Source organism: Hemitrygon akajei, chromosome 10 (genome assembly GCF_048418815.1).
Source record: "Hemitrygon akajei chromosome 10, sHemAka1.3, whole genome shotgun sequence".
NCBI lineage: Eukaryota > Metazoa > Chordata > Chondrichthyes > Myliobatiformes > Dasyatidae > Hemitrygon > Hemitrygon akajei.
The window spans coordinates 114,406,577-114,511,825 of record NC_133133.1 but is presented as its reverse complement, the minus strand read 5'-3'; the positions used below and the strand labels follow the sequence as shown (position 1 = coordinate 114,511,825).

Sequence of the window (105,249 nt, the reverse complement as noted above, 5' to 3'; positions counted from 1 at the left end):
CTATTGGTGTTTAGTATTGTGGCTTTCTGAAGATTAAATATATATTACTGTGTAGTACTAATTGTTTAATGCTATTGTGTAGTGCCTCTTTAGATGATACCAGTTATAGATATTACTATCAGGCCAATGTATACCCTGTTCGTGTTCCATAATCTTTCAATTTCCTCTTTTAATTCAGCATATTTCTATTGTTTTTCACTTATTGGTATCTGTAAGTTATTATTATTTATTTATTTTTGTATTTGTACAGTTTGTTGCCCTTTGCAGACTTCTTGTACACCTAGCTGGTGTTGTCTTTCATTGATTCTACTATGGTTATTGGATTTAATGAGTATAACCACAAGAAGATGAATCTTGGGGATGTATATGGTGACATATCTGTACTTCATAATAAATTTACTTTGGACATTGAGTGTCCACTTCAGCTTTGCTTTGCTGTCCAGTTCACCTTGCATACCCCACTATCCAATAACCGGTACTGTCCAGTTCACCTTGCATACCCCACTATCCAATCATCGGTACTGTCCAGTTCACCTTGCATACCCCACTATCCAATCATCGGTACTGTCCAGTTCACCTTGCATACCCCACTATCCAATCACCGGTACTGTCCAGTTCACCTTGCATACCCCACTATCCAATCACCGGTACTGTCCAGTTCACCTTGCATACCCCACTATCCAATCACCGGTACTGTCCAGTTCACCTTGCATACCCCACTATCCAATCATCGGTACTGTCCAGTTCACCTTGCATACCCCACTATCCAATCATCGGTACTGTCCAGTTCACCTTGCATACCCCACTATCCAATCACCGGTACTGTCCAGTTCACCTTGCATACCCCACTATCCAATCACCGGTACTGTCCAGTTCACCTTGCATACCCCACTATCCAATCACCGGTACTGTCCAGTTCACCTTGCATACCCCACTATCCAATCACCGATACTGTCCAGTTCACCTTGCATACCCCACTATCCAATAACCGGTACTGTCCAGTTCACCTTGCATACCCCACTATCCAATCACCGGTACTGTCCAGTTCACCTTGCATACCCCACTATCCAATCACCGGTACTGTCCAGTTCACCTTGCATACCCCACTATCCAATCACCGGTACTGTCCAGTTCACCTTGCATACCCCACTATCCAATCACCGGTACTGTCCAGTTCACCTTGCATACCCCACTATCCAATCACCGATACTGTCCAGTTCACCTTGCATACCCCACTATCCAATCACCGATACTGTCCAGTTCACCTTGCATACCCCACTATCCAATCACCGGTACTGTCCAGTTCACCTTGCATACCCCACTATCCAATCACCGGTACTGTCCAGTTCACCTTGCATACCCCACTATCCAATCACCGGTACTGTCCAGTTCACCTTGCATACCCCACTATCCAATCATCAGTACAATCCAGTTCACATTGCATACCCCACTATCCAATCACCGGTACTGCTGAGGTGTGCTGTATGTTGATATGATGAGTTTCACATTGCAGTTCACACAAGTCATATGTTTCAATGTTCCGTGCTGCTTGGAATTAGAACTGGGATTAGAATTGCTTCATTATTCGGAGATAGTGAAAAACATGTCTTGCATTGCTGTTCAATTCATTACACAGTGCTTTGAGGTGCAGTACTGTGCAAAAGTCTTCAGCACATACTGTATATTGTGTTGCACTGTACTGCTGCCACAAAGAAAAATTCCTGATACTTGTGAGTAATGATAAACCTGATTCTGATATGGATCTCCATTATGGACTGAGAGTGGGAAGGGGGGCAGAGGGAAGGGAATCCTGGTTGGGAAAAGGGGAAGGGAGAGGGGAGGGGGTGAGAAGCACCAGAGAGACATTCTGTAATGATCAATAAACCAATTATTTGGTATCAAATGACCTTGCCTGGTGTCTCAAAGCAGGGTGTGGCTGCACCTGCACCAAAACCACCCCCCACCACCACACTGGCACTCCTTCTCTGCCAGTTGTCCCAGACCACCCCCACACTCACTATTCCCAACATCCTTTGCTCCCGCCAGACTTACAAACATGCTCTCCACTCCATGTTGACAAATACAGTACTGTGCAAAAGTCTTAGACACCCTTGCTATATATATGTGCCTAAGACTTTTGCACAGTACTGCAGAATAAGTTTAAACAATAACAGAATACAGAATAAATGTAACAGCCAAAAAGGAAGTGCAGTGCAGGCATGCTGATTTAAAATTGATCCCACTGTTTTTCCCACTGTTTTCCATCCAAAGATGCTGCCTGATCTGTTGAGTTCCTCCAACATTTTGTTTGTGTTGCTCCCGATCTCCAGCATCTGCAAAATCTCTTGTGTCTCTGCTTTAAACTGTTAGTTTGGTAAATCAGTCTATTATTGTCACATGTACCGAGGTACAGTGACAAGTTTTGTTTTGCCTGCCACCCACACAGATCATTTTATCTCATTGAGCGGTGATGTGATAGAGGTACACAAGATGATAAAAGGATTGATAGGGTAAGTAGCCAACGCCTTTTTCTCAGGGCAGAAATGGCTAGTACAAGAGGGCATAGTTTTAAGGTGATTGTATAAAGATGTCAGAGGTAGCTTTTTAGCATGGAGTGGTGGGTGTGTGGAAAGTCCTGCCAGGGTGGTGGTAGAGGGGAATATATTGGAGACATACACAAAACTCTGAGATAGATCCGTCAATGACAAAAAAATGGCAGTTATGTGACAGGGAAGGGTTAGATTGATCTTGGAGTAGGTTGACAGGTCAGCACAATATTGTGGGCCAGAAGTCCTGTATTGTTCTAAATAAAAACTTTGTTGCTGCAGTGTCATACATGTAGCATTTACAATAAAAAAAACATAAATTCAACATAAAATTTCACCAGATAGAAAGTAATTAGAACAAAGAAAAGCAAAGTCCACTTTGGTGCAACGTGATCGAAGTGGCCACTGTGAAGACCTAAGTGAACCACTACACTACCATACCACCCACAATGGACAGAGTGGTGGATAATACGGCAGACTTGACACTGTGGCTACGTAGTGCAGAGTAAAATGTTACAGCTGCAGAGAAAGTGCAGTGCAGCAGATAATAAGGTGCTGGGACCACAATGAAGCAGATTGTGAGGTCATAAGTCCATCTTATCGTACGAGGGAACAGTTCAATCGCCTGATTACAATGAGGCTGAAGCTGTCCTTGAGCCTGGTGGCATGTGCTTTCAGGCTTTTGTATCTTCTGCCTGATGAGAGGGGGGAGGAAGAGAATATCCGGGGTGGATAGGGTCTTTGGTTATGTCTTAGCTATTATCAACCCTGGATAAAAATATGAGCTGTCTACTCTGTCTATGCCTCTCATAACCTTATAAACTTCTCCCTTCAGCCTCCATTACTCCACAGCCAACCTCTCCTTATAGCATGCCCCCTATAATCCAGGCAGCATCCTGATAAACCTTTTCTCATCCTCTCCAAAGCCTCAACATCCTATGGAAAATGGGACAGCCAGAACTACATGCAATATTCCAGATGCAGCCGAAGTTCAAGTTCAATTATCATTCAACCATGGTGAATATAGCCTAACAAAACAGTTTTCCTTCGGGGCCATGGTGGGAACAACATTACCAACAGCACACAGCACACTGCACATAGCACAATTAACACATGTGGTTTTGATAGTATAAAAACATGGAATCACAAAGAAGAAATAATAATATAGCCCAAATTCCTGAATGGCATGGCCTGTAGATTGATGGTAGCTTCTCCTGGTCCAGCTTGTTCTTCCACTAAGCAAGTTTCAACCAGAGTTTCATTAAAATGCAACATAACTTCCTGACTCTTTAACTAAGTTTCCTTGACTAATAAAGGCAAGCATGCCATATGCTTCTGTTAGCTTTCCTACCTGTATCTCCTAAGTACAAGACATTTCGACTATGGAAAAAAGACATGGAACTCTACCTCCTGCCACTGTGTGTAAGGAGTTTGTATGTTCTCATGACCATGTGGGTTTCTTCCACATACTCTGGTTTCCTCCCACAGTCCTGAGACTTACCAGTTGGTAGGTTAATTGGTCATTGTAAATTGTTGCATAATTATGCAAGAGTTAAATTGGGTTTCTTGGGTGGCACAGCTCGGAGGACCAGAAGGGCTATTCCACACTGTATCTCAATAAATAAAGTTATCTAATAGTTTAATAAACTCCTGTCAGGTCTTTCCTCAGCCTCTGATGCTTCATAGAAAACAATCAAAGTTGATCCAAACACTATTTGCAAATAAAAATGCAGCCAAAATTCAAAGTGTTCGTCCTAATGGCTGCATGTCTTATGAGAAGTTGAAAGCGGCAGGGCTTTTCTGTTTGGAGTGAAGGAGAATGAGAAGTGATTTGATGCAAGCGTACAAGATGTTAATAGACAGAGTTGACAGCCAGAGGCTTCCTCCCCAGCCGGATATGGCTAAAGCAAGAGGATATCGTTTGAAGGTGATTGGAGAAGAATATAGATCAGAGATAGTGTTTTCTCACAGAGAGTGATGGGTGCATGGAATGCACTGCCAGGGTAGTGGTAGAGGAAGGTACATCAGGGGCATTTAAGAGACTCATAGAAATGTACGTGGATGAAAGGCTGTGTGAGAAGGAAGAGTTAGATTGACTGTGGAGAAGGTTCATACAGATTGGCACAGCATCCTGGACTGCTGGGTCTGTACTATGCTGCTCTATGTTCTATGTTCTAACGGTAGACCTAATCTCTCTTTCTACTGAAAAGAGGCATGTGCTGTTTTCAAAACATACTCGGTTCATTGTTTTGTACTGAAGTTCATATCAAAATGACTCAAGCTGTTGGAAAGCAGTGCACCTAAGCTCATAAAGATGCTGTCCAACTTGCCGAGTGTGTTCATAAGGAAACTTATTCCCTAATTTTTATGAAATAATTGCCAAGGTTTTTTCTTTACAACCCCAGTAGTCTGTGCAGGGAAGAATTGACAAGGGCACAAGTACACCAGAAACCATATTAGCATTGTACATGTGTGACTAATATTTAAACAAAATAAACTTTATTCATAAAATAAAATAATTTGTAAGAATAAACCATTTAATGCCTTTTCATTCTACATTCATAGTCAATGCTTTCAGTGCTTTCTATTACATTCATACAGATCAGTAACATTGCTGCCAGTCACATGGCACTCTAGGGCAGTGTAATTGAGAGGCTTCCTCCCTCCCTCCCCCTCCAATTGGAAAAGAATCCTACACTGTGATCCTTCCCCACCGAGCCCTTGCAGCGGCTGCACCAAGCTCAGTAAGGAGCACGGTGTCGTGTCTGCTGTATAATCCACCTCCCTGTTAACTGTGGGCAGCGTGACAGCAGAGTGGTTGGAGTAACACCTTACAGTGCCAGCAATCGATTCTCCTTTCTCCCCTCTCTCATTGGGCAGAAGTTACACCTTGCACATAATTATTTGTGGCAATATTACTTTATGTGTTGTGTGTGCGTTATATGTAGTCTGATGTGCACCTTGGTCCGGAGGAACATTGTTTCCTTTGGCAGTATACATGTACATGGCTGAATGACAATAAGCTTGAACTTGAACAAACGCCTGAAAGGATAAATGGTTTGCTTGTTCGATAAGATGGACTCATGACCTTGTTATGATCTTGTACTTTGTTTACCTATACTGCACTTTCTCTGTAGCTGTTACATGTTATTCTGCATGATGTTGCTGTTTTACCTTGTTCTGTCTCAATGCACTGTGTAGTGTATGAACAGTATGCAAAACAATAAACACAGGATATTCTGCAGATGCTGGAAATATTGAGCTACACCCACCAGAGGTGATGGAGGATCTCAGCAGGTCAGGCTGTATCTACGGAGGGAAGTGAACAGTTGTTGTTTCAGGCTGAGACCCTGCATCAGGACTGGAAAGAGAAAGGGGGAAGCCAGAAAGCCCTTCGAAATCCCTTTCTGATTACCCTGATCAATTTATTGCATGGTGCATTGAGCTAGAAAAAGGTCAAACAATAACAGAAATCAAAATAAAGTCCAAAAGCAACAGAGAAAGTGCAGGGAAACATAAACTGAAAGATCATAACAATGTAGATTGTGAGGTCAAGAGTCCATCTTATCATTCAATAGTCTGATTACAGCGGGACAGTGGCTGTCCTTGAGCCTGGTGGTACGTGTTTTTGTATCTTCTGCCTGATTCGGGGGGGGGGGGCAGAAGACAGAATGTGCTGGGACAGTGAGTTCTTTCATAGTGCTGGCTGCTTTACTGAAGCAATGAGAAGTGAGTGAGTGCATGGAACGCTCTCCAGGAGTGGTGTCAGAGGCAGATACGTTCGGGGCATTTAAGAAACTCAGATAGATGACAGAAATTGGAGGGCTATGTGGTGAGGAAAGATTAGATTGATCTTGGAATAGATTAAAAAGTTGGCACAATATCATGGGCCAACGGTCCTGTAATGTGTTATAATGTTCTATGTTCTATGTCTAAGTATAGACAGCGTTCATGGGTGAGGCTGGTTTCTGTGATGTCTCAGCTGTGTTCACAACTCTACAGTTTCTGGCAATAATGGGCAGGACAGTTGCCAGATCAAGCTGTTATGCATCCAGAAAGGATGCTTTCTGTGGTGCATTGATAAAAATCGGTGAGGGTCGTTAAATTCTGTAAATCCAAAAACTAATTGAAAGGAAATCTCGGGAGCTAGGATGCATGTGAACTTAGTTTATTTTCTTTTGAGAAACACTCACATATGACGTGGTGGTACTTCTTTCATATAACCCATAATGTATGTAACAAAGAGTGTTTAATCGGACAATATATTTACAATATTACTCATGTATTATTGAATTACTGAATACACAACACTCCTCCCTGCTTAGCTATAAAATCCAACCTAATATAGAATGCATCTCAACTCACAAATATAATGTATTGCTCTCCAGTCATCTTATATACAGTATGCTATATAACAGACATCTGCAGCATAGTGCATTTTCAATTGTTGCACTCAGGCCAAAAGATTTAATCACTGTGGAGGATTTCTTACTCTAGTGGGATAACATCCCAGCAGAGTGGGGTCAGTCTGATTGGCAGGTGAGATCTGTGGCTGTGAAACAACCTCCTATCTATCTATCTATCTATCTATTCTGGAACCTCCTCCATTGTGCTTGTAGGAGTTGACTGGGACTGCAGGAAATGGTTCTGACAGATCTTGGCAGCTTTTTCTCTGACAATTGATTCTGCCAGGGAAATACAGGCCATTCTTGGGATGGTGAGGCCCTACTCTAGGCATCTTCTGAATCTGTTGGCATCCCGAGCACTGCAGAGCAAGCTGCTTGATATGCAGAAATATTCCAGACCACTAGTAAAAGCTTTGAGCCAACACTTCCATTTTGAGCATGTCTAAATGACAGACATGTAGCTCCTGCAACACTTTACCTCTCAGCTTGATCTACAACAAATCTCAGTCCTTACAAAAGGCAACCCCATTGAGGGCAAGTTCATCCTTGGATGCTGCATATATGCCGCGTATTACAGGTGTGCTGTAATTAACGGAACTGGGAATGATTGGAAATCAGGTGAGGGGATTAAGGTCCAATTAAAGAGGTAATAGCAAGATGGGGGAAATTGCCAGACGGGACCATAACAATTTTCCAATGCCATCCTTGAACACTGCTGTGATGTCATCCAGTACCTTTCTTAATTTGCTTTCAGTTGACTCTGTTGCAGGGGATATGACATGTGGCTCTCCAATCAAGTTGTAGTTGTCTTAACCAATCATGACCCCATAATGCTGGACCTTCTATTTTTACCATATACATGTGGCTTGTTGGTTGTTGTATTTCACTGTTACACATACCATTCCCACAGGAGTTATCTTTTCTCCAGTATAAATTTGTAGTTGGATATTTGGAGGTTTCAGTTCAAACACATTTTGTGGAATGACTAAAACTGCTGAGCCAGGTTCAACAGCTCATATTCTGTCTGTGTAGCCTCCAACCTAATGGTGTGAACATCGATTTCTCGAACTTCCAGTAATGCCCCCCTTCAGCATTCCCCATCCCCGTTTCCCCCTCTCGCCTTATCTCTTTGCCTGCTCCCGCCCAAAACAGCAATTGTACTTTTTTGCCATAGATGCTGCGTAGCCTGCTGAGTTCATCCAGCATTTTGTGTGTCTCCTACCTCAACTCAGTTTTTATCCCCCTGGTTCAGTCCCTTCCTACATCCGTGACACTTCACATGCTCTTGATTTTTTTCAGGAATTGCAAGTTCCCTGGCTCCCATCATCTCATTTTCACTATGGTGTTCAGTCCCTATATACCTCCATCCCACACCAAGAAGGCCTCAAAGCTCTCCATTTCTTTCTGGACACCAGTCCCAACCAGCTCCCCTCCACCACCACTCTCCCCCATCTGGTGAAACGTCCTCACTCTCAATAATTTCTCCTTTGGCTCCTCCCACTTCCTTCAAACAAAAGGTGTCGCCATGGGCACTGGCATGGGCCGCAGCTATGTGGAACAGTCTATGTTCTGAGCCTACATTGGCGTCACCCCCAACTTTTCCAACGCTTCATCAACGACTGCATTGGTGCTGCTTCCTGCACTCACACAGAGCTTCAACTTTGCCTCCAATTTCCACCCTGCCCTCAAATTTACCTGGTCCACTTTTGACACCTCCTTCCCTCCCTCTGCTCAATCTCTCTCTCTCTATTTCTGGAGACAGCTTACCCACTGACGTCTTTTATAAACTTTATGGTGTGGTATTGTTGTCTCCCTGTCCTCACCCATCTCCAACCCATTCTCCACCCCCCCCCCCCCACCAGACCCAGCCTTTCTCCTGCCAAACTCTCCAATACTCTCCTTGATACTCCACCATTCAGCCACCTTGAGGGAGCTGTGGAATTCCCTCAACAAACTTCACCACGCTCTTGTTCCTCATAACTAAGTTTTTCCAGCAAGTTTGTGATCACATCCAGTATCTCCATACGTGGCTTAGTGCTAGTTTGTTTGATAATACTCATGTGATCTATATTTCTCAATATTCCCACCTCCCATCCAATATCTCTGTCTTTCACCCTACACCTACAAAGCTCCACTGCCTTCAGCCCCACAATTCCCAAATGAATGGAAAGAAGGGGATACAAAGTCCATATGCCTCTGACCTGGACAAGGAAAGCATTGAACCACAGCAGAAATGAACCAAGATTCCTCAAATAATATTGGATTTTCCAAATCTCAGTACTGATTAAATGTGAATGTTGTTTTTTTTGCAAACAAAGGATAAAGGTGCCCTTGTAATATTACTGTCATCATATTTCACAGTCAAAGATTAACAACCATTGTGACTAACATTTGGAAACGCATAAGATTTCAAGATTGTTTAATGAAATTTCCTATATACAAGTGTAAGGAGAATGAAATAATTGTTACTCCGGATCCGGTGCAGCACAAAAAAAGCACCAAAGATAAAGAACACAATAATAATAATAATAATAATAATAATAATAATAATAATAATAATAATCACCATAAATATAAATATAGAAGATAACTTATATGCATAGATTGATTGTATGTCCATAGAATGATACTAGGCTATACATAAGGTGGCTGGTGGGAAATAATAAAGTAGTAGTGGAGTTAGTGCGTGGAGGTTCTGACTGCTTGGGGAAAGTAATTGTGTTGAGTCTGGTGATCTTGATGTGGATGCCACATAACCTCCTCCCTGACGGGAGTGGGACAAACAGCTTGTGAGCATGGTTTGCTCATTCAGTAGAAAAGCAGAATATTCTATTTCCTGGAAATCTAAACTAAAAACATTGAAAATAATTCTTCTCATTAGGCAGGATCTCTGGAGAGAGAAACATTGACTGGAAAAGCCTTTTTTTTGGTTAACTATTACCAAGTGTTTGCAGGGATTTTCTCTTCAAAATAGGCTCACTGGAGTGCAGGAGAATGAGGGGAGATCTTACAGAGGTACGCAAAATTGAGGGTCAATGCAAGCAGGCTTTTTCAACTGAGGTTGGGTGGGATTCAAACTCAAGGTCATGGGTTAAGGGTGAAAGATGAAATATTTAAAGGGAAACTAAGGGGGAACTTCTTGACTCAGAGGGTGGTGTGAGCACCTCACTGAAGTAAAATGAAGTATGTTTGTTACAAAATGACTATCGACCTGTTGAGGCACAGCATGATTTTCTTTGAAAGGGGACAGAGACAGTTCAGTTGAATTTTTTAAAAAGGCAGAAAAGAGACGAAATTCAAGGGTTCATAAACTGTGAGTACCAGGTGACAATAATTATGTTTATAAAAAACAGAAAGAGCTCGCTGCATCAGAAAGATAGTTGTGTTTGATCGCACAACAGATAACTGATTCATGTATATTGAATGAATTCAGTAGTATTTTAAAGCATATGGAATAGCCGATGAGAAATGAGTGACAGTTTTGCTGAGTGCAATTGGTAGAAGAGCATACCATTTGCTCAGAGGTTTGACTGCACCAACAAACCAGGTGAAATGAACTTTTCTGATGTTATGAACATAATGCCATAACACTTAGAATGAAAACCATTGTTAATTTGCAGAGTGCTTTAGGTTTCATAAGTGGAGTCAAAAGGAAGGGCAGTCCACTTCAGCATATGTGGCTGAATTGAAGCAATTGTCTGAGCATCGTCAGTTCAGTAATAGGCTTAATAATGCACAGAGAGATCATTTTGTTTATGGATTCTTACCAGAAAACATTCAAAAGCAGCTCCTAACAGAAGTACAACTCACATTTAAAAGAGCAGTTAAAAACACTGTATCAATGGAAACAGCAGCTAGAGATGCAATTGAGTCGTAGTCGGGAATGTGTGCTGAGAAAATTCAAGCAATGGTGGATGCGTAAAGGCAAAGCACAAGTCACAGTTGTGGTCCTTATTAGGATTTGTTGATTACTGTTACAGGTTCCTGTCAAACCTGACTACTGTACTCCACACCTTGAACTTATTTCTATAGATCGGGAAGAAATGGCAATGGACAAAGCAGTAGGAGGTAGCTTTCTGACAGGTAAAGGAAATGGTGGTGTCAGACACTGTACTCACACATTATGATCCACATCATCCAGTGGAGCTTGCCTTGATGCCTCACCTTCTGCTATCGGTGAGTCACATCATTTATGAGTGATGGAAATGAACACCCCATAACCTTTACATGCAGTAAAATCATGCATAGATTGATAGAGAGGCCTTGAATCTGGTTTGGAGTGTAAAACATTTCAACCAGCACTCGTATGGGAGAGAGTTTACTTTTGTTACTGATCATCAACCATTAGAGTCCATTTTCAATCCACAGAAAGATGTTCAACTATCAACCAGAGCATGAATACGGAGATGGGCTTTCTTGGAGGACACAATTAACAGATTAAATTCAAGAGGACAACTAATCATGAAAACACTGATGGATTGTCCTGTTTACCCTTGGAATAGGAAATACCTGAAAAATTTACAAATAGGAACACTCCTCTTGATGTACTGTATTCTCCATAATGTAGATCGAAAGTCTCCCTATTCTGGCAGAGATGATCCAAAGGGAAACCAGAAATGACCCCACATTGTTTCAGGTCTACGTGCCAATCCAAAGTTTCCCCATTTTTACCAGTTTTGGGATGAACTTGCCCTCAATTGGGGTTGCCTTATGTGGGGATTGAGAATCGTTGTACCATCCAAGCTGAGACGTAAAGTTTTGGAGGAGCTAGTTGTGGTCAAAATGAAAGCATTGGCTCAAAGCTTTGTCTGGTGGCCTGCAACAGATCAACAGATGGAGCAGCTTGCCATGCACTGTTCAGTATGCCAACACCTCCAAGCGATACCAAGAACGGTGTCTCTCCACCCCTGGTTATTACCTGCATTGCCCTGGCAGAGGATTTATGTGGCTTTTGTTCAACTATTCATGGGCCCAAATTCCTTGGTAGTAGTCAATGCAGCTGCAAACTGACCAGAAGTGTTCTCAATAGTCTCCCTGCAGGTTCGCACACTGATCATGTGTTGAGAAGCCTCTTTTCAAGGACTGATGTTCCAGAACATCTAATCAGTGACAATAGATCACAGTTTGTTGCAAAACAGTTTCAGTCATTCCTGAAAGTGAATAGAATAAGCCATATTACATCTGCACTGTATCACTCAGCTACAAATGGCTTTCTGAAAGGCTTGTCTAGAGTCTGAAGAATGAACTGTGAGCGATGTCAGCACACGACACTGACACTGAATCAGAAGCTCGCCAATTTCCTCTTTGCATATCTTAATGCAATACACTCCACATCCAACAACTCACCAGCAACACTGTTCCTAGGTTGTCCCTTGTACCAGTGCTTGGGTCTGCTCAAACCAAATCTCAGAGGAGTATGCAGGAACAACATTGAGGGTTCTTCAAACAGGGAGCTTCAATGTTTCATTCCTGGACAAATAGTACTGGCAAGGGACTACAGAGATGACTAGAAGTGGGTACTTGAAAAGATAAAGGTCAGAACTGATCCATTCTCCAACACAGTGGAGATTTTGTCCGATGTCACCTGGAGACGAGAGGACACATTGATCAGTTGAGGAGAGCGGGTGAACTGTTGGAGAATAAAGCTGTCCACAGCTGTCAGAACCATTTCTGCAGTCCCAGAGATGACTCTTAAAACCATTACGGAGGAGATCCCAAAACCTGAGATTGCTTCACAGCCACAAGTCTCACCCGCCAAGCAGAGAAAAGTTCAAAAAATCGCTATCCCACAAGAAACCCTCCACAACGATTAAATCTTTAGGCCTGAATAGTACAGTTTTTAATTGTTTGATTTAACTTGTGTTTTAATATATAGTTTGATGAAGCATTCTTTGTTGTTTATATAATTTGTTACAGGTATATGTAAAAATACGTGAATGCAATCGTGCCTCACTGAAGTAAAACAAAGTTCACGTGTCCCAGCTCCCGTGATTTCTTTCAATTTGTTTTATGTTTTGGAGTTACAAAACGTAACACTCACCACCTCGGACACGCCCCCTTCTCGCTACTACTATCAAGGAGGAGGTTCAGGAGCCTGAAGACACACGACATCTTAGGAACAGCTTCTTTCCTCCGCCATCAGATTTCGGAATGGAACATGAACACATTGACACCACCTCACTATTTTTGCTCTCTTTTTGTACTACAGATTTAATGTTTAAATATATATTTATTATTATAATTGATAGTATATTTTATGTAATGCTGAAATAACAAATTTCATGATCTGCGTCAGTGATAATGACCCTGATTATGATTCTGATCTGATTCTGGTTCTGAATGGTCTATGGACCCATGAACACCACCCTGGTATTTGCTTCCTTTTTGTACAACTCATTTTATCATATTCCTTGTTGTAACTTACAGAGTTTTGTTACGCATTGCTCTGTACTGCTGCTGCTATACAACAAAGCACATGACATACACCGGTGACAATAAATAAGATTCTGAGACACATGAACTTTGGTTGTACAAAGAACAAAATGAGACAGAACTTGTGCTTTTAAATAGGTTTTGCTGAATTGTATCAGGAAGTCTGTCCAGAGTGGGGGTGTTGGGGAAGCGGATTTGTTATTTTTGGTTCGATATTGTTTCAGGTCCCCTTTTGAGACGGAACTTATAGATTTTGCCATCATGCTACAATTCCTTCCACAGAATCTCTGACTTTACATAATCAAACAGCAGGGAGAGGCCATTCTGTCCACAATGCCTATACTTGTATATTTCCTTTGAGACTTTCTTCATCTAACTGCTCCTCAAGCTGGTAACATCTTAGGTGTAGAATGATCCATGTATTTGTAAAAACACAATCAGGCAGTTTTATTTGTTGTTTCCATGGTGAATGAGATTGCTGTACCTGGTGTCCCCAAGGACTGATCAGGTGCAGTGGCTTAGTGGGTACAGCCACTGCTTCACAGAACCAGAGATTCAGGTTCAGTCCTGACCCTGACCACTGGTGCTGTCTATAGACCATAAGACAAAGGTGCAGAACTCGGCCACTCAGCCCATCGAGTCTGCTCTGCCATTCCATCATGGCTGATTGATTTTCTCTCTCGACTTTGTTCTCCTGCCTTCTCCCTGTAACCTTTGATGCCCTTACAAATCAAGAAGCTATCAACCTCTGTTTTAAGGATACCCAATGATTTGGCCTCCACTGCCATCTGTGGCAATAAATTCCACAGATTCACCACCCTCTGGCTAAAGAAATTCCTCCTCATCTCTGTTCAAAAGGGACATCTTTCTGTTCTGAGGCTGTGCCCTCTGGCCCGAGCCATTCCCACTAATGGAAACACCCTCTTCACATCCACTCTGGCTAGACTTTTCAATATTCAACAAGATTCACTGAGATCCCCCCTCATTCTTCTAAATTCCAGTGAGTAGAGGCCCAGAGTCATCAAACACTCCTCATATGTTAACCCTTTCATTCATAGGATCATTCTCAAGAACCTCCTTTGGACCCTCTCCTATCCCAGCATATATTTCCTTAGATAAGGGTCCAAAACTGCTCACAATACTCCAAGTGTGGTCTGATCAAATCCTTACAAAACCTCAGCATCACATTCTTGCTTTTGTATGGAGTTTGCACGTTTTTCCCAGTAATAGTGTGGGATTCCTGTTGGTTACCCTGTTTTCTCCCACATCCCAAAGACGTGTAGCTTATTTACTAACTGGCTGTTCCAAATGTGGGTGACAGGATCTGGGGAAGTTCACAGGACAGGGTGAAGAATAATAAAATTTGATTAATTTGGATTAGTGAAAGTAGATGGTCAGTATGGACTTGGTGGGCCAAATGGCCTGTTTCCAAACTTTACCTGCGGCTACTTTCTGCTCAACTGGACATTCACAGGGATGTTCCAGGATATTGGAGCATTACTCCTCACAGACTTAGTGTCACAACCACGGAATCTGCTGCAGGGTCTACGTGCCCCACAGGTAAACTGCGCGACGGATTCGGCAATGCACTCGTGAATATGCACGTGTCAGCTAATTACTATTTCATTACGGTGGTATTTAACTCCCTCCTTTTCATTGTAGTCTTATTGAGCCTTGAACAAAGCAGAGCAATCTTATACTGCCTGCTTACATTCAGCCTTGCCTGAGAAAGTGGAATATCGAGTCAACTGATGTTGGAGACCAAGGGTACACATTTTATACTTAGATATTCCTTTCGGCTGCAGTGTTGGCATCTAGTTTTCTGTTTCTGTTTGGCCTAGCATTCATTGCTTTCTTTTCCCTTAAAATCCCATTTGCATTAAAGTTTGTGAACTATCGACCTGCTTCAGTGTCTCTCTCTCTGAACTTGGGCCATATCCGAATGCCTCGATACTTAGAGCACAACAGTGCAGAAAAAGTCGCTTCTGCCCGTCTACTCCATGCTAAATTGTTATTCAGTCAACCATCAACCGGCCCCCATATGTTAACCCTTTCATTCCTGGAATTATTCTTGAGGACCTCCTCTGGACACTCTCCAATGCCAGCACATCCAGGCCTTTCAGGAGTAACAAAGAGGTGACTGGTTCAGGAGTCTGATAGCAGTAGAGAAGAACCTGTCTTGAATCTAGTTGTCCGGGCTTTCAAGCTTCTGTATCTTCTCCCAGAGGGCAGAAAAGAGAAAAAGGAATGGCCAGGGTGACGGGGATCTTGAAAATCCCGTTAGCCTTCTTGAAGCAACACATGGTGACAATGGAATGAATGGAAGTGAGAATCAAGCTTGTGATGAACCGGGCAGTTTTTTTTTACAAAGCTCAAAGTAAATTTGTTATCAAAGTACCAACTCTGTATGTCATCATACATTACATTGAGATTTATTTTCTTGAAGGTATTTACAGTAGAACAAAGAAATACAACAGAATGGATGAAAAACTGCATACAGAGACTGACAAACAACTACTGTGCAAATACAGTGATAAATAAACATACGAGTATTTACTGCATTTGGAGCGTCACAGTAACGTAGTGGTTGGCACAATGTTATTATAGCTTCCGGCGTCCTCTGTAAGGAAGTCTGTACATTCTTCCCATGAGCACGTGGGTTTCCTCCAGAGGCTCCGGTTTCCTCCCACAGTCCAAAGGCATACCGGTTAGGAGGTTAATTGATCATTGTAAATGGTCCTGTGATTAGGTTAGGGTTAAATTGGTAGGTTGCTGAGCAGTGTGGCTCATTGAGCCAAAAGGGCCTTATCCGCACTGTATCTCCAAAGAAATAAATAGATAGATAAAAAATATTGAGAACATGAGTTGTTGAGCTCTTGAAAATGAGTCCACTGCCTGTAGGTTCTGTCAGTCCCAAGCATAACAACTGCAGTGAGGCAGCTCATTGGAATACTTTCTCTCACACACCTGTAGAAGTTGGAGAGAACAGATATAGTTTTGATTCCTCCAGAAAATAAAACCTCAAATGGATTGGAATGGCAGCTGACAGCATGGAAGAGTTAGCCTGAACTTTGTTTTCATCCATTCTCAACAATCCATTTGATGCAAATTGCAGATCAGGTCACAGGAAGTTCACCCAGGAGTAACTCCACTCAGGTTGTAATTAAGCTGGGTACTATGTGACTGAAATAACAGGGTATTACCAGGCCGACTGGGAATGTTTCTGAAAATTAGGAAGATTCGTCTTGCAACAATGACTGTGTCAAGTTTCTTGACATCTCTGCTTCCCTTCACTGTTCTTTACCCGCCCTGCTCTGATTTCTCCTTTGTCTTTTCAACCCTCTCCCATTCCACCTCCTTTTCTTTCTACAGGCCAGAATTACAAGGCTGGTGATCCTCAACATCACCTGCTTCAGTCTTCAGCTGCCTGCCAGTTGTTGAGCATCTTCACTCCAGGCTGATCTGCTGGCACATCGAGATGTCCGCAGGGGAATGCTGTCGGCTGGCATGTTCCAGGCTGCAGGAGGGATGCACTGAAGGCACCTCATGGGCTCGGTGGGGAAGGACCACCATATATTTTTCTACTACTATACAGGGTCGGGCCAAGTTGGGTGAAGAAGCCCTTCAATTATTGTGGTAATGTACCACCACAGGTGGGAGGGGGGGGGTCACATGAGTGGCAGCAGTGTGACTGACGTGTAGGAATGTGATAAAACAGTACAGAAAGCATTGACGATCAATGTAAAGAATGAAACCTTCAGCACAGTTTATTTTTAAAATATTTTTATTATGAACAAAGTTTATTTTGATTATAAAGAAAGAAATAAATAAGCTCTGGGCTCTCCACTCTGGTCTGTTACTTGTTCCAGTCATGTCCCCAGCAGATTGAAGTCCAGCCTGTCTGATACATGGATTTCCTTTGGTTGCTCTGGTTTCCTCCCACATTCCAAAGACAGACTGGTTGTAGTTGGTGAGTCCTGAGCATGCTCTGTTGACACCAAAAGCATGGTGACACTCGTGGGCTGCCCCCAGCATATCGTAGGACTGTGTTGATCTCTGTCGCAAAAAGACACATTTCTCTGTTTCAACCAACACACACAAAATGCTGGCGGAACTCAGCAGGCCAGGCAGCATCTATGGAAAACTGTTGAAGGGTCTCGGCCCAAAACGTTGACTGTACTTTTTTCCATAGATACTGCCTGGCCTGTTGAGTTCCTCTAGCATTTTGTGTGTGATGCTTGGATTTCCAGCATCTGCAGATTTTCTTTTGTTTCAACGTACAAGAGACAAGTAAAGCTAATCTCATCAAATTTTATCTTACATGACAACCAGGTTTAGACCCACAGTGGCACGGTAGCGTAGCAGCTAGCATATCGCTTTGCAGCACCAGCGATCAGAACATTGGGGTTCTATTCCCACCACTCTCCGTAAGAAGTTTGTACATTCTCCCAGTGTCTGCGAGGGTTTCCTCCCACATTCCAAAGATAAACGCATTAGGATTAGTAAGTTGTTGGACCTAGAAGCACGATGATACTTGTGGGCTGCCCCCAACACTTCCTTGGTGTGTGAATTGTTAAGGGAAATAACATATTTCACTGCACTGTATGTTCTAATGTATAACTGAATTGTATTGTTTTCCCTTTACATAACCTCAATCCTTACTCGGGTAAGGATGGTATGCAAGCAAAATGTTTTCACTGTATTTCAATACTTGTGATGACAATAAACCAATTGCCAGTTTCAGTTCTAAATGGCTGTGCCCTTGTCCTCAGTCTCTGCCTCAAAGATCCAGTGTCTCCAAGAAGCAGTTCTCCTCATGATGATCCGCGCAACCTGGTGTGTTTTTCCCATGAGTTTATGGTTCATTAGCTGTCATACTTCATCAGGATTTTGAGGAGATTTGGTCTCTGACAAATTCTTTTCAGATGTGTGGTGGAGTGCATTGTGACTGGTCGCATCACCAGCTGCTATTGACGTTCCAATGTACAGGACTGCAGGAGGCTGCAGGGGTTGGAAACCCATCCAGCCCCATCACAGGCACACCCCTCCCCACCAAGGACATCTTCAAGAGGCAGCATCCACCACTAAGGATTCTCATCATCTGTGACACATCCTCTTCTCGTTACTGCTATCCGGGAGGATATACAGGATATACACTCAATAGTTTAGGATCCATCAGATTTCTGAATGGTCAATGAGCTTATGAACTCTACCTCACTAGACCTATTCTGCACTATTTACTTATTTTATTTTTTTTTGTAACTTAAAAGTTTTCTTTAATGTCTTGTATTTCACTGCTGTCCAAATTGTTGCAGAACAACGAATTTTACGACATATGTCAGTGACACGTGTCAGTCAATGGCTGAGTGAACTAGGGCTTCTCACTGGAGCAACGATGGTTGATCGAGATGTACCCGATGATAGGGGCATACTGTAGGTCGAGTGGACAGCCAGAGACTTTTCTCCCAGGGATGAAATGCTGATACCAGAGGGGATCATTTTAAGGTGGTTGGAGGAAAGTATGGGAGGGAAGATGTCAGAATGCTGGGTGTGTGAATGGTGCTGCCATGGGTGATGGTAGAAGCAGATTTATTAGGACATTTAAGAAGATCTTAGATAGTCAAAGTTAAAAGTCAAAGCAAATTTATTATCAAAGTACCGTAGATTCCGGATTTTAAGCCGCTACTTTTTTCCCACATTTTGAACAGCTTTGAACTTTGCGGCCAATAATCCGAAGCGGCTAATGCATGATTTTTTTCATGCCGCCTCGTAAACATTTTGCCTCATAACAGTAGACCAATAAAATTGATGAGTAGTTCACAGAGGTCCAATGAAATTGTACGATAAATCAAGCGCACTTTCACAATTAAATTATTGTAAATCAGTCATTTGTACTCACCCTCATCAACATGGAAAACACTCGAAGCATTGTGCTGCCTACTTAGTTTAAACTATATTTGTTTTCTGTACTACATCGCGGGATGCTATGACGTCACACCCGGTTTCGCGGTGTCTTGTGGGAAAATGCCGGTTTGCGATGAAACGGGACGGAGGGAGGGAGCGCATTACGCGAGCGGCTTTGGATCTGAGCGAAAACGCTGCTTTTAAGTTAAAGGTGATCAATAACTTTTCCTGGTAGGCTGCAATATATATATTTTTTTACCAGTCGTTAGGAGATATTGGAATGTTGTTCAGTAAAGAAGTATACGCAACGTATATTTAAAAGTAGCCGCGTACGGGCACGGTTCGAAAAAAAGCATTTGCAATATGTATTTGTTTTTGTTACCATATGGATTTAATTAAAAGTTAAAAAAATCCTCACGTGTAATATCTTTCTGTGTAAATATCTCATATTACAACGTGGGACACCTGCGGCCGAAAATCCGGTGCGGCCTAAAATCCGATGCGGCCTTTACAATTAAAAAATTGATTTTATTTCTAAAATTAGAGCCAGCGGCTTTTAATCAGGTGCGCTCTGTAGTCCGGAATCTACGGTAATAAAGTATTTCTAAAGCTGGACCATGGAGAGCATTCTGACAGGCTGCATCACTGTCTGGTACAGGGTGGAGGTGGGGGAGGGCCCCAACACGGAACCAAAAGAAGCTCCAGGAAGTTGTAAAATTAGTCAGCTCCATCTTGGCTACTAGCCTCCACAGTACCCAAGACGTCTTCAAGGAGCAGTGCCTCAGAAAGGCACTGTCCATTATTAAGGATTCCTATCACCCAGGGCATGCCCTGTTCTCATTGTTACTTTCAGGAAAGAGGTACAGAAGCCTGAAGACACACACTCAATGATTCAGGAACAGCTTCTTCCCCTCTGCCATCTGATTCCTAAATGGACACCCACGAACACTACCTCACTTTTTAAATATATATTATTTCTGTTTTTGCACTAGGTTTAATCTATTCAATATACATACGTACACACACATATATACTTTATATATATATATTTATCTATCTATCTATATATACGCACACACACACTGTAATCAATTTATTTATTTTCTTTCTATTTTATCATGTACTGCATTCAACTGCTGCTTAAGTTAACAAATTTCACAACACATGCTGGTGATAATAAATATGATTCTGATTCTGAAGTAGATACATGTGACCATATACTAACTTGAGCTTCATTTTCTTGCAGGCATTTACAAGAAAATAAAGGAATACTATGGAATTTATTGGAAAACGATGCATAAATAAAGACTGACAAACAATGTGCAAAAGATGGACACATGGATTACAGAAAAATGGAGGCTATGTGGGAGGGAAGGGTTAGATTGATCTTAGAGGAGGTTAAAAGGTTGTCACAACATTGTGGGCTAAAGTACCTGTACTGTGTTGTAGTGTTCTAGTTCTTTCTTCTCCAATAAACCTGATTCTGATTACAATTGGGCACTAAATATTAACTGCTCTAGTTCAGATGAGCACCTTAGAATTGTTACACACCTGAGAAAATGGGAGTTTTTGTTTTGTTAAAGCAACAGTGCATTAATAATTCTTTGGAGGCATTGGCTCTAAATCACTTTGGAAATCTCATGAAAGGGTATTTAGTTAAAAGCCACTCTCCCTTCAACAGTAATTGCAGTGAAATTGTGGTCAGGTGCTGAAGTTTAAAACCCTGTAAGTTTCCAGATAATTGAAACATAAAAACCTCTGAAGCAAAACACCACAAAGTAATTTGCACATAAAAGGTCTCAGTGAATTACTTCCACTAAGACCAAGGAGATTCATGGGTGCCATGGTAACATAGTGTTTAGCGCGACGCTATAACAGCTCACTGCATTGGAGTTTGGAGTTTAATTTCAGATTCAGCTGTAAGGAGTTTACATATCCTTCCTATGGAATATGCAAGTTTTCTCTGGGTCCTCCAGTTTTCTCCAACAGTCCGAAGTCATACCGGGAAGGTTAATTGGTCCTGTGATTGAGTTAGGCTTAAATTGGGTTGTCCGGGGAGCTGGGCAGCTCTGCTCGAAGGGTGTATTCTGCACTGTATAGTTTCTCTAAGTAAATAAAAAAATAGATTGGGAAGGCACTTTCTGAGGTTTAGGTCTCAAATAGAGCTCAAAAATTAACCATTTATGGAGTATGGTGCATTGGCTAGGACAATTCATTGCCTGATTTATATTTGCCCTTGAGCAGGTGGGGGAGGAAGTGTGTGGTGAGTCATGTTCTTCAACTGAACATGGAACACCACAGCACAGAAATAGTCCCTTTGGCCCAACTAGTCCATGCCGAACTGTTATTCTGCCTAGTTCCATCAACCTGTAGCTGGAGCACAGCCCTCCATTTGTGTCCCATCAATGAACATCCAAACTCCTCTTAGAAGTTGCAATTGAACCTGCATCCACCACTTCTGTTGGAAGCTCGTTCCCCGCTTGCACCACCCTCTGAGTGAAGAAGTTCCCCCTCAGGTCCTCCTTAAATATTTCACCTTTCACCCTTAACCTATGAGCTCTACTTCTAGTTTCACCCAACCTCAGTTGAAAAAAAAGCCTGTTTGCATTTACCCTCAAAATTTTGTATACCTCTGTCAAATCTCCCCTCATTCTACAATGCTAACCTATTCATCTTTTCCCTGTAATAGGTCCTAAGTCCAGGCAACATCCTTTATTGCAAACTTTCTCTGTACTTTTCAATCTTACTGATATCTTTCCTGAAGGTAGGTCACCAGAACTGCACACAATACTCCAAATTTGGTCCCACCAATGTCTTATACAACTTCAACATAACATCCCAACTCCTGTAAACAGGTTGGGCAGCATCTTTGGAGAGGAATAAAGAGTAGACATTTCATACCAAGAATCCTCATCCAAAAAAGCTCTCTTTATGACCCTATCTACTGGTGATGAAATGTTCAAGGAAATATGGATCTATATTTGCACTGAAGAATATGTTATGATCTGCGCAAAACTATCAAGGCTGCGAAACAACAATATAGGGAGAAGATTGAGTCAAAATTCACAACGAGCAGCACATGTGACCTGTGGCGAGGGCTGCGTACCATCACAGACTTCAAAGCCAAATGTTGTGGTGCCGCCAAAATCACAGCCTCTCTCCCAGATGAGTTCAATTGCGTTTTTGCTTGGTTTGATGTCGCTAACTCTGAGCCTCCGAAGAAAGCCACTGCTACCTGGTCATCTCTGAGGCTGAGGTACGCAGATGTTTCCAACGAGTGGACAGTCGCAAGGCTGCAGGACTGGACCACATCCCAGAACGAGTACTCAGGATGTGTGCAGCACAACTGGCAGGTGTGTTTAAAGACATTTTGTATCCCTCACTGTCCCAGAGCAGAGTGCCCTCCTGCTTCAAATAATCCACCATTGTCCCTGTACCAAAAAAGACCAAGGCAACATGTCTGAAATAATGGTGTCCTGTCTCACTCACCTCAATAATAAGCAAATGCTTTGAGAGGCTGGTCAAGGATTACATCTGCAGCTTGCTACCACCCAAACTGGGCCCCCTATAATTCACCTACCGACACAACCAATCGATAGATGACACAATAGCCACTGCTCTACACACTGTCCTTACACAACTGGAGAAGAAGGATACTTATGTGAGAATGCTGTTCTTGGACTACAGTTCAGCATTCAACACCATAGTTCCATCCAGGCTCGACAAGAAGCTCAGAGACCTCGGCCTTCACCCTGTCTCATGCAGCTGGATCTTGGACTTCCTATCAGACCGCTGGCAGGTAGTAAGAGTGGCACCCTCACCTCTGCCCCTCTGACCCTCAACACAGGAGCCCCCCAGGGCTGTGTCCTAAGCCCCCTCCTTTACTCCCTGTATATCCACAACTGTATCGCCACCCATAGCTCCAATCTGCTAATTAAAGTTGCCGATGACACTACATTGATTGGCCTTATCTCAAACAATAACAAAGTGGTCTACAGGGAAGAAGTCATCTCTCTGACACAGTGGTGTCAAGAAAGCAACCTCTCCCTCAATGTCGCAAAAACAAAGGAGCTGGTTGTGGATTACAGGAGGAATGGAGACAGGCTAACCCCTATTGACATCATAGATCTGGGGTTGAGAGGGCAAACAGCTTCAAGTTTCTTGGCATCCACATCTCCGAGGACCTCACGTGGTCTGTACACACCAGCTGTGTGGTGGAAAAGGCACAAAAGCACCTCTTTCACCTCAGACAATTGAGGAAGTTTGGTATGGGCCCCCAACTCCTAAGAACCTTCTACAGGGGCACAATTGAGAGCATCTTGACTGGCTGCATCACTGCCTGGTATGGGAACTGTACCTCCCTTAATTGCAGGACTCTGCAGAGAGTGGTGCGGACAGCCCAGTGCACCTGTAGTTGTGAACTTCCCATGATTCAGGACATTTACAAGGACAGGTGTGTAAAAAGGGCCCAAAGGATCATTGGGGACCCAAGTCACCCCAACCACAATCTATTCCAGCTGCAACCTTCCAGGAACAGGTACCGCAGCATAGAAGCCAGGACCAACAGGCTTGTGGACAGCTTCTTCCACAAGGCCATCAGACTGATGAACTCACACTGATTTGAATGTACTCTATATTACACTGACTGTTCTATTTATTATAAATTACTATCATTGCACATTTAGATGGAGACGTAACATAAAGATTTTTACTCCGCATATATGTGAAGGATGTAAGAAAGAAAGTCAATTCAATTCAATTGATGTTTTGGTGAAGTCTCTGCTGTCAGCGAGGAACTCAGAAGCCAGTAAGTGTTCGGTGAGTTCCTGGAAACAGCAAATGGCCCGAGTCCCCATGTGATGATGATTTCCTGACTTTGCAGAAGTAACAGCCTTTGAACTTCTGCTTTTGGAGGCAGCAACTGAAATTTCTTATCTCCTCTCGCACAACCTGCTAACTGAGTCCATGAAGTCACGCACTTCACTGAAATCAACACAGAATGTAGAAAATAGGTGTAGGAATGGGCCAGTCTCTCCTCCATTCAAAACACCAGAGATTCTGCAGGTGCTGGAAATCCAGATTAACACACACAAAGTGCTGGACGAACTCAGCTGGTCAGGCAGCACCTATGGAAATGAATAAACAGTCGATGTTTTGGGTCGAGACCTTTCATCTCTTCCATTGAATATAATCATGGCAAATCTCTACCTCAATGTCCTCTTCTCTTCCCAAGTCCATCTGAGTTTATCGTTAGGTTGCATTAGTATTGTGAGGTATGGATCCAATGAAAAACCAGCTTGCAGTAGAATCACAGATACATAAGTACAGACAACACACAGAAGATAAATTATATGTAAATTTGTGTGGCAACAAAATAGCATGGTCACAACTTACTAACCCTAACCCATACGTCCCTGACACAAACATTTTCTATCAGATAGCAATGTTTAGGAGGCAGTTCAATGGACACACGAACAGGCAGTTGGGATGCATTAAATTACCATCCTGGTGCAGATATGGACCAAAGGGCCTGTATTCTGTGGTCTTTTCTCCTTATGTCAGAAGCTGGACTTGTTGGATATTTTCCAGTCTCCCCCATCTTATTTCAGTAAGAAGTCTTGTAGAGTTTTTCCTGAGGTTTGAATTTTCTCAATGGGAAAAGCAACCAAGGTCAGTCTCGAGTTTGAACTGAATTAATTGGATCCAAATGCAATGAATTATACAAATAAATAAACAGAGGGTTTAACAAACTAACTGTTAGCCAGTGAGCAGTGACTAATTTCCATTCAAGGAGCTCAAGGACTTTAATTCTAAATAAACTGTAGAAGTGTTTTAGAATCAGAATCATTACCCCTGGCACATCATGAAATTTGTCATTTTGCGGCAGCAGTACTGTGCAAGACATAAATATATTATGAACTACAATAAAATAGTGCAAAAAGAGAGCAATATATATTGAGATGGTGTTCATTGGTTGGTTCATTGTCTATTGTACATAAGACATTGAGATTTGGTATTTCACCAATCTCTGGCAAATTTCCACAGATGTATGCTGAAGAGCAATCTAACTGGTTGCATCACCGTCTGACATGGACGGGCCATGGCACAGGATTGGAAAAAGCCGCAGAAATTGCGTACTCAGCTCCATCATCGGCACAAGCCTCCCCATCTGAAGTCATGAACAAAGCATTTGGCATACCAAGCCCTGTTGTATCCCGATAAGACTGTTTATATGGTGCATCAATAAAATGAGTCATGAGGCAGGGAATTTAGAGCCATCTGAGATAGGGAGAGCGCGGGGCTCGATGCCTCGTTCCGTGGTCCCGTTGAGGAAGGACGGAGCAACTCCTCCTTCGAGCAAGATCGGAGGCCCCGAGAGGATTGGGGGCAGGGCTTCGACGCTGCGTGCCTCTCAGTAGGCGGGGCTTCGTCGCGACGGGCCCTCAGTGGGCGGGGCTTAATGACGCTTGTTGTCGCTCGGGAGCAGGTCTTGATGACGCTGCGAGCGGGAGGCGGTAATGGCGGTGAATTTAACTCCGCGCTTTCGGCGGTTGGACAGTCGTGGGTCGCTGAGACGCCGAGGTACTGGGACCGGGGATACTGCGGGCTGCCGGGGAGCGTGGGTGTGGAGTGGAGACGTTTAGAAGCAGTATTAGGGAGGGGAGATAGGATGAGGAGGTTCGGAAAGGGGTAGGGTAGGGGAGAGGTAAGGATATTAGGGTAGCAGTGGACGTGCAGAGTTTGGGTGAGTGTGGATGTTTGGTAGGGGTCGGGAAGAGGGGGTGAGTGAGTTAAAAGGGTTGGGTAGGGAATGGAGTAGTGAGGGAGAGTGTAATATGTAGGAATGTGGGTGGGAATTGAGGATAGAATGGGGAGAGTAGGTATAGGGTTGGAAGGATAGGAGTGGGGAGGTTATTGATGATGAGGAGAGGGTAGGGATAACAGTGAGGAGCAGATGGTATGGGCGAGGTTTAGTTGTAGCAATGGATTGTAATGTTTTTTTAACTCCAAAAACTAATCAGAAGAAAAAGACATGAGTGGGGATGAACTTGTGTATTTTGGTGAGGCTCTCACATGTGATGTGGTGGTGTAATGATGTATGCCATTCATGTAGTTCTTACAAATAACCCATAATGAATTATGTAAGCAAAGAATGCTTAATTAAACAATTTATTTATAATATTACTCAAATATTACTGAAATGTTAAATATATTACATTTCTTCTTGCTATGACCTCCAATGTGATATAGAATATACAGCATACTGTATAATACAACTACAGTATAGGTGAAAATTCAGCATGACACCTAAAACTTTGACAAACTTCTACAGATAGGTAGTGGAGAGTACATCGGGAAGTGGCCTGGTCGAAGGAAGTGCCTGGTGTAAAAAGTGCTAGTATTTGGCTTGAGAGTCTTCGGCAATGAGACTACGCCAGGCACAATTACAGAGGGTGAAGACATGACCGCTAAGCTGATTCAGTATGCTACGTGCATGATGTGGGAGGTCAGGGACACTGATGGTGCCCCCGGCTGCTACAGCTGTGGAAACTGTGTCCAGATTCAGCTTCTGAAGGAGCATGTTGCAGCACTGAAGAAAGAACTGGATGACCTCAGGTTTATCCATGAAAACGAGGGTTTTCTGGACAGGACTTACAGTGAAGTCGTTACACCGAGGATACCAGAAGAGAGAAAGGGTACCGGAAGATGAGGAAGGAAAGGATGCTTGAAGTACTGGATACCCCAGGGGATGTACCTCTCGTAAACAGGTTCACCTTCTTGGAAGCTGTCAGGACAGAAGATACTGCCAGTCTGAGAGGCGGACAGGTTTGCAAGCCGAAAATTGGTGCAGAAGCAGAGCCGAGGAGTCAGACATCAGGAAGAGCCGTGATAGTAGGGGACTCCATAGTAAGAGGTACGGAAAGGGGTTTCTGCGGCAACAGGTGAGATTTAAGGATGGTGTGTTGACTCCCTGGTGCTAGGATCCAGGACATCACAGACTGATTGCAGGGAATCCTCAAGAGTGAAGGTGAACAGCCAGAAGTGGTAGTGCATGTCAGCACAAATGACCGGGAAGAAGAGGAAGGACATTCTGCAGCGGGACTTCAGAGAACTTGGAAGAAGGCTGAAAAGCAGGACTTCCAGGGTGGTTATCTCTGGTTTGCTTCCAGTTCCTCGTGCTGGAGAGGGCAGGAACAGGGAGATAATGGATCTGAATGTGTGGCTGAGGAACTGGTGCAGGAAGCAAGGATTTACATTCTTGGACCACTGGGATCTGTTTTGGGGTAGAGATGAATTGTGCAAAAGGGACGGGTTGCACATTAATAGGCGGGGGACCAGCATTCTGGCAGACAGGTTTGCCACTGCAACACGGATGTGTTTAAACTAAGTAGTGGGGGGGAGGGGATGAACTGGAAATATAAGGATGGAGTTAAAGGGAAAGTGAAAATAAGAAAAGTTAAAAAGGACAACAGAATCAATGGAGTAGAAAGCTCTAGAAGAGATCATATAGTATGGCCAAGTGAAATAAGAATTGATAGGAAAGGAGAGGGGAGTACCGAATTAAAAGTATTATATATGAATGCACAAAGTATAAGGAATAAAGTAGATGAGCTTGAGGCTCAGTTGGAAATTGGCAAGTACGATGTTGTGGGAATAACTGAGACATGGCTTCAAGCGGACAGGGCCTGGGAAATGAATATTCAAGGATATACATTTTATCGAAAGGATAGACTGACTGGCAGAGGGGGTGGGGTGGCTCTGTTGGTGAGGAATGATATTCAGTTCCTTGTGAGGGGGGACATAGAATCTGGGGCTGTAGAGTCAGTATGGATAGAACTGAGAAATTCTAAGGGTAGAAAGACCCTAATGGGAGTTATCTGCAGGCCCCCAAACAGCAGTCTGGATGTAGGGTGTAAGTTGAATGAAGAGTTAAAATTGGCATGTCGCAAAGGTAATGATACAGTTGTCATGGGGGATTTCAACATGCAGATGGACTGGGAGAATCAGAATGGTACTGGACCCCAGGAAAGGGAGTTTGTGGAGTGCCTCCGAGATGGATTCTTAGAACAGCTTGTACTGGAGCCTACCAGGGAGAAGGCAATTCTAGATTTAGTGTTGTGCAGTGAACCGGATTTGATCAGGGACCTCGAGGTAAAGGAACCATTAGGAGGTAGTGACCATAATATGATATGTTTTAACCTACAATTTGAGAAGGAGAAGGGAAAATCGGATGTGTCAGTATTACAATTGAACAAAGGGAACTATGGAGCTATGAGGGAGAAGCTGGCCAAAGTTCAATGGAACAATACCCTAGCAGGGAAGACAGTGGAACAAAAATGGCAGGTATTTCTGGGAATAATGCAGAAGGTGCAAGATCGGTTCATTCCAAAGAGGAAGAAAGATCCTAAGGGGAGTAAGGAGCGGCCGTGGCTGACAAGGGAAGTAAAGGGCAGTATAAAAATTAAAGAGAAGAAGTATAACCTAGCAAAGATGAGCGGGAAACCGGAGGACTGGGAAGCTTTTAAAGAGCAACAGAAGATAACAAAAAAGGCAATACGCCAAGAAAAAATGAGGTACGAAGGTAAACTCGCCAAGAATATAAAGGGGGATAGTAAAACCTTTAGATATGTGAATAGCAAGAAAATAGTTCAGACCAAAATTGGGCCATGGAAGACAGAAACGGGTGAATTTATTATGGGGAACAAGGTAATGGCAGGTGATTTGAACAGGTACTTTGGATCTGTCTTCACTAGGGAAGACACAAACAATCTCCCAGATGTAATAGTGGCCAAAGGAACTAGGGTAAAGGATGAACTGAAGGAAATTTATATTAGGCAAGAAACGGTGTTGGATAGACTGTTGAATCTGAAGGCTGATAAGTCTCCGGGACCTGATGGTCTGCATCCCAGGGTACCTGGGATCTGGGAGTATCTGGGAGTACAGTTAGACGAGAAGCTAGACTGGACTGCCAACACAGATGCCTTGTGCAGGAAGGCACAGAGTCGACTGTACTTCCTAAGAAGATTGGCGTCATTCAATGTCTGTAGTGAGATGCTGAAGATGTTCTATAGGTCAGTTGTGGAGAGCGCCCTCTTCTTTGTGGTGGCGTGTTGGGGAGGAAGCATTAAGAAGAGGGACGCCTCACGTCTTAATAAGCTGGTAAGGAAGGCGGGCTCTGTCGTGGGCAAAGTACTGGAGAGTTTAACATCGGTAGCTGAGCGAAGGGCGCTGAGTAGGCTACGGTCAATTATGGATAACTCTGAACATCCTCTACATAGCACCATCCAGAGACAGAGAAGCAGTTTCAGCGACAGGTTACTATCGATACAATGCTCCTCAGATAGGATGAAGAGGTCAATACTCCCCAATGCCATTAGGCTTTACAATTCTACCGCCAGGACTTAAGAACTTTTTTTAAAAGCTATTATTAATGCTTTTTGAGATAGTGATTTAGATGCATATCATATTTTTTACTGAGTTAAGTATTGTATGTAATTAGTTTTGCTACAACAAGTGTATGGGACATTGGAAAAAAAGTTGAATTTCCCCATGGGGATGAATAAAGTATCTATCTATCTATCTATCTAAAGAGGTGGCTCTAGAAATCGTGGACGCATTGGTAATCATTTTCCAATGTTCTATAGAGTCAGGAACAGTTCCTGCTGATTGGAAGGTGGCTAATGTTGTCCCACTTTTCAAGAAAGGAGGGAGAGAGAAAACAGGGAATTATAGACCGGTTAGCCTGACGTCAGTGGTGGGAAAGATGCTGGAGTCAATTATAAAAGAGGAAATTACGACACATTTGGATAGCAGTAGAAGGATCAGTCCGAGTCAACATGGATTTATGAAGGGAAAATCATGCTTGACTAATCTTCTGGAGTTTTTTGAGGATGTAACTATGAAAATGGACAAGGGAGAGCCAGTGGATGTAGTGTACCTGGACTTCCAGAAAGCTTTTGATAAAGTCTCACATAGGAGATTAGTGGGCAAAGTTAGGGCACTTAGTATTGGGGGCAGAGTACTGACATGGATTGAAAATTGGCTGGCTGACAGGAAACAAAGAGTAGTGATTAATAGGTCCCTTTCGGAATGGCAGGCTGTGACCAGTGGGGTACCGCAAGGTTCGGTGCTGGGACCGCAGCTGTTTACAATATACATTAATGATTTAGATGAAGGGATTAAAAGTAACATTAGCAAATTTGCTGATGAAATGTCAGGAGGATGTTATGAGAATGCAGGGTGACTTGGACAGGTTGGGCAAGTGGGCAAATGTATGGCAGATGCAGTTTAATGTGGATAAATGTGAGGTTATCCACTTTGGTGACAAGAACAGGAAGGCAGATTACTATCTCAATGGAGTCAAGTTAGGAAAAGGGGAAGTACAACGAGATCTAGGTGTTCTTGTACATCAGTCAATGAAAGCAAGCAAGTAGGTACAGCAGGCAGTGAAGAAAGCTAATGGCATGCTGGCTTTTATAACAAGAGGAACTGAGTATAGGAGTAAAGAGGTCTTTCTGCAGCTGTACAGGGCCCTGGTGAGACTCCACCAGGAGTATTGTGTGCAGTTTTGGTCTCCAAATTTGAGGAAGGACATTCTTGCTATTGAGGGAGTGCAGCATAGGTTCACAAGGTTAATTCCCGGAATGGCGGGACTGTCATATGTTGAAAGATTGGAGCGACTGGGCTTGTATACACTGGAATTTAGAAGGATGAGAAGGGATCTGATTGAAACATATAAGATTATTAAGGGATTGGACACGCTGGAGGCAGGAAGCATGTTCCCGCTGATGGGTGAGTTCAGAACTAGAGACCACAGTTTAAGAATAAGGGGTAGGCCATTTAGAACAGAGATGCGGAAAAACTTTTTCACCCAGAGAGTGGTGGATATGTGGAATGCTCTGCCCCAGAAGGCAGTGGAGGCCAAGTCTCTGGATGCATTCAAGAGAGAGTTAGATAGAGCTCTTGTAGATAGTGGGGTCAAGGGATGTGGGGAGAGGGCAGGAACGGGGTACTGATTGTGTATGATCAGCCATGATCACAGTGAATGGCGGTGCTGGCTAGAAGGGCCGAACGGCCTACTCCTGCACCTACTGTCTATTGTCTATTACATTAATTGGCTGCATTACAGACTGGTATGGAAACACCAACGCCCTTGAACAGAAATTCTCACAAAATGTAGTGGATGTGGCCCAGTCCATCACGGGTCAGCACATTTACGTGAAACATTGTTGTAGAAAAGCAACATCCATCATCAGGAACCTCCACCTCAGGACTCACACCAGCAGGTTCAAGAACAGTTATTTTTTGCTCCCTCACTGATCTGTTCCCACAACCTATGGAGTCACTTACAAGGACTCTTCATATCATGTTCTCAATATTTATTACTTATTTATTTACTTATTATTTCTTTTTGTATTTTTGCAGTTTGACTTTTGTACACTGGTTGAACGCCCAAGTTGATGTGGCCTTTCACTGATTCTATTCTGGTTATTATTTCATTATGGATTTACTGAGGATACCCACAAGAAAAATGAATCTCTGTTGTATCTGGTGACACATATGTACTTTGATAATAAAGTTAATTTGAACTTTGATATCCACAGCATAATACACTTTAAGTTGTCCTATTCAGGCCTAAAGATTTAATTGCTGTGGAGGATTTCTGCTTGGCAAGTGAGACTTGTGGCTATGAAACAATCTTGAGTGGTGGGGCCGCCTCTGGTAGTTGTATGACTGCAGGAAGTAGTTCTGACAGCTCTGGACATCTTTCTTCTGGACATGTTGGCATCCCAAACATTGTGTGGCAAGTTGCTCGACCTGCTGATCTATTCCAGGCCACCATACAAAGCTTCAAGTCAATACTTGCGTTTTGACCACACCTAGATGACAGGCGTGTAGTTCCTCCAATACTTTAGCTCTCATTTGGACGGTACACCAACTCTCAATCCCCACAGAAGAGATTCCGTGTCGAGGGCAAGTTTATCCTGGCACTGGTGAAAATGGGAGTACTGGAATTTTGGCTGCATGTTCCAGCCACTCTGGGTGGTCATGTAGACCTGAGACAATGTCGAGTCTTTTCAAAGGTCAAATCAGAGAAATGTATACAATATACATCCTGAAATGCTTTTTCTTTGCAAACATCCATGAGAACAGAGAAGTGCCCCAAAGAATGAATGATAGTTAAACATGGGAAGTCCAAAGTCTCCCCCACCCCCCACCAGCAAAAAAAATACGCATTGGTACCATCACCGAGCCCAAGTGTGTGCTAAACAATAGCCAAGACACAGACCAAAGTTGCCCCAAAAGCTTCACATTTCATCCGACAATTGACAAACCAAAGGTTCTCTCTCTCCCTGGCAAGGGAGAGGGAGGTGTCCCCCATTTTCACAATGAGTGGGAGACATAACAACAACCCGCTGGTTTACGATATTAAAAATCCATTTTGTCACTTTTTTTGAGCTCTGTGTCTGAAGATTGCAAAGACCTCGGGTCTTTGGGCCCACAGCGAAAGATTTTCCGGCCTCCCCAATGACACATGAGTCTCCTCCTGTGACATTGACCCTCGATCTGCCCATCTCCTGAGCCCAAGATCTTAGGCTTCCAAACACAATTGAAACTCTCAGGCCAAACCCTTGGCATGTCAAATAACGGTCAGTCGTGGAACCCCGAGAACAGGTCCCATTCCTGCAAGGAACCGAAACCTGCGTGTAACTCCAGGTCAGGGTCTTCAAAAGAACCCTGAAAAGGAAAAAAATAAATGTATTAAAGATAGAAATAGAGCTGTTTCCAAAGATACAAGCAAAGGAGTCACCGTTTTGGCGCCATCATCCCTTCTAAGCTCCTTTCTGGTTTTTCTTTGGATCATCTCTGCCTCTTGATTTGCATTAGGGAGAATATGTCAAGAGAAGTGTTCTCTTTTATAAATTTTTCAGTTATTTCATTTTCCGAGAGTAAACGGGCATCCACTGCTGCTTGAATTTTCTCAGCGCACTGTGTAAACCTTGTGTGTCAATGGTGTGACCGCAGTTAGTGATGCTTGGTTTAAAGAATTCATACTTGTTGGCTCATGCTCTGAGCCTTAATCTTCTAATTTTTGTAACACTGTCTTGAGATTTTGGAGGTGTTCCCTCATCATCCTCACTGGTAAGAATGATGTCATCCAGGTAACACTGCATGCCTGGGCAGCCTTGCAGCACCTGGTTTAGAGCTCTAACTTCGATAAGTTAGAGTTTTCCAGTGCCATCCTCAAAAACTGCTGTGGCCTTATCCAATACCTTTCTAAATTCACTTTCAGTTGACTCCATTGCAGGGATGTGGCATGTGGATCTCCAATCAAATTGTAGTTGTCTCAGCTGATCATGGTCCCATAATGCTGGCCCTCCTGTTTTTACAACATACAAGCCCAATGTGACTTGTTGGTTGTTGTATTTCACTGTTAAGAATGTCATTCTGACAGTTTTCTTTTCTCCAGTATAATTTCTTAGTTAGATATTTTCAGGTTTCAGTTTAATATCTTTGAAATGGTGTTCAAACTCATTTTGTGAAATGACTGAAACAGACTAGCCAGTGTCCAATTCCATTTCAATTAGCTTGCTGTTCACTTCAGTGTAAGCCATATTGCTTGTCTATTCGCAAACAGGAAATCTGCAGATGCTGGAAATTCAAGGGTCTGGGCCCGAAACATCAACTGTACTTCGTCCTATAGATGCTGCCTGTCCTGCTGCGTTCCACCAGCATTTTGTGTGTGTTGCTTGTCTATTGTTAGTTTTCACGTTGTAAATTTCAAGGCTATGTAGTCCTGTGTCACTCTCATCATATTAGGTTTTTCATTACAAATGCAAGTTGGTGGTCTTCTTGAAAGTGCAACTTGAGTTTTTATTTTTGTCTCTTCCCTCTACAGTCCATTTATTTTTTTCTGCCTGACGTGCTGTTTGTATGTGTCCTACCTTGTTGCATTTTCTGCAAGTTTTGCCTTAAAACCTGCGTTGGTCTGGTGTATGCGAGCCCCTGCCACAACAGTAACACAGTTTGATTGGTCAGATAGGTACTGACGTTCATTTTTCATGGGCTATTTCATTTGCTTTAAAATGCTGCTTCATTTGTTCAGTATAGATAATCCAGTTATCTGTTATTGCAATTGAACGCATCTATCTTTCAGATGTAGCCAGCTATTTCGGCATATTGTTATGACCTGGAACTCACGCTTTATGAACCTGTGGCTTTACACATTGCTTGTTAATTTCATCTGTTTTGTGATCTGCAGATGCTGGAACTCCAAAGCAAGACATACAAAATGCTGGAGGAACTCAGTAGACTAGGCAGCATCTGTGAAAAAGAGTAAACAGTCAATGTTTTGGGCTGAGACCCTTCATCAGGACTGAAAAGGAAGGGGAGGTCAGAACAAGAAAGTAGAGTGAGAGGAGGAAGAAGCCTTTTCTCGGTGGGCCAGACAAGATGATTGTGTATCGGGTCAGAGCCCTACAGAAGTCGGGAGATTGGCTAAAAGGAGAGATTTGAGCAAGGTCTCAGAAAGTGTTGGCATCAGAGGCCTAAGCTAAGCTGCAAATAAAAGGAGGGTAAGCTCAAGTAGAGTGGCCATTGTTGGAGTGTGCCAATGATCGAGTGTGAAGGCTTTGCCTTAACAGGGTTCAGTGTGAACAGGCAGAGGCACAGTTAAGAAGAGGCAAACCTTTTTCTTTTTGGTATTGAGTGGTCAGGATGGAATACTTTTCCTGTCAGATGTGAGAATTCAGGATACTTGATTTTCTCTGATGACAACATCTGTAGAAAGTGCACTTCCACTTCAGAGCCTGACTGACCAGATCAAGGAGTTGGAGCTGTCGTTTGATGTACACAGGATCATTCAGAAGGCTGAAGATGCAGATGAGACTTTTGAAGACGTGATCACACCCAGAGTACAGGCTTTGGACAGCAGGAGAAGTAAGGAGATTAAGCAGTCAGTGCAGGGTTCCCTGTGGCCATTCCCCTCAGCAACAAGTGTACCCCTTTGGATACTGCTGGGGGATGACCCATCAGAGCATGGCAGCAGCACCCCATCAGTGCTGTGGCTGAGCTGTGACAGGGAAGAGTAAAGTCAGCCAGTGCAATAGTTATTGGGGACTTGATAGTGAGGGAACAGACAGAGATTTTGTGATATAGAGTTATAGATCAGTTGCAGAGGTGGGCTAAGAAATGGCAGATGGTGTTTAACCCAGCCATCTGCCATTTCTTAGCACACTTCTGCAACTGAGGTGTTGCATCTCAGTAGGGCAAATGCAAGGAGACAATACACTGTTAAGTACACGGTCCTTAACAGTGTTGCTGAGCAGTAGGATCTTGGGATTCAAGTTCATAGCTCCTTGAAAGTTGCTGTACAGGTCGATATATAACAACCTGTGTGTATATCTGGTCGCCCCACTATAGGAAGGATTTTGAGGCTTTGGAGAGCATGCAGAAGAATTTTACCAGGATGCTGCCTGCTTTAGAGGGCATGCTCTCTTATGAGAGGCTGGATAAACTTGGATTGTTTTCTCTGCAGTGTTGGAGGCTGAGAGGAGATCTGATAGAGGTTTACAAGATTGAGGGGGTTTACAAGAAAGAGTATCTGTTTCCCAGGGTTGAAATGTCTAATACCAGAGGGCATGCATTAAAGGTGAGGGGGTAGGTTCAGAGGGGATGTGAGGGGTCCTTTTTTTTTTAAACTTGGAGAGCCATGGATGCTGGGAATACACTGCCTGATAGAGGTAAATACAAACCCCATTTCCAGAAAAGTTGGGATATATTCCAAAATGCAATAAAAACAAAAATCTGTGATATGTTAATTCATGTGAACCTTTATTTAACTGACAAAAGTACAAAGAAAAGATTTTCAATAGTTTTACTGACCAACTTAATTGTATTTTGTAAATATACACAAATTTAGAATTTGATGGCTGCAACACACTCAACAAAAGTTGGCTCAGAGTTAAAATAAGATTGAAAAGTGCACAGAATATTCAAGTAACACCGGTTTGGAAGACTCCACATTAAGCAGGCTAATTGGTAGCAGGTGAGGTATTATGACTGGGTATAAAAGTAGCGTCCATCAAAGGCTCAGTCTTTGCAAGCAAGGATGGGTCGTGGCTCACCACTGTGCGCCAAAATTCGTGAGAGAATTGTTAGCCAGTTCAAAAGGAACATTTCCCAATGCAAGATTGCAGAGAATTTAGGTCTTTCAACATCTGCAGTACATAATATTGTGAAAAGATTCAGAGAATTCAGAGACATCTCAGTGCGTAAAGGGCAAGGTCGGAAACCATTGTTGAATGCGCGTGATCTTCGAGCCCTGAGGCGGCACCGCCTAAGAAACCGTCATGCTACTGTGACAATTATAGCCACCTGGGCTCGGGAGTACTTTGGAAAACCATTGTGACTTAACACAGTCTGTCGCTGCATCCAGAAATGCAACTTGAAACTGTATTACGCAAGGAGGAAGCCATACATCAACTCTATGCAGAAACGCCGGCAAGTTCTCTGGGCCCGAGCTCATCTCAGATGGACTGAAAGACTGTGGAACCCTGTGCTGTGGTCAGATGAGTCCACATTTCAGCTAATTTTCGGAAAAAACAGGCGTCGAGTTCTCCGTGCCAAAGATGAAAACGACCATCCTGATTGTTATCAGCAGAAGGTGCAAAAGCCAGCATCTGTGATGGTATGGGGGTGCATCAGTGCCCACGGCATGGGTGAGTTGCATGTATGTGTAGGTACCATTGACTCTGAGGCGTATATTAGGATTTTAGAGAGACATATGTTGCCATCAAGGCGACGTCTCTTCCCGGGACGTCCATGCTTATTTCAGCAGGACAATGCCAACAGCATGGCTTTGTAGACACAGACTGCGTGTGCTTGACTGGCCTGCTGCCAGTACAGATCTATCACCTATTGAAAATGTGTGGCGCATCATTGAGATTCAGATTCAGTTTATTGTCATTTAGAAACCACAAATGGAATGCAGTTAAAAAATGAGACAACGTTCCTCCAGAATGATATCACAAAAGCATATGACAAAACAGACTACACCAGAAAATCCACGTAATGTTTGGCAATCCCCAATCCAGAGTCTGGAGAGGCTGCTGCGTATTAATATCGCGCTACCATCTTAGTGCGTTCCCTGGAAAGGAGCTCCAAAACCACCAGACAAAACAAGACCAAAAACTAAAGCTGCAAGACCTGCACAAAACCACATAGTTACAACAGTGCAAACAATAGCATAATTGATTAAAAAAAAAGACCATGGACACTGTAAAAATAGTCCAAAGATGTTAAAAGACTATAAGTTTGAAAGAAACCATCACACAGTTTTCACAAGTCCTCAGAGTCCCGATTGACTCGTCATCCCACGCTATGGACTTCCACGGCGCCGCCTGACTCAGCCTCACAGACGCAGCACACAATGAAAGCTCCGTCGAACCCAGCCTCGCAGACGCAGCACACAGTGAAAGCGAGCTGACCGCAGTGGATTCTGAGTCCGTTGAACCTCTGACCATCCCTTCCGGCACAGCTTCTCTGAGCACCATCCTCTGCCAAGCGTATTAAGACGCCCCTGCCAACAGCCATCGGCAACACGACCCTGAGGACGGGGGGGCCTGTTCTTCCCAGCAGAGACCCAGACCTCACAGCAGCAGCAGCAATGAAGAAGGTGTTCCTGGAGATTTCCAGATGTTCCTCCATGCTTCCACGTCCGTTTTCAACCGATTATGATTGCGCACGGCACCCCACTTCACAAATAACAGATAATCAGCTCCGGAGAATGAAGAGGAGAATCAGACAACGGAGACCACGGACTGTTGAGCAGCTGAAGTCTTTTATCAAGCAAGAATGGACAACATTTCCAATTGCAAATCTACTACAATTAGTATCCTCAGTTCCAAAACGATTAAAAAGTGTTATTAAAAGGAAAGGTGATGTAACACAATGGTAGACATGCCTCTGTCCCAACTTTTGTTGAGTGTGTTGCAGCCATCAAATTCAAAATTTATGTATATTTACAAAATACAATTAAGTTGGTAAGTAAAACTATTGAAAATCTTTTCTTTGTACTTTTGTCAGTTAAATAAAGGTTCACATGAATTAACATATCACAGATTTTTGTTTTTATTGCATTTTGGAAAATATCCCAACTTTTCTGGAAATGGGGTTTGTGCATTAGAAGCCTTTAAGAGATGTTTGGATAGGCACATGGATGTAAGGTAAATGGAGGGATAGGGACATAGTGTAGGTAGGAGGGATTAGTGCCTGGGTGTTTTTGATTTGCTTTTTAGTTGGTTTAGCACAACACTGTGGGCCGAATGGCCTGTTCCTGTGCTGTACTCTTTTGTGTTCTATGTTCTGCAAGGTTCAGGTGATGGGTGAAACGGGGAGGGTGTAAGTGTATAGGGATTGAACATCCATAGTGAAAGTGAAACGGTTGGGGCTAGGTAACTTTAAGCCATTACAGAGATCAAGAGCTCTTTCCCTCCCCCCCCCCCCCCCCCATCTTATTCTGACTTCTCCTCTTCCTCTCTAGTCCTGATGAAGGGTCATGGCCCAAAATGTCAACTATTTATTCTTTTCCATAGATACTGTCAGGCCTGCTGAGTTCCTCCAGTATTTTGTGTGTCATCTGTTTTCTGCCTTTCTTTTACACTTGACCATCTCTCTCTCTCTCTCTCTCTCCTCCCCCCCTTCCAAAGAAACTCGTGCTGCACTTTTTTTTACTCTAATGTCTCTCTGCCCTATCGAAGTAAAAATGAGCTGCAATTCAACAGGTAGAGGGTAATCTTGGGTTCATTTTAAAACAATGCTAATTAAACAATATATTCACAATATTGCTCAAATATTACTGAAATATTAAATGCATTATATGAAGGTGAGTGCAGAGAGGTTAGGAGTAGCAGCGAGGGGAGGACAGTATAGAGGGAGGGCGGGTGTTGGTTTGGGGTGGTTGGTGGTTTTGGGTGGGAAGAGGAGCGGTGAGGTGGAGAAGTATTGCTTTCACTTTCTCAATTACAACTGTATTCTTGAGCAATACACAAAAGTGCTGGGGGAACTCAAAGTCCAGTTTATTATCATGTGCTCAAGTGTGTGCTTGCACAGGTGTAATGGAAAACTTGCTTCACAGGCATATTGCATCATTTAAACAGTATTTGCAAGAAAAATGTGCAGCATGATTAGAACAATAAAAGTCCATTTTAGCCCAAGAGGGTCAAAGTGGTTATAGTGTGGATAAACTAACAGTATTCTGTAAGTTGGATTAAGAATAAAATGGGTGAAGGGAAGTGTCTGTTACTGAACCTGGTCATGTGAGACTTTTGGCTTCTGTGCCTCCTGCTTGATGGCAGCTGTGAGAAGATGGCATGGATGTTTGATATTAGATGTTACCTTCTTGAGGTGGTGCCTTTGGAAAGAGTTACCTGTGATGTATAGGTCAGAGTCCATTGCTCTCTGCAGTGGCTTCTGTTCCTGTATGTTTGAATTGTTGTACCACTGGACCATGATGCAACCAGTCAGGGCACTTCCAACAGTTTGTCAGTGTTCGTTCAGTCAACCTTCTAATGAAGTAAAAACATTACTGTTCTTGAATGCATCACTGTGCTGGGCCTAGTACAGGTCAACCATGCGTTAACATCTGGGTGCTAAAAGCTCTCCATCTCTGATTCGCTAATCTGGACAGAAGGATGTTTGGCCTCCTTCCCTCTCCTGGTTAGCAGCCTGCTTTGTAGTTTTGTTGATGTCGAGCAAGAGGTTATTAATAGCACTCTTCAACCAGGTGTTGAGATATGGGTTTACCCTCAGTGCTGTTAGGGAGGGAGTTCAAAGATTCTGATTCCGTGATGGCGAAGGAACGGCAATATACAGTATTTCCAAATCAGGGTGGTGTGTGAGTTGAATGGCAATTTCCAGGTGGTAGTGTTCCCTGTGCTCTAGCTGCCCATGCAGATGACAGAAGTCGAGCTGTCTAGAAAGTCTTAGTGAGTTGCTGCCGTGCATCTGTAGATGGGACAAACTGCTGTAACTATGCTTAGGTGGAGAGTGACTGGTTGTGGATTGGATGCCTATCAAGTGGGCTGTTTAAGCCTCTTGAGTATTGTTGAAGTTGCACTCATCTACACTAGAATGTAGATGTCTACATTCACGAGGTTAATTCCTGGGATGTCCGGACTGTCTTACGCAGAGAGGTTAGAGAGACTGGGCTTGTACACGCTGGAATTAAGGGGATTGAGAGGGGATCTGATTGAAACATATAAGATTATTAAGGGATTGGACAAGATAGAGGCAGGAAATATGTTCCAGATGCTCGGAGAGTCCAGTACCAGAGGGCATGGTTTGAGAATAAGGGGTAGGTCATTTAGGACAGAGTTTTAGGAAAAACTTCTCCCAGAGAGTTGTGGGGGTCTGGAATGCACTGCCTCGGAAGGTAGTGGAGGCCAATTCTCTGGATGCTTTCAAGAAGGAGCTAGATAGGTATCTTATGGATAGGGGAATCAAGGGATATGGGGACAAGGCAGGAACCGGGTATTGATAGTAATTGATCAGCCATGATCTCAAAATGGCGGTGCAGGCTCGAAGGGCCGAATGGTCTACTTCTGCACCTATTGTCTAGAATCAAGATTGTTTAAAACCATTTTCAGTATGTAAGTGTGAAGGGTTGTTATTCTGCATCTGATGCAGCCCAAAAGAAGAATACTCAAGATAAAGAACCTAATCGCAATAATAAAAACACAATAAATATAGAAAAAGAAGATGGCTTATGTACATAGATTGTATGTCATAAAGTGATGCTAGACACAGGAGTGCTTGTGTATAAGATGACTGACAGGAAATAAAGCAGTACTGGTTGAGGATGTGGCATGATGGGTTAATAGGTGGAGGTGTTGATCAGCCTTATTGCTTGGGAAAGTAACAGTTTTTGAGTCTGATGGTCCTGGCTAGATACTTGATGGCCAGTAGGCTGGTGCCAGTTTTGCCCATCAAGGGAAGTGGAGAGTGTTCCATGAAACTCATGACTTGAGCCTTATAGATAGCGGAAGGCTTTAGGGAGTTAGGAAGTTCAAGTTTAATTGTTATTCACCCATCCATGTGAATACAGCCAAATGAAACTGTAGGACCCCCAGCCTCTGAGCTGCTCTCGTAGCCACATTTGTATAAGACTACTCCAGTTCAGTGGAGACAAGAAACTGTAGACACTGGATTCTGGAGCAACAAACGATCTACAGGAGGAGCTCAGCAGGTCCTGGGGCAGTTCTGGTTCACACAATGCTTTATAGTGCCAGTTGTAAGATCAGGGTTCAATTCCTGCTGTTGCCTGTGAGGATTTTGTACGTTCTCTCTATGATTGCATGGGTATCCTCTGAGTATTCCGATTTCCTCCTACGTTCCTAAAAATGTAGGGGTTAGAGTTAATAAATTGCTGGCATGATGTGTTGGCACTGGAAATGTGGCGTGCTGATTTGATTTGAATCAAACAACACTTTTCAGTTTTTTCACCTGTGAGTCGGCTGGTGTGGTATACTGTGTCCGGTGCTCCCGGTGTGGCCTTTTATATATTGGTGAGACCCGACGCAGACTAGGAGACCGTTTCGCTGAACACCTATGCTCAGTCCGCCAGAGAAAGCAGGATCTCCCAGTGGCCACACATTTTAATTCCACGTCCCATTCCCATTCTGATATGTCTATCCATGGCCTCCTCTACTGTCAAAATGAATCCAAACTCAGGTTGGAGGAACAACACCTTTGATACCTGCTGGGTAGCCTCCAACCTAATGGCATGAACATTGACTTCTCTAATTTCAGTTAATGCCCCTCCTCCCCTTCTTACCCCATCCCTGACATATTTAGTTGTTTTTTTCTCTCTCTCTCTCTCTGCCCATCACTGCCTGTTCTCCATCTCCCTCTGGTGCTTCCCCCTCCCCCCCTTTCTTTCTCCTGAGGCCTCCCGTCCCATGATCTTTTCCCTTCTCCAGCTCTGTATCCCTTCAGCCAATCACCTTTCCAGCTCTTAGCTTCATCCCACCTCCTCCGGTCTTCTCCTATCATTTCGCATTTCCCCCTCCTCCCACTACTTTCAAATCTCTTAATATCTCTCCTTTCAGTTAGTCCTGACGAAGGGTCTCGGCCTGAAAAGTCGACAGTGCTTCTCCTTATGGATGCTGCCTGGCCTGCTGTGTTCCACCAGCATTTTGTGTGTGTTGTTTGAATTTCCAGCATCTGCAGATTTCTTCATGTTAACACTTTTCAGTCTGTGTTTTGATGTGCATGTGTCAAAGGTTCAGGAATAGTTAGTACCTCAACCCTCAGGCTCTTGAACCGGAGGATAACTTCACTCACCCCATCATTAAACTGTTCCTACAATCTGTGCACTCACTTTCAAGGACTCTTCGTCATATGTTCTCAATATTTATTGTTTATTTCTACTTTCGTATTTACAGAGTTTGTTTTCCCTTGCACATTGGTGTTTGCATTCTGTCACTGATTCTATTGTTTCTTTGCATTTACCGTGAATACCTGCAAGAAAACAAATGACAGGGTTGTATATGATGACGTAGGTGTACTTAGACAATAAATTTACTTTGAACTTCATCTTTAGCTTTAGCAATTGATGTTTTGGCTCAAAGCATTGACAATTCTTTCTCTTTAGAATCTGCTCAATCTGGTGGAGGTAGTCCAGTTCAGCTCCATTCTGAAAATTTAGCTACAATTCTGGTCTCTTTAACCCAATTAAGGAAGAATTTGATGGAAAGCCAATGCAACAAAGATTCACCAGACTCTTTCCTTGGGTGGTGGATTTATCGTGTAACAGAGATGCAAGAGGCTTTACCTCTCTTCAAAGGAGTGGGGAAAAATGAGAAATGACTTAACTGAAACAAGGATAACTGGACAGGCTGATGACATGGAGGCATACGAGACTTCAGATATCATCTGGAGCAAAGGACAACTGCCCGAGGAACTTAGGTGGTCAGGCAGTATCTGTGGAAGCAAAGAGATGGACAATGTTGCGTGTCCTGATGCAGGGTTTTGACCAGAAATGTTGATTATACCTCTGCTTCCATGGATGATGTGTAACTTTGCCAAGTTGAACCTGGAACAGTACAGCACATTTCGGGCTCTTCAGCCCAGCATGATGTGCGGATATTTTAACCTACTCCAGCATCATTCTAAGCATTCCCTCCCAAAGAGCTGTCTCTTTTTCTTTCATCCATATGCCTATTCAAGAGTCTCTTAAATGTTAACATTATGGAGTGGCACAACATTGTGGGCTGACCACCAGGTTCAAGAACGGTTACTACCCCTCAACCATCAGGCTTTTGAACAAAAGGTGATGACTACGCTCATTCTATTTCTGGTGTTTGCACAACTGTTGGTCTCACTTTAAAGACTCTTCATCTTGTTATTTCATGCTCTTATTATTTATTACAGTTTATTTATATTTGTATTTGTGCAGTTTGGTCATTGATCCCATTTACTGTTACTCTTCTATAGATTTATTTAGTTTGCCCGCAGGAAAAAAGAATCTGAGTTGTCTGTGGTAATATGTATGTTAAAGTTTACTTTGAACTTTGGAAGAGTTTCAATGCCCATCCACCTAATGTGGATGAGGGGTTGGATTGTTCCAAGTGCCGAGTTGATTTGGTGAGATCCAGAACAACTTTGGGCTGGGTGGCCCAAGCATATTGCTATGCTATGGTCCGGGTCCTAGAGCAAGGCATTACTGGGTGCTTCAGCAATTTATATGCCAGATTGACTGGAAAGCATGAGGGTTGGGCTGATTTCACTCACTGTTCCGTGATGTTCATTCATCTCTCGGTGGTGAACTGCTCTGGCTACTGAGGCTGAGGCTTGGACGTACTCTGGCTGCTCCAAGGAGCAGATCTCAGGACTCAAAAAAAATATATACAAGTGGAACACTGTCATTTGTTTCTGTCTGCATGATTTTGTTTTTTTTTTCTTTTTCCTTTCTCTTTTTCTGTGCAGTGGTTTTGGTCTGTCGTTTTTTTAAATTGTTCTTCAGGTTTCTTGCTTTGTGGATGCCTGTGAACAGACAAATCTCAAGGTGTATAATGTATACATTTTTTGATAATGTTCATTGAATCTTTGAATGTCTCTAATATATTTGCTTCCAGCACCATCCCTGGCAGTGTGTTCCACACGCCCACAGTCATGTTTTGCAACTTCAAAATGTTATATTAATTCAAAGGAAGACATGGGAGTCTGGGAATGTAAACCTAACTTTGTGTTTACTTCAAGTGAGTCACACACTTATCACATGGTAGAGTGATGGCATAGGGGTAAGCAATTCATTTATTTTTACATATAATCATAAAGAGTGATACAGAATAATTAATCAAACAATATATTTACAAATGAATGATACTGAAATATTAAATACCTAACAATACCCCCTGCTTAGCTGTGAACTTCAACTCAATAGAGATTGCATCTCAAGTATATATACAGTATATTATATAATACAGCTACAGTATATAGACATCCACAACATAATAAAATTTAAATGATCCCATTCAGGCTGAAAGATTGAATTGCTGTGGAGGATTTTTACTCTTGTAGGATAACATCTTTCCTCACCTGCTTGGCAGGTGAGATGTGGCTGTGAAACAATAGCAGAATCAGTAGCTCCTCTGAGGTGGTTGGAGGAATTGACCCTGAGACTGCAGGAAATGGTTCTGACAGCTCTGGGCACGTTTCTTCTCTTTTCTTTTAGTTTGTGCATCTTGATCTTGGGAGGGTGCATTTAGTTTTCTGGAGTATTCTCATATTAATCCTTACTGTTGCTTCCTTTATGGTCTGATCTCTCCTCTTGGTTTTCTCATCCACAACTTCATCTGACAAATCCTGCTTTCGTATCCAATTGGCTCCTTTCTTTTTGACCTTTAATTTATCTGCTGGGGCTTTGGTCTTAGCATCTACTTTTACAAGCAGCATTTTGTCTCCTACTTGAAGTTCATGCAATAATGTGAGGTAGATTTTGGTTCTTTATATTCACAAAATCCAAATTCTTACAATTATCCTGAAACTCCTTGAACTCTCTTCCAGCTTAGACATTGCAATTTTGTTCATGTTCACTTTCATTCCTGACAGCAATTCTAATGCGTCTCTGTCTGCTGTTTCCATTGATATAGCAGTTTTGACTGCTCTTTTAAATGCAGGTTATGCTTCAGTTAGGAGCTGTGTTTGAATGCTTTTTTTGTAAGATTCCACAAAGTAAACATCTCTTAGTGTATCTTTAAGCCCATCACTGAACCTGCAATACTCAGACAACTTATTGAATTTAGCCACATATACTGAAATGGAATCCCCTTCTTTGTAATTCTGCTTATGAAACCTAAAATGTTCTGCAATCAACGATGGCTTTGGTTCTAAATGTTCCTGCATTACTTCAACAATATCAGCAAAGCTCATTTCTGCTGGTTTCGTTGGAGCAGGTAAACTTCAAAGCAAGCTATATGTCTTTGAACCCAATGCAGACTGCAAAATTGGCGCGTGTTTATCATTAGCTATTTCATTTGTTTTAAAATACTGTTCAATTAGCTTAGTATACATGAGCCGGTTATCTCTTGTGGAATCAAACATGCTCATCATTCCGATATAGTCAGCATTTCTGCTTTTTTTGATTATTATCTCTCTGTATTCACTGTTTTTGAACCTGTGAATTCTTCCGTTTCTGGCCTTTTTTTTTAACTCAACAGTCTCTGCACATGCTAGGCTGTTATTTTTTTATTCATCCTCGCTACACTACTTTTTTTTAGTTCAAGCATCTTGCTATGTTTCAACAGGGTGGTAGCCATCTCAGGTTTGTGTTACAAATACCTCATTGCCATTGCTATTTGTAACTTGAAAACATTAATTCAGAAGAATCCCAGAATGAAAATCCAGCTTTGTGTTTACTTTCAGTGAGGTACGCACTTATGTGGTAGCATGATGACATGTGCAATTCACATATTTTTACATATAACTGTAATTATATAAACAACAAAGAATGCTTAATCAAACAACATATTTACAAGATTAAATATGTTGAGAATATGTTGAAAAAAGTTGAGAATTCCAGTGATTCACCACCTTCTGCAAGTTGTTTCAATGATCATCTTGTGTTGTTGTAATATTTGCTGATTTAAGATTCAAAGTAAATCATTATCAAAGTTTGTAAATGTCACTGTATGCTACCCTGAGATTCATCTTTTGCAGGCATTCCAGTAGAACAAAGAAATGCAATAGAAATAATGGAAAAGCTGCACTCAGTGACTGACAAATTACCAATGTGCAAAAGAAGACAATCTGTCCAAATGCAAAAAAATGTAAATGAATAATACTGAGTTCTCGAGTTGTAGAGTCCTTGAAAATGAATCTGTAGGTTGTGGAATAAGATTCACCCACTGATCAAAGGATCTGCCCAGAGAATTGAGTGTCTTTGGAATTCTGTTTCTTAAATACCTGCGGAGAGCCTATCAAGGATTACATTCGGAACTGAGATTCAGATTTCGGTATATTGGAGGAATTGGTGGATGTGGGAATTGGGTCACAAAATGGAGGAGAGGTTGGTTAGTCACGATCCATTTAAAGAGTGGATCAGACTTGAAGGGCCAATTGATTGACTCCTGGTTGCTACTTTTTATGTTCTTTAAGTAATTCAGAGTTGAATCTTGGTTATTGTATAGACATTGTAATTGGTTAGGTTCGGAGTTGACTCCTGGCGAGGTATCTGACTATTCACTGACATGATAAACAAGGTTCTCATTTCAGGCCCTGCTTTAGTAGTTATCAGTTTCCATTTGTTTTTTCTATTGAAATAGAGCGTGGATTAGGTCCTCCGGCTCTTCAAACCACGTTGCCCAGCAAACCCCCAATTTAATCTTAAACTAATTGTGGGCCAATTTACCTACCAACGGGTCTGTGGGACTGTCTTTGAATTGTGGGAGGAAACCCATGCAGTCATGGGGAGAACATACAACTCCCTACAGGCAATGACGAGAACTGAACCTGGGTCACCTGTACTTTAAAGTATTGTGCTAACCATTACACTACCATGCAGCATTATTTATGTCTAACAGTTGATTTCTCCCAGCCATATTTCCCATGATCATCTGACATATAAGGCATTACGATAAATTGCCCCAGTGTTTGCTGTTCTTAGTTCCAGTTTCAGAGATCAGAAGCACATTGTTTTGGGGAAGGTGCAATCTGCAATTTATCTCCCTTCTCTCATAGAATTTTCAGCCCCAGGGAGGTTTGAGAGTTTAAACAACACACACAAAATGCTGGTGGAACACAGCAGGCCGGGCAGCTTCTATAGGAGGAAGCACTGTCGACATTTTGGGCCGAGACCCTTCGTCAGGTTTGAGAGTTTCCCTTGTTTCCTTTTGGATACAAGAAGAATCCATTAATTCTTGGAGTTTGATTTTTTTAAAAAGATTCAAGGTTGTTTAATATCAATTCCAGTACACAAATGTAAAGGAGAGCAAAGTCATTATTACTCCAGATCTGATGCAGCACAATAAAAAACACAATAAGATAAAGAACACAAAGATAAAAACACGATAAATATGAATAAATATGATAGCTTGTATACATTGATTGTATGTCCAAAAAGTGACACTAGGGTCCAGGAGTGTTTGTACACAAGGTGACTGACAGGAAATGATGAAATAGTGGTGTTGGGATTGTGGAGGGGTGGGTTAATGGCTGGAGGTGTTGATCAGCCTTACCTCTTGGAACAAGTAACTTTTTGAGTTTGGTGGTCCTGGTGTGAATGCCTTCCTAATGGGAGTGGGACAAACAGTCCATGAGCAGAGTGGGTGACATACTTGATTATGATGCTGGCCCTTTTCCAATACCTTTCTATATATTCTTTATGCCCTTGATGGCTGGTGCCATTGATTGGTAAGATGACTTAACAGAACTTTTAAGAATACTGCTGGACTATTGTGTGCAGCTCCAGTTATCATGAGATGTGATTAACCAAGAGAGGGCACAGAAACAATTCAAGGATGTTATCTGAATCAGAGGATTTGAGTTTTCAGAACAGACTGGTTAGGCTGGGACTGTTTCCTTGTTGGTAAGGAGGCTGAGGGGTGACCATTGAGGTGTATAAACTCATGAGGCGATGATCACAGTCAGTCTTTTTCCCAGGGTAAGGGAGTTTAAAACGAGGACAACATGAAATGTAGAACTTTACATCATATTACAGGCCCTCCGGCCCACAATGTTTTCCCAACCATGTAACCTACTCTAGAAACTGCCTAGAATTTCCCTAGCACATAGCCCTCTATTTTCCTAAGCTCCATGTAAGAGACTCTTAGAAGACCCTATTGTATCCGCTTCCACTGTTGCCGTTAGCAGTGCATTCCACGCACCTACCACTCTCTGTGTGGAAAAAATTACCCCTGACATCTTCTTGGTACCTATTTCAAAGCACCTAAAAACTATGCCCCCTCGTGTTAGCCATTTCAGCCCTGGGAAAAAGCCTCTGATCATCCAAACAATCAGTGCCCCTTGTCATCTTGTACACCTCTATCAGGTCACCTCTCATCCTCTGTTGCTCCAAAGAGAAAAGGCCAAGTGCACTCAGCCTATTCTTATAAGGTACGCCCTCCAATCCAAGCAACATCATTGTAACTCTCCTCTGCATTCTCTTTATAGAATCCACATCCTTCCTGTAGTGAGGTGACCACAACTGAACATAGTTCTCAAAGTGGAGTCTGACCAGGGTCTTAGAGCTGTAACATTACCTCACGGCTCTTGAACCCAATCCCACGGTTGATGAATGCTAACACACCACATGCCTTCTAACAACACTGTCAACCTGCACAGCAACTTTGAGTGTCCTATTGACATGAACCCCAAGATCTCTTATATCCTCCACACTGCCAAGAGTCTTGCCATTTATATCATATTCTGTCTTCAAATTGGACCTACCAAAATGAACCACTTCACACTTATCTGGGTTGAAGTCCAGCTCTGCATCCTATCGATGTCCCGCTGTAACCTCTGACAACCCTCCAGACCATCCACAACACCCCCAACCAAGAGGATATAGGTTTAAGGTGAGAAGGAAAAGATTTCAAAGGTGGGTTTTTGACACTCAGGAGTGTGTGTATTACTGCTTCTGCCACACTTGTGCTTTGTGTTGGGCAACTTTATGACCAGAACAGGAAGTTCTACACAAGATCTCCATTAATTTTCATCGTTACCTTCCTGCTTCAGTATTTAATATGTAAAACTCTTTGATCCTTTCTGCCTAATCTTCCCCAGCCCCAAAATCTCTTTTCTCTGACATCTTTTTCTCAGGGTGGCAATGGCCAATACGGAAGGGTATTTGTTAAAGGTGGGTAGAAGAAAGTTTAGGGGAGATGTCAGAGGTTGGTATGTGCCCGAAATATACTGCTGGGGGTAGTGGTAGAGGCTGATAGAATAGGGTAATAATTTAGACACTTGCATTGGCACATAGAAGAAAAATGCAGGGTTATGGGCTGTGTATAAAGGAACGGTTAAGGCTGATTTATACTTGCGCATACAGGTTATGCTGCAGCCTACGCCATAGCCCTGATTTTCACTTCTGCGTCGCACTATGCTGTAGCGAGTGCGTTGGTGTGCACCGAAACGCTAGTTGGCGGTGGGGTTTCTATGCCACTGAGAGACATGGACGAGGAAATGCATTTCAAACATTTTCGCATGTCAGCAAGTAGATTTGACAATTTGATTCATCTATTTTGCATCGGTGTACAGACATGGCGGGAAAGAAGCAACCAGAAATGCGATGCTACCGAGCGGACCAATTACAGTTGCTGAGGTCTGCATCACCGTGACGCACGAGTTAATTTTTTGGGGAGGTGCATGTCACCCTACGGCATAGGGTACGCAGTACCTACAGCGTAGCTACAACGCACAAGTATAAATTAGCCTTTAGATTGATCTTTGAGTATGTTTACATCGATTGGTGCAACGTTGTCGGCTGAATTCTATTTGTCAACAATGGAGGAGCGAGTGATTAAAATCAGGGGTAATCAAAGTGTCACAAGTAGAGGGTACAGGTAATTATAACATTTCCAAAGCAGAAGGACTTTACAGAGTTCCATGTTGGTGTGGGGGTTTGAGAATTATGCAAGAATTTAAAGCTTGGGAGATCTCTAAACCAAGTCAGTGAAAGTCAGAGATGGTAGGTTAAACAGATCTTGGTCTGACTGTCAGCCACATAATTGTCTCTTTACTCTAGGAATCCTTTCACCTCACTCTTGGCATGAGACTTAGAAGCCTTTCATGCAGCTTTCTGCAGCTTATTTCAATCCTGTACAGTGGCCCCTCCACCCCACCCCATACCATATGATGATGCAGCCATTTAAAATGCTCTCCACAGTACAACCGTAGAAATTTGCAAGTATCTTTGGTGACATACCAAATCCCCTAAAACTCCTAATGATATTTAGCCGCTGTTCTGCCGCCTTTGTAATTACATCGATATGTTGGGCCCAGGAAAGATCCTCAGCAATCTTGACACCCAAGAACTTGAAATTGCTCGTTCTTTCCACTTCTCATCCCTCTTTGAGGACTGATGTGTATTCCCTCAACTCCCCTTTCTGAAGTCTGCAATCAATTCTTTGTTCTTACTGATGTTGAGTGCAAGGTTGCTGCTGTGACACCACTCAACTGGCTGGTATATCTTACTCCTGTATGCCTTGTCACCATTTGAAATCTGCCAGTAATAGTTGTGTTGTCAGCAGATGTATAGTTGGCATTTGAGCAGTGCCTAGCCACACAGTCATGGTTGTAAACAGGATAGAGCAGTGGGCGAGGCACACATCCTTCAGGTGTGCCAGTGTTGATTATGAGTAAAGTGGAGATGTAACCAGGAAGTTAGACAAGGGAGATCCAGTGGATGTAGTGTACCTCGATTTTCAGAAGGCATTTGATAAGGTCCCACATAGGACATTGGTGGGTAAAATCAGCTCATGGCATTGGGGGGAAGATATTGACATGGATAGAAAACTGGTTGGCAGATAGAAAGCAAAGGGTAACGGTGAATGGGTGTTTCTCGGAATGGCAGGTGATGACTAGTGGGGTGCCACAGGGCTCGGTATTGGGACCACAGCTGTTTACGATTTACATCAATGATTTAGATGAAGGCATTGAGAATTACATCAGCAAGTTTGCTGATGATACTAAGCTGGGTGGCAGTGTGACATGTGATGAGGATGTTAGGAGAATTCAGGGTGACTTGGATAGGCTGGGTGAGTGGGCAGATACTTGGCAGATGACGTTTAATGTGAATAAGTGTGAGGTTATCCACTTTGGGAATAAGAACAGGAAGGCAGATTATTATCTGAATGGTGTAGAGTTAGGTAAGGGAGAAATACAAAGAGATCTAGGAGTCCTTGTTCATCAGTCACTGAAGGTGAATGAGCAAGTGCAGCAGGCAGTGAAGAAGGCTAATGGAATGTTGGCCTTTATTACAAAGGGAGTTGAGTACAAGAGCAAGGAAGTCCTCTTGCATTTGTACAGAGCCCTGGTGAGACCACACCTGGAGTATTGTGTACAGTTTTGGTCTCCAGGGTTAAGGAAGGACATCCTGGCTGTAGAGGAAGTGCAGCGTAGATTCACAAAGTTAATTCCTGGGATGTCCGGACTGTCTTACGCAGAGAGGTCTGAGAGACTGGGCTTGTACACACTGGAATTAAGGAGATTGAGAGGGGATCTGATTGCAACATATAAGATTATTAAGGGATTGGACAAGATAGAGGCAGGAAATATGTTCCAGATGCTGGGAGAGTCCAGTACCAGAGAGCATGGTTTGAGAATAAGAGGTAGGTCATTTAGGACAGAGTTAAGGAAAAACTTCTCCCAGAGAGTTGTGGGGGTCTGGAATGCACTGCCTCGGAAGGCAGTGGAGGCCAATTCTCTGGATGCTTTCAAGAAGGAGCTAGATAGGTATCTTATGGATAGGGGAATCAAGGGATATGGGGACAAGGCAGGAACCGGGTATTGATAGTAGATGATCAGCCATGATCTCAGAATGGCGGTGCAGGCTCGAAGGGCTGAATGGTCTACTTCTGCATCTATTGTCTGTTGAGATGTCATATCCCCACAGACTCTGGTCTTCTGGTGAGGAATCTGAGGATCCAGTTGCAGAGTGTTAAGGCACACACTCAATGATTCAGGAGCAGCTTCTTCCCCTCTGCCATCAGATTTCTGAATGAACATTGAACCCATGAATATGACCTCATGACTTGTTTTGCACTCTATTTAATTTAACTTTAAATATATAGATTTGCTGCAATTCAGTTTTTATGTATTGCAGTGTACTGCTGCCAAATAACAACATTCATGACATAAACCTGATTCTGACTTTTGTACATTCATTAACCATGTTTCACTTGATTTTTTTTTAAATATCTTAAACTCTCTCACTCTGTCCTGGGCATCATTGAAGACTATGCTTCCAAATATTCTCTGCCTTCTGTGTGAAGTTTTTTCTCATCTCTGCCATGAATAGCCAATCGCTGATTTTGATTTTTGAAACTGACAATGTAATTGGGGAAAAGAAATCACTGTGCTAAGAATTGAAACCTGCTTAAACTAATAAGCTGGGATTCCTTGAATTTTCAGCACTGTACAAATCTTGTTTTTCTTAGAAACACAGCAATTTTTAAGGTCTAGCATTTCAAGCTGATTGGTCTTGGCAAATATATTCCCCGGAGAGTCCCAAAAGTAACTTTTAATAACATTTCAAGTTAATGTCCTGTACTTGGCATAACTATTTGAACTACTGGTGATTCTTGAAACTCTCTGGCACCTACTTATTTTTAAAAGAGCAGTGCTTTTCCAAGTTGCACACTATCTAAAATTTATTTTCCCTTCTAAGTCAACTGTCAAGAAAGGATGATCCAGCATGGGAGAGGGTTCAGAGGAGGTTCAGGAAGATGATCCTGGGAATGAAAGGGTTAACATGAGGGAACATTTTATGGCTCTGGGCCTGTACTCACTGGAGTTTATAAGAATGGGGGTTGGGGGGAATCTCATTGAAATACATAGAATATTGAAAGGCATAGAGTGGAGTGAACGTGGCAGGGATGTTTCATGTAGTGGGGGAGTCTGGAACTAGAGGACACAGCCTCAGATTAGAGGAACACAGTCTTAGAACAGAGGTGAGGAGAAATTTCTTTAGTTAGAGAGTGGTAAATCTGTGGAACTCATTGCTATAGATGGCAGTCAAGTCTAATTCATTGGGTATATTTAAAACAGAATAGGTTCTTGTTTGGTATGGGTGTCAAAGGTTACAAGGAGAAGGCAGGAAAATCGAGTTGAGAGGGATGATTGAATGATGGAGCAGACTTGATGGACCAAATGGCCTAATTCTGCTCCTGTGTATTATGGTCTTTAATTCAGTTAAATATGACCTCTGCAATTTTTCTTGATGCGCTCACTTCCAAGCCTCTGCTCCCCGTGAGGATAGTTGTCCAGAATCAGTCCCAGTGAATTTCAACCATGGCATTTGTCTCCTTCTCGAGCAGATATCTTTCTCACCTACACTTGCTGAAAATGATCCTGACAGTTTCCTGTCAGTTCTGTTTTCATAATCTTTTTCACATTTGGGTGTAAAAAAAAATATATATATATATATATATATATATATATATACAGATGCCAGAAACCTGATCAGGGTTATTGAATGTTTTGAAAAAGTGGGGATTAATGTACTGAAATACCATCTGTCACTCCTAGGCTACTCCCTGGTTCGCTCAGTCTTCTTGTGTTTATATTTCTCATTGTCAAATAGTCATTGCTGGATCAGAATCCTGTTCTGCCTAACTTTGTCAGATTTGTAAACTTTCTCTGTCCACTCTGATTTCAGAATCAGATTTCATAGAGTCATAGAAAACTATAGCACAGAAACAGGCCCTTTGGCCCATCCAGACTGTGCCGAAACATTTAAACTACCTCATCTCATTAACCTGCACCCAGACCATAGCCCTCCATACCACGACCATCTGTATACCTATCCAAACTTCTCTTAAACATTGAAATCAAAATCACAATCACCACTTGTGCTGGCAGCTTGTTTCACACTCTTACCACACTCTGAATGAAGAAGATTCCCCTCAGGTTCCCCTTTAACCTTTCACTTTTACCTTTCACTTACCTAACCTTGGTGGAAAAAGCCTGCTTGTGCTTACCCTGTCTATATCCTTATTTGTATACCTCTATTGAACCTGCACTCAATCTTCTACATTCCAAGGAATAAAGTCCTAACCTATTCAATCTTTCCTTGAAATTCAGGTCCTCCAGTCCTGGCAACATCCTTGTAAGTTTTCTCTGTATTCTTTCAATCTTACTTGCATCTTTCCTGTGGGTAGATGTCCCAAACTGCGCACACTATTCCAAATTAGGCCGCAACTTCAACATACTCTTGTACTCCATGGAAAAGGATCTGGTGCTTTCCTGGTGTATATGATGAATAAACACTTCTCGGGCCTCCAGCGGGTACAGGTATCAATTATAACTGACATTGTGATGACAAACTGCCATCTTCTTCAGGGATGATGAGAAGAGTTTATCTGTCTTGGACTTAATACTTTGATTTATGAAGGCCAATGTGCCAAAAAGTTTCTTAACAACCCTGTGACACCACTTTCAATGAATTATAGATCTGCATTCTCAGATCACTTTGTTCTACCTCACTGCTCAGTGCCCTACTGCTCACTGTGTTAGTCCTCCCAGAGTACAACACCTCACAGTTGTCTGCATTAAATTCCACCTGCCATTTTGCAGCCCATTTTTCTAACTGGTCCAGATCCTTCTGCAAGCTTTGATAGTCTTCCTCACTGTCTAGTTTACCACATTGTCGCTTTAAGATCTCCCCACATCTCTTTTGGCTCCACACATGGATTACCAATCTGATCTTCTGGAGGTCCAATTTTGTCCCATGCAGTCCTTTTGCTACTAAAATATCTGTAGAATCCCATAGAGTTCTCCTTCACCTTGTCTGCTGGAGCAACCTCATGCCTTCTTTGAGCCCTCTGATTTCTTTCTTCAGTGTTCTCTTGCATTTCTTGTACTCCCCAAGTATCTCATTTGTTGCTACCTGCCTATACTTTTTTTTCTTAACCAATATCACTTAAAAACCAAGGTTCCCTAAACCTGTTATCCTTGTTTTTTATTCTGACAAGCACATAAAAGCTTCGTACACTCAAAATTTCACTTTTGAATTCCTCCCACTAGTCAAATACACCTTTGCTAGATATCAAACACGAGGAAATCTGCAGATGCTGGAAATTCAAACAACAACAACACACAAAATGCTGGTAGAACACAGCAGGCTAGGCAGCATCTATAGGGAGCAGCGCTGCCGACGTTTCGGGCCGAGACCCTTCGTCAGGACTAACCGAAAGGAAAGATAGTAAGAGATTTGAAAGTAGTGGGGGGAGGGGGGAATGCGAAATGATAGGAGAAGACCGGAGGGGGTGGGATGAAGCTAAGAGCTGGAAAGGTGATTGGCGAAAGTGACACAGAGCTGGAGAAGGAAAAGGATCATGGGATGGGAGGCCTCAGGAGAAAGAAAGGAGGGGGGGGAGCACCAGAGGGAGATGGAGAACAGGCAAACAACTAAATATGTCAGGGATGGGGTAAGAAGGGGAGGAGGGCCATTAACCGAAGTTAGAGAAGTCAATGTTCATGCCATCATGTTGGAGGCTACCCAGCCGGTATATAAGGTGGTGTTCCTCCAACCTGAGTTTGGATTCATTTTGACAATAGAGGAGGCCACGGATAAACATATCAGAATGGGAATGGGACGTGGAATTAAAATGTGTGGCCACTGGGAGATCCTGCTTTTTTTGGCGGACCGACCGTAGGTGTTCCGCGAAACGGTCTCCCAGTCTGCTTAACCCCTTCTCCAGCTCTGTATCACTTTCGCCAATCACCTTTCCAGCTCTTAGCTTCATCCCACCCCCTCCGGTCTACTCCTATCATTTCGCATTTCCCCCTCCCCCCACTACTTTCAAATCTCTTACTATCTTTCCTTTCGGTTAGTCCTGACGAAGGGCCTCAGCCTGAAACGTCGACAGCGCTTCTCCCTATAGATGCTGCCTAGCCTGCTGTGTTCTACCAGCATTTTGTGTGGTTTGCTAGATATCAATGGCATATGTTGTGAAGTTTATTGGGTTAACTCTAGTTTCATTTGATCTTGCACCTTTTTATTCACTTTCTTGAGATGTCGGCATTGCTGGAAAGGCTGGTGTTTATTGCGTTCTTCAAATTCTTCGTGTCATAGAGCTACAGCACAGAAACAGATCCTTTGTCCCATTTTGTTCATGCTGAAATGTTATTCTGCTTGTCCCAATGACCTGTACCTGCACCATAGTCCTCCATACCCCTCCCATCTATGTTCTTATCAAAACTTCTCTTAAATGTTGCAATCAAACCCACATCCACCACTCCTGCTGGCAGCTTGTTCCACGCTCTTAAAATGTAGAGCAGTACAGCATTGGGGTAGACCATTTGGCCCATCAAGTCTGTGCTAAGTATGGTGTTGAATTAAAGTAATCTCTTCAGCTTGTACATGATCCATATTCCTCCATTCCCTGCATTTTCATGTGCTTTTCCAAAGGCCTCCTGAATTTTGAGTTCAGAAGAAAAAGAAGGGACTGATGTGAAGGATATTTTGCATAGCTGAGGAGTCTAGTACTGGGATGGCAAAATTAGGAAGGGGGGTAACCCATTTGGGACAGAGGTGAGAAATTCTTTACTCTAGAGTGGTGAATCTTGAGTAATTCCCTGATATGGAAGCCTGTGAAGGTTTAGTTGTTGAGTTCATTCAAAATTGAGACATAATGATGTCTGGATGTGAAGGGAATTGGAGAATATGAGAGTGGTGTTAGAAAATGGATTTGAGAGTCGAAGATATTGTTGAATAGTGGAGCGGGCACTTCAGACCAAATAGCCTACTTCTAATTCTTGTGTTTTCATCAAATAGTTCAGTGCAGATAGTATGTTTGCTTTACCGTTGCATTAAGTAGCAGCACAGTGAGTGTAGCACTATTACAGCACCAATGACACTGATTCATTTCCTGCTGCCGCCTGGTAAGGAGTTTGCATGTCCTCCCCTTGACTGTGCAAGCTTTCTCCAGGTGCTTCAGTTTCCTCCTACATTCCAAAGATGTGCAGGTCAGGTTCTGTAGGTGTACTTGGGCTCACTGGGCCTGAACTGCCTTTCACAGACTTTTCTGTGCCTCACTGATGATTGACAGAGTGTTATTAGTTTCCTTTCTTTATTCAATGTCAATCTGTCTGCTGTGGTCAAGGGAGTGGGTGACCACTTCTTGGAGTGTGTTTTCCTGCAAATCCCCCATGTGCTGGAATGTATTTGCTGTTTCTCATGTTTCATTATTTTGAGGTCGACTGAGTGAATCTGCAGGCATTTCCTACAGATGTTGCATTTTAGACTTCAATCCACAGCTACATAAACAAAATATAGCAGTACAGTTTTCAGAGTGAAAAATGAGCCTAATCGTTATGTAAGAGCTTGAAGTTTGTCTAAAGTAAAGCTGCTGAAAGGAGTAGCTTCACTCTGCTTACCTTAACGAAACTTGCCACCCTCTGCGCACCTCCTTCAAACCTCCGCTCAACCTTTTTTGTTTGAAGAGAACAAACTCCATAGTCGCTTCCAATTGAAATAAAATCTTTCAACTGGGATATTTTGATGAGCCTCTCTGGGGAAAATCAAATCACCCCACCACACAATTATTTGTAGGAGATCGTGGTTCACCTTAGCACCAATGACATCAGTAAGAAGGGGGAAGAGGTCCTGTGCAGTGAGTATAGGGAGTTAGGAAGAGGTTAAAGAACAGGAGGCAAGTCTAAGGAAGTCATCTAAGGATTACTCCCAATTCCACGTGCTTGTCAGGGCATGGATAGAATGATCGTACAGATGAATGAGTGACTGAGGAACTGTTGCAGGGGGCAGGGTTTAAGGTTCTTGGATAATTGGAACCTTTTCTGTGTCAGGGGTGACCTGTACAAGAGGGACAGGTTGCACCTCAGCTGGCGGGGAGCCAATATCCTTGCCAGGAGGATCTTACATTTCATGTTCTTTGTGAGTTGTTGAAGAACAAATGATAAGACTATAAAAGATGGGAGCAGAATTGGGCCATTTAGCCCATTGAGTCTGCTCTGCCACTTCGTCATGGATGCTCCATTTTCCCTCTCAACCCCATTCTTCTAAATTCGAGTGAGTACTGGGCAACATCCATCAATTGCTGCTCATATGATAAGCCTTTCATTCCAGGAATCATTCTTGTGAATGTCCTTTAAACCCTCTCCAATGTCAGCACATCCTTTGTAAAAACAAGGGGCCCAAAACTGCTCTCAATACTTCAAGTGAGGCCTCGCCAATGCCTTATAAAGCTTCAGTATTGCATTTATATTCTAGTCCTCTCAACTGAAATACTAACATTGCATTTGCCTTCCTCATAACTGACTCAACCTGGTAGTTAACCTTAAGGGAATACTGCATAAGGAATCCCAAGTCCCTTTGCTCCTTAGATTTTTGAATTTTCTCTGTGCTTAGACAACAGTTTATACTTTTGTTCCTTTTACCAAAGTGCACAATATACACTTACTGACACTGTAGTCCTTCTGCCATTTCTTTGCCTATTCTCCTGACCTGTAAGTCCTGTTGAAGCCTCCCTGCTTCCTCAGCACTACCTGTCCCTCCACTTACTTTCATGTTGGCCACAAAGCCATCAAGTCAAGTCAAGTCACTTTTATCCTGTCATCCAAATAACTGACATATAACATAAAAAGAAGCGGTTCAACACCAACCCCTGTGGAACACTACTTGTCACTGGTAGCCAACTAGAAAAGCTCTCTTTATTCCCATTCATTGCTTCCTACCTATCAGCCAATCCTCCGTCCGTGCTAGTTTTTTTCCCTGTAATACCATGGATTCTTGTCTTGTTAAGCAGCCTCCTATGTGGCACCTTGTCAAGGACCTTCTGAAAATCCAAGTACATAAAATCCACCAATCCTCTTTTGTCCTTCATGCTTGATATTTCCTCAAAATTCCAATAGATTTGTCGAGCAAAAATTTTCCCTTCGGGAAACTATGCTGACTTTTACCTATCTTATCATGTGCCTCCAAGACTCTGAGATCTCATCCTTAACAACTGACTCCAACATCCTCTCAACCTCTGAAGTCAGGCTAACTAGCTTATAATTTCCTTTCTTGTATGAAACTCCTTTCTTGAAGAGTGGAATAACCTTTGAAAATTCCCAGTTCTCCAGAATCATGCCAGAATCTAGTGATTCTTGAAAAAATTGTTACTAATGCCTTCATAACCTCTTCAGCTGCCTCATTCAGAACCCTGGAGTGTAATCCATCTGGTCCAGGTGACTTAACTACCTTCAAACCTTTCAGCTTTTGAAGCACATTCTGCCTAGTAATAGCAATTGCACTCACTTCTGCCACCTGACTCTATCAAACTTCCAGCATACTGTTAGTGTCTTCCACAATGAAGACAGATGCAAAATGCTTATTCAACTTGTCCACTATTTCCTTGTCCCCCATTACTACCTCTCTAGTGGTCCATTAATCTCTCCCTCTCCCTCTCCCTCTATTCCCTTTCTTTTGCTTTATTGTTGTTTTTGACTTCCCTTCTCAGCCAAGATTGCATCATCCTGCCTTTAGAATAACAATTCTTCTTTGTGATGTTTCCTGCCTCCACTTTATGAATTTCTCCCAGAAACTCAAGTCATTGCTGTTCTGCTGTCACCCCTGCTAGTATCTCCTTCCAATCAACTTTGGCTAGCTCCTCTGTCATGCTTATATAATTCCCTTTACTCCACTGATGATACATCTAACTTCAGATTCTCCTTCTCAACTTGCAGGGTGAAGTCTATCATATTATGATCACTGCCTCCAAAGGGTTTCTTTACCTTCAACTCCCTAATTAAATCCAGTTCATTACTCAACACACAATCCAGAATAGCCTTTCCCTGAGTGGCCTCAACTACAAACTGCTCTTAAAAAACCATCTCATAGGCATTCTACAAATTCTTGGGATCCAGCACCAATCTGATTTTCCCTATCTACCCCATGGCCATTGTAATATTGCCTTTTTGACATATGTTTTTTGTCTCCCATTGTAATTTGAATCCCACATCCTAGCTACAATCAATGATGAGGGGCTTTTTCCCAGGGCTGAAATAGGTAACATATGAGGGGGCATAGTTTTAAGTTGCTAGGAAATGGGTACCGAGGGGATGTCAGGGGTAAGTTTTTCACACAGAGAGTGGTGCGTGCATGGAACGCACTGTTGGCGGTGGTGCTGGAAGCGGATAAAATAGGGTCTTTTAAGAGCCTCTTAGATATAGGTACATGGAGCTTAGAAAGATAGAGGGCTATGTGCTAGGGAAATTCTAGGCATTCTCTAGAGTAGGTTACATGGTCTGCACAACATTGTGGGCCAAAGGGCCTGTAATGTGCTGTAAATTTTTATGTTGTATGTTCTACCATTTGGAGGCCTGTGTATAATTTCCATCAGGGTCTTTTTATGCTTGTGGTTTCTTAACTCTACTCACAAGGATTCTACTGTTCATCTTCTGATCCTATGTCACTTCTTTCTAAGAATTTGATTTCAGTTTTTACCAACAGAGCCACCCCACCCCATCTGCCTACCTGCCTGGTTTTTTGATATAATGTGTATCCTTGAATATTAAGCTCCCAAGTATGATCCTACAGTGGCATGCCTACCAAAATCTCTAACTGCTTGACAAGATCATCTACCTTATTTTGTATACTGTGTGCATTCAAATATAACACCTTCAGTCCTGTATTTGTCACCCTTTTCAATTTTTGTCCCCATGTTACACTGCAACTTATCCCACTGACTGCAATTTTGCCCTATCATTTGCTTGTCCTTCCTGACAGTCTGCATCTGCTTGGATACCAAATCCCCCAACCGCAGCACTATCACTCTGGTTCCCACCCCACTGTCAAGTTAGTTTAAACCCTCCACAACAGCTCTAGCAAACCTGCCCGCAAGGATTTTGGTGCCCCTGAGGTTTAGGTGTAACTTGTTCCTTTTGTACAGGTCATACTTTCCCCAGAAAAAAATCCCAAAGATCCAGAAATCTGAGAACACAGAGTGAATGACAGAGAACTGTGCAATGATGTGCATACTTTGCAGAATGTCTTCCACAAGTAATAATTACATTCTTGAAGAGTGAGAATATATAATAAACACATGGATATATAACCGAAACAGAAACCACACAGCTTATACAATCCTGTTTTGGGGTTTCTTATTCCATTTTAAGAATTTTTGAAGCTCACTTAGGAATTCCATTTTCTTAATGAGAATTATCTGCATGCATTGGCACCACTGCTCTTTTTTTTAAAACAAGTCCTCAGAATTTTAGGAATAAGTGACTACACTTTCATTGACATATTTGATTTGCAAAAGCTAACTGGTTTTCATGCAATTTATTTTGAAGATTACATATGTATTTTAGCTCACTGCACCTAATGGGAACAAAATAATCCTTCCAATTAAAACCACAATGTTCTCCAAGACCATTTTGAGAAGCATGCACAAAATGCTGGAGGAGCTCAGCCAGCCAGAGAATATTTATGGAGGAGAATAAACTGTTGATGCTTCGGGTCCGGACGCTTCATCAGTCTGATGAAAGGTCTCAGTCCAAAATAGGTGCTGCCTCACTTGCTGATTTCCTCCAGAATTGTGTGAGTGTTGCTCCAACCTTTTAGTTGCAGCTGGTGAGAATCTTTGTACCTTCTTCGTCAGGAAATGTGTTCACCTCACAGACAACAAGAAGGCAGCCCACCATTACCTTATCGAGGACAACAAGAGATATTAAGTTCAACCTTGTTTGAGTGGCCACATCCTGAGGAATAATGTACATAATGTGGTTCCTTTTGAGAAAGCATACCTTTATGCCTACCCAGTTGCATATATTTGCTGCAGCCTTTAGGAAGGCGGTACAAGAGCCTGAGGTCCCACACCACCAGTTTCAGAAACAGTTATTACCCTACAACCATCAGGCTCCTGAACCAGCGTGGATAAGTTCACTCACCTCAACAATGAACTGATTCCACAACCTATGAACTCACTTTCTAGTACGCAACAACTCCTGATCTCTATTATTTATTTATTTTCAGTATTTGTACCGTTTGTCATCTTTTGCACATTGGCTGTTTGATAGTCTTAGTGTATAGTTTTTCATGATTCTATTGTATTTCTTTGTTCTACGTTCAATGCCTACAAGAAAAGTCAATCTTGTCTGTGTTGTACAGTGAGCTTGTCCCACTGCCTATGTTTGGCCTATAGCCCTCTTCACCTCTCTATGTACTTAACTAGATGGCTTTTAAATGTTGCTAAGATACCTCCCTCAACCACAGTTTCTTGCAGCACATACCCCTGATGTCCTTTCTCAATCTCTCACCTCTGATCTTAAACTTATGCCCCTCACGATCTTGTTTGCCTCTATCAGCAACTCCCCTGCATCTTAGTTTACGCAGCCTTGTTATTGAAGATCCTCCCTCCCCCCGCCCCATCCAGACACCATCAGGATAAATCTTTTCTGCTCTTTATTTAAAGGGTGACCAAACTGTGCACAATTTTGTTTAATAGCAGGTAAGCATGATTAGCATGGATGGATACTTGGTTAGCATGGTCAGCAGAACAAAGGCCTGTTTCTGTGCTGTATGACTTTGACTGATAAAATACTTCACTAGCTGACATAGCAGCCCCTAAAATTGTGTAGGGCAGACTTCCCAACCGGCTAGGCAGAATGCTTATCAGACAGGGTTTAAGAAAATTTAAACAACACCATTTTGTTAAATACAAGCAATTCTGCAGATGCTGGAAATCCAGAGCAACATACCCCAAATGCTTGAGGAACTTGGCAAGTCAAGCATCATCTGTGGAGGAGAATAAACGGTTGACCTTTCAGGCCGAGTCCCTTCATCAGGAGTGATGATCAGAAACCTAACTTTGTTTGCTTCCTGAAACATCTGAATAGCTTACAGTAACTTTTCACTAGTTAGGGAATGATTCCTCCTCATGGAGGATACCTTTTGTTCTTCGTTGACTAAATATAATGAAGGCAAGAAAGTATTTTTTGCAAGGGGGTGTGACTACCAATGTTGATCTGTAGATCCTGCATCTATGCATTGTTTTCTCAGTGCTGTGGAGCTGATGTGTTCAAGGTATAGGCACTGACTTATCAGGATGGCATGTGGCACAGACAGAAAGCCAAAGCTGGCAACCTTCAGGGACAATGTTATTATTGTTTTTCTCACTGTCAGAAGTTAGTGGGAGAAAAATAAGACCATAATCCATAAAACATAGCAGAATTATATCATTCATCCCATAGAATCTGCTCCACCATTCTATCATGGCTGATGTTGAGGAAGTACTCATGAGTGGTGCTGAATTTCTTGTTTGCATTGTAAGTGCCATGTGGGAAAACAACATGAAGTTGCAAAAGAACTTTAAAGTAATTCATTCAGTTATACAACACGAGAGCAGGTTCTTCAGTGCATTAAATCTATGTAGACCATCAGGTACCCACTTGCACAATAATCTTAAATAAATGCCATTTAATTCCTTTTTCCTCCCCATCTCCTTCCCTTTCACCCATGGTCTACTCTTCTCTCCTATCAGATTTCTTCTACAATCCTTCACCCTTTTCACCTATTCGCTCCCAGCTTCTCATTTCATCCCCTTCTTCCACTCACCCTACTTCCTCCTCACCTGGAATCGCCTATCGCCTGCAACTTGTACTCCTCCCCCTTCTGCCTCTACCTTATTCTGGCTTCTTCTCCCTTTCTGCCCCAAAGAAGGGTCTCTGCCCCAAATGTTGACTGTTCATTTCCATGGATGCTGCTTGACCTGAGTTCCTCCAGCATTTTGTGTGTGCTGCTCCCAATTTTTCAGAATCTCATGTGTTTGCCATTTAATTCTCCCTGTATTCCCATTAACTATGGATGGCACAGTAGAGTAGCGGTTAGTGTAATGCTGTCACTATGCCATCCATTGGTCATGGTAATGCAGGGGGAATTAAGTAGCAAACACAAGATTCTGCAGATGCTGGAGATCCAAAGCCAGGTTCAATTCCGCTGCTGTCAGTAAGGAGTTTGTACATTCTTTCCATGACTGCATGCGTTTCCTTGGGTTACTCCATTTTCCTCCCACATTCCAAAGACGTGGGTTAGGGGGTAATTGGGTGGCGCTGGCTCATTATACTGGAGGGGGCTGTTACACTACAGTATCTCTAAATAAAATAACATACTTCTTTGAGATATGGGCAGAAACCCAAATCAGTCACAGGAAGAAGGATCAAACAGAGCACCAGAGATTGGGATCAAATGTGATTGCTTGAACTGTGATGCGACAGCTTTCCTAGCTGTGACACTGACATGAAAACTATCAAATACCTTCCTAGGGTACAGATTTCAATACAAATATGCATTTAAACCATTGTCTTTGTTTTTAGGACATTTGGAACCTTTCCATGCAACACAGGTATGGAATAACATTATCCAAGCCCTGCAGACCCAGGTGGAGGTGAGGCATTACAAACGTTTCTGGAGGACGTATAATGACTGCTTCACTGGTGCTGATGCAGTTGATGTGGTGTTGAGCCACCTTATGCAAAGCGTGTACTTCGTCAACAGTGATATCTCACGTTTGAAAGCAGCTCGTCTCTGCCACGCTCTGATGGAGCACAGAGTGTTTGAGCCTGTTAACACGAGACTCTTCGGTAAAGAGCAGCAAATGATGTTCGAAGATTGTGGTAGCAGCCTCTACAGGTTTATGGAAGATTGTGCATTCTCTGGTCAGGACCAGAGACCAGAGGATTTGTTTCACCATGAAAGACTGCTGCCAAGGAAGAAATGTCCCATGTAAGGTTTTATTTTCTCTTTGGCTGTTGCATTGCATGTATTTCTTGTTTATCCCTCAGCTCAATCAGTTCTGTAGAGGAGTCAGGCATGAGGGTAGAGTGATCATAATATGGTGGAATTCTTCATTAAGATGGAGAGTGACATAGTTAATTCAGAAACAAAGGTTCTGAACTTAAAGAAGGGTAACTTTGAAGGTATGAGACGTGAATTAGCTGAGATAGACTGGCAAATGATACTTAAAGGGTTGACAGTGGAAATGCAATGGCAAGCATTTAGAGATCGCATGGATGAACTACAATTGTTCATCCCAGTTTGGCAAAAGAATAAACCAGGGAAGGTAGTGCACCCATGTCTGACAAGGGAAATTAGGGATAGTATCAAGTCCAAAGAAGAAACATATAAATTAGCAAAAAAAAAAAGCGGCACACCTGAGGACTGGGAGAAATTCAGAGACAAGCAGAGGAGGACAAAGGGCTTAATTAGGAAAGGGAAAAAAGATAATGAGAGAAAGCTGGCAGGGAACATAAAAACTGACTGTAAAAGCTTTTATAGATACTTGAAAAGAAAAAGATTGGTCAAGACAAATGTAGGTCCTTTATAGTCAAAAACAGGTGAATTGATCATAGGGAACAAAGACATGGCAGACCAATTGAATAACTACTTTGGTTCTGTCTTCACTAAGGAGGACATCAATAATCTTCCGGAAATAGTAGGGGACCGAGGGTCTAGTGAGATGGAGGAACTGAGGGAAATACATGTTAGTAGGGAAGAGGTGTTAGATAAATTGAAGGGATTAAAGGCAGATAAATCCCCAGGGCCAGATGGTCTGCATCCCCGAGTGCTTAAGGAAGTAGCCCAAGAAATAGTGGATGCATTAGTGATAATTTTTCAAAACTCCTTAGATTCTGGATTAGTCCCTGAGGATTGGAGGGTGGATAATGTGATAACAGCACATTTGGAAAGGGGTGAAATCATCGGACAAAGTCAGCATGGATTTGTGAAAGGAAAATCATGTCTGACGAATCTTATAGAATTTTTTGAAGATGTAACTAGTAGAGTGGATAGGGGAGAGCCAGTGGATGTGGTATATTTAGATTTTCCAAAGGCTTTTGACAAGGTCCCACACAGGAGATTAGTGTGCAAACTTAAAGCACATGGTATTGGGGGTATGGTATTGATGTGGACAGAGAATTGGTTGGCAGACAGGAAGCAAAGAGTGGGAGTAAACGGGACCTTTTCAGAATGGCAGGCAGTGACTAGTGGGGTACCGCAAGGCTCAGTGCTGGGACCCCAGTTGTTTACAATATATATTAATGATTTAGACGAGGGAATTAAATGCAGCATCTCCAAGTTTGCGGATGACAGGAAGCTGGGCGGCGGTGTTAGCTGTGAGGAAGATGCTAAGAGGATGCAGGGTGACTTGGATAGGTTAGGTGAGTGGGCAAATTCATGGCAGATGCAATTTAATGTGGATAAATGTGAAGTTATCCACTTTGGTTGCAAGAACAGGAAAACAGATTATTATCTGAACGGTGGCCGATTAGGAAAAGGGGAGGTGCAACGAGACCTGGGTGTCATTGTACATCAGTCATTGAAGGTGGGCATGCAGGTACAGCAGGCGGTGAAAAAGGCAAATGGTATGTTGGCATTCATAGCAAAAGGATTTGAGTACAGGAGGAGGGAGGTTCTACCGCAGTTGTACAAGGCCTTGGTGAGACCGCACCTAGAATATTGTGTACAGTTTTGGTCCCCTAATCTGAGGAAAGACATTCTTGCCATAGAGGGAGTACAGAGAAGGTTCACCAGATTGATTCCTGGGATGGCAGGACTTTCATATGAAGAAAGACTGGATCGACTAGGCTTATACTCACTGGAATTTAGAAGATTGAGGGGGGATCTTATTGAAACGTATAAAATTCTAAAGGGATTGGACAGGCTAGATGCAGGAAGATTGTTTCCGATGTTGGGGAAGTCCAGAACGAGGGGTCACAGTTTAAGGATAAAGGGGAAGCCTTTTAGGACCGAGATGAGGAAAAACTTCTTCACAGATTCACCACTCTCTGTGTGGAATTCTCTGCCACAGGAAACAGTTGAGGCCAGTTCATTGGCTATATTTAAGAGGAAGTTAGATATGGCCCTTGTAGCTAAAGGGATCAGGGGGTATGGAGAGAAAGCAGGTACAGGGTTCTGAGTTGGATGATCAGCCATGATCATACTGAATGGCGGTGCAGGCTCGACAGGCCGAATGGCCTACTCCTGCACCTATTTTCTGTTTCTGTGGGCCTAGGCCTTGGGTCTGGAATCAAATATTAATCCAAACAAGTCAAGCTTGATGCATTAATTGTTGGGTTTCTCTATCGGATTCATCTTTTTTCCAAAGGAAATGAAGTTCAACCTCAAACTGTTGTGGTTGTATTTTAATTGCCTTTAAATGGGCATCAATTTCATTGCCACCCCAACTATCAGTCACTTAGTTATCAAAATTCAAAGTACATCATATACTACCCTGAGATGAATTCTCTTGCAGTATTTGCAGGAAAATAAATACTGTACAATAGAATTTATGAAAACAAAGACCGATACTCAATGTGCAGAAAACAAATTGAGCAAATAAATAAAAATACTGAGAATGTGAGTTGCAAATAGTACTTGAAATTGAGCTTGCAGTTTGTAGAATTAGTTCCGAGTGGATGTGAAGTTATCCACCTCCTGCCTGATGGTAATAGCAAAAAGAGAGCATTCCCTAGACAGTGGGAGTCTTTGGATGCTGCTTTCTGGTAGCAGCACAACTTGTAGGTGTACTCATTAATAGGAAAGTCTTTGTGATGAACTGGGCTGTATCCACCACTTTCTGTAGCCTTTTCTGTTCCTGGGCATTGATGGCATGGTATAGAAATGTGATGGAACCAAACTGTGCATCTATAAAAGTTTGTAAAAGTATCCAGAACATTGCTGATGTTGCTTTAGATTGAATATACAACAATTCAATTTTATGGCTCTGCATGAAATTGATAAATATGAGTGTGGAAATACAATGTGAATGTCACAGAATTCTTTTTCATTTGTTTGTGTGACTTTACAAATTCATAGCTCAGATAGTGCAAACTTCACTCTGTCCCTATACATCTAGTTGAAAAATTGTGTGAAAACACACTGGATACATATATACTATTAATTATTAATTGGTGTTTTTTCTCATTCTCAGCCAAGTTGGAAAGGTTGTGTGTGTGTGTGAGGAATTCATAATGATTTTGTTTAAAATACAGCACAGTAACAGGCCCTTCTGGCCCAACAAGCCCACGCCACCCAATTATATCCATGTGACCAATTCAATGCAAAACACACACAAAATGCTGGAGGTACTCAGCAGGTCAAGCAGCATCTATGGAAATGAATAAACAGTTAATGTTTTGGGATGAGACCTTTCCTTGAGACTCGTGACAAATTAAGTTGTACATTTTTGGAATATGGGACGAAACTGGAGCACCTGGATGAAACCCATGCAGTCATGGAGACTTGGAGTACAAACTTCTTACAGACAGTGGCGGGGTTTGAACTCTGGTCTGGTGCTGTAATAGTGTTAAGATAACTGCTATGCTTCTGTCAACCTGAAATTATTAACCTGCTCAGTTGAGGAAAAACACCAGAGACACGAAATTACCTCTGAAACGGTTTTTATTCAGAGAGGAGTTCGCAGCCCCATGCACTTCGGGCATAAGGTAGCCAACTCTCAATTTGTCGGTTTACAAAGGTCATACTTATACCCAAAAGCAGGGCACTACATTCGCAAATATGGTTACCGATTCAAATTTGTCAATTGATTGGCTATTGCATAGCTAAGCACGCGAAATACTCGGAATAAGCATAGACGCAAGCGTAATACTTGGAATGGGTATGGACGCAAGCAAAACACTCGAAGTGGGTATATAGCTCAAAATACTTTGCCGAACACATTGTCTTGTGGTCGCAAGGTTCCTCTTCTTTGTGGTTGCCACATGCTGTCTGGCATCTTATTTTAGCTACCTCTTCCCTGTCCTCCTACACTTCCCCAATGACGTATCCTCTCCCTGGTCCTGTCTACATATTTTACTACACTTACCCCTCGCCCACCCCTTCTACACGTACCCCTTACCCTCTTCACATTCTCACTCCTGTGCTGCTAATCAGAGAATTTACAACCCCAACTAAGACCATTTGGTCTCACTGATTCTCCTCCAAATGGGAACAATGAACTGGAATGTCAATGTGATTTTGTGGAGTTGTGACATCTTAGAAATGTACCATTTGTAATTGCACACTAATCATAGATCTACAAAAAACAAGTAAGATCTGGTTCAAGCTCTAGACTGTGGCAACATTTCACTAAATAAGCTACTTCTGTCTCATCATAATCTTATTACTCCAGCTATTTAGTTTACTATAATATTGTGTCTATTAGAAATAGGCAATGACTACAATGGAGAGCACAGTAATGTAGAAGTCAGTATAACATTATTGCAGCGCCAACTGTAAAATTGGGGTTCAATTCTTGCCGCTGTCCTTTTGTATGTTCCCTTCATGAATACATGGGTTTCCTCTGGGTGCTTCAGTATCCTCCCACATTCTAATGACGTTTGTGTTAGGGTTAATGAGCTGTGGGTATGCTGCATTGGCACCAGAAGAATGATGACGCCTGCAGGCTGCCCAGTACAATCCTCACTGATTTGATTTGACACAAACTACGCACTTCACTGTACAGTATGTACATGCGACAAATATCGCTAATCTTTTTAAAAAAGTTTTGTCGAGTTCTGGCAAAATGGTTTTCTTTGAACATTCTGCGTAAAATAATTACTTTTTTTTTTAAACAGACCAGATAAAATAACTTACTCAAATCCTATTGCCTTGGAAGCCTGTGACAAAAGGATTGAACAAGTTTTGCAAGCAATCAGCCTTCGTCCATCACTACCCACAAACATAAAAATGAAAGCACCAACCAGCCTGTTGCCAAAGAAAGGTAAAATTGCATTGTGGTATTTGAATACACAAAGCTTTGCATTTTTCGTTATGCCTCTCTTTTGTCTGTGATATAATAAACCTTAAGCTTGATACTGTCAGGCAGAAGGTACTGCAGTATAAGAACAAGGACTGGTGGACTGAGCAACAGTTTCTTCTCCCAGGCTGTGAGACTTCTGCACACCCTGCTACCAATATTTATGACATTACTAGCAGCAGTAATACTGTTGTATATTTTAATATGCTGTATATGCACTTTATGTCAACTTGTACATCTGCAGAATTTTGTTTTGTCTGTTAAAGTGGTATTAACACGATAATATGTGATGTATGTATTGTGTTGTGCACCTTGGTCCCTGAGCAATGTTGTTTTGTTTAACTGTGTACTGTTGAATGACAATGAACTTGATCTTAAACTAAAACTTGTCTGTATGTTCAGTGACTTAGGCAGAAATCTTTGTTCAAAATCCTGGCCATTCTTTCATACTGAACATTTGGAGTAAACAATAGGCTTTATGCACAAGTTATTTTAGGTTGTGTTGTAAGTCTCCAATCCTTTATTGGATTAGTACACAGGTAGATTAAAGTGGACTCAGCCAATACTGACCCTAAACACTCATTCCAACTTTCACTCCCATTGCTTTCCTGGACAATAACATCAATTCTCCTGCAAATGGAGGGTTCATGAGGATGATTGATACTCAGGGGAGGGATCAAGGGCATACTGAGCAACTTATTTGTCTTCTCTGTCCACTTTGCACACCCATGTGGTTATTCTATTACATTATTTACTTGAGACATGGGTAGGGGCAAGATAAGAGTGAGAAAATGCTTTGGGTGATCTCCTCCCCTCCTTTACCTCTTCTCCTCAGCTGCCTATCACTTCCCTCTGGTAACTTTCTGCCAGGGTCCACTCTCCTCTCCTATCATATTCCTTCTTTTACAGCCCCTTATTACTTCCGCCTATCCCTTCCCAGCTTCTCACTTTATTCTCCCCTCCCCCACCCACTCACCTTCACCCTCAGCTGGTCTTACCTACCACCTACCACCACCTCCCCCCCACCCACCCACCTTCTTGTTCTGGCTTCTGAACCCTTCTTTTCCAGTCCCGATGAAGGGTCTGTGTCTGCAACATCGACTATTTATTCCCCTTCATAGCTGTTGCCTGATCTGCTTTCATCCAGCATATTGTGTGTGTTTGCTGGTCTGTGGTTAAGAAATAACCCCAAATTGCTTTCTTAATTACATTTTTGTACTCAAGAAAAAAAAGATGTTATTCCTTAGGGCAATTTTTATTTATTTTGGTCACGTATACAGAGGTACAGTGAAAATCTTTTGTGTGCCATCCATACAAATAATTTCATTACAACAGTGCATTGGTGTAGTACAAGGTAAAGCAATAACAGAATGCAGAATAAAGTGCTACTCTTACAGGCAGAACGTAAGATGCAAGGCTATAATAAGGTAGATTGTGAGATCAAAAGCACATCTTATCATGTTATGAGACTAGTCAAGAAACATAACGGGATAAAGTTTATCCTTGAGACTGGTTGCATATGCTCTGTCTTTCGCATCTTCTGCTCAGTGGCTGGTGAGAGTAGAAAGAGTGTCCAGGTCGGGAAGGGTCATTGATTATATTATCTGTTCAGCCAAGGCAGTGAGAAGTATACACTATGTCCATGGAGGGAAGGCTGGTTTCCATGATGTAGTTAGCTGTGTCCACAACTCCCTGTATTTTCTTGCAGTCACAGGTAGTGGATTTGCCATCCCAAGTTGTAATGCATCCAAATGGTATGCATGGTGCAAAGATAGTTCCTACTTCAAGAATATGTGTTAGCGCTGTCTCAGAAATAAATCCTGCTGTACTATTGTGAGTTGTGGTCTATTTTCCACACCAACTATTTGAGATGAAAAATTTAGAGAGCAATGGTGACATGTTGGTTATTTGTTTCTGAGAACTGGATTGAAACAGAGTGTCACTCGTATTTCCATGCTTTCAAACCCATTCCTCAAAGAACCTTTTGAACTAGCAGAATGAAGAGTTTAATTTCACTGTTTAATTTGTACTTGGGTTTTCATGGCAAAAGGCTGGCATCAAGCCTTTCACAATTTGTCATTTTCAGGTAATGCCGCTAATGGCCTTCTGGAATGAGGAATTTGTCATGTTTAACCTAAACCCTGTGCATTCAAAGCCAAAGAATTGTTCTTTGAGAACACACACAAAATGCTGTAGGAACTCGGCAGGTCAAGCAGTATCTATGGAGAAAAATAAACAGTCGATGTTTGGGGCCGAAACCTGTTCTTCAGCCTAAATTTGTGGCAGTGACGCAGCATGTGTTCAAAGGATTCCACTTTGTCATTGAGCATTTTTGCTGCCAATTAAATCCAATGAAGGGTCTCAACCTGAAACTTTGACTCTATTTCTCTCCATAGATGTTACTTGACCTGAGTTCTTTCAGCATTTTCTGGGCTGCCACTTTCTGCAGAATCTCTTGTGTTTATGATCTACAGCCAAATAAGTACTTTTCCATTGTCAGCAGTTGCAATGTTAGCAAATACAGCAGCTAACCCCAATTTCTGCACCTTTTTCAGAGACTAATACATTAACGGAATGTTGCATTTTGATGTGTAAGCTGCATTCAGTGACTAATAGTTTGTTTTTTATAACCGAGCATGCAAGCACTAACTATATTTCTACTGTGCTTCTCTTCTGCTTTCAACAATGGGTCTGACTTACTCCAAAATAGTTGTTGAGGATGTTTGGAAGCAGGCGACTTTATTGCAGCTGCTCCATTTAATTCATCTTCCCATCCTGGACAGCATTCTGGAGTCTCCCCTGAAGATGGAAAGAAGAGAAGCAGTTCACTTCAGTCGGCAAACTGACCTTATTATCTCCAACACGTTCCTGGATCGAGAGGTTTCTAAGATCCTAAATCTACCTTCGTTAGTATTTTCTGATAACTTTTCATAATTAGTTTGGATTAATGCTCTAAGTGTACTATACGAGGCCAAAAATTCTTAACTAACTTTTGTCTTAAAGGAAAGCTAGAAATTTAATAATGTTTGATTAGATCTGCCGTTCACCCCATCTAGTCCATGCCAAACTGTTATCCCATACTTGGACCAGTCTCCTCCATGCCCCTCCCATCCATTTACTTATCTGAAGTTCCCTTAAATGAAGAGAGATTTGATAGAAGTATAAATTTAATGGCTCAAAATTCTGTAATATGTTTGAACAAACCTCAGGGTGATAAGAATGGAGCGAGCTTCTAGCTGAAGTGGTGGATGCAGGTTTGATTTTATTATTGTGGAGAAGTTTGAATAGGTACATAGATGGGAGGGGTATGGAGGGCTATGGTCCAGATACAGGTCAAAGGGACCAGGCAAAATAGTTCAGCATGGACTAGATGGGCCAAAAGACCTGTTTCTGTGCCTTTTGCTTTATGGCTAAAAATGTTACAAATGAATATGTATCTACTACTGTGGCTGGCAACTCATTCCACACTTGCACCACCCTCTGACGTTTACTGCAAGCTCATTATAGAAGTTTAAACCGCTGTATATTATGAACTGTTTTTCTGAAAGGTGTGCAGAATAGTCAAATGATCTGTCACTCACACCCCTCCCTCTCACCTGGTGACCTGCTCTCACATTTGTCTGTTTTGATGCTCAATCCCTCCTTTGCATTTCCATTTTCACCCTATCAGATGTTGCATTTTGCTGTGAAGAGTTTTGTCTGATTCAACCTGAAATGTCTTATTCTGAGTCCAGGACTTCATTCTAATTCTCCTAACATCTCAAAGTTCTAAAGTAAATTCATTAATAAAATATGTATATGCCTCCATATACTACCCTGAGATTCATTTTCTTGCAGGCATTGATTGGAAAATAAATAAATATAATTGAATTTATTAAAATCTATAAATAAAGAGTGACTAATAACCAACGTGCAAAAGAAGCCAAATTGCACTAGTAATAAAACAAAGTAAATAAATAGAGTCAAATAACAACACAGCACAGATATAGATATAGGCCCTTTGACCTACCAGCCCATGCCAACCACAATGTCCCACCAGCCTATTCATATCCTTCCAAGCCCCATACTGAGAATATGAGCTGTATCTCTGCTGCCTTTATGATTGTTTCAATATGTTTGCTGTTCTTTCAAATTCTGTAGAAAATAGATTAAACTGGTAGTTATCTAATTTTCCTGTAAGTCTAAGTTTAATTTACTGAAGAAAAGGTTAATCCTGAAGGTTTTGAAGGGCCATGGAGTCATTTTGTCTGATTAGAATGGCGCATTGTGCTCATTGTGCACCTGATTTATACATCCTCAATTTCTGTTTTGTTTTTGTTCACTTCACTAGCACTGATGAGTGGCTCCTGGCTGCTGTTGACTGCCTGGATTATTTCCCAGACCAGCTGATCGTACACGCGAGTGAACTGTTATCTCAGACTGCGAATGATAGTGATGCTGCAGATACCTACAAAAGAGTTTTGTTTGAAACTGTGGCGAAGCATTACAGCCAGAACAGGGAGCCGCTTCTCTGCAGCCGCTATCTTGACATATACTGCGGGATAATTAGATTTCTGGGTAAGAGTCTTTCTTCAAGACCAAATAAAGAAAATATTGGTAGCATGGTCCTAAATATGGAAAGGCGTAACTTTTGTTCCTGAACATCGGAGAATTCTGCAGATGCTGGGAAATCCAGAATGACTCGTACAAAATGCTGGGGGAGCTCAGCTGATCAGGGAGCATCTCTGGAGGGGAATAAATAAATGATGTTTTGCTTTATGAAGGGTCTCATTGGTTGTTCATTCCCCTCCTGACCATGCTGCCTGACCTGCTAAATTCTTCCAGCATTCTGTGTTACTTTAGTTCCTTGTGCATTTTGACAATTTGTGTGTAAATTTTCAGTTGATTAGAGGAAGACTCACCTTCAATGATTAAGTTCAGCAGGTAATTAAATAATGTATAATCTCATAAACACGAGATTCCACAGATGCTGGAAATCCAGAGTGACACACACAAAAAATGCTGGAGGAACTCGGCATGTCAGGCAGTGTCGATGGAGGGGAGTATAGAGCTTTGGGCCGAGATGCTCTTTTGAGACTGAAAAGGAATGGGGCAGAAGCCAGAATTAAGAAGGTAGAGGAGGAGAAGGAGTACATGGTGGTAGGTAAGAACAGGTGAGTGGGAGAGGAGGAAATGATAGAAGAAGCTGGCAGGTGAATAGGTGGAAAAGGTAAAGGGATGAAGGAGGAGGAATCTGAGAAAGGACAGTGGAGTCACGGAAAGAAGTGGGGAACCAGTGGGATGTGAGGATAAGAGAAGGGGTGAGATGGGAACCAGAATGGGGAAAGAGAGAGAGAGAAATTTCCAGAAGTTAGAGAAATCGATGGTCATTCCATCAGGTTGGAGGCTAGCTAGATGGAATATGAAGTGTTGCTTCTCTAACCTGAATGTGACCACCTGCCAGCTTGTGCTACTTCCCCCCCCCCCCCCACCCGGCCACCTTCTTATTCTGGCTTCTGCCCTCTTCCTTTCCAGAGCAGATGAAGGGTCTTAGCCCAAAACGTCAACTGTTTATTCCTCTGGCTGTCTTACTGAGTTCCTCCTGCATTTTGTGTGTTTGCACCATGCAATCTCATGCAGAGAACACAGAAAATTACATTTTGCTTCCTCTGTCTTCATTTTTTGATTGTGTTCTCAGCTTTGGCTTCCTATTTTTGATTTCTTTATTTGTATTATTTTCCAATGATATTGTAACCTCCTCTCCTTGATTATTTAATTCCTGCTCTTTGTTGTCCCATTTTATATCTCAACACCCCCCCCCCCCCCAAACAACTATTAGCCTTTGTTGGACATATTAGGATGAGAAATGTTGTCAAGACGTATTGCCAGTATAGTTCAGCTTCAAGGTTGGATTAGGATGAGGTTCAGAACATAAGAACGTAAGAAATCGGAGCTTGAGTTGGCCATCTGCCCATTGAGCCAGCTCTACTGTTCAATAAGATCATGGCTGATGTGGCTGTGGTCTCCACCTCACCTCCCCATAAGCCCTTAACTCCCTTGCGAGGCAAAAATCTATACAGTTGGGTCTTAAATCCCCTCCTTCCCCTCCACCATGAGCTTTCTGAACAGACAATGAAGCAACCCATGAGCACTACCTCACAATTTTTGCTCACTTTTTGCACAACTTATTTAATTTAATTTTCATTCCACACTCTCACTACCCTGAGTGAAGAAGTTCCTCCTCCTGATTCCCTTAAACATTTCACCTTAACCCATGACCTTTAGTTCTAACGTACCTAACCTCAGCAGAAAATGACTGCTTGCATTTACCCTATCTATATCCCTCATAATTTTGTATACCTCAATCAAATCTTCCTTCATTAGACCATAAGATAAAGGAGCAGAATTAAGCCATTCAGCCCATCGAGCCTGTTCCACCATTCCATTATAACTGATCCCAGATCCCACTCAACCCCATATAAGACATAGGAGAAGACTCCTACGCTCTAACAAATAAAGTCCTAACCTGTCCAACCTCTCCCTATAACTCAGGTCTTCAAGTCCTGACAATATCCATGTAAAATTTCTCTGCACTCTTTCAGTATTGATTTCTTTCAGGTAGGCGACCAAAACTGCACAGAATACTCCAAATTTGGTCTCACCAATATCTTAAACAACTTCGTCATAACATCCCATCTCCTGTACTCGATACTTGAATTTATGGAGGCTAACGTGCCTTCTTACAACACTATACCTGTGATGACACTTTCAAGGAATTATGGATCTGTATTCCCAGATTCCTCTGTTCAGCCACACTCCTCAGTGCCCGCCTGCTCACCCTGCAAGTCCTGGTTTGTCCTCCAAGTGTAACACCTCATACTTGTCTGCATTAAATTCCATCTGCCATTTTTCAGCCCATTTTTGCAGTGGGTCCAAATCCCACTGCAAGCTTTGATCTTTGACACTCTCCACTACACTCCCAATCTTGGTGTCATCTGCAAATTTGCTGATCCAGTTTACCCCATTAACATCCAAAGCATTGAGATACTGTGGATGACAAATAGCAATGGACCAGCATCATTAGTCACAGACCTCCTATCAGAGAGACAACCATCTACTAGCATTCTCTGACTTCTCCCATGAATCCAATGTCAGTGTTATTTACCTTGATTACGATTCTGAAATGTATTTAATGAGGTCGCCTCAACTGCTTCCTTGGACAGAGAATTCCACAGATTCACTCCTCCAGGAAAAGTACCATTCTCCATCCAAAATCTACTCCAAATCTTGAGGTTATGTCTAAGAATCTGGGTTTGCAGAAAGTGGTTCTGACAGCTCTGGACACCTTTCTTCTGGGTGTGTTGGCATCCCAAACAGTGCATGGCAAACTGCTTGATCTGCTGATCTATCCCAGGCCACTGGACAACACTTCAAGCCAATGCTTTCATTTTGACCATACCTGGATATAGCTCTTCCAACACATTACCCCTCAGCTTGGATGGTAAAACAATTCTCAATCTCCACATAAGGCAATCCCCATTAAAAACAAGTTCATCCCGGCACTGGTAAAAATGGAGGAACTGAAACTTCTGAACATTCTAGCTGTTTTGAGTTGCTATGTATACCTGAGAAAGTGTAGTGTCTTTTCCCTTTGGATCATCTCTGCCATAAAAGTGAGATTTTCGATTTGCATTAGAGAGAAACGTCAAAAGGACTGTCCTGATTTGCAAATTTTTCAAGCATTTCCTTTTCTGGGGTAAATGGGACAATCCATCAGCATTTCCATGATTAGTTGTCCTCTTGAATTTGATCTTGTAATTGTGTCCTCCAAGAAACAGAGCCCATCTCTGTATTTGTGTTGCTGCTGTTAGTGGAACACCCTTCTGTGGATTAAAAATGGACATGTGGTTAATGATCAGTAATGAGGGTAAACTCTCTCCCATACTGGTTGACAGACTCAAGGCCTCTCTGTCAATCTGTGTGTAACTTTTCTCTTGAGTGGCAAGGGATCGTGATGCAAAGGCTATAGGGCATTCACTTCTGTCACTCATAACATTTGACATGACTGCACCTATGCTACAAGTTGAGGCATCACAGGCAAGCTTCAGTGAATGATGTGGATTATAATCTGTGAGTCCAGTGTCAGAAACAATGCCTTTTAGAAAGCCACCTCACAATGCTTTGTCCATTGTCATTTCTTCCCAATCTGTAATAATGAGCTTAAGAGGTTGGAGCACAGTAGCCAGATTTTGCAGGAACCTGTTTTCATAATTGACAAATCTCAAAGAAGGACCACACTGTAACACATCCTCTTGCCTTGGGCATCCACCACTGGTTGAATTTTCCCAACACACTTGTGTAAATCTTGTGCATCAATGGTGTGACCACAGTAAGTGATGCTTGGTTTTAAGAATTCACACTTGTTGTGTAATGCTCTGAGCCCATAATTTTCTGATCTTTCTAACACTGTCTTGAGATTTTTTAAATGTTCCTTGTCATTCTCACTGGTAACAATGATGTCATCCAAGAACTTAATTGCCTGGGCATCCTTGTATCACCTGGTCCATAGCTTTCTGCCAAAGTGTAGGTACGGTTGTTACTCCAAAAATAAGCTTATTATACAGATCAAGTCTTTTGTAAATGTTTCTGGTGAGAAGCACTTTGGAATCAGCAAATTCACTTTGAAGTGTTTATCCTTCTTGGCTACTGGGACCACTGGCATTGCCCATGGGCTCCACGCAACCTTGGAAATAATTCCTTCAGCCTCCATGCGATCCAGCTCACTGGCTATTTTATCTTGGATTGTATAAGTAACCTGATGGGCTTTGTAAAACTTTGGTGTGGCATTTTCATTTAACACTATTTTACCCTTGATGTGTTGGATCCAATCTTAGTTGCATATTTGCAGGCTTCCATTCAGTATCTTTGAAATGCTGTTCAGATTTATTTTGTGGAATGACTGAAAAAGCCAAGCCAATTCTATTTTAATTAATTTGCTGTTCACTTGTGGTGCAAGCCCTGTTTCTTGTCTGTTGTTAGTTTTCACATGGTAAATCTTAAGACTATGCAGTCCTGTGTAACCTCATCAATATCAGATTTTTAATTAACAGCATGCAGATTAGTACTTTTTGAAACTGCAACTTGACTTTTTAACTTCCCTGTGCAGTCCATATATTTTTGTCTGCCCGACATGTTCTTTGTATGTGTCCTACTTGGTTGCATTTTCTGCAAGTTTTGCCATTAAATCTGCATTGGTCTGGTGAATGTGAGCTCTTGCTGTGATGAGAACACAATTTGTTTAGCCAGGCAGGTTTCTGTTTATATGATGCAATTTTGTTCACACTCAATTTCATTCCTGACTGCAACTCAATTGCATCTCTGCTGTTTCCATTGCTGGAGCAATTTTAACTGATCTTTTAAATGTGAGTTGTGCTTCAGGCAGAAGTGTTTTTGAATGCTTTATTGTAAGATTCTACAAACTAAACAATCTTTTAATGCATCATTAAGCCCATCACATCACTGAACTGACAAAGCTCAGACAATTTGTTTTCACTTTAGCCTTGTATGCTGAAATGGACTCCCTTCCCTTTTGATTCTGCTTGTGAAACTTAAGTCATTCTGCAATCAGCCATTGTTACAATTCTAAATGTTCCCAATTACCTTAATGACATCAGCAAAGCTCTTTTTGTCTGGTTTGGTTGAAGCAGTCAAACTTCTAAGAAAACTTTGTCTTTTCACCCAGTGCACTCAGCAAAACTGGCACTTGCTTTTCATTGGCTATTTTATTTGCTTCAAAATGTTCCTCAATTTGCTTAGTATACATCAACCAGTTATTTCTTTTCCAATCAAACACGTCTATCTCTGATGTAACCAGCTATTTCTGCCTTTTTAAGGTTTATTATTATTATCACCCAGTACTCACTGTTTATGAACCTGTGAATTTTTTTCACTTTCCATTGTTCTTATAACTCTAATGTCTCCCTGTGCTTCTGAAGGGAAAAGAAACGAGTTGCACTTGTTTTTAATAGTCAACCAACCCTCTCCTCTTGCAAAGAAATATAAATGTGCTACACTTCAACAGGTTAGGTATCAGCATCAGATTCATTTTAAATCTTAGTTGTCACCAATGTTATGTTAGCATGTGTATTTCATTTTTATTTTTAGTGAGATGGGCCCTTGTAATGACTAATGGTGTATGCCATTCATGTACTTTTGCATATAACCTTAATGAACCAGGTAAGCAGCAAAGAATGCTTAAGGAACAATATATTTACAGTATTAATCAAATATTACTGCAATATTAAATACACAATCCCCCCTCATAGTTCTGAATTCCACTGAGTCCCAGGTGAGAACCCACTTCTGGGGTGGGAGAAACTGCTGGGAGGTGGGAAGCATGGTGGTGGGTTAGAGAAGAGGTCTGGGGGACATGGAGGTGGTTTGAATCGGGGACTGTGAAGCTCCGGGATTGGAAAATACTGTCTGGAATCTGGGAGACTGGATTCAGGCAGTTAACAGAGGCTAGTAGTAGAAGAGTTTGAGCCCAGAGTTCGGGATCCCATCATCTGCTAGTCTGGGGGTTGATATCGGATATCGGAGATCAAAGCCTGAAGGTTGATCGGAATGTGAAGCTTGATAATTGCAGACTGGAGACCTGGAAGCCTGTCCTGGAGTTGGAGGATTGTATGTGGATTAGTGGGAAGGAGGAAAGCAGCTTGTTTTGCAGTTGTTATTCTGTAATTTATATTCTGTGTTGTTCTGCCGAGCATCGTGAACTTGACATGTTAGCACCAGAATGTGTGGCAACATTTGCGGGCTGCTCTCAACAGATCCCCAGGTGCGTGAGTTGTTAACACAAACAATGTAATTCACTAACAAGAAAATCTGCAGATGCTGGAAATCAGTGAAACACTCTAAATGCTGGAGGAGCTCAGCAGGCCAGGCCACATCTATGGAAAAGAGTGAACAGTAGACATTTTGGGCCAAGATGTCAACTGTTTACTCTTTTCCATAGATGCTGCTTGGCCTACTGAGTTGCTCCAGCATTTTGTATGTATTCTAGCATATTCCACGGTGTTTCAATATACATTTGACAATTAAATTTGAATGCTGACAAGCAGAGGGTGCAATTTGCTTCCGATTCTGCAAAAAATGAATGTGAGACTGCAGATGCTGTTATCCAGAGCACCAAAAATGCTGGAGGAACTCAGTGGGTTGGGCAGTTTCTGTGGAGCAAAATGGATAGTTGGTGTTTCAGGATCTTTTGGTGTTGACTGTTGTCTCTCATCTTCAGTTTCTGTTTTTTTTCTGATGAACTATTTCTACTTGTGTTTCTCCTATTACCCAGCTTAATTCACTCTTTTGCTTCTGCTTCGAGCTCCCTCTGTTCTGGAATTTCCAGTCTGGAAGCTCAAGGGAAATGCTGAATCTTCAGGCAAGTTAGAACACATTTGCTACACATGCGAGTGCTCAAGGAAGTTGGTATTGGCTGGTTGATGAGTTCCAGTGTTACATAAGATGGAATCCTCTGACTTGCGTGAGAAACTTACAGGAGAGTCTGGTATTCAATACATCAGAAAATTCTTACTCATGCTTTTGCCAAAGTGTCTCATTTGACCAATTTGTACATGAAACTACCACACCTTGCAGGCAGACATTAAGCAATTGGTTCAAATTAGATTTTATTTAATTGATCACCTGCATTTTTACATTAACTGAATGCCAGCAAATTGAAACTAGTTTAATTCTTCTGGATGCATGAAATGAATATTCATTATCAAACTAATCACCCCATCATTGCCTTTAGAATGGGACCAATCCAGAATTGGCAAGCATCAGGAAGTTAACAAATGATGTGCATAACATCATTTATTAAAGAAAAATGAGTCTTAATGTGGTTATTTCATGTTCCAAGGGATTTTAAACTTGGGAGGAATATTGCCAATAAAATACACAGAGTTACAAAAAGTTTTTAAAATCTATCTATTTATTACTAGCATTTATCATTTTTAAATTTTTTTTATTGGTTCCTTAAGGTTATCGGAGACGGGGGAGGTAGTGGCGATAAGGTCCCAATGGCAAGTATCTCAAACAGTCTCTGACAGTCCAGCTTCTGGCCTTCACATGTGGCTTGGCTACTAAGCCCAGCAGAACCATTTCTACTGACAGGAAGAGGAGAAAAGGCAGGTTACTGGTGCCTTAAAACCATTCACTTCGGGCAAATGGGTCTCATCAGCTGTGGTTGGCAGCAAATCGCAGAGAAAGAAGCAACACACAAAATCTGGTGGAATGCAGCAGGCCAGGCAGCATCTATAGGAAGAAGTACTGTTGACGTTTCGGGCCGAGACCCTTCATCGGACTGCTGATGTAAATGCTGGTGGAACACAGGCCTTCTTAACCACCCTATACTATGCTTTTCTGGATAACTTGTTAGAAGGACATATTCTAAAGCAAACCTGACCTGGTATTGTGTAACAAGTTAGATCTAATTAATAATCCCATCACTTCTTTCACAACCTCTTCAATAGTCAATACAGCTCACCTCACTTTGTAATAAATCAGGGTTTGCTTCAGTGGAGGGAAACAACAGAGAAGTCACTTTTGAGAGTGATGTACAAGAAACATTCATCACATCACTGGGCAGACAGTACAGCACCACAGTTAATGGGAGGTTATCAAAAAGCTACATCAATAATCTTACAGGATTCTAATTGATACACCTACAAGAAAAATAAGAGGAGCAAAGGTAGCCCAGGTGATAATCTCAGAGGTGAAGAGCTTATAGATTGTTTCAGAACATGGAGCATCAAACAGCCCACAATGTTGTGCCAACGCTTTGAACCAATATGAGATCTAATTCACCCTTCCTTCCTATATGGCCTTCCATTTTGCTTCTCCATGTGCCAAAGAATCTCTTAAGTGTTCTGAATGTATCTGCCTTTATCACCACCACCACCACCGTCAGCACATTCCACGTCCAATATCCTCCTATATTTACCATCAAACATGTCCCTTTGTATTAGCTATTTACGCTTTGGGAAAAGTCCCTGGCTGTCTCTTATCATCTTGTACATCTCATCCTCTTACTCTACAAAGAGAAAAGCGCTAGCTTGCTCAGCCTTTCCTAATAAGACATGCTTTCTAATCCAGACAAAACCTGGTAAATCTCCCCTGTACCTTCCACATCCTTCCCATAATAAGGCAACCAGAACTAAACACAATACTCCAAGAGTGGGTGAGCCAGAGTTTTATAGAGCTGCAACATTACTCACAACTCGAACTCAATCCTCCAACTAATGAAGGAAAAACAACACAGGCCTTCTTAACCACCCTATACTATGCTTTTCTGGATAACTTGTTAGAAGGACATATTCCAAAGCAAACTGGATCTGGTATTGTGTAACAAGTTAGATCTAATTAATAATCCCATCACTTCTTTCACAACCTCTTCCCAGTGGTGCTGCCACGTCCTTGACTCTTAACTCGGCTTCTCTCTGTTATTCACCTACTGTTACTTTAGTACTGAGGACCTCTGTTCATCACTGTTGACCATGGATGCTGCGTCCTAGCTGTCTATGTGATACACAAGATAGTGCAGTACGATGTGGAGAACAAACTGTTGCCCACGCAGCAGGCTCCCCCTCTCCCCACAGCTGATGAATCCAACAGAACAGCAGAGACCGATACAGTTTGTCACCAGTGGCATTGCAAAAGTTGCCAGTCAGCATTGAACTCCATGCAGGACTGCCTTAGGGTTTGGATTTTTCCTTGAGGTTTACTCCCACAGCCTTCCTAATGAGTGGGTATAGTTGCAAGGCAGAGGAGGTTTGAGATCAGAGTTTTCCTTCTCCTAAATGAGCTACCAACCACGGCTGACAAACCCCATTTGCCTGAAGAAACTGGTTTCAAGGCATCAGTAACCTGTCTTTGCCCCTTCTATCAGTAGAAATGGTTTCATCAAGCTTAGTAACTAAGACATGCATGAAGGCCAGGAGCTGGACTTAGTTGTCAGAGAGTATTTGAGATGCACACCATCGGGAGCATTTAATAGGTAGTGGGAGCTCATCCCCACTACTTCACCTGGCTATAACAACCTTAAGCAACCGACTTTAGTATCACCATGTACATATACTGTTTATTGGTACATGAGAGCAAGGAATTCCATTGCAGTCTAGTGTATAAAGCAATAAGATAACCTGAATATGAGTAGCCATACTGTATGTAAGTTTTTTCTTCGATTTTGAGGTGAGGCTTAAGTTTACCAGGATTCATGATATTGATTCAAACACAATAAGTGGACTGGTCACCTGGTTTCTGCACAATATCCCAGAAAATAAGCAGGAAAAGATCATCATGGTCCTTGTGATCTGCTGAAACAGTGAGGCAGTGTCACATCCCATGACACATTTCCTATCCCTCTATCAGATCTACTTTGACTTAGCTGTCTCAGATGGAACCTGCTGCTACATTCAGCTGGCACTGCCTCACATATTCAACTCCCTCCACTTAATGTAAATGGGCGCCACAGTAGGGTAGCAATTTGCACAACACCATTACAGCTCAGAGCGTCAGAGTTCGGAGCTCAATCTTCTTGTCCTCTGTGAGGAATTTGTATGTCTTGCCCGTGGAATGCATGGGTTTTCTTTGGGTCCCACAGTCTTGTTACGTACCCCGTAACTGGGTCACTTACCAGCAAAGATAGAGAGGTCCGTTGAAGTCTGATGGTACTATTTTTAACAGTATTTATTGATAAAAATACACAAAAATAATATCAATGCAAACATACAGATAATATATGTCGTCAATACTAAATCTAAAAGCGCGGGTATAATAATAATCAATAAGAAATAGCTCTATCGTTGTCTAGGGGATAATGTATTGTCCGATGGAAATATAAAAGTCACTTTAGTTCATTCAAGCTGCAGCTTTTGGTTGGAGAGAGAGACGATGTTTTTAGAACTTGCCCGTTTTCCCTTGTTATGATGTCGATCCTTCAAAATGTCGTCGGTGGTGATCTCTTCTTTAGCTAAGCCGTCTTCCATGGTAAGGCCTCAATCCCGGGCAACGGGAAAGGACACACGTGGACCTTCCACCGGCTGTCGCTATTAAACGCTGTCACGGGATTTCCAGCTTTCCTCCTCTGGTGCGTCTGAAGGGGCTGTTCCCCCAGGCCCTCTTTTATCCTGACTCTCAGGGTCTCAGATGTCAATCAGGGTGGAGGGATGCCTCCCCTCAACCAGCCCACTTTTGGTCATTCCCTGAGGGCTTCAAATAAATAGCACCGTACTCAATTCACAATTCTGCCTCCAAGAGACAATGGCCGTTTCCCGTAGCTTTCTATTGCCGAGGGACCAAGACATTCCAAACGTCTCTCTCTCATTTCCTGGGTCTCCTGACCTGAATTAATAGCGATCTTGCGATTCTCAAAAAGGAGGGGGCACAGGCGTAACAGTCTAAAGCATCTATAGGTCAGTAGACTATAAATTGTAAGTTGTCCCATGATTAGGCTAGGATTAAATTGGGGGTTTGTGGCAGCGCAGCTCAAAGGGCCAGAAGGGCCTATTCATTGTTGTATCTCTAAATAAATAAACAAACAAACAGACAAATAAGTAAATAAATAACACAGAAGTCCCATTACACCCTCCTATGAAGAATGTTAGAGTTCACTAATGCTGTTGCTCAAACAGACCTTGGGCTTGTCTCCCTTCCCTACAACCGCCACTGCAAGCAGCTACAATATTATGGGGGAGATGTCACCTCAAATTTCCATTCAAACTTCAACCCTATTCTAAGTTCAAAAGATGTGACATTGCAGCTGTAATAGATTCCACTGTTTTTTGTAAATACAAGAAATTCTGCCATTCCTTGGTTTCATCAGCTGTGTGGAGAGAGGGAACTTGCTACATGGGCTACAACTTGCTCTCCATGTCATACTGCCCAAGCTTGCGTAACTAGACTGCTAGGATGTGATATCTATGGTCAACTCTGACCGACAGAGGTCTCAGACCAGAGACAAGAGATTTAGCAGAGCTGGAAAGATTAGATTAGGTTAATTTGTCACATGTACATTGAAACATACAGTGAAATGTGTTGGTTGTGGCAAAGACCAATACAGTTTGAGATGTGCTGGGGGCAGCATACTTCTGGCACCAACACAACATGCCCACAACTTGCAAACCCTGATGACATGATAATGAAGAGAGCACTCGGTGTCTACAGCTGATGAATATTAGTTATGAGTTTTACTGGGGTTTCTTCCTTTGTACTAGAGGAGGCTGAGAGATTTCATCAGGCCAGCTACTCGAAGATGAGGTGACTAGGAAGGATCAATTTTTCCATGAGTAAAATCGTGAGTTAAAGGTTGGAAGAATTGATGGAAGAGGAAATGAGAAGAAATCTTTTCAGCTGGAGTGGCAGTATTTCAGAGTTCTTTGCCTGAAAGCTTGGTGGAGACGAGTTTTCATTGCGTTTAGAATGTTCCTGGATGGTCACTCGATGGACTGACCTGCACATTAATGGGCAATGAGCCAAGAATAGGAATTTATCTAGAAGCTTTTTTGTTGGTCAACTATGCATGGAGCCCGATACCTTTGATAGGAGTTTAGTGACACCCTCTCTCACTGCTCACCATCTGTGATCTCTGCTGCCGTCTGACTCTTCATTTTCCCCCTTCCTTTTCAGTCCTGATGAAGGGTTTTGACCTGAAACATCGACTATTTATTCATTTCATAGATGCTGTCTGACCTGCTGAATTCCTCCAGTAATTTTTATGTGTTTCTCTGGACTTCCAGCATCTGCAGAATCTCTTGTGTTTATGAGCCCAATACCCACTTGGTCTTGTTTTACCTTGTATAAAAAGAGATAGAGTTGAGCTTTATTTCTTACACCTACCTATAAATATACAGTGAATTGTGTCATTTGTGTCGATGACTGACATGTTCTGGGACAAGTGTCACCATGTTTCTGGCGCCGACATAGCATGCTCACAATTTACTAACCCTGAACCGTATGCCTTTGGAATGTGGGAGGAATCTGGGGCACTCAGACGAAGCTCACATGGTCGCATTAAGAACATACACAGTCCTTAGAGACAGCGGTGGGAATTGACCAGGATCGCACAGTGTTATGCTATCTGCTATGCTACTGTGTCACCTGCATGGCATTCAGTTGATAAAATATTTAGATGAATATAATGTTTAGATTGAGAGCTCTTAACCTAACAGTTTCTTATATAGTGAAACTCTAAACTATCCAGTGAATAATACAGATTAATGCCGACCTGTCCAGGATAAATTGCAACAAAAGTATTCATGGGTGGCATGTTAGCGTGGCGGTTAGCGTTTTGCTATCATAGCACCAGTGACCAGAGTTCAATTCTGCTGCCCTCTATAAGGAGTTTATATATTCTCCCCATGACAGCATGGGTTTCCTCCCACAGTTCAGAAACGTACGGGTTAGTAGGTTAGTTTTGATGTCGTTGTAGTTGGATGATGTGGGCTCTGTTAGGTTGAAAGGGCCTGTTCTGTATCTGAAAATAAAATAATTTTTTTTGTTGCAAAAATTCCTACAGAGAATGGAAAGACTGGACAAGCACTGGAGGTTGCTCAGCTGTGCGTTCGGTTATTGGAGCCAATTTGGAGAGAGGAATTGCACAGGCTATTGTCTTTTATGGCTATTGCAGCTCGCCCTGGTACCTACAGATTACAGAAGCAGGTCTGTCACATTTTGAGAATCACTGAGAGCACCTGTGGCAACAAACAATGTAAAAAACACGTAACATATATAGCACCCAAGTAGACCCTTTTTGTTCATCACTTCCACACTAAACATTAAATCAGCCATGAGCAGACTCAATGGACTGAACGGCCCAATTCTGCCCCTATGTTGTATTTACTTATTTAATCTATTTATCTATCTGCTTGTCTGTCTGTCTATCCAGAGTAAGGACAGTATCAGGCTTTTCCAGCCCAACCAACCTGTGCTGCCCAATTGCACCCATGGGACAAATAACCAACAGGAGCTCCAAAGACATCACTCCTGGGAGAGGCAGGATCTTCAATGGATAATACCTTGAAAAACAGAAGACTAGCCCAGGGTGGAGGATTCTGGCGAGCTGCTGTTGGTGGCCTTTGCCCCAGTAAAAAGGGGGGATGGGTTTAAGAAGAAGCAGAATTGGTGGAAGGAAACAGACTGTCAATTTTTTTTGGGTTGAGATCTTGAATCAGTACTAGAAAGAAAGGTGGGGGGAGGATGCCCAGAATGAAGAGGTGGGGGGTGCAGAGGGGGAAGGAGTAGAACAAGATAATGCTGCAACTCCCTGGTCAGACCACACGTGGGTTCAGTTCTGGTCACATTATTATAGGAAGGATGTGGAAGATTTAGAAATTGCATGGGTGAGAGTTGCCATTATGCTCCCTTCATTAGAGAGTATGTCTATGAGGACAGGTTGAGCAAGCTAGGTTTTTCTTTCTGGAGTGAAGGAGGATAGAAGAAGTACTCCTATGGAGTACAAGATTGATAAGAGGACAGCCAGAGACTTTTGCCCAGGCCGGAAATGACTAATACTAGGGGCATGATTTTAAGGTGATTGGAGGAAAATTTGGCGGTGGGGATGGAGGCTGGTAAGTTAGAGGTAGGTTTTCTACACAGTGGTGGGTGTGTAGACCACCCTGCCAGGACTGTTGCTGGAGGCAATGCATTAGAGGCATTTAAGAGATTCTTTGATAGGCACACATGAGGAAGAAGGGTTAGAGGGGGCTTGGAGTAAGCTAAAAGGTCAGTACAATATTTTAGGTCAAAGGGGCTGTGATGTTCAATGTTCTTTGAGCTGCTGGGTGATAGGTGAAGTGGTAATTGGGGAAGACTGGGAATGACGTAAGAAACTGTGTGGTGGAAGGTGGAACCTGATGGTGGATCACAGGATAAAGGGAGGAAGGAGATGGAGCTAACTGGGAAGAAAAGGTCTTGGTAATGGACAGATGAAAATGGTGGGGATGGGAATTAGAAGGGATATAAGGGCTGGAAAATAAAGTGGGGAGTGGGGTTGTTACCAGAAGTTAGAGAAATTAATATTCATTCTGTCAGGTTGGAGTCTCCCAAGGCAGAATATGAGGTACTGTCCTCCTAATCAGTCTGGCCTTAATATACAGTAGAAGAGGCTGTGTAATGTGTTGTGGGAATAGGAAGTGTAATTTAAATGGTTGGCCACTAGGAGGACTTGGCTGTTAAGGCGGTAGGAGCAAAGATGCTTGATGAAGCAATCCCACAATCTGAGTCAGGTCTTAATGATGTAGAGGTAGTCACGCCGGGAGCACTAGGGACAATAAATGACAACAAAGAAATCATGAACTGCCTCACCCAGAAGGAATGTATTGGGCTGTGAGTGGTGGTGATGGAGGAGATGTAGGGGCAGGTGTTGCACTTATCACATTCTCAGACATAAATACCTGGAGTGCGATCGGTGGGGAAGGACAAGCGAGTCTCGTGTGTTAGATACATCACTGGGGGTCTCTTGTTAACTATTTTCTCAATCACCTGAACATTTGAAAATCTTTCAGGAAAATAAGTGTTTCTTCTACACACAAAAAAAAACTTTTTAAAAAAATGTCAAAATGCTGGAGGAACTCCACAGGTCAGGCAACATCTATTGAAAGGAATAAACAGTGGATGTTTTGGCCAAGACTGTTCTTGAAGAAGGGTCTTGGCTCGAAACGTCAATTGTTTATTCCTGTCTCTAGATGCTGCTTGACCTGCTGAGTTCCTCTAGCATTTTGTGTGTGTTGCTCTGGATTTCCAGCATCTGCAGAATCTCTTGTCTTAGATTAAAAAAAAAATCTGATGAAAGTTAGTTTGACAAACTCAGGGGCTTGAGAAAAACACTGCACACGATGATCAGCTAAAAACTAAATGACATTATTTTCTGAAACCTGTATGTTTTTGTTTTGAATCTTGTGTGAAATTAGCTCGTATTGGCAAACTCCACAAACCATTTTTTAAAAAACTGATTGAATAGAAAGGACTTGAAATTATGCAAACGTCATTCACAACCCAGGAACATCCTGCACTGTTTTGTAGCCAATAAAGTACTTTGTTCTTTGAGATACCAGGGAGGAAACACAGCAGCTATTTTTTCAATGCAAACTGCTATAAACAGTGTCAGGATGAATTGGATTGTTTTGGTGGTAAATAAGGGATTAATATGGACCACTCATTGGTGAGATTTTTCATACTGTTAAACTTCGTCCCTGTGGGATATTTTAAGCTGGGCAATATTCTGCTGCCTTCTCCTCATAACCTTTGACAACCTTACTAATCAAGAACCTATCAACCTCTGCTTTGAATATTTCCAATGCCTTGACTTCTAAAAGGACATTGCTCTTTTCTGACTCTGTGCCTCCTAGACCCACTCTTCCCCTGCCTCCTCCCACCCACTATAGAAAACATTCTCTCCATATCCAATCTATTTTGGCCTTTCAATATTCGATAAGTTTCAATGTGATTTCCCGCCCCCCCCCCACATTCTTCTAAATTCCACTGAGCACAGGCTCAGCCATCAAATGATCCTCTATGATTACTTTAACCCTTCATTGCCACAGACGGCTGTGGAGGCCAAGTGAATATATAGACAAATAGATGATAGATAGATTCCAAAGACATGCAGCTTAGTAAGGATTAGTAAATTGTGGGCATGCTATGTTGGCGCTGGAAACATGGCCACAATTGTGGGCTGCCCCTAGTCATTAGCATTTTACTGTATGTTTTGATGATCATGTGACAAATACAGCTAAATTCCTAAGTCTCACCCAAGAAAACAGTCAAGACCTTGTGGTTTAACACTTCAGCCAGAAGGTGATGCTTTGACAGTTCATTACTCTGTACCTACATTGGTGCTTTCAGAAAGGTTAAGATGGAAGGGTTGAAACACTTCTTCAGGTTATGCAAGGGCAGAGAAAGTTTTAAGTTGGTGAATTTTTAAATTGATAAATTGATGTGTGTAACCAAGGTACAGTGCAAATCTAGTCTTGCATGCTGTTCATGCAGATCAAGTCATTACAATAGTACATGAGATAAGATTAGATTTGTCACATTGTGTTGAAACACGTCTTTAGTGTCAATAACCAATGCCATCTGAGGATGGACTTGGGAGCAGCCCACGAGTGTCGCCATGCTTCCAGCACCAATATAGCATGCCCACAGCTTACTACCCTTGCATCTTTGGAATGTGGGAGGAAACCGGATTCCCAGTGGGCATGGGGAGAACAAACAAACTCCAAACAGAGCGCGGTGGGAATTGAACCTGGGTCACTGGCAATGTAATAGTGTTACGCTAACTGCTATGCTACTGTACATTGAGGTAGAGCAAGGGAAAACAACAGTGAATAAAGTGTCGAAGTTACAGAAAGTGCAGAAGCAGATTTAAAAGAACACATTTAGTAATTCTGAGAAGCATATAGTTTGGATTTAAAAGAATGGAATAATTCGAGATGATGTGGGAATCTAGAGAGCAGCTTGCAGTGAATTTGCCTGTTTGATTAGAGCTTCCTTGTGGGGCCTGAGGGAGTATAGAGGAATACGTGTAACCGTTCATGGATCCCTGAAGGTCGATCACAGGGAACGTGGTGGTGAAACCTGCATTCCTTAGATCGGAGGATCTATCCTGGATCCAATACATTGATGCAGTCGTGAAGATGTCATGCCAGTGACTAGTTTGTTACAAGAAGATCTGCTATATCAGCAAAGACTTAGAAATTTCTATTGGATGAATAGTAAAGGGCATTCTGACTAGTTGCATCATTGCCTACTGTGAAGGCTCCAGTGCAGGAGGCTATAGAGTGTTGTAGAGGCGTCCACTTCCATCACGGGCACAACCCTCTCCACCCTCAAGGACACCTTCAAGAGACAGTGCCAAGAAGGGGCCTCTATCACAAATGATCCTCTACTCAGGGACATGCCCGCCATCAGGGAGAAGGTACAGGAGTCTGCAGACCCTCACTCAGTGATTTAGTAACAGCTTCTTCCCTTCCAACATAAGATTTTTGAATTGTCCATTAACACTGCCTAGTTGGTCCTTGCACTGTTTATTTGTTTTGTAATTTTTAGTAGTTTTATATCTTTGCATTGCACTGCTGCTGCAAAACAACAAGCTTCGGAATCAGGTTTAATATCACCAGCATATGTCATGAAATTTATTTCATGTTGTATAAGTCAGTGATATCTAGAATCTAAATCATAATACAGAGAATTCTAGTTAATTGGGTGTGGTGAACTACATATACCTGTCTGGACACGCCCCCTGCTGACTGCTCCTGTGGCTCCTCCCACAGACCCCGGTATAAAGGCGATTGAGGTCTGAGCCCGGCCTCTCTGTCTCCAGGATGTGGTCAACCACTGCTTGTTCCTTCTTCCAGTCAATAAAAGCCGATATCTCGCCTTTACGTCTCAGAGAGAGTTATTGATGGTGCATCATTGGGACACATCGGGACCAGTACATTTTGGCCCAATTAAGCAGCTGCCCAATCAGCTAAAGTTTCAAGGAAATAGTTTAAAAACCTTACAAGGAAAAACAAGCTGCCATTTAACTGAGGAACAAATCATGTATTTAAATAAAATACAGAACAAAGTAGAATACCTATAATAATAATACTACTACAGTACCAAAAACTAGCTCGTTATAGGCACTGATGAAGCAATTCATCCAGTGTATGCATTGAACAAAATCAGCACAGACACCTAGTGTAGATAATGGGACTTCCTCTAAGTCTTCATTTTCATTGTAGTATTTGAGATTATTGTTAATATCTTCAAATTCTTTGTATTTCCTCACTTGTTGAAGTAGTGAAATTGTTTCATTTTAATTCCTGGCTGTTCCTGGAATCTCCAAGCCTGAATACTTGAAACCGCAGTGAATGGTTCTGAATGGTCTTGCTGCTTATTTCTCTACAACTATCAGTGACACAAAACACTTATTTTTGAACATAAACACATGCAACTGATGCTATTTAAATCTGTTCACTCTAAGCATGGTGTGCTGTCTAACAGTTCCATAAGTGCACACAATTGGTACTAGTTAAACATTTGGCAACCATCTCCTCTCCCAATTAAGTGTTTAGTGTCCCAAATAAACAAAGGGAATCCCGGCTATTTTCTTGGTTAGTTTTTGTTCTTTAACAGTTAGCCCAAATAGTCATAGCTGCAGCTTTACATGCATATCTAGTTGCTACGTTTAAGTAATGATGAGATTACATTGGAGAGGGTGCTGAGGAGATTTACTTAGGAGTTACCAGGGATGGAAGCTTTCAGTTCTCTGGAGACACTTAAACCTCTCGCCCTGAAACGTTGACTGTTTATTCCTCTCCGTAGAAGCTGTCTGACCTGCAGAATTCCTCCATTTTGTGTGTGTTCTTCAAGATTTCCAGCATCTGTAGAATCTCTTGCTTGTGGAATGACTAAGCTGATTTTTCTTGAACTGGAGGAAGCTGAGGTAATGCCATGGGCTCTTAACTTGGTAAGCGGCCTCATGTGTGGCACCTTATCAAAGGCCTTCTGAAAGTCCAAATCAAATGTCCCACCCAACCTCAGTGGAAAAAGCTTGCTTGCATTTACCCTATCTATACCCCTTATAATTTTGTATACCTCTATCAAATCTCCCCTCAATCATCTATGTTCCAAATAATAAAGTCTGAACCTGTTCAGTCTTTCCTTATTACTCAGGCCCTCTTGACCAGCAACATCCTTATAACTTTTCTCTGGACTCTTTCAATCTTATTTACATCTTTCGTGTAGGTAGGTGACCAAAACCGCATATAATACTCCAAATTAGACCTTAACGATATCTTGTACAACTTCAACATAAGATCCCATCTCTTGTACTCAATACTTTGATTTATGAAGGCCAGTGTGCCAAAAGGTGTTTTTAAAACTGTGAAGCCACTTTCAATGAATTATGGACCTGTATTCCCAGATCGTTTTGTTCTACTGCACTCCTCAGTGCCCTACTGTTCACTGCGTAAGACCTACTCTTGTTGGTCCTACTGAAGTGCAACACCTTATACTTGTCTGCATTAAATTCCACCTATCATTTTTCAGCTGTTTTTCCAGATGGTTCATATCCCATTGCAAGCCATGATGGTCTTTCTTGCTGTCCACTATACCCCAATCTTGGTGTCATCCACAAATTTGCTGATCCAGTTCACCACATTGTTATCCAGATTGTTGATAAACAACAACCAACACCGAACACTGCAGCACTCCACTAGTCACAGACCTCGAGCCAGAGAGTCAACCATCTACAACCTCTCTCTGGTTCCTTCACAAAGCCAGTGTGTAATCCAGTTTACTACCTCATCTTGAATGCTGAGCAACTGAACCTTTTTGACCAAACTCCCATGTAGGACCTTGTCAAATGCCTTGCTAAAGTCCATGTAGACAACTTCCCTGAAAAACTCTTAAGATTGGTTAGACACAACCTATGCTGATTATCCTTAATCAGCCCATGTCAATCCAAATACTTGTATATCCAGTCCGTTCCAATAACTTTCCCACTACTAATGTCAGACTCACTGGCCTGTAATTTCCTGGTTTATTTTTGGGGCCTTTATTAAACAGAACAACATTTGCTATTCTCCAATCCTTTGGTGCCTCATCTGTTGCTAAGGATGATTTAAATATTTCTGTTAGGGCCCTGGCAATTTCTTCACCTGCCTGCTTTGAGGTCTGAGGGAATATCTTGGTATATCTTGAGGAAATCCCCCGGGGATTTATCCAACCTAATTTGCCTCAAAAACCAGTAATCTGTCTATAAATGTGAGGCCACTTTGCCTCACTTCTATAGACTCTGTGTCCATCCCTTGAGTAAATACAGATGCACAAAATGCATTTAATATCTCCCCGTCTCTTTTGGCTCCAAACATAGATTACCATTCTGATCATCCAAGGGACCAATTTTGTTCCTTGCAATCCTTTTGCTCTTAATGTATCTGTAGAATCCCCTAGGATTCTACTTCACCTCGTCTGCTGTGGCAACCTCATGTCTTTTAGCCTTCCTGATTTCTTTAAGTGTTCTTTTGCATTTCTTGTACTCCATAAGCACCTCATTTGTTCACATCTGCCTATACCTGCAAGGCTCTTCCTTAATTTTCTTAACCAGAGCTTCAATATCTCTTGAAAACAAAGGTTCCCTACACTTGTTAACTTTACCTTTTATTCTGATACGCACTTTCAAGCTTTGTACTCTCACAATTTCACTTCTGATGTTCTCTCACTTCCCTTTGCCAGAAAACAGCTTGTCTCGATCCACACTTGCCAGATCCTTTCTGATACCATCAAAATTGGTTTAAAAATTCAAAGGTCAAATTTAAAGACAGAAATGTATACTGTACAATATACATCCTGAAATGCTTTTTCTTCACAAACATCAACGAAAACAGAGAAGTGCCCCAAAGAATGAATGGCAGTTAAACACAAGAACACCAGAGTCCCCTCTCTCCTGCCTTTCAAATCTACACCTCAGTTTTTTTCCTCCAGTCCTACCTAAGGGTTTCAGCCCAAAACATCGATTGTACTTTTTTTTTCATAGATGCTGCCGAGCCTGCTGAGATCCTCCAGAATTTTGTGTGTGTTGCTCAGATTTCCAGATTTTCTCTTGTCTATCTTTTTGCATATTGACTTTGAAACTAATGACGTTATGAACACTAGATGCGAAGTGTTCCTCTAAACTTCTATCACCTGCCTGTCTCATTCTCTAATAGCAGATCAAGTATCACACACTCTCTTGTTGGGATTTCTGTGTACTGGTTAATGAAACTTTCCTGAACACATTTGTCAAACTCTATCCCATCTAGTCCTTTTATAGTATGGGAGTCCCAGGCAATATGTGGAAAGTTACAATCACCTTTGTACTATAACAATCTCATGTTTCTTGCAACAGTCTGCAATCTCTCTACAAATTTGTTCCTCTAAATCCTTCGGACTGTTGGGTGGTATGTAATCTAGCCCCATTAATGTGGTCATACCTTTCTTATTACTCAGTTCCTCCCTTTAACGCCTCACTAGATTAGCTCCTGACTAAGCAGTGCCATGACATTTTCCTTGACTAGTAATGCCACCCCCTTCTCCTTTAATACCTCCTGCTCTGTTCATGAGGCAAACATTTTGCTGATGAACTTAGCCCAGGCACAATTACTTCTATTCATTCCATCTGAGGAAGCGTCTAACACAAGTTCACCCGGTATTGTAAATGGAGCTGAGATTGCCATTTCTCTGCGTGGAGGGAAAGTAAACCACTATATTAGATATCCAAGTGCAATAGCATGTGTTAATCACAGAGTATTCTTGTGTAAATGTAATGTTATCTTACATAGTTACTGGGTGAATGTGCCCACTGTAACTTTATTCCTTGAGGAGTTTGCTAATGTTAGCTTTCTGTAGGTGGTAGATGGGTTGAAGAGAAGCTGTTCCTCTTTTCAAATTTATGCTAATGTACACCAACAATTCAGAATGATCTCAGTATGTATCATAAGACGTGAGAGCTGAATTAGGCCATACAGTCCATCAGGTCTGCCCTGCCATTCCATCATGACTGATTTATTATCCCTCTCAAATCTGTTTTCATGCTTTGATGCCCTTACTAATCAAGAACTTATTGATCTCCACTTCCAATATACCCAATGACTTGGCCTCCACAACTCTCTGAGGCAATGCGTTCCACAGATTCACCACCCTATAGCTAAAGGAATTCCCTCCATCTCTGTTCTAAAGGATCATCTTCATATTCTGAGGCTGTGCCCTCTGGTTCTAAGCTCTCCCACTCCCACAGTCCTGACGAAGGGTCTCGGCCCGAAACGTCGACAGTGCTTCTCCCTATAGATGCTGCCTGGCCTGCTGTGTTCCACCAGCATTTTGTGTGTGTGGCACATTATGACAGCGTTTTTAGATTCCTCCAGTTACCCCGTCCACACTGCTCTGGCCAAGCAACATTTTCAAAATTACACACCCTGGAGAGCGTTTTAGAAAAGCTCCGTTTTCAGTGGACTAAAACGCCGTTTTGGTGTGGACGGAGGGTCAAAACGAAGAGAAAAAGCTTCGGTTACGGATTTATCCGGTATAGTGTGGATGTAGCCTGAGAAACACTTTGGATGTGCATAATTACAAGTTTCGTTATTCTATCATTGTCTAGATGTTCTTATTGTCATTCGGATCAGAGAGAGCGGTAATTGTCTCATGTACCTCAAAACAGAGTGAAGTGTGTTGTTTGTGTCAATGACCAACATCATCTGCTAGGGGCAGCCACACTTCTGGCACAAAATAGCATGTCCGCAACCCATTAACCCTAAATGAACTTCTCTGGAATGTGGAGGAAGCCCACATGGTCATGAGGAGACTTTACAAACTCCTTACAGACAGTGGCAAGAATTGAACCCTGATCCTACAGCTGCCACTGTAAAACATTTATGCTAACTACTATGCTACCGTTCTGCTCCCGTGAACAATGTTCATTGATTAATGTTGTACCTGTAAGACTAAACTAAACTAGTACCATTGTGGATTTGATTTTCACCTGTGCTTTATCACTGAATACTTTTGTTTTTCTTTAAATAAAGAATACCAACAGGAGTGTGGTGATGAAAACATTTACCAAAGCTATTGTGCAAAGCAAGTCTCTGTCCAAGTCCCAGGCTGAGGATCTGGCTTTGTTCCTAATGGATAACCACGCTGAGGTGTTCAAGGTATACTTTTGATGAGAAAAGTTGGTGGCTCATTTAATAAAGATATTTAGTTGATATTGTTATTCTTTGCCCAGTGTTTGCAGTTGGCCGACAAAGCTATATGAAAGATGTGAGACTTCTGTGCCGTTGGGAAGCAAGAGTCCGAGTTGAGTGTGGGACACCAAAATTTCAAAATTATTTCTCCCAAATTTTGCAGAATTAAATGCATCATCTGGGCCAGCCAAGTTGGTTCCAACCTAAGATTTTCACCAAAGATTCATGGTCAACGTATCCCTTCTTAGCAGCCTTAAAGAGTTTTCAATGGCATAGTGGAAATGCAGATACATGTGAGGTGTCCTGACGAAGGGTCACGGCCCGAAACATCGACTGCTTCTTCCTATAGATGCTGCCTGGCCTGCTGCATTCCACCAGCATTTTGTGTGTGTTACATGTGAGGTGTTGCAGTTTGGGAGGACAAACCAGGGTAGGACTTACGCAGTGAACAGTAGGGCATTGAGGAGAGTAGCGGAATAAAGGGATCTGGGAATACTGATCCATAATTCCTTGAGAGTAGTGTCACAGTAGATGGGGTCGTAAAAAGAAAGCTTTTTAGCACATTGGCCTTAATAAATCAGAATACTGAGTCCTGGAATTGGGATGTTATGTAGAAGTTGCATAAGACATTGGTGAGACCAAATTTGGAGTATTCTGTGCAGGTTTGGTCACCTATAGTCAGGAAAGATATCAGTAAGGTTGAAAAAGTGCAGAGAAAATTTTCAAGGATGCTATTGAAACTCGAGGGCCTGAGTTGCAGGGAAAGGTTGAATAGGTTAGGACTTTCTTCCCTGGTGCATTGAAGAATGAGAGAGATTTGATAGAGGTATACAAAATTATGAGGGGTACAGGGTAAATGGAAGCAGTCTTGCACTGAGGATGAGTGAGACTGGAACTAGAGATAATAGGTTATGGGTGAAAGGTGAAATAGTTAAGGGGAACCTGAGGGGGTTTCTTCACTCAGGGTGGATACAAGTGTGGATAGAGCTACCAGTGGAAGTGGTAGATGTGGGGTTCAATTTCAACATTTAAGAGAAGTTTGGATAGGAAGTGGATGGAAAGGGTATAGACGGTTCTGGTCTAGGTGTGGGTCGATGGGATTACGTAGAGTAAGAGTATGACATGGATTAGATGGGCTGAGGGGTTTGTTTCTGTGTTGTAGCACTTTATGACTTGTTCTCAGGTACCTCTCCTCCATTGTCCATTTCAGTGACTTGTGGCACTGTTCTAAACTGACCTTTCCAGTTCGAGCTTGATCATCAACATAAGTTTCTTTTTGCACTTTTGCTCTGATGCCTCTAGAATTTCCTTCAGGATTTGCCTCTTTCCTCAGATGCCTCTCACAGGCAGACAATTAGCTTCCAAGTGAGCTGGCTAGCCACCACACCTCTGACACATTGCTAGCTCTCTCTTGTCAGGCTACTTGTCTGTTCCAAAATCGGGGGGCATATTGGATGACTTAAGATCTGGAGGTCTGTGATTTACAGAGAGGTGGTTAAGTCCCCCTGTAACCACTGGGCATTTGAAATACAATTAATGAAATCAAATTGAATAAAAATACAGGTAAATATGGATGGCAATGAGTTCAAATGGTAATGGTTCAGAAAGTGTACATCATAGAGTGTATATGCAATGTAATATATTTATTACTGCATGATGTTTGTCTACTTTTTAAGCCAAAATTAATGTTTTTTCTAAGTGAAGTATACAAATTTTGATCTCAGAATGTTCACTCTAAAACCTGATAGAGGTGTATAAGATGATGAGAGGCATTGATCGTGTGGATAGTCAGAGGCTTTTTCCCAGGGCCAAAATGGCTAGCACGAGAGGGCACAGTTTTAAGGTGTTTGGAAGTAGGTACAGAGGAGATGTCAGGGGTAAGTTTTTCTTTTACGCAGAGAGTGCGTGGAATGGGCTGCTGGCAACGGTAGCGGAGGTGGATATGATAGGGTCTTTTAAGAGACTCCTGGACGGATATATGGAATAGAAAAATAGAGGGCTATGGGTAACCCTAAGTAATTTCTTAGGTAAGGACATATTTGGCACAACTTTGTGGGCCAAAGGGCCTATAGTGTGCTGTAGGTTTTCTATGTTTCTACAAGGTTGATACTCCAATGTGGTGTCAAGGACAAGTTTCACTGTGTAATGGATGGAATAGAATTGGTATATTATGGTCACATAATACTGAGATGCAGTGAAAAGTGTCTTATGGGCAAGATGTTAACAAGGACCCTGTTATTCTTCAGGGGTATGGAAGACTACCTGTCCTGGTGTTAGAGGTCTGAGTATGTGCGAAGGTGAGAGAGAGGGAAGAACAGGGTTTGTTTCAATGTTCTTGCTTTGTTGCTTGTGTTCTGTTTTGTTGTGATCTGTGGTGTTCTGCCAAGCCTGGTGGGTATACTATTTTGGCACCAGAATGTGAGGCAATGCATTCATCACATCCATCAGTGTGTTGGTTGTTTAGCCAAACAACATATTTCACTAATGTTTCTATGTCAATGTGATAAATAAATGTGAATTTCATCTGATGTAAGGGTGTAATTAGAATTGGTTTATTATTGTCACATAGCAAAAAAATGTCATTTCGATAAGATGTTATGAAGAGCCCTTTTTATTTTTTCCAATGGAATTGAAATGATATTGTGCTGTTCCAAAGGAAACCGCGGGAAGTATCACTGCTCAATATTTATCCCTCTGATTAACATCACTAATTTGCTCATTACAGCTTTGATGTTTGAAGGGCCTTGCTCTGTGGGAATTGGTTGCTTTGTTTGGTAGTGTAGTGGTTAGAATAGGGCTATTATAGTGCAGTTTGTAAGAATGGGGTTCAGCTTCTCCCCCCCCCCCCCCCCCCCACAGTCTGTAAAGAGTTTGTATATTCTCCCTGTGACCACATCAGCTTCCTCTCACATTCATAAGACATGTGGTCAGGGTTAGTGAGTTGTGGGCATGTTATGTTGGTGCTGGAAGCGTGGATACACTTGTGAGTTGCCCAGTACAATTTTGTCGACTTGATTTGTCGCAAAACAATGCATTTCACTGTATGTTTTGATCTTTCAATGTACAAATAAAGCTAATCTTTATCCCTTTTATCTCCTTCATTACAACAGTGATTGAACTTCAAGAATTCAACTTAATCTATAATGTTTAGGATGTATTGAAGCCAGTAAAGGTGTAATATAAACATGTATTTCTTTTCAACTAGATCCCCAGTTTCCTGCTTCAGATGGTCAGGAAGAAGCTCCTTTCTCTTCAGGAAGGAAGGAATCCCAATGCTATTGCAGGTACCTTCTACATACTCTCTGGAAAGCATGCAAGACTATGTGAGGCGAGGGTGTATGAAGTAAGAGGCTTTTGCTTAACCCCTCCTAGTGGAGGGTGGGCGGGGATGACCCACCCTCCCACTTTCCCCCTCACCTACCCTCATCTATTACCTGGCAGCTTGTTCTCTTCCCTCTCCTGCACCTTTTTATTCTGGCTTCTACCCCCTTCCTTCCAGTCCTGATAATGTGTCACGGCCTCAACTCTTTATTCCTTTCTGTAACTGTTGCCTGAATTGCTGAGTTCCTCCAGCATTTTGTGTGTGTATTGCTGAACATTTCCAGCATCTGCACAGTCTCTTATGTTTACAAAATCCTGGAGGAACTCAGCAGGTCAGGCAACATTTGTGGAGCAAAGTGAACAGTTCTTGTTTCAGGCTGAGACCCTTCATCCTGATGCTCAAACTTGCACTTGAACACATTTCACAGATTGCTGAGTTCCTCCAACATTTTGTGTGACTTGATCAAGTACAAGTTTGAGCACAGTATTCCCGTTCAAGATTGTTCAATGTTATTCAGTACACAAGCGTAAAGGAGAACAATATTGTTACTCCGGATCCAATGCAGCACAAAAAGAACACAGTAAGATAACAAGCACAATAACCCTCCAAGTCACTCACCATCCCGACTTGGAAACATGTTGCCGTTCCTTCGCTGGGTCAAATCATGGAATTGCCTCCCTGACAGCACTGTGAGTGTCCCTACACCTCAGGGACTGCAGCCATTCAACAAGGCTGTTCATCACTATCTTAATGAGGGCAATTCGGGATGGGCAATAAATGCTGGCTCAGCTGAACACCCACATCCCGTAAATGAATAAATAAAAACACAATGATAAAAAACACAATAAATATAAATGCATATACATATGTTGATTGCATGTCTATTGAAGTGACACAGGCATAGGAGTGTTTGTACATAAGCTGACTCTGACATAAAATGATAAAGTAGTGGTGGTGGGGGGGTGGATTAGTGGGTGCAGGTGTTGATCAGCCTTTCTGCTTTGGAGAAATTAACTGGTTTTTGAGTGTGGTGGTCCTGGTGTGATGCTATGTAGACTCCTCCCCGATGGGATTGGGACAAACAGTCCTTGAGCAGGATGGGTGGGATTTTTCGTGATGTCATGCAATCAAATGCACCTTTCTGTATAAATATCCTTGATGGTAGGACCAGTGCCAGTGATGCATTGGGCAGTTTTAACTACCTGTTGGAGGTTTCCTGTACGGCACAGTGAAGTTTCTGTACTGTGTAGCGATGCAACATGTTGGGATGCTCTCTTCTGTGTATCGTAAAGGACCTGAGTATAGATGTGCATAGTCCAGTTCCCTTCAACCTCTTCACAAAGTAGATGTGTCGGTGGTCTCTCCTGATTGTGTAGGAAGTGTTGTGGGACCATGAGAGGTTGTTTGAGCTGTGTACATCCAGGAGTTTGGATCTGCTCAATCTACTGTTGTGCCGCCAATGTAAAGAGAGGTGTGAGTATTGTGAGTATCTCCTTTGTCTTGTTGGCACCAGGCCTCAAGTTCTTATACATCCTCTCTGTAAGCTGTCTCATCATCAATGGTGATGAGCCCCACCACTGTTGTGACATCAGCGAACTTGACAACATGATTACTTGGGTGTATGACCATGCAGTCAAGTGTGACCAGAGTGTATAGCAATGGGCAGGAATGGGCTTTATGATATATGCCATTGCCAGCTGTTCAGAGCATGTCATGCTGTTTGGCATCAGTGCCACTGCGTGGTGGTCCCTCGATGACTTTTCTTTTCATGTTTTTGTTACAGACTTTACCTTCTGCAAGCATGTCACACAGAAGGAGTTTGAGGTGCAGAAGCGTCATACCACCTTAGAGCAACTTCAGCGGTTGATTCGCAGCATCAGTCAAAATCGCAGCCTGTGTGAGAAGGAAAGAAACCGGCTGCTTCAGGAGTTTCAGAAGCACCATCCCTCCGTATTTTTCCACCACTACTCAAGCTGCCAGTTAGAAGGAGAACATTTGTAGAATGGCTTCTCAGAGTTGAACAACTACTTACAGCATTGTGAATGATTACTTGAATTTGATTGCATTGACCCAGGAATTGTAACAGTACAAGCACAGGAACTAACCACACAGATATGCGACTGTGGCATGTTCATCTCTTGCCTTTTCACCGTTCGAACTTCTTTTTGTTTAATTTGCACAAAATGTGAATCATGCTACTGATTAGCAAAAATTCAGAAGTAAATTTATTATCAAAGTATATGTATCTGGAGATTCATTTTTATGCACACATTTACAGATAAATGAAGAATTTCAGAAATAAAGACTGACAAATAGCCATTGTGCAAAAATTAGGGCAACTATTTGGGTATAACTGTAAAAATAGAGAGCGCAAAATTATGTATTGCACCCACAAAGCGGTGGAGGAACTTAGCAAGTCTGGCAGCATCTATAGAAATGAATTAAGTTAATGCATCAGGCCAAGGCTCTTCATCAGGATCCCTGAAGTGTCTCAGCCCAAAACATCAATTCTATTCCTTTCCACAGATGCTGCCTGATTTGCGGAGTTCCTCTGGTATTTGTGTTACGCAGGATTTCCAGCATCTACAGAATTTCTTGTATACATGAACTGCACCCTATGCTTTTACAGTTGTAGAAGGTGGATACTCATTTTTATTTTACCTGAGGCTAAAGTATTTGTCAGTCATTTGATTCTGAATTTCTCACTGTACACTGGCTCCATTGATTGTGGGCAACGATTTGATTTCTTAAAGATGCACAGCTCGTATGCATGAAATCATCATTTTTCTCTCCTGGTGTTGAAACAGTTCTAGTGGCACCACAAAAATCTGGTAGCGGTTGGAGTAAAACGGAAAAACAATCCAACAATCATCAGTGGATTCTGAATGAACTGGACTCTGATTTATGTTGCTCCCTTACACTGGACTTCAGATGTATTATTTTTAATTTTAACCATGGAAAAAATTTAAATAAGTAAAGTCTTCAACAAATGGAAGTTACTCTGAAGAAATTGGCTCAATCTCCTGTCCTTTTATTGTTGAAGGACATTTGGATCATTAAGTGCACCAAGAATATAGAATAACAAAACTGGAAAATTGTACGAGATTTAATGTAGAAAAAGTTAGTTATTTTCTTTGTATAATTAATGTACAAATAAGAAACACAAGAATAAAGATGGTTTTCAGTCATGTAATAAATTAGTCTAATGAGGTATTCTGTTGTTCCAGCAGCATGCCTTTGGTCAAACCTTTTAAGGAGATACTGCTGAGTTAATTGATAAAATGATTTATTATTGTCTTATATACTGATACAATTATAGGAAAAAGTGCATTGCAGGCTGACAATAACGTCAAGAATCTGTCTTATCCTACTGGGGGAGCCATTCAGTTGTCTCTCAACAGCAGGATAGAAACTCTTTGAGCCCAGTGGTGTGTGCTTTCAAGCTTTACTGTCCTCTTCCGAATGGGAGAGGGAAGAAGAGAGAATGTCTGGGGTGGGTGGGCTATTTGATTGTTAGCTACCTTACTGAGGCAGCAAGAAGTGTAGGCAAGAGTCTATGGAGGGGAGACTGGTTCCTGGGATGTTCTGAGTTGTGTCACAGCTCTACATTTTCTTGCCATCATGGACTGAGCAGTTGCCATATCAAGCTGTGATATGTCTGGATCGAATGCTTTCGATGGTATTGCAATAAAAATTTGTGTGGGTCAAAGAGGAAGTCAAGGGGAGACCTACCAGTCCTCATTAAGGGATCAGCTGTGGAAAGGGTGAGCAGTTTCAAGTTTCTGGATGTGATTATCTCTGAAGAGTATCACTGCACAAGATTAGAAAAAAGCTGCACAAGGTTGCAAACTCCCAGCTCCATCATGGGCACTAGCCTTCCCAGCATCGAGGACATGTTCAAAAGGTGGTTCCTGGAAAAGGAGG

The 105,249-nt window shown here is 42.2% G+C and overlaps 1 protein-coding gene across 1 annotated transcript; it reads left to right on the top strand.

Moving 5' to 3' along the window:
- The first annotated feature begins 25,768 nt into the window (after nucleotides 1-25,768).
- Nucleotides 25,769-104,505, top strand: depdc4 (DEP domain containing 4). The gene is made up of 9 exons (XM_073058778.1): nucleotides 25,769-25,870; nucleotides 64,829-65,237; nucleotides 70,088-70,233; nucleotides 72,980-73,175; nucleotides 74,600-74,826; nucleotides 87,818-87,960; nucleotides 97,845-97,970; nucleotides 101,209-101,287; nucleotides 103,109-104,505. The coding sequence occupies exons 1-9, from the start codon at nucleotides 25,807-25,809 to the stop codon at nucleotides 103,324-103,326; spliced, it is 1,608 nt and encodes a 535-aa protein (XP_072914879.1). The 5' UTR covers nucleotides 25,769-25,806; the 3' UTR covers nucleotides 103,327-104,505.
- Nucleotides 104,506-105,249: the final 744 nt, after the last annotated feature.

Bases quoted from the DNA above. Each gene is read 5' to 3' on its own strand.
- depdc4 (XM_073058778.1), top strand. From the start codon at position 25,807: ATGGCGGTGAATTTAACTCCGCGCTTTCGGCGGTTGGACAGTCGTGGG. The intron at 25,871-64,828 runs GTACTGGGACCG...CTTTGTTTTTAG, and splicing joins TGGGTCGCTGAGACGCCGAG to GACATTTGGAACCTTTCCAT. The intron at 87,961-97,844 runs GTCTGTCACATT...CTTTAAATAAAG, and splicing joins CCTACAGATTACAGAAGCAG to AATACCAACAGGAGTGTGGT.